This window comes from Salvelinus namaycush, chromosome 23 (assembly GCF_016432855.1).
Source record: "Salvelinus namaycush isolate Seneca chromosome 23, SaNama_1.0, whole genome shotgun sequence".
Taxonomy (NCBI): domain Eukaryota; kingdom Metazoa; phylum Chordata; class Actinopteri; order Salmoniformes; family Salmonidae; genus Salvelinus; species Salvelinus namaycush.
The window spans coordinates 20,721,941-20,840,495 of NC_052329.1; the positions used below are offsets into that span (position 1 = coordinate 20,721,941).

Below are 118,555 nucleotides of genomic sequence, written 5' to 3' on the forward strand. Positions count from 1 at the left end.
CTGTCCGATGCGCGTTCAAATTCAACCGAGAATCCGCCTAGGAACTCAATCATAAATTACATTCTGTCAATCACTGAGATTAACTACTTGCGTTTCTGGCTTCATTAAAAACTGTTAATTTTGGATGACCTTGGTTTTATTGATTTGTTCGAGAGCCTATGCATGTTACCATATTATCCTGGAGGTATACATACACACCCAGTCTCATCACTTTGCGTGAATGATAGGCCATCTCCAACTTTAAACAATGCAAAATTCGAAAACAAATCAGGTAGTCACCTGGAATGTATTTCAATTAGGTGTGCCTTCTTAGAAGTTGATTTGTGGAATTTCTTTCCTTCTTAATGCGTTTGAGTATATCAGTTGTGTTGTGACAAGGTAAACAGAACATAGCCCTATTTGGTAAAATACTAAATCCATATTATGGCAAGAACAGCTCAAATAAGCAAAGAGAAACAGTCCATAATTACTTTAAGACATGAAGGTCAGTCAATACGGAAAAGTTCAAGAACTTGAAAGTTTCTTCAAGTGCAGTCGCAAAAACCATCAAGCGCAATGATGAAACTGGCTCTCATGAGGACCGCCATAGGAATAGAAGACTCAGAGTTACCTCTGCTGCAGAAGATAAGTTCATTAGAGTTACCCGCCTCAGAAATTGCAGTCCAAATAACTGCTTCACAGAGTTCAAGTAACAGACACATCTCAACATCAACTGTTCAGAGGAGACTGTGTGAATCAGGTCTTCATGGTAGAATTGCTGCAAAGAAACCACTACTAAAGGACACTAATAAGAAGAAGAGACTTGCTTGGGCCAAGAAACACAAGCAATGGACCCATTTGTCCTTTGGTCTAGAGTTCAAATTTGAGATTTTTGGTTCCAACCACCATGTCTTTGTGAGACGCGGTGTGGGTGAACGGATGATCTCCGCATGTGTATTTCCCACGTGAAGCATGGAGGAGGAGCTGTTATTGTGTGGGGGTGCTTTGCTGGTGACACTGTCTGTGGTTTATTTAGAGTTCAAGGCACACTTAACCAGCATGGCTACCACAGTGTTCTGCAGTGATACGCCATCCCATCTGGTTTGGGCTTAGTGGGACTATCATTTGTTTTTCAACAGGACAATGACCCAACACACCTCCAAGCTGTGTAAGGGCTATTTGACCAAGAAGGAGAGTGATGGAGTGCTGCATCAGATGACCTGGCCTCCACAATCCCCCGACCTCAACCAAATTGAGATGGTTTAGGATGAGTGGGACCACGAAGGAAAAGCAGCCAACAAGTGCTCAGCATATGTGGTAACTACTTCAAGACTGTTGGAAAAGCATTCCAGGAGAAGCTGGTTGAGAGAATGCCAAGAGTGTGCAAAGCTGTCATCAAGGCAAAGGGTGGCTATTTGAAGAATCTCAAATATAAAATATATTTTGATTTGTTTAACACTTTTTTGGTTACTACATGATTCCATATGTGTTATTTCATAGTTTTGATGTCTTCATTATTATTCTATAATGTAGAAAATAGTAAAAAAATAAAAATAAGAAAAACCCTTGAATGAGTAGGTGTTCTAAAACCTTTGACCGGTAGTGTATGTATTAATTTTTGGATGTCCATCATTCATTTTGAATGATATGTTACTATTTAAAAATCGTATGAAATGTTATGAATTGCAGTTCGTATAATATATTACGAATTTGTAATATCTATACCAGAGGGGTCTATGGGAGGATCTATAGGAGGACAGGCTCATTGTAATGGCTGGAATGGAATAAATGGAACAATATCAAACACATCAAACACGTGGAAACCAGATGTTTCACTCTCTTCCATTTATTATTTTCCAGCCATTAAAATGAGCCAGTCCTCCTATAGCTCTTACTACCAGCCTCCACTGTTGTTGCTAACGTTAGCTAGGTGGCTAACGCTAACTAAGTGGTTAACATTAGCTAGGCTGGGGGTTAGGGTTTAAGGTTAGGGTTAGGAGTTAGGTTAAAGGGTTAAAGTTAGTGTTAGTTGAAGAGTTAGCTAACATGCTAAGTAGTTGCAAAGTAGCTAAAAAGTAGTAAGTAGTTGCTAATTAGTTAAAATTGTCCTTGATGAGATTTGAACACACAACCCTTGGGTTGCTGGACGTTCGCGTTATATGCCTACCCATACACCCTGACCAACCACCCTCTTTAAGTAACCTTCTGTCTTATGTAACCATATCAAGCGTAACATATTATACTAATTTGAGTGTCTCGGATTTACATTTACTATGTTACGTCTAGTCTATGAGACCAGGTTGTAAAATAAGATACATTTTGCTATGAAGAACCACATTTATTGTTGCCATAATGTGGTCACATGTTTTCATTCTCTCATAAATACACCAGGTGGCAGTGTGTGACCAAACATCACTGATTGTCATTCAATCATTATATCATGTGTCACTACGAACACACCCCACATACAGCACAATTCCTCTGTAGTCTCAATCAACACCCAGTAAATCATCTGCCCTTGTGCGAATTGGCTTTAGGTCAGATAATATTGTTAAGGGTTAATAAGTGATTAGTACAGTGTTATTGTAGACCTATGGTTTATAGTGGGGATTAGTTTTATGATTTATATGACTTTACTCATAGGCTATATGCAAATCCATCAGATGATAGGCCTTGCTGACTTCCCCATTATTCTCAACAATCAATCTATGTCATTCATATTAGTGAAGGGCTACCATGGGCTTCAGTGAGGATAATTGCATCAATCTATATTCCCAAATTGACTTTGGAATAAATGCGTCTTGATCTTATTTGATATCTAGGCCTATACTGGCATTTAGAAATGACACAGATATAGCCATGAACCCATTGCCCCATCTTGTAGAATGGTCATGTGCTGAGGTGATCATGCTGCTCTAGTCCACCTTAGAGCTGTTGCTAATATGGGTTGCTAGGCAATCGTCCACAGCGGGATTCCCCCTTATGGATCAGGACCTTTGTGGCATCTCCTTGGGAATCCTTGAGGTTTTATGGCCTGGCAGGAGTTCAGACTGAATTGACTAAAGAAATATCCTAACTATGAACAGTTTGTTTTTCTCAGAGAATACTGGGGGCCTGGGGCCATTCCTATTAACATGCCCCGCACTCAGATTTAAATGTCTTAGTGAAAGAAAGAATATCCCTCTGATTGCGTGGAGGAGATAATGACTGTCCTTGAGATCTATAGTAGGTTGTGGGACTCCATTTCAGGATCTCAGCTGTTCAGTCACATCAAACTCAAATTAGTACAAGTCCTGATGTTATATAATTTAGTTTCATTAAAAGTTTCTGTTTGATAAATTATTTATGTAGGGGACTTAACAAGACTAGGCCTATTCTCCAGTGTTTTGTATGCTTGCTTTTCTCTTGTATCAATGAAGGCACAGTAGACATGATGCCTGAGTACAGGGGACAATTCATTGGAGACCATGGCCTGCACACTATTTGTTTCTTCTTCTTGCAGGAGTTTCATTAAGTATGCATTATGGAAGACTTCAGGAGGCAATCATGCGCTCTATTTCCTCTATTTTCTCCACATTAGCAAGAAAGAGCACGGCTGTGGACGACATAGAGTGCTGATTGTCTGGAATAAAACATATTTGCTATGTTATAGAAACACAACATTTTCCTTACCACAGGCTGTAAAATAAGATGGCAAGGGAGAAAGAATGTATTACAGATCAGAAAATCAGCCCCAGTGGGGTCCTCAAGTTCCTCATAGAGGCTAATGAATTTATTATTATGCCTCTGTTTGCCAATATTTGATGAACGTAATTCTTAAAATATAACTATTTTAGATACAGTATGTACCTTGCAAAGGGAATTCAAGAGTGGCTTCTTTAAACAAAAAGAAAACCGCTTTTTTTTTAAATAGCTAATAGCATTGTTGCTTTTCCCCACCCTGGCCTGCCCTATATCTGTCAGGTGACTGAGTGGCCTGTCATGGTTGTTGTCTTTGTTAAATCAGAGGTCTATTCCAGATGAACAGCCCATGGATCAATGATCCCTCTGCACAGTCCAGCTTTCTTGACATTACAGTACACAGATCTCCCATTTATCACCTGGATTCCATTTCCTGAGTTTGAAATACGATCACTGGAATGAAACTGCCATTTTGGCAAGGTTGACAGGACAAGGTGATGAGAAGATAAGACAGTAAAGCATCCTCATGACACTCTATAGCAGTGTTTCTCAACCCTGGTCCTCGAGTACCCCCAAAAGTACACGTTTGTATTGTAGCCCTGGACAAGCACACCTGATTCAGTTTGTCAACTAATCACCAAGCCCTCAATGAGCTGAATGAGGTGTGTTTGTCCAGGGCTACAATGAAAATGTCCACTGTTGGAGAACTGGAGGACCATGGGAAACACTGCTTGAAATGTTAGGACTCTGGTTGAAATGTTTGACTACAGAATTATTCCTTTGTCCAGACATAAGCTCTACAACACTACCATACTGCAGCAACCCTCAAAATAATATACTTCCCAGCTATAGAATATATTTATGCATGCTGAAAAATATCTCATTAAAGTCAATATTGTTGAATATATATATATTAGAACTGGAAGACTGAGTTCAATCATAAGGAGGACAAATTCTTGCATTTATTCAAATATCAGTGAAACTGAATCCAGGTGAGAGACTATGCAATTTGACTGCATATGAAAACCTGACTCAATGAGTTACTGATGAAATGTAATTTCAAATGACAAAAGTCCTCACCTTTTCATATATCATTTGTGGAAGCAGGGTTGACTGGGAGTCTAGTGAGGGAGTGAGGCCTTACGCAGGCTAGAGAAAGGAGTAGTCAGGGAACCAAGGCAACACACAGATATACAACTGTCCGTCTCTCACCTCTTGGACTTCTAGAGCTGAGGTACAGTACAGCTGTCAGACAGATGGAGTGATTTGTGGCCCCTGAGTGATGATAGGGGTATTTCTTCAGTTATCTACAGTTACCAAAGGGAACTGGTAACTGTAGGTGGGACGCATTCCCTTTGGTCCTTAACTCTTGTTCAGCAGCCAATGTCTTGCGGACTCAATGAATACTTAATAGAACACATTTCTATTGCATACAGGACCGGTCTTAACAGTAGCTTTTTGTATGTATTCAGGAATCAATCTTGTGTGCGCTATGAAGCTTGATGGACAGCTACAGTATAACACTAGAGAGCAGTGTGCCCTGCAAAGATGTATTGAAATGAATTGATGACAACCATATCTAATCTCAGGATCAAGCCCATTTGATCATGGCAATATTACAGCTCCATTTCATAACTTTGACCCCATTAAATTAATGTATAATACCCCTGAGTCAGACGGTGGTGTGGCATAAAGGAGCCTTCAGGAACGACCCTTAATTCCAAAGAGAACTTCCATTTCCCCTCCAGCCAATCTCCATACAGTATTTAATTCCAGGTGAATATGTGAGACCTTTTTATAGCTCAGTAATTATGTGACCTGGATCCCCTGAACCTTCTCTTATTTATGAGGCTCATATGTCTTCTCCTACATGAAAAGGCTTTTGTTTTGTATTTGGCTAACAAAGGTAATATATATATATTTGTATTTGTGTTTTCTTTTATGACATCCTACGTATGAGGGATATTTCAGCTTGAATAGTACATGTATAGACTATTGTAGTTCCCAGGGGAAATGGTGGCTCAAAATGAATTGTTAGGGAAGTTTTCAAAGGAAAGGCTGACCTTGCAGTATCCTCATTTAAAGGCTTTGAAATTCCTTTCAATTACTTTAAACCAGGCTTCCAGACTCTCATACGTAATCACCTAAAACTTAATTTACTGTGACAGTCTCCTCCTCTCTATATCTATATGAATATAATTTGCTGTAATCATTTAACTAAATACTGTATTTATTTATGCTCGATCTCATGTAGTGCTGACAGGGCTGCATGTGCCCTTTGAGTATTGATATCTCCGGTAACATAGTAGCTGAAAAGGACATTCATTCCACTGCTCCGTATGCTAATGGTCAGCATCCTGGCAAAGTCTGTGCTTGAAATTTTAAGAAAGTCATCATGGCAGATGCAAAATGGCTCTTAACATTTGCATCTTATCCATCTCTTTCCTCCGACAATAGATCCTTTTGGTTCAAGAGTTAACATAATACTTACACATGAAGATACAAGTATTTTCTAGTAGGCACATTGAAATGGCAGCTTGAAAGCATGAACCATTGTTGTTGCAGCCATTTACTGTACTGTAATGTATAGATAGAGGAAGCTAATCAATATGCTTTGCTGTGATTATTTTTAAACTGAATTACATTACCACACCCTGCCATCTGTTGAATCACCTCAGTACTGCTTCACTTCCCTTCTCAGGTTATGGGTGGGAGGGTGGGTGGTATTAATGTCAAATTCCACAATTTATGAAACGAATGGAATGTTAACCTGCTTGTGTCATGACTTCCGCCGAAGTTGGTCCCTCTCCTTGTTCGGGCGGTGTTCGGCGGTCGACGTCACCGACCTTCTAGCCATCACTGATCCATTTTTCATTTTCCATTGGTTTTGTCTTGTCTTCCTTCACACCTGGTTCCAATCCCATCAATTACATGTTGTGCATTTAACCCTCTGTTTCCCCTCATGTCTTGTCGGAGATTGTTTTGTTTGTATGTGATGTGCTATTTAGTTTTGGTGTGCGACGGGTTTTGTACCCACTTTGTTATTTTGTACATTTTTGTTGTTTTGGAGTTTGGTCAGCATTTATTAAATAACTCTGTTTATACCAAGTTCGTTCTCCTGCACCTGACTTCCCTGCCACCAACACGCACCCCTTACAGAATCTCCGACCACCTATGGAGTCAGCAGGAGAAGGTACCCTGGCCATGGAGGTGGAGGAGCGCGTCCAGGAGCATGCGGTAATGCTTTACCATCTGGGCGCCGCCATGGATCACGTTGTCCAGACAATGGACCGCTGGTAGAGACGGGGGGTTCTTCCAGCGCCTCCCCCCAGCGCAACCGGGTCTATCCTGAGCGCCCCTTTCCCGCCTGAACCCAGTGGGATCCGTCTCTCCATGCCACAGGAGTACGACGGGAGTGCTGCCAACTGCCAGGGTTTCCTCCTCCAACTAAACCTCTACCTGGCCACGGCCCACCCAGCTCCATCGGACCGTGAGAGGGTGTCCGCCCTCGTCTCGTGCCTCACCGGGAATGCCCTGGAGTGGGCCAACGCCGTGTGGAGAGAGGGAGATGCGGCGTTGGACTATTTTGAGTAGTTCACCCACCGTTTCCGGGCAGTCTTCGACCACCCGCCCGAGGGCAGAGCGGTGGGTGAGCGCCTCTACCATCTGAGGCAGGAGACGAGGAGCGCCCAGGAGTTTGCCCTGGAGTTTAGGACCCTGGCTGCCGGCGCGGGATGGAACAACAGGGCCCTGATCGACCACTACCGCTGCAGTCTGCGTGAGGATGTCGTCCGGAGCTGGCCTGCAGAGACACCACCCTCACTTTCGACCAGCTGGTGGACCTGTCCATCTGGCTGGACAACCTGCTGGCTACTCGCGGACGTCCAGATCGGGGTCTGGTGGTTCCATCCTCCCGCACCCCCTCTCTGATACCCATGGAGCTGGGTGGGGCGGTGCGCAGGGAGACCGGAGGGGGTTTCCGCTCGTGCACCATCTGTGGCGGCAGAGGTCACACTGCTGGTCGGTGCCGGGTTGGTTCCTCTGAGAATCGAGGCAGCAGGCAGGGCGCTCTGGCGTCACCCCAGGTGAGCTGGCACCATTCTCACCCAGAGTCCTCTGTTGCACATATGTTTGTGTCTGTCACTTTTCCTGAGTTTTTCCCGCATTCCCAGCATAAGGCGCTCGTAGATTCAGGCGCGGCTGGGAATTTCATTGATAGAGTGTTAGCTCAGTTTAGGGACCCCCATTGTTCCCGTGGATGTGCCCTTCCCCGTTCACGCCTTAGATAGTCGACCATTAGGGTCAGGGTTAATTAGGGAGGTCACCGATCCTTTGGGCATGGTGATGCAGGGGAGTCACACGGAGAAAATGTGTCTTTTCCTTATTGACTCTCCTGCGTTTCCCGTGGTGCTGGGCCTACCCTGGTTAGCTTGTCATAACCCCACTGTTTCTTGGCCACAGAGGACTCTCAAGGGGTGGTCGCGAGAGTGCTCAGGTAGGTGTTTTGGGGTTTCCGTTGGTGCTACTATGGTCTCCACCGTGCGCACTCCCCCTGAATATGCCGATTTGGCTCAATTACCACCCCATCGACGGGGCGATTGTGCGATATATTTCCTGGTAGACGCTGCACTTCCCAGGAGTCACGTGTATCCCCTCTCACAGGCGGAGACGAAGGATATGGAAACATATGTCTCGAATCCCTGCGTCAGAGGTACATTCGGTCCTACTCTTCACCCGTCTCCTCGAGTTTCTTTATTGTGAAGAAGAATGAGGGAGGTCTGCGTCCGTGTATTGACTACCGGGGTCTAAATCAGATCACGGTAAGGTATAGTTACCCGCTACCTCTCATAGCCACAGCGATAGAGTCAATGCACGGGGCGCACTTCTTCACCAAACTAGATCTCAGGAGCACTTACAATCTGGTGCGTATCCGAGAGGGAGACGAGTGGAAGACGGCTTTCAGTACCACCTCTGGGCACTATGAGTACCTCGTCATGCCGTATGGGTTGATGAATGCGCCATCAGTCTTCCAAGCTTTTGTAGACAAGATTTTCAGGGACCTGCACGGGCAGGGTGTAGTGGTGTATATTGATGACATTTTGATATGCTCCGCTACGCGCGCCGATCATGTGTCCCTGGTGCGCAAAGTGCTTGGTCGCCTGTTGGAGCATGACCTGTACGTCAAGGCTGAGAAATGTCTGTTCTTCCAACAGTCCGTCTCTTTCCTAGGGTATCGCATTTCCACGTCAGGGGTGGAGATGGAGAGTGACCGCATTGCAGCCTTGCGTAATTGGCCGACTCCCACCACGATAAAGGAAGTGCAGTGATTCTTAGGGTTTGCCAACTACTACCGGAGGTTTACTCAGGGTTTTGGTCAGGTAGCGGCTCCCATTACTTCACTGCTGAAGGGGGGCCCGGTGCACTTGCAGTGGACAACTGAGGCGGACAGGGCTTTCAGTCACCTGAGAGCTTTGTTTACTCGGCTCCCGTGCTGGCCCATCCAGATCCCTCTTTGGCATTCATAGTGGAGGTGGACGCGTCTGAGGCTGGGATAGCAGCTGTGCTCTCTCAGTGCTCGGGTACGCCACCGAAGCTCCGCCCTTGTGCCTTCTTCTCGAAGAAGCTCAGCCCGGCGGAGCGAAACTATGATGTGGGGGACCGGGAGTTGTTGGCTGTCGTCAAGGCCCTGAAGGTGTGGAGACATTGACTTGAGGGGGCTAGACACCCTTTTCTCATCTGGACTGACCACCACAATCTGGAGTACATCCGGGCGGCGAGGAGACTGAACCCTCACCAGGCAAGGTGGGCCATGTTTTTCACCCGTTTTGTGTTTACCCTTTCTTACAGACCAGGCTCCCAGAACGTTAAGGCAGACGCATTGTCCCGGCTGTATGACACAGAGGAGCGGCCCATGGATCCCACTCCCATACTCCCCGCCTCTTGTTTAGTGGCGCGGTATAGTGTGGGAGCTGGACGCGGACATTGAGCGGGCGTCACATGCAGAGGCCGCTCCCCCTCAGTGTCCAGCTGGGCGTCTGTACGTTCCGTCTGCTGTCCGCGACCGGCTGATCTATTGGGCCCACACGTCACCCTCCTCTGGTCATCCTGGGATCGGTCGGACGGTGCGCTGTCTTAGAGGGAAGTACTGGTGGCCCACTTTAGCTAAGGACGTGAGGGTTTATGTTTCCTCCTGCTCGGTGTGCGCCCAGTGCAAGGCTCCTAGACACCTGCCCAGAGGTAAGTTACAACCCTTACCCGTTCCACAACGGCTGTGGTCGCACCTGCCCGGTGGATTTCCTAACCAATCTTCCACATTCACAGGGTAACACTACGATCCTGGTCGTTGTGGATCGTTTTTCTAAGTTCTGTCTCCTCCCTTTGCCCGGTCTCCCTACGGCCCTACAAACTGCGGAGGCCTTGTTTACACACGTCTTCCGGCACTACGTGGTGCCTGATCGGGGTCCCCAGTTCACGTCAAGGGTCTGGAAGGCATTCATGGAACGTCTGGGGGTCTCGGTCAGCCTTAATTCAGGTTTTCACCCCGAAAGTAACGGGCAGGTGGAGAGAGTTAACCAGGATGTGGGTAGGTTTCTGAGGTCTTATTGCCAGGACCGGCCGGGGGAGTGGGCGGCGTTCGTGCCCTGCGCAGAGATGGCCCAGAACTCGCTCCGCCACTCCTCCACTAACCTTTCTCCCTTCCAGTGTGTATTGGGGTATCAGCTGGTTCTGTCTCCTTGGCATCAGAGTCAGACCGAGGCTCCTGCGGGGGACGACTGGTTCAGGCGCGCGGAAGAAACATGGGACGCCGCCCATGTCCACCTTCAGTGCGCCGTACTGCGCAGACCGTCACCGCAGTGAGGACCTGATCTGGCTCTCGACCCGAAACCTGCCCCTCCGCCTGCCCTGTCGGAAGCTGGGTCCGCGGTTTGGGGGGCCATTTATAGTCCTGAGGAGAGTGAACGAGGTATGTTAGAGGTTACAGCATCCCCCCGATTACTGCATTAACCCCTCGTTCCATGTGTCTCTCCTCAGGCCGGTGGTGGCTGGCCCACTCCAGGAGTCTGAGGTGCGGGAGGTTCCTCCACCCCCTCTGGACATCGAGGGGGCCCCGGCGTACTCCGTTTGTTCCATACTGGATTCGAGACGTCGGGCGAGGGGCCTTCAGTACCTCGTGGACTGGGAGGGGTATGGTCCGGAGGAGAGATGCTGGGTTCCGGTGGAGGACGTGTTGGTTCCTTCCATGCTGCGAGATTTCCACTGTCTCCATCCGGATCGCCCTGCGCCTCGCCCTCTGGGTCGTTCCCGAGGTCGGTGCCGACACGCAGCTGGAGCCGCATGTCGGGGGGGGGGGGGGGGGGGGGGGGGTCGGTCCCTCTCCTTGTTCGGGCGGTGTTCGGCGGTCGACGTCACCGATCTTCTAGCCATCACTGATCCATTTTTCATTTTCCATTGGATTTGTCTTGTCTTTCTTCACACCTGGTTCCAATCCTATCAATTACATGTTGTGCATTTAACCCTCTGTTTCCCCTCATGTCCTTGTCGGAGATTGTTTTGTTTGTATGTGATGTGCTATTTAGTGTTGATGTGCGACGGGTTTTGTACCCACTTTGTTATTTTGTACATTTTGGTTGTTTTGGAGTTTGGACAGCATTTATTAAATAACTCTGTTTATACCAAGTTCGTTCTCCTGCGCCTGACTTCCCTGCCACCAACACGCACCCCTTACAGCCTGACTTTCTTTTTGCCATTCCATCTGTCACCGCCTAAAACGAACACATCTTGTGAAGCTGATTTCCTCACAGAATGATTAATGTAATGAGTGGTTCGAGCCCTGAATGCTGATTGTGTCAGGTTGTGCGCTACTGGTGTAGAAGTCAGGTGCAGGAGAGCAGAGTTGTGATCAGGCGCACACTTTATTTGGCAGAAGCAAACAACAGACGGACGCAACTGCGTCAAACAAACCTCCAGCCATAGGCAAAAGTGAAAAGCGCAACAAAGATGCAAAATGTTTAACAATAAACATACTACGGGTTAAACATGGTACCCGGAGGAAAACCAGCCTGGCGCATCACACAAAACACGTAACAAAAACAATTCCACACAAAGTGGCTCTAATTACGTTGTTAACCAGCTTATAATAGCAATAAGGCACCTCGGGGTTTGTGGTATATTGCTAATATACCAAGGTGTAGGGCTGTATCCAGGCACTCCGCATTGCGTCGAGCAAAAGAACAGCCCTTAGCCGTGGTATATTGGCCATATACCACACCCCCCCCGGGGCTTATTGCTTAATTATAACTCCAGTAGCATGGTGATAAGACAGAGTTAGAATACCACAATGAACCTCCCACAATGAACCTACTTATTCCCACACAAAACGCTACCACAATTGTGTTGCACACGAGTCAAAGACGTGCAGATAGATATCATGTCCAAATGTTGTGATGAGAGTTATCCCAATGAGGCAAATACTGGTTTAATCAACATTGTTTCCATGTCCTTTCAATGAAATTACGTTGAACCAACATGGAATAGACGTTGAATTGACGTCTGTGCCCAGTGGGATCTCTGTCAGGTATAGAGGCTCCATTTAGATCAGTGTGTTCACAGCACCGAGGCTCACATAAGACAGGCTGCTATCACATCCTCTCCTACCCTCAGCCCTCAGCAGCTCTGTTTAAGCAGACGGTGACCAAATAGACCTGCTCTTTGTGCAGCTGCTGGTGTGAGACAAGACATTTAGAGACTGTGTTAGCTCAGTGACTGTGGCCGATATTAGAGAGAGGGAGCAGAGCTGCCCAGAATAGGATGGTAGCATTGCCAAGATCCAAGCACCCAACCTAGTTAGAGTTCAGATATGAATACTGTAGTGGATTTGAGCACAACTCAAGGTTTAATGCAGGATATACATTACAGAAAGGATATTTTGAGACTATTGCTTTTGAAATGAGAGCGCATTCTCGATTCTGATTGATATAGAGTTTAGTTCCTCCATATGACTTTTTCCCTAATTTTCCAAACCTAAGTAAATAGTCGCCACCGTAGAGATGTTCTATTTCAGTCTGTGGTCACTAGTATAAAGGACATGCGGAAGCTTACCTACCTATGAACAGCCCTATTGATGGACGCATGATAGGAATCAGCATTACACCTACATGACACCTGGAAACCATGGCAACCATACGTGCTACTTCAAGCTGCTAAATTGGGTTCAACAAGGTGTGTTAAAAACGTGCGTAACGTCAACCTTGATGACTAAATACAGTACTGTAGGTATACACAGATGGTGTGAAAATGTACAATCCAACCAAGAGGAGAGCACTTTAATCATACTGTACATCATTAAAGGCAGTGTGTTACAGCACCGCATGGCCTTAAGATCTACTCCAGCAGGATTTTATTGAGATAATCATTTGGATGCTTGCTGAGGAGACATTAGATTGCATCTTGAACTAAATTACATGGGGAGCACTGTTGTACTGTGTTTAACTGGATGTGTCGATACAGATGCCAGCTGCTGCAGAGAGAGACTTTCACACAGTGACAGTGAAGCAGGGAATGAGACATTATAAGGTAGCTTCTACCACTACACAGGGAAAGAAAAAAAAGGGAACTAACACTCGCACTTGTCTTGGGCTACTAGCACTGACTTTTCTGATAACTACTTTGAGGAAAAATGTGCTTACTACGACTGTGATATGTGGTTGTCTCACCTAGCTATCTTAACATGAATGCACTAACTTGTAAGTCATTCTGGATAAGAGCGTCTGCTAAATGACGCTAAATGATAAAATGTAAATGTAAGATGGCCACTTCTGGGCTCCCATCCCCCCATTCAATGCATTGATTAGCAGAATCCAAAGAGGACTGCTGAAATAGGTAATTGTAATGAATATCGTTCAATTACCTTCATATCCATATGAAAATGGGGGAGAGGAAAGGTTCAATTTGTGGCTTAGTGCTCTTCTTTTGGACTGCTGTATCATGTTGGGCCAGCCAGTCAAATAAATCCATCCCCCCTTCACCAGCTTGTCATTCAGGTCTGCTTCCTGCGGAAAATTCTAGACCTCTACATTTGTACAACTCTGAAAATAACAGAAGACATTAATGTTTTTAAATTAAGTTGATTGAAAATGCAACAATGATATCTATGAAATATGATGGTGTGTGAATATAAAAATATATATTTTCATTATTTGAAACAAATCCTCATAGGAGGCAGTCAAGCATTAGTCACTGGTTAGCAGACCATGAGATTGAAAATATATGAACTGATGGAACAACGGGGAGTAGTACTTGCATCTTTTCAGGGATTCTTTGGCTTTTCATGTTTTAGACACACATTATCCTTCTTGACACACACACACATGCACAGATAGAGAGAAAGAGATGTGAGAGGGAGAGTCAGATGGGGAGAGAGAGCAAGAAAGAGGGACAGAGAAAGAGGGAGAGGGAAGAGAGATGCATCAATTTCCCCTTGCTTATCTAAGATTTGGAGGTGCAGCACTTGTTTCAAGCCAAGCAGGCGGGCAGAATAGCACATGAGAATAATATACAAATGATTCTCATTCAAATGTCCCATTATAGCTGATGGAGACAGACTTGGCAGGGTAATGATAAGAATTTATTTCTGCCTGCCGTTCCTGAGTCATCAGTCTCAGAAGAGGATCTGGTCATGGGAATTGAGGAAGGCCCTGTAGGTTTCTCTCTCTCTCTCTCTCTCTCTCTCTCTCTCTCTCTCTCTCTCTCTCTCTCTCTCTCTCTCTCTCTCTCTCTCTCTCTCTCTCTCTCTCTCTCACTCGCTCTGAATTTGGAGAATTCAGCTGTATTTCTGTTAGTGAGGCATTTTTAGTCCCTCCATCATCACCACTACCACCACCACCATGGCTGACTGACATGATGACATCACAGTCTCCATCAGCTCCTCAGCTCTGATTGACACTCTCTAGAACAGTCATTCTTATTGACAAGTAGGAATGTACAATGCTGATGAGACCAACTTGCTTTAGGATATAGTGTATTATTTAATTCTGAAATTGGTTTACAAACATCCATGAGCAAACGATGATTAGCACTGAGGTGGCTATTATAGTCAGTGTTCCTGGAATCACGGCATCAGCTATTACATTGAACAAATATGACCTCCTCTATGCTGCTAGTGTAGGTGAATTCACCTACAGTACTGTTTTAGCCAATGCAGGCCGGCCGGTGCATCATAATATCTGTGTTTCCTCTGGGTTCTACACTCTAATCTGATGAGTCACAGTCACATCTGTGTTGGTCTGTAATTACATTTCGAGATAACTTTGGCGCACTACACCCACACCTTCCTTTTTCAAGTTAATTTGGTGTTAGTGGGAGAAAGAGGGAGAAGAGAAGATGCTGAGAGGGAATAAGAAGGATGTGTGGCAAGAGGGAAAGAGAGAGGAAAAAGTGATGAAGTAAGAGGGGGATCAAAATCATTGAGTTCCTAAGGTTCACTGGTTTAGGTGATTATTATAGACCTACATTACTCCTCCATGCAGTCTCCATCACTCCCCTCCAGCCTCTAGATATCCCTTCCTATTGAATGTGTCCCATTAGAGTATTGTCCCTCAGAAGGAGAACAAACCAGAGTGCTGGGAATCACTCATTCAGACTAAAGTGGTGACAGCTGACAGCGTCCTGCAGAGACTCGGCCTATATCCCAAATGGCACCCTATTCCCTACATAGTGCACCACCAGGGCCCTGAATCAAATAATTTTTTAAAATGTAAATGGCATGTTATAGAGGAGTCCAGACACTTTTGTGGCAATTTCACAATACTTTTCAGTGTGTGAGCATGCGTGTTTGGAGCGAGAAAGCACACACATCCTTCACATGGAAAATCGCTGAAGTCCAACAAAATTGAATATTAATTGCGGATAAAGTTCCTGAATGACACAATTTCATGTGTACAAGATCAAAAGAACTGCATCACTATACTGAGAATTTTGCCATTTCAAAAATGACGTATTTGGGTGGTTTTGTAGCCTTTGTTATCTGTGTCTTGGCACTGCAGAACGAGCCTGAGGAAGTCTATCACTGGTGGGTTAAGTTTCGCCCAAAAAGTGTATGGACTCTTCTATAACATACTATTTACATTTACAAAAATAGAGATTTGACAAATAAAAGCTAATTTGTACTTTAAGATCTTGGGGAGGTAGAGAGGACAGAGTCAGCTACATTTGGGAGAGAGTTGACAATGTTCTACGTGGTAGACATTGGGCTTGTCTGAAATTGTTTGATTTCTTACACTATATGTCCAAATAAAATAAAATGTTATTTGTCACATACGCCGAATAAGTCTGGTGTAGACTTAACCGTGAAATGCTTACTTATGAGCCCTTTCCCAACAATGCAGATCAAAAATGAGTTCAAAAATAAGAAAAACATTGTTAAAAATGTCTACGGAAATAACAGTAATGGGGCTATATACAAGGAGTACCAGTACCGAGTCAATGTGCAGGGGTACGAGTTAGTTGAGGTAATTGAGGTCAAATGTAAATGTAGGTAGGGATAAAAGTGACAAGGCAATCACAATAGATAATAAACAGAGTAGCAGCAGCGTATGTGAAGAGTGTGAAGGAGTGTGAAAGTGTGAGTGTGTGTGGCGTCAATATACATGTGTGTGTGTGTTAAGTGTGCGCATGTGTGCATGTTGGAGTGTCAGTGTAGTATGTGTGAGTGTCTGGGTAGAGTCCAGTGTGTGTGCATAGAGCCGGTGCAAGAGAGTCAGTGCAAATAAAAAGGGGGTCAATGCAAATAGTCAGGGTAGCCATTTGATTAACTGTTCAGCAGTCTTATGGCTCGAGGGTAGAAGCTGTTCAGGAGCCTTTTGGTTGCAGACTTGGTACTCCGGTACCGCTTGCCTTGTGGTGGCGGAGAGAACAGTCTATGACTTGGGTGGCTGGAGTCTGACCATTTGTATGGCCTTCCTCTGATATCGCCTGATATAGTTGAAAATTGCACCCTTGGCTTTGACGCAGGAGGGCAGCCATGTATGTGCTCTATTCATTTGAGAATTGGTATTCATTTGAGTATTCCAATGCTTTATATTGTGTGGGGATTAGGCTGTAACTTGCTTAAATATGTAGCAACCAACTACTGTACTGTAGCTGATGCACAGCTGCCATTTTGAGCTTGTGTGCTTGCTACACATTGGTAATTGCAGTGGTGAGATGTCATTCACCAGTTTAAAACTGATTAAGCAACCAAGATTATAGCTACATTGGAAATTACTGTAAGTCACTATACAGATTGAATTACTTTTCCAGTCTCACAATTTAAAACCCATGCATATGAAAGACACAATGACTGAGTTTTCACTGCAATTTTACTGCCCTTAAACTGTGTACATGAAAGCAAGCTTAGCATGGATATAACTACACACGACTCCAAACACCATATTTAGGCCATAGAGCACATACACACTGTGACAAACCGTACACACTGTGACAAATCTTCTGCCGTAAACATATTGGCTGTGCCATGTTGTGGCTTCCAGGAAGGAGTCTTTTCCTGGCACCTATTGGCTGTCCAACTGCATCAAAGCCAAGGGCGCAATTTTCAACTTCAAACATAACAGAGACACATTGAAGATTGAGAACAGAAAAGTGCAAAACATGCATGTAAGGAGAAAGTAAACTCAAGTCTGGTAGCCGGATAAGTTTATGCTTTAGCCAAGTACTTGGTCATGTACAGTAAGTCATGACAGTGAACACACATCAGAGGAGTTGGCTGGTTCAAGTTCAAACAGATGGATACCAGGTCAAGAAAACATAGGATTACTAGGAGCAGAGTACCCATTCACAAAAGTATTCCATGCTACTGTAAAGGAGATTACCTCAAGTTTGATACAACAACCAGATATTATGAGCTCAGATCTTTTTGCCTTATTGGGCATAGATTGGATTAACAGATAGGTGTCCCTCCCTTGGCCCCATATGTAGGGCCTATACAAACCCATCCCTGCAGTTTGGAGAACTCTCCCGCCATGCACATCCCCACTCAGGTCAAGAGATGTATGGGAAATGTGACTGTAAGCAATTGGGAGAGGTTGTTTAATTCCCAACAAAAGCTGCCCTTGTAGGAATCACGTGTGGCTGGGGGAGGATTAGCATGCATTGGTGCCCTTGTGGGTTGGCACTTTCACTATGACAGATGAAATCTAGATGCAGAAAACCAGAACATGTAATCTCTGCATGGCTACTAGCATGGCAAACCCACAGTCTAATATGTATGCCACTAACCACACTAGCCTATGTTAGGCTTTTGATAAACATCTATGGACACCCATGTTAAAGTTGGTGGATTGTAGGACAACAAATGGTATGATCTTAACACAAATGTGTACGCAAATGTGTACGCTTTCGAGCCATCGGCATACAGTAGGCTTTCCATAGATTAACTGTGTTTTAAGAACTACATAGTTAATGACAATATCTTTACATGAAAATAATGGCACTTAAAATGACATCACATTAGCCTAGGTAATAACATGGTAATACTATGGTAACAAGTTATAGTAAAATTGTCAACAACCTATTACAGTAATGATGCTCTAAATAAGAGATGCATAAAAGGAATTATATCAACTTTCATCCTAATCTAAAAGAAATCATCACACTGCTGCTCTGTCTGTCTGTCTGTCTGTCTGTCTGTCTGTCTGTCTGTCTGTCTGTCTGTCTGTCTGTCTGTCTGTCTGTCTGTCTGTCTGTCTGTCTGTCTGTCTGTCTGTCTGTCTGTCTGTCTGTCTGTCTGTCTGTCTGTCTGTCTGTCTGTCTGTCTGTCTGTCTCATAAAGCTGGGCTAATACCATTATGCTATGTTGGTGTCACCGTGGAAACAGACCCTGTACAGTACTTATCAGGATTTATAATCCCAGAGGGTCATGAGATGTTCTGGTCAGTAAAAGGCGATGTGTCAGCACTCTTGCAACTTCAGGCAGGCAGACAGGCAGGCAGGCAGGCAGGCAGGCAGGCAGGCAGGCAGGCAGGCAGGCAGGCAGGCAGGTAGGTAGGTAGGTAGGGAGGCAGGCAGGCAGGCAGGCAGGCAGGCAGGCAGGCAGGCAGGCAGGCAGGCAGGCAGGCAGGCAGGCAGGCAGGCAGGCAGGCAGGCAGGCAGGCAGGGAGGCAGGGAGGCAGAGAGGCAGAGAGGCAGAAAGGCAGAGAGAGCGAGAGAGAGATACATAGAGAGAGATGACCTTGTGCTCAGTTTGCCATGCAGCAGTCAGAGAAAGAGAGGGAGCAGTATTGCACCTCACCTATGACAGTAATTGGGTCAATGTGGGAGACAGAGGACAACTCTACCCTCCCAATGGCTTTGTCATCCAGGACCAGTTCAATGGACATATCAATTTAAAGTAAAAAACATACTTTCCTGCTTGTTTTGCGCTGAAGAAAAATATAAATGCAACATGTAAAGTGTTGGTCCCATGTTTCATGAGCTGAAATAAAAGATCCCAGAAATTTTCCATAGGCACAAGAAGCTTATTTCTCTTAGAATTTGTTCACATCTTGTCACGCCCTGATGTGTTTCACCTGTCTTTGTGCTTCTCCACCTCCCTCCAGGTGTCGCCCATCTTCCCCACTTATCTCCTGGGTATTTATACCTGTGTTTTCTGTCTGTCTGTGCCAATTCGTCTTGTTTGTTCAAGTCAACCAGCATTTCTCAGCTCTTGTTTTTCCCCAGTCTCTCTTTTTCTCGTCCTCCTGGTTTTGACCCTTGCCTGTCCTGACTCTGAGCCCGATTGCCTGACCACTCTGCCTGCCGTCCTGTACCTTTGCCTCTACTCTGGATTACCGACCTCTGCCTGGCCTGACCCTGGGCCTGCCTGCCTGCCTGCCTGCCGTGCTGTACCTTGGCCCCACTACTCTGGATTATCGACCCCTGCCTGCCTTTACCTGTCGTTTGCCTGCCCCTGTTGTTACAATAAACATTGTTCCTTCAAAACAGTCTGCACCTGGGTTTTACCTGAAACCTGATACATCTCTGTTACTGAGAATTTCTCCTTTGTCAAGATAATCCTTCCACCTGATAGGTGTGGCATATCAAGAAGTTGATTAAACAGCATGCTCATTACACAGGTGGACCTTGTGCTGGGGACAATAAAAGGCCACTCGTAAATGTGCAGTTTTGTCACACAACACAATGCCACAGATGTCTCAAGTTTTGAAGGAGCGTGCAAAACGACATGCTGATTGCAGAGCTGTTGCATGAAAATTGAATGTTCATTTCACTACCATAAGTCGCCTCCAACGTCGTTTTAGAGAATTTGGCAGTACGTGCAACGAGCCTTACAACTGCTGACCATGTGTAACCACGCCAGCCCAGGACCTCCACATCCTGCTTCTTCACCTACTGGATTGTCTGGAACCAGCCACCTGGACAGCTGATGAAACTTTTATTTGCATAACTGAAGAATTTCTACACAAACTGACAGAAACCGTCTCAGGGAAGCTCATCTGCATGCTCGTCGTCTTCACCAAGGTCTTGACGTGACAGCAGTTTGACGTCGTAACCGACTACAGTGTGCAAATGCTCACCTTCGATGGCCACTGGCATGCTGGAGAAGTGTGCTCTTTCTTCATGGATGAATCCCAGTTTCAACTGTACCGGGCAGATGGCAGACAGTGAATATGGCGTCATGTGGGTGAGCGGTTTCCTGATGTCAACATTGTGGCGATGGGGTTATGGTACGGACAATGAACATAATTGCATTTTATTGATGGCATATTTAAATGCACAGAGATACCGTGACGAGATCTTAAGTGATTAAGTGATTAATTTGGCAAACATTTAACCACACAATAGAGAACTGTGTATCACGGGACAATATGAAACAACACCTGGAGAAACAACACCTGGAGGAACAGCAGTATTGTAATAGAGGTCTATGCCCTGGATGGGTGGTGAACTGGTGAATCTAAAGTGCCCATACCAAACATATTTCTATGCTAACAACATTCCACATTCTTTCACGACTGGATGGATTCCACATTTGACTATGTTGGTCAATGAGGCATTATATTTTGTAACTCTTGATTAGGAGAAAGTGCCTTTGCACAAGAGGAAACAGAGTTTTGGGATGGACAAAGTGATGACGTCAAGGGATTACATAGTGTGGAAATCAAGGGATTACATAGTGTGGAAATATATATCCTAGGAATTCTTGTGTACGTACATTTTCTAAGAGATCGTCTGACATCTGTGACAGAAATTACATTTGGGTCCATTTGTAAAATGGCAAACACCTTTTCCATGGGACCATGCATTGTCGTCCCATTCATGCGCTGCCATCAACTCATGTTTCAGCATGAAGTTGATGGCAGCATATCTGTATACAATGTGCAGACAAATGTCCCAGCTCTTCCATGGCCTGCATACTCAGAATGTCCTAGCTCTTCCATGGCCTGCATACTCACCAGACATGTGAGTATGATCAACTCTACCCATTGAGCATTTTTGGGATGCTCTGGATTGACAGTGTGTTCCAGTTCCCGCCAATATCCAGCAACTTCGCACAGCCATTGAAGATGAGTGGGACAACATTCTAACAGCCTGATCAACTCTATGCAAAGGAGATGTGTCACACAAATGGTGGTCACACTTTTTGACCTACCTTTTTTAAATATATTTTTTTACCCCCTTTTTCTCCCCAATTTTGTGGTATCCAATTGTTAGTAGTTACTGTCTTGTCTCATCACTACAACTCCCGTATGGGAGAGACGAAGGTCGAGAGCCATGCGTCCTCCGAAACACAACCCAACCAAGCCGCACTGGTTCTTAACACAGCGCGCATCTAACCCGGAAGCCAGCCGCACCAATGTGTCGGAGGACCACTACAACTTACACCTAGCAACCTGGTCAGTGCCATACCACTGCGCCACACAGGAGCCCTAGGATACAGTCCAATCAACATTAGTCTTAATTTTGACCCTAAAATGCTATTTATTTATCAGATAGAGTATATATCTGTCCTTAATTTTGACCCTAAAATGCTATTTATTTATCAGATAGAGTATATATCTGTCCTTAATTTTGACCCTAAAATGCTATTTATTTATCAGATAGAGTATATATCTGTCCTTAATTTTGACCCTAAAATGCTATTTATTTATCAGATAGAGTATATATCTGTCCTTAATTTTGACCCTAAAATGCTATTTATTTATCAGATAGAGTATATATCTGTCCTTAATTTTGGGGAACAGTCAGTGAAGAAATTGGGTTGTGTGTCATGATAAGTAGCAGCTGAAAAATTTGGAGCCAGACTTGCTGAATTGCTATCATTTAACTGAGGAATGTGCATGTGCAGTATTAGGCCTACCAGTCACTGCAATAAGATGGAGTAAGTACCTGAAAGATACAGAAAACCACATAAACTGGATCATAACACCATTTTGCATTGATGGAGAAGTACATTAGATTGTAGATGATTTTTCTGAGGGAAATAAAAATCATTTCAATCATTCTGATTTGTATATGTTATGTGCAGTGTTTGGAAAACGTGACTCTTATTAATACTTCTACATTTTCACTGAATGGAGATGTAAAATGAGCGTGCGGATACGGTTCCGACGCTATGCCATGTGTAGCTAGGCTACAGCTGGAGTGGGAGCATCAGCAGACAAGGCAGCCTCCTCGAAGAAATAGAGGGGGAAACAATGTTTGCATCTGTCGCCACACCAAACACATTAGCCGAGGTTGTAGTATCAGAAAGGGAACGTTTTAACCCGGTGACAACGACATGACCACAGCTAGAGGCTGTGAATGAGCGACAGACAGAGGAGAGACTGAGGAACGGCACAGACATCATGGCTCTTGCGCATCACCAGCATACTGTAGCTCGCAGCATGAATAGATATGCCAACATTGATATGAAGAATGAGTGCACGTTCAAAGGCTCTCAATATACTGGTCAGTATTGAACAATTATGGTGCCACGTGTTAAGAGACACTTCAAGACATGCATTTAAAGATGCGGACTCGGCTCTCTGTCAATGCGCATGATACTGCGGTTCTACTACTACGGCACGCTCCAACTCACCTTGAATTGGTACGCGTCTGTCCTCCTGTCATTCGATAGTAAGGGGCGGAATAATAGCTAATACACGCCCCAAATCCTCTATCAGCAACCAATCCAATGATAGAAGAGGCGGACCAAGTGGCTAAATTCTCACAAAGATTTCACTATGCACTCGTAAAACAGCTCGGTCTACTACAATCGCGGCGGTGCAGGTGCTCTGTCTCTTCGGGAGAGGATGCGGACGGAAGGACGGGGGAGGGAAGGGATGAAGGGAATCGCCGATAGGAAAGTGCATAGAATATGAATAAAAGGGCGTCGATAAGAGCGCGCGCGGTGCAAGGTCGAATATGACAGATTCGTTGAACGGGGCACTTTGCGTTGTAATAGCTGGTCGGCAATAGTACTATGATTTGGTATGTGGCCACTTTGATAGCAAGTGTATTCAGCACCAGAGGAACGGCCGCTCAAGGTGAGTTGAAGTGCAATATATTTTGTGTCGCCCATAATATATAATTTTGAGCGACTGCATGTGGGTTTGCTGCTGGCCTTTGCATAGCATGCTCATTCTAAATTGGTAGATAAACGCAATAACGGTTTTTCATTGATATAAATGGCTGCATTTTCTCTAGTCACGTGAAAGTTCTGCCTTGGTTTATTTGTATTTCTAAATATTTTAGGGAAAATATTAGCCTACTCCTTATCATGCAATTATCATGTAATATAGCCTAAAGAGTAAAAACTCATATTTGAAAGGACAAATAAGTGAGACATAATATTGCATAATTCTGTGTAAAATAATTGCTCCATTATTTGAGCAGAAAAATACTACAAGCATATTACTCTCTCTACTGTAAGTACATATTGTTATGGTCAGTGATAGTAGCCTATACAGTCAGGACATGTGTTTCAGATGTGTCAGATAAAAGGCAAAAAACACCAAATGAAACACATTTTTCTTCTAATATTTGCTTTCGAAGAAAATCTGTCATGATCAGTAGAGGTGTCAGCAGTCTCAAATGTGGTCATTTTACAAAAAGGGGTGTGACTGCTTCACTAGTTTCCAGCATGGGAAAGTAACTCCTCAATGCAGCAATATTGTCACATGACATTGGAACTTGTCTGTGCATGAATGTATTTATTTAATGTTACTTTAGATTTGTGTGTATTGTTGTGAATTGTTAGATATTACTGCACTATTGGAGCTAGGAACACAAGCATTTTGCTACATCCGCAATAACATCTGCTAAATATGTGTGTGTGACCAATAACATTTGATTTGATTTTGTCTGTTTAAATTGTATTTCAGATGGTATGTAACTGCTGTGTGTGATGTGTCAGTAACTGACAGTTGTGACTGATGCAGTGCCCATTAGAGGTGTTTACCAAATGGTCTGGAGTGGCGCAATGAACTGTTTAATAATTACAATATAAATTATGCAAGTTTGTTCACATTTTCATGAAACTACTGTGTTGACCCATGGACTGACTTAACCTTGCTCTTCCAATAGTGTCCAGATGGGGGAGTCCTTTCTCGAGTCGTCAAATGATGATGACTGAGCTCAATGACCCCTCATCCTCTGTCTAAAGTTACTCTGCTTTCTGTTTTATTTGACAATTGAGGATTAGAATTATTAAGTTTTAGGATTTGTGAGGGCTAGGGGTTAGTTTTTCTATATGAAACATAATCAGATATTAGTTAGTCAAAACATGCATTATTATTTCCTTTATGCTGTTTCTTTGATAATTCATACCTGTCTTGGTCTCTCATGTAGCAGTCACGTTCAGTCACTGCCAGTTCCAACCCTGAAATATGTATTACCTAGGTATTACCAGTGGGCTATACAATGTTTTTTTTTCTTCTTTTTAATCCCACCATTCATTTTGTTTAGGGTTAGGATTTATTTTTCCATAAAAAACGTTTTAGAAAACTGTCAACCGCTGAAATGTGATTACACAAATCTGAAAACTACCTATGCAAATATTAGGTTAAACAGCGTGTGGGAAAATATTAATACCATTGGTATACTTTCTAAGAATGTCTGCATCCTTTGGCTGTTGCGTTTGCTATCTCTGTGTTAGGCATGTTGGTAGATGAGATCAAATGTCAGAGTAGAGGGTAGTGTCCCTAGCAGGGTTGTAGTCAATTCCATTTCAAACCAATCAATTCAGAAGCAAAAATCCTTGTTGCAAACTATGGGCATGAATTACATTTGAATTTATCTCCTGAATTGACATGGACATGCCCCCATTCCCAGTCCCTGGCAATATGTGTTTCATCCTAATGTCCTGTTCCCTGAGCACCGATGACATGGATGTTGATTAAGGCAGCACCCGCACCTCTCTGATTGAGAGGGGTTGGGTTAAATGCGGAAGACACATTTCAGTTGAATGCATTCAGTTGTACAAGTGACTAGGTATCCCCTTTCCTTTTCCATGCCTGAGAGGATACAGGCAGTCTAGTCTAGGAAATCTAGTCTCTCTCTCTCTCTCTCACTCATTCCTTCAATCATTCTCTGTTATCATTCACTCATCTATAGTGCCCATTCACCAACAGATACTTCACTCACTTCACTCACTCCCTCAGTCACTCACTCACTCCCTCAGTCACTCACTCACTCACTTTCACTCAGACATACAACCTATACCCTCACTCATTCACTGTCAGGCATATGCTCTATTTACTCTCCCAATCATGGGAGTAAAGCTTGTAAACCCAGCCTAGAGAAAGCCCTGTGCTCAAGCTGTGGAAGGCAGACTTCTGCCAGCACAGCACTGGGCATGTGCCAGCTCTTTCTACTGCAACCACTCCTCTCGCCTCGGCCAGTACGCTCCCAGTGGAATCTCCATGCAAACAAAGCCTGGAGCATTCTGGGAAAGCCAGAATGAGGAACGGGCCTGGTTGAAGCCCCCAGTTCTCTCTCTGGTTGACTACTCACACTTCTGACAAACTAGTGTAACCATACAAAACAAAGGCTGGCTCTCCCTCACAGTTTGATGAACATGAATACAATGCTAGTACTGTATCTGCCACAGCAACTCACAGAAATGTACAGCAATCAGGAATTTATTCCTTATTCAATCACTCATAGTTTCTGGCTTTACTGTATGTGATGCTTAGTTGAGGTTTGATGATCTACAGGCCTATCTGCTCCCAAGGATGCAGTGGCAATCCTTGAAAAGTCTCACGAGAATCCCGAGGGTAGTAAAACCGCAAGCACCACTCAGGCAGTCCAGAAGAAAATGGATTCCATCATTGAACAGGGAGGTTCCAAAGATTTAAATAGGGAAAAAATAACAGTCATATTATTCAGCTCAGCAGAATTTAAGAGATCCAATGTATGTCTCTGTTATTGACATAGTGAGTGAGACTGAGTGTGGCAGAGTGAGAGGGTAGATAGAGAGAGAGTGTAGCTAGAGAGAGAGGGTAGAGAGAGGTTAGAGACAGAGAGAGAGAGAGAGAGAGAAAAAGAGGGTAGCTAGAGAGAGAGGGTAGAGAGAGGTTAGAGACAGAGAGAGAGAGAGAGAGAGAGAGAGAGAGAGAGAGAAAAAGAGGGTAGCTAGAGAGAGAGGGTAGAGAGAGGTTAGAGACAGAGAGAGAGAGAGAGAAAGAGAGGGTAGATAGAGAGACAGAAAGAGAGGGTAGAGAGAGAGAAAGAAAGGGTAGAGAGAGAGGGTTGAGACAGAGAGAGAGAAGGCAGCGAGATAGAAAGAGAGGGTAGAGAGAGAGAAAGAGAGGGTAGAGAGAGAGAGAGAGAGAGAGAGAGAGAGAGAGAGAGAGAGAGAGTAGCTAGAGAGAGAGGGTAGAGAGAGGTTAGAGACAGAGAGAGAGAGAGAGAGAGAGAGAGAGAGAGAGAGAAAAAGAGGGTAGCTAGAGAGAGAGGGTAGAGAGAGGTTAGAGACAGAGAGAGAGAGAGAGAAAGAGAGGGTAGATAGAGAGACAGAAAGAGAGGGTAGAGAGAGAGAAAGAAAGGGTAGAGAGAGAGGGTTGAGACGGAGAGAGAGAAGGCAGCGAGATAGAAAGAGAGGGTAGAGAGAGAGAAAGAGAGGGTAGAGAGAGAGAGAGAGAGAGAGAGAGAGAGAGAGAGAGAGAGAGAGAGAGAGAGAGAGAGAGAGAGAGAGAGAGAGAGAGAGAGAGAGAGAGAGAGAGAGAGAGAGAGAGAGAGAGAGAGAGAGAGAGAGGGAGGGTAGAGACAGAGATAGATGGAGGGTAGAGACACAGAGAAAGAGGGTAGAGATAGAGATGTTAGATACAGAGAGAGTGGTTAAAGACAGAGAGAGAGAGGGTAGAGACAGAGAGAGAGAGGGTAGAGACAGAGAGAGAGAGGGTAGAGACAGAGAGAGAGAGTGAGGGTAGAGAGAGAGAGAGGGAGGGTAGAGACAGAGAGAGAGGGAGGGTAGAGAGAGAGAGAGTGAGGGTAGAGACAGAGAGAGAGGGAGGGTAGAGACAGAGAGAGGGAGGGTAGAGACAGAGATAGTGAGGGTAGAGACAGAGCGAGAGGGAGGGTAGAGACAGAGCGAGAGGGAGGGTAGAGACAGAGCGAGAGGGAGGGTAGAGACAGAGAGCGAGAGGGAGGGTAGAGACAGAGAGAGAGAGGGTAGAGAGACCTAGTAGTGTGAAGTAGAGTGAGAGGAGAGGAGAGTGGTAGAGACAGGGCAGTCTGTGACTGACTGGGATGTTTTAGAGCTCTGAAAGTTGCATGGAATTTATCGAGCAGATTCCATCACTCACACTTGTTCTTGAGGGCTGTGCAATTTCTTTGCTTTATTGATGTTGAATTAACATTATTTTCAATAACCAACTGTAATTAGAAAAGCCATATGAAAGCGCTAATAAGCATGCTTCTTGATGCAATTAATTTACAACAATATCAGGTTATTATGGCTGAAGAATTTACTACTTGTTTAAAAAAGGAAGGAAATTGAGTCTGTGTGTGACTCGATCCGTGTTAGCATGGGGAAATGTCAGTGACTTACAACTCCTGGCTAGCACAGGGCAGGGCAGGCGCCACCCTCCTTATATCCTGATTTCCTGTAATGTGCACCTCTGGCAGTGCCCCACAGTATTGAATTGGCATTTGGGCCTCCGGCACGCACGCCTGGCCTGTTTTACACCCCCTCTCTGTGCCCAGTGCCCAGGCAGGAGCAGGTGTCAGCTCATTGTCGACTGAGGGCTGGGGCCCGTCCTTAATTGGGCTGTGCTTGTCTTAGGGGGACGTGCAGCTACAGAGGGCCAGAGAGTGGAGGGGAGAGAGACTGACTAGGCTAGGCTGGCTCACAACACTGGGCTGTCAGGCTAGAGATGTGTTTTAAAGGTATATGACACCCAGGTCTCTGTCTGTCAGCTGAATGCCACTGGTGTTTCAGAGATAGCAGGCAGCTAGCCTGCGGTGGCCTGGCCTCTTGTCTGTGTTGTGTAGTAGTGGGCAGCCTGTGTAGGAGGTAGTGTTCATGAGGCTGCTTTTCATGTAGGAGAGTGTGCTGTGCTCACAAGCATATGTTGTGTATAGAAGGAAGGGCCACTAGCTCGCATTTGAGTAGAAGGAATAGGATTACTAATCTGCATTCTATGTTCCCTGTCATGCAAGGTTGCCTTCTCCAGACAATGATTCCTGCTTAGGGTTGCTTAGGGTTGCTTAGGGTTGCAAAATTTAAAAAATTCCCTGGTTTTCCAGAAATCCTGGTTGGAGAATTCTGGATTTCCTGCTTATTCCCTCCTGATTCTGGGAATCCTCTAACCTGGTTTTTAGTAAAACCAGGGAATTTATTAAATGTTTTTTTCCTCTGTTGTCATCACTTTTACTTATAGATGTTATCAGTACTCAGTTAGAGATTTTGGAAAGGTTGGTAAGTAACCTACTTGACATACAGGTAACTGCCAAAATAATGGAAACACTTGAGTAAATGAGGGATACAAACTATATTGAAAGCACATGCTTCCACACAGGTGTGGTTCCTTAGTTAATTCAGCAATTAACATCCCATCATGCTTTGGGTCAGGTATAAAAATGCTGGGCAGGCCATTATTTTGGCTACCATGGCTATGCCCCATAGGATGACAATGCCCCCATCCACAGGGCATGAGTGGTAACTGAATGGTTGATGAGCAAAAAAAATGTAAACCATATGCCATGGCCGTCTCAGTCACCAGATCTCAACCCAAGTAAACACCTATGGGAGATTCTAGAGCGGCACCTGACAGAACGTTTTACAACTCTTTCAACAAAACACCAAATTATTGAATTTCTCATGGAAGAATGGTGTCGCATTCCTCCAATAGAGTTCCAGACAATTGTAGAATCTATGCCAAGGTGCACTGAAGCTGTTCTGGCTCGTCGTGGCCCAACACCCTATTAAAACACTTTATGTAGGTGTTTCCTTTATTTTAGCAGTAACCTGTATGTGCTTATTGTTCATATTTGTCCATGTCTCCCTCTTTGTGAAGAGTGGTTAAAGGTTCATTCATTTTTCAGTGATGTTAGACTTCTCCATTACTCAACTACAATACCACTCTCTGATGCCCAGGATCCTGCATGATCAAATACTTAATGTTACAATTTATAAAGGTCATGATTAAATCTCTCCTCTCTCATTTGCTCTGTCACTGTCTGTCTTTCCTGCCTTCCTCCTCACCCTGCATCACTGTAATGGATTCCTCTCGATTGCAGTTTGTGTTTGTCTTTTCATATGGCTTATGTTTTTGTATTAGTGTCAGAAATCCAGATTTTCAGATTTTCAGGAAAGCTATTAATAGGATAGCTAATACAATGTTTTTTTAATAAGTAGCTCAATAAGGATAGGGTTGGATAGGGTTTTGTACTTGTATGTCACACGTTGATGTTAGGTTGTCAGTGTGTTATGGGATGACCTGCATTTAACACCAGTATTTTTACTGAGGCTAACTGTCTGGTAGTACTACGCTGAACTTGGGTTTGACAGACTGCATGTGGCATCAGTGGGTGTAACTGAGTCACGCAGCTTCTATGACGTTGGTTCACTCGTATCATTGTCTCACGCTGCCTGTGTAGGAGGTGATCATCAAATCAAATCACATCATCTTTTATTGTTTGCATGCACATGTTTCGCAGATGTTATTCCAGGTGTAGCGAAATGCTTGTGATGGGATGTATAGACATTATGGACAGTATGTGGATAGAATACGTAGTATATCTGAATAATACGTAGGATAGAGTAGTATATGTACAGCAATAGTTGAATAGGATGGACTTGACTAGAATACAGTATATATATATGAAATGGGCAAAACCGTATGTAAACATTATTATAGTGACCAGTGTTCCATTTCTATGTACATAGGGCAGCAGCCTCTAAGGTGCAGGGATGAGTAACCGGGTAGTAGCCGGCTAGTGACAGTGACTAAATTCAGGCCAGGGTACTGGGTGGAGGATGGCTAGTGATGGCTATTTAACAGTCTGATGGCCTTGAGATAGAAGCTGTTTTTCAGTCTCTCGGTCCCAGCTTTGATGCACCTGTACTGACCTCGCCTTCTAGATGATGCCGTGGCTCGGGTGGCTGAGGTCCTTGATGATCTTCTTGGCCTTCCTGTGACACCGGGTGCTGTAGATGTCCTGAAGGGCAGTGTGCTCCCGGGGATGCGTTGGGCTGACCACAACACCCTCTGGAGAGCCCTGTGGTTGCGGACAGTGCAGTTGCCGTACCAGGCAGCAACAGCCCGACAGGATGCTCTCAATGGCGCATCTGTAAAAGTTTGTGAGGGTCTTAGGGGCCAAGCCTAATTTCTTCAGCCTCCTAAGGTTGAAGAGACGCTGTTGCACCTTCTTCACCACACTGTCTGTGTGGGTGGACCATTTCAGTTTGTCAGTGATGTGTATGCCAAGGAACTTTCACCTTCTCCACTGCGGCCCCGTTGATGTGCATGAGGGCATGCTTCCTTTGCTGTCTCCTGAAGTGCATGATCATCTCCTTCATTTTGTTGACATTGAGGGAGAGGTTGTTTTCTTGGCACCACTCCGCCAGGGCCCTCACTTCCTCCCTGTAGGCTGTCTCGTTATTGTTGGTAATCAGGCCTACCACAGTTGTGTCGTCTGCAAACTTAATGTTTGAGTTGGAGGCGTGCGTGGTCACGCAGTCATGGTAAACAGGGAGCACAGGAGGGGGCTGGGCACGCACCCATGTGGGGCCCCAATGTTGAGGATCAGTGTAGTGGAGGTGCTTTTGCCTACATTCACAACCTATGGGGACCGTCAAGAAGTCCAGGACCCAGTTGTACAGGGCGAGGTTCAGACCCAGAGCAATGTGCATTGCGATTGCATCATCCGTGGATCTGTTGGGGTGGTATGCAAATTGCAGTGGGTCTAGGGTGTTGGGTAAGGTAGAGCCTCTCAAAGCACTTCATGATGACAGAAATTGTAATTTAGTCATTTAGTTCAGTTACCTTCACTTTATTGGGTACAGGAACAATGGTGGACATCTTGAAGCAAGTGGGGACAACAGACTGGGATAGGAAGAGACTGAATATGTCCGTAAGCACTCCAGCCAGCTGGTCTGCGCATGCTCTGAGGACGCGGCTAGGGATGACGTCTGGGCCGCTTAAATGTCTTACTCACGTCGGCCCCGGAGAATGAGAGCTCACAGTCCTCGGGAGCGGCCGTGTCGGCGGCACTGTTATCCTCAAAGCGGACGAAGAAGGTGTTTAGCTTGTCTGGGAGCAAGACGTCGGTGTCCGCGTCTTCCTTTATAAACCGTGATTATCTGGAGTCCCTACCACATACTTCTCATGTCTGAGTCGTTGAATTGCATCATTAATTATGTCATTAATTATAGGTGTCCATGTTAGCTATCCATGCTGTTTCTCTGTGTGATGCCTAGTATGTAGTGCACTACGTACTCCTATCCATGTGTCCTGACTACACTCATTGCATTGCACCTCATTGCCACACATACACACTGTCATGACTCCCTCTCCTTGGTGAGGATCAAAGGTGCCAGATCATCTTGGCACATGTTTCAAGATAGACAGACCCCCCTCTTCCACAGAAGAGGGAAGGCTTTGGGGGGGGGGGGCGCTGTGCTGGAATTCCTGCGAGACAGTAACGGTTAATGTGATTGGATGTTAATTATTTGACTAGGCTACCCGTATTTGACATTGTGGTGTTCTTTCGCTGAACACTAGATGGTTTAATTTTATTTTTGGCAGTGAAACAAGGCTACTCAGGAGAGAAAAAAACCTCACCCAAATGTATAAACCCATTGGAAAATATAAATGGACTGTTTGAGGATGTGAAGATATTTTTTATTTATTTTTTAAGTGAATCACATTTTTATTTGGCGTACCCCCAACGGCATTGTGTACCCCAGTTTGGGAATACCTGGCATAGACGGGTTGAGTGGTTTCAACAGAGAGACGACAGAGAAAGACATCTACACATAGATATATATTGCATTTCTAATCCGAATGAGAGGTTGTTAGGGTTCTAAGTATTCTGGTTACAGTGAGCGTAGTTTCCAAATGTATGTACGATAAGTTGACTCTTTGTCTCGCCCTCACCTAGTAGGCCCTCCCTTTCCATTGCGTAACCAAACGGTCATGCTTTTGTTTGTCCACTAGAGACCTGTTTTCATTGTATTATGTATGTCAGGGGTGTCAAACTCATTCCACGGAGGGCCTAGTGTCTGCAGGTTTTTGGTTTTTCCTTTCAATAAAGCCCTAGACAACCAGGTGTGGGGAGTTCCTAACTAATTAGTGATGTTAATTCATCAATCAAGTACAAGGGAGGAGCGAAAAACCGCAGACACTCGGCCCCCCGTGGAATGAGTTTGACACCTGTGATGTATGTAATCAATAACCTACAGTTGAAGTCAGAAGTTTACATACACCTTAGCCAAATACATTTAAATTTAGTTTTTCAACAATTCCTGACATTTAATCCTAGTAAAAATTCCCTGTCTTTGGTCAGTTAGGATCCCCACTTTATTTTAAGAATGTGAAATGTCAGAATAGATTTATTTCAGCTTTTATTTCTTTCATCACATTCCCAGTGGGTCAGAAGTTTACATACACTCAATTAGTGTTTGGTAGCATTGCCTTTAAATTGTTTAACTTGGGTCAAACATTTTGGGTAACCTACCACAAGCGTCCCACAATAAGTTGGGTGAATTTTGGCCCATTCCTCCTGACAGAGCTGGTGTAACTGAGTCAGGTTTGTAGGCCTCCTTGCTCGCACATGCTTTTTCAGCTCTACCCACAAATTTTCTATAGGATTGAGGTCAGGGCTTTGTGATGGCCACTCCAATACCTTGACTTTGTTGTCCTTAAGCCATTTTTCCACATCTTTGGAAGTATGTTTGGGGTCATTGTCCATTTGGAAGACCCATTTGCAACCAAGCTTTAACTTCCTGACTGATGTCTTGAGATGTTGCTTCAATATATTCACATAAATTTTCCTCCCTCATGATGCCATCTATTTTGTGACGTGCACCAGTCCCTCCTGCAGCAAAGCACCCCCACAACATGATGCTGCCACCCCCGTGCTTCACGGTTGGGATGGTGTTCTTCGGCTTGCAAGCCTCCCCCTTTTTCCTCCAAACATAACGATGGTTATTATGGCCAAACAGTTCTATTTTTTTTTCATCAGACCAAAAGACATTTCTCCAAAAAGTACTATCTTTGTTCCCATGTGCAGTTGTAAACCGTAGTCTGGCTTTTTATGGTGGTTTGGAGCAGTGGCTTCTTCCTTGCTGAGTGGCCTTTCAGGTTATGTCGATACAGGACTTGTTTTACTGTGGATATAGATACTTTTGTACCTGTTTCCTCCAGCATCTTCACAAGGTCCTTTGCTGTTGTTCTGGGATTGATTTGCACTTTTTGCACCAAAGTACGTTCATCTCTAGGAGACAGAACACGTCTCCTTCGTGAGCGGTATGATGGCTGCTTGGTCCCATGGTGTTTATACTTGCGTGCTATTGTTTGTTCAGATAAACGTGGTACCTTCAGGCGTTTGGAAATTGCTCCCAAGGATGAACCAGACTTGTTGAGGTCTACAATTGTTTTCTGAAGTATTGGCTGATTTCTTTTGATTTTCCCATGATGTCAAGCAAAGAGGCACTGAGTTTGAAGGTAGACCTTGAAATACATCCACAGGTACACCTCCAATTGACTCAAATGATGTCAATTAGCCTATCAGAAGCTTCTAAAGCCATGACATCATTTTCTTGAATTTTCCAAGCGGTTTAATTAAAGGCACAGTCAACTTAGTGTATGTAAACTTCTGACCCACTGGAATTGTGATAGAGTGAAATAATCTGTCTGTAAACAATGTTGGAAAAATTACTTGTGTCATGCACAAAGTAGATGTCCCAACCGACTTGCCAAAACTATAGTTTGTTAACAAGAAATGTGTGGATTGGTTGAAAACAAGTTTTAATGACTCCAACCTAAGTGTATGTAAACTTTCGACTTCAACTGTATGTTGGTATGTGTTTACGTATTCTGTGTGATGATTTAGTTAGTTAGCAAATAAATAATTAAGCCAATTTGTGTATCACTGATTCATCACTTAGGTTAGGGTTTGTGCAGATATCCAAGGATTATGCGACGTTCAGAATGAGACTGATGAGGTAATAATTAATAATTGACGTAAGAGATATTTAGATAATCTTTAGAGTTTGTGTCGGGAGATAGTAACTCGGTAACCAACTGTTCCCGTGGTGCCCCAAATTCCTAAAGAGTTAATTGTTACATGATTAATTTAGTCAAGTAATACTGAAATGTAGTAGGTAATTATTTGATAAATAGCAGTCACGACAACACACACACACAGACACAGACACACACACACACACACACACACAGACACACACACACACACACACACACACACACACACACACACACACACACACACACACACACACACACACACACACACACACACACACACACACACACACACACACACACACACACACACACACACTGTGCTCTGATGTGACCGTCAGCACATGCAGGCTGGCATTCAATTACCACCCTGTCAGTGGCCCATCCAGCCCAATCACTGCACATCCTTGAGATTCCTTCTCTAGTCTATATTATTCCATTACATCCTGGACATTGTGTGTTCTGTCCAGCTTAATCTGTGCTCATATCTTAGTACTCATGGTATTGCATCACATACACCAGAACACTGTCTGTGCTGGTACTGAAGTGCTTGTAGTATCATATTCACCTTTGCTCAATGCCTGATTTCATATCTCTCTCAAAGTTCTCAACACGCTATCACAGATTAAAGTGAAATAGACACAAATTATTTATTTGAACTTGGTTTCAGTCACACGAAAAAGTTTAAAAAAAGATGTGTCCACCAAACTATTTTCTTTTTCATAGAGCATTCGTGTACAATACACGACTTTCTTCATAACAAATTCAAATTTGTGGTGGCTAACATTAGCTAGGTTAGCTAGGTGACTAATGTTAGCGAGGCTAAGGGTTAAGGTTAGGATTAGGGGTTAATTAAGGTTAGGGTCAAATCAAATCAAATTGTATTTGTTACATGCGCCAAATACAACAGGTGTAGACCTTACAGTGAAATGCTTACTTGCAAGCCCTTAACCAACAATGCTTTACGAAGTTAAGACAACAAATTAAAATAACTGTTAAGTAAAAAATAGAAAATAAATGTAGCAAATAATTAAACGGCAGCAGTAAAATAACAAGTGAGGCTATATACAGTAAGGTGACTGTATATAGATTTCTGAAATTAAAACCGGGGACATTTCTAGTTCGGCAGTCAACATATCATTAAAATATCCAATGTTATTATCTATGAAATAAAAAAGGGGGACAATTCCCGGTTTCATGTATTTAGTCTAACAGTCACACTGTGATAGAGAAAACAACTATATTACAGAAACACTACAGACAAGATAGAACTGTCCAATCTGAACAGCCATTCAGTGGTCCTGGTAGTCTGGGTAGAATAAGAGCAGAAGAGAACATGAGCAAAATTGAAAAAACAGACAATAGTATATGTGAAATACTTAACAACATAATAAAGAAATAAGACGATTATGAGATTGGTAACTACATAATATACTTATACCAACCTAATCTGTATATTTCTCAGAAGAATGTTTCTTCTTCAGGATTGCTCTGTCTTTGGCCAGCTTTTCCATGAACTCCTGCCAGGGGAGGTTGAAGTTTGTCTTCACAATAAGCATGGCCTTGATGGTAGGAACAGTGAACCTATTTCTTGCTGCTGCTCCATAGATCATTAATTTGAGAGAACACTCTCTCGACTGGTGCATTACTTCCAGGTAAGCACATGACAACAGACGCTAATCTAGCCAGGTTAGTGTGTGGGATGTCATTCTATTTGAAGTGGGTAACCACCGTGCTCCATCTCTGACTAAGCGGTGTCTCAGATTTTTTCCATTCTTCAAACGATCCCCCCTTTAGGAACTCTTGCAGGCCAGTAACCTCGTCAAACAATGCATCCTCATTGATTGTCACATTGGGGCATTTTTCCTGCCTTCTGGATCTCTTCACGCAGAGGTTGCCTTTTTAAAAGGAGACAATGTAAATCTTTTAGATTATCTGTGTGCTTTCCCCAAGCTTGCAAGTAGTTCACAGCCGTAGTGAAGAATGATTGGGATGTTTTGAGATAGCTCTCTTTAGACATTGCTCCATTTCCCTCTAGCTCTCTCAAAAGTCCTCTGACCAAAACTGGAATGAAGTTGTCATCACGTCTTGCAGTCAATTTTGCCTCAATGTTTCTCAGAATTGCAGCTGACTCTACAGCAGCCCTAGCCTTCAAGCATCTTGACCGTGTCACTGAATACAGTCAAGTTTCCATGGACAAAGGCCAGCCAAAGTTCAGTCAGTGGATCTTCGAACATTGTTCGCAGGACAACAGGGCATTTGTCTTCAGAAAGAAAAAAGGATTTCAATGGCACATACCTTTTCAGCACTCTTTCCAGAGCAGGGAGCATGGACAGCCAGCGAACATTGCTGTGTCCTAAAATGTTATGGTACACCTGGCCAACAAACTCACAAAAGCTCTTCAGTCTTTCTACTCTGACGGTGAAAATATGAAAATATGAAAATATCTTTGTGAGCAGGTACTCAACATCAAGGGGAATCATATCCAAAGCTGTTCTGTCCATGTTATGAATGATGTGGGTAGGAAACCCAAGCCAATCACCTCCCGCTGCAGAGCATTTTAAACTTTGGTATGGACATTGACCCTCCCCAGCCTATTCAGTCCTCCAAAGTTGGTATTTGTGTTGTCGGCAGAGAATGCCACGACTTTGTTTTGCAGGTTACATTTTTGGATGACCACCAGGACCTCAGCTGCAATCTCCTCTGCTGTTTCTCCTTTCAATTCAACAAAATCAAGCAGTTTTGTTTCCACAGATGTGTTGCCACCATATATCTTACAATATCTGACTACTATTGGCAGCAGCTTTACATGTCCATGATTGGACGCATCAATGGACAGGGACACAAATTCAACCTGGTCTAGGTCCTGTGTTACCAAAGTAGTTGCCCATGGTGCTAACACGTTACTCACTATGGCTTCACATTTTGTCCTAGCACATGTAAACTTCGGCTCATAAAGCTTTCGTGTCAGTTGTGCTGTGCAGTCTATAGACACCCTCCTGCACAGCTAAATCATATTCTTCTTGGGAAGGCTCTACCTTCTTGAAGAATGTGGTGACAGAGGGCATACCAACACGGGCAATCAGAGAGACTTTATGCTTTTTTGTCTGTTGATGTTCTACCACTGCCGTTCTTCTCCGGCTGCCAATTGAAAAAGAGGAATTACAAAGGGTGCAGTTAACCATTCTATTGTCTTGACCTGAGAGTATAAATGGAAATTCTCTCATCATGTTGTCATTAAAATGACATTTCCGTTTCTTGGAAAGAGCCATTGTACCTCCTCTGTCTGCTCTTCTTCACTCTCCTTGTGTCACTTCTTACTCTTAACTTTTTCTTATCCTCCACAATCTGTCTCCAGTCGTCTTCCTGCTCTTTCTTCCTCTCCTTCTCTTTACCTTTCCACTTCCACACTCTCCTCACTTCACTCTTTTTACTCCCTTAATTTTTCCTTCTTCCTTCTTCTATTAGATCAAATACTTTGGTTAACAGATTCCCATTGCTTGCCTCATTTTTGTATTTTATCTCAAAAACATTGTTTGGAAGGTTTCTCCGGCGTACTCCGTTCGTTCCATCCTGGATTAGAGGCGTTGGGCGAGGGGCCTTCAGTACCTTGTGGAGTGGGAGGGGTACGGTCCGGAGGAGAGGTACTGGGTTCCGGTGGCTGATGTATTGGACCCTGAACTGCTGCGGGAATTCCACCGTCGCCGGCCGGATCGCCCTGCGTCTCGCCCTGCGGGTCGTTCCCGAGTCCGGTGTCGACGCACCGCTGGAGCCGCGCGTCAGGGGCGGGGTACTGTCATGACTTCCGCCGAAGTCGGCTCCTCTCCTTGTTCAGGCGGCGTTTGGCGGTCGACGTCACCGGCTTTCTAGCCATCGCCGCTTCATTTTTCATGTATCCATTTGTTTTGTCTTGTTCCCTGCACACCTGGTTTTTATTCCCCAATCAATCTACATGTATTTATTCCTCTGTTCCCCATCATGTCTTTGTGTAAGATTGTTTGTGTTACGTGTGTATTGTTGATGCGCCAGACTGGCTTGTTTTTCCCGTGTTATTTTTCACGAAGATGTTTATTGTTAAACATAATTCTTGTGACTGTTTTGCGCATTTTGCACTTTTGCCTAAATAAAGTGTGCGCCTGTTCACAAATCTCTGCTCTCCTGCACCTGACTTCGCTACCAGTACGCACACAACTGACATTGGCAGGCTCTGTAATCATATCTTTACCTTTCCTCCTCTATCTCTTTCACTCTTCTTCCTATCCAGTCTTCCTCCTCTCCACTCTCCAACAGAAAACATTATGCTAATGTTATCCATGAAAATTTCTAAATATATTTTCACACTACTTATAATGCCAAACCATTAAAATTGTAATCTACAAATAAATATTTTCATAATTAATTGTGCGTTAATTTAATATAATCATATTTTCAAAATAGCCCGTCCACTGCATGTTTACATGTGAACGTTTTTTTAAACTAGCTACCATGACAGTAGCTGGCTAACCTAGCTAGATAACTTAATCAACATAGCTAATGTTAGCTAGCATAACCTATTTAAAACCTTATAAAGCAGAGCATCTATCTATATAATAAATTGTGACATTATAACATCATGGGCTAGTATCTCAAACGAGTGTAACTTACCTGGCTTGAAAAGACGTTTGTGGTGATGTTGTGGATTCACTTGACACTTGCTAGCTTCTGGCCGAGTTTTCCACAGCAGTTTTCTCTAAAACTAGTGCGAGCAAGTAACTACTTGCTAGTTAGAAGAAGAAGAAGAGTGAATGAAGCTGATATAGCGAGCAGCCCCCTCTGCTGGACAAAACAAGCACAACGCGATTGAGACGTCAACCGGTAGGCTCTGCTGCCCGGTCTTTCTTGCCACGTAAAATATTATTTCACTTTGCAGTCTGTTTTTAATGCACAGTTAAAAACGGGGACATTTCCGGGGACAGCTCCAAATATTTCAATATGTCAAAATATTTCACGGCTATTGTTCTAGCTGGTATAATTACAGCCCAAAGTGCCTGGCGAGTCCACACACACACACAAATATGTGATCATTATTGCAAGTACAGTAAAGATTACTTTTCATGCAAGTGCCTTTATCGTCACTGCGGCTCGAAAGGCAGGTTAAAATCTCCAGCGTATTTAACTCCTAACTGTACATGCTGTTACACTTGAACATTTGGGTTCTGCTCTGGACAGATGTTGATTGACTCAGAATAGATGTATTTTATTGATTAAGTGAGCTGTAACAGAAGGAGGCTGCTTGCAGTGAGTAACTGTGTCTAGTATTGGTAGTGAACCTGCCTATTTAACTGGTGGCAAATAATCTGGAATTATTGCCCTGCATTGTGCTCTGGGACATGAACTGCCTCTGATTTAGCTAATTTACCAAACAGATGTAGACAGCAGCATAGTGTACTGGATAAAGTCGTCCCTTCAGGAATTCGTTTTGAGCAGGATCAGCACTACTGTTAGGAGTTAGGATTATGGCTGTTGTGGTGACTGTATTACCGCCACACCGGCGGGCACAAGTCATGAAGGCAGTCAAATTCCTCATGACCATTTAGTCACGGTAATTAGGTTTTCTCCAAGCTCTGATGCTGGTCATTAGTAGCCTACCAAACTTGCTAACTGCCTTGTACTCAGCACTCTATTGTCCCTCTAATCACTCTGACATTAATGCAAATGTTTTCGAAAATCTAATCAAACACTTTGTGAGAGCTCGTGAGCTCATGTTGTGCAACAACTCAATAGGCTATTGAATTGCGCGAGAAAACATAATGATGGCCTCTACTAAAAAGAGGATGATCCCATCAGCTTTCTATAGGCTAGGCCTACTATATTTATTTCTTAACTTTCCTAATATTAAGCACATTGCTTATATTTACAACAGGACTATAGGCTACCTGGCTTGCATGAAAATAAACCACTGGGAAAAGCGTTGGCCATTCACTATTTAAGTGCATAGATGACATGTATTTTTTTTTACGCTGCCCCTGTTTCGATATGGTGCATTCTAAATCAAAACCAATTTTACACATATTATTTAGTATATATACATATTAAATCAAGAATAGTCTGATAGGTGACAATATTAGCCTATCACTTGTAAATTATATATTATTAATGATGCCCAGCATAAGAAACAATGCCTTTTTTTGCGACTTTTTCTAATCATAGTCGCACACCTCATGTAGCCTAGACCATGGGCCTATATGTTTTAATAAGGTTTCTATCACAACTAAAGTGGCCAAATAACTTCTTAAAATTAAGCAAATGAATCTACTTTACAAGGGGTGTAGAGCCTAACTCTTACGTCGGTATTAATGGTCGGGAGACAGGCGCATGAATGCGTAATAGGGTTTTTTATTTACCCAAATTACAGCGTGCCATGTACAGGCACGGGGACAAAGACCAAACAAACACTATACAAAACACAGGGTTGAGACCCAAACAAAAGAGCGAGGAGTACCTCGAATAAATACACAATCGCACAATGATTATCACACGGAATGAGACCTGTAATCATCTACACAATACACGTGGCACGAAAGCCAAAACAACACAGCACAGGTACTGACACGACCAACGGACATTGAAATAATAATCGACAGGACAATGGTGAACAAAGGGCACACTTATACAATTACTAATCAAATGGGAATAGGGACCAGGTGTGCGTAATGACAGTTCCGGAGGGATCCGTGACACTAACTGGCATACATAAGCAGCACATGAGTTTCAAGTTTGGGGAAGATAATTTTCACCATAAAAAGGCAGCTTTATAATAAAAGCATTACATTCAGAATTGCATTTGCACACTTTTGATAATGGTGTTTTCCGCTAATGGAACATTCTCGCTTATAGCCTACTACCATGTGCGCATTGCTGCACTGCTAATGTGAAGAAGTAGCCTAATAGTTTATCAATATTTTAAGCTAAGCGTTCTGATCTGTTGCGTCAGCCACATTGCGTAATTTTTTGGGGGATGCTAGTTGTTGTATTAATTTGGCACAACTGTCCCAGACTATGTTTGGAATATTTATTTCTCGCATAGAATAGAATATGTCGACTTTTGTACTATGAGGGATAGTAGATTGACATAGGCTAGTGCTTTTGCTGTTCATGAGGCCTACTCATCTTGTTGGCTAACGAAAAGTAAATGTGGACAATAATCACCTCGGAATTGGATAAGGACATGCGCAGTTGCGTCCCCGATGTGTCTGTCTTCACTTGTAGCCTGTGAGAAAGACCCGATCACGTGATGGAGTGCGCGCAGCACGCAGGGAGAATGGCACAAAGGCCCCTACACTGCAAAAGGCATGGATTTTTGTAGACTGCATTACAGCCACACAAAGGGGATGCCACCATGAAATTCTAGGCATTATCAAGTGCTTGTCAAATTGTGAATGAGTGACTGATGTAGTGTGTACAGCCTGCACAAACAAATAAAGCAGAGCTCATGCCTTTCAAGTGTCTTTTTTCAAATCATCATTAGAGTCGCATCATACAGCCTTACAATGTACTAAAAATCAAAACAAATAGCCCAACATTTGTAGAACATCTGCTCAACACAGAATAACCACGTGCGCACTCCCTCAAATCATTTGGAGAAAATATGCTTCCTATTTTATTCAGCTTTGTTCAACTGTATTCTTCATACTATAAAATACTATAAAAATAATGCCACGGAGTTCTAAGCGAATCTTGTCAACTAAATTAACTAGTGTATCCCAAAGCCATTTGTCATAGCCAGATCAGGACCTAACATAAGGACAACTCAGAGTATGCTATTCTGTTCTTTTGAAATAGACTACATTTTCTTCATATCATGCTTCTTTAGACCTGTCTAAAATAAATAATTGATTTATTGTGAAGGTGTAGGCTATATTACATAGACTTATTAGACTTTTTAAAATGTAGATGTTCCAAAGGTCTGCATCAGTGGCTTGTAGGCTATGTGTGAAAGCCAGGAGATGCTAAATGTGTTTATGTTAATAAACGGTCAATTGCCTTGGCTGACGAAATTTCGTGACCGCCACAGCCCTAGTTAGGATACATTAAAACATACAGTAGTTCTGAAATAGATGTCTAAGGTTGTTGTCTTAGTTACAATACTAAACTAATATAGGGCATGCTATAATATATTGACTTGTGGTCTTTCTGTTTGATGTATTGGTGCCTCAGTGATGACACCTGGTCTTTGAGATAAGCTCAACCTGTGAAGAGGTAGTGGAGGTTAGAACAGGGAGGGCCTATATCATGATTTGCACCGCTGGCATTTATGTCTTGTTGAGAGCGTAAATATGTTCCCTTGAAAAAGCTCCCATAAACCCTGCCGGGTCACTGTGTCTCCATTAAGGAAATGAAAACGGCGATATCAGTGAACCTTGTCCCCTTGTGATGATCTCATGAAGGGATTGGGGAGTTATTAGCCAGGCAGTATATTATCTTGGGTCTTTATAGTAATTCCTACATTGCTCTATTCCTCTGCCCAGAACTTACTGCTCTCAGGGCCGACAAGGATCCAAAAAGAGCTCCTGAAACCTGAACTGTCTGCAGAGAACCAAGCACAGAGAATAGGCTCTGTGCCCCAAGCACAGAGTATAGGCTTTATAATGTGACAGCACTTAGTTCTCAAGCCAAATAATGTGGATAATATTTGATCCTCCTCAACTTGTGTGGATAGTACTTGGCCTGCTTGGTCCCTTACGTAAAAAACATGTGAACGCATGAATAGAGAATGGTGGCGGAGGGGATGGCTGCCGTTTTACACGCGTTTTTTTATCGCGTGTAACTTATTTTTTAAACTTATTTTGTACATAATGTTGCTGCTACCATCACTTATGGACATCAGAACAGAGATTACTCACCTCGAACTTGACAAAAAAAAAATATTTAATGAGTCCGACGTGAAGGATATACTGCTTTCTCGGGAACGGGCCCAAATCCCCATCATTTGCATGAAGAAAAGACAGAGAAAAAGGGGGCGGAGGTCGGACTGCCTTCTGAGAATTCGTAGGCGAATGAGTAAACCCCCTCTACCATCAGTCCTATTAGCCAACGTGCAATCATTGGATAACAAAATGGATGAGCTCCGATCAAGGATATCCTACCAATGGGACATTAAATACTGTAATATCTTATGTTTCACCGAGTCGTGGCTGAACGACAACATGAATAACATACAGCTGGCTGGGTTTTCGGTCCATCGGCAAGATAGAACAGCTGCCTCCGGTAAGACAAGGGGTGGCGGTTTGTGTCTATTTGTAAATAACAGCTGGTTCACAAAATGTAATATTAAGGAAGTCTCAAGGTTTTGCTCGCCTGATAATCTCATGATAAGCTGTAGATCACACTATTTACCAAGAGAGTTTTCTTCTATATTTTTTGTAGCTGTCAATTTACCACCACAAACCGATGCTGGCACTAAGACGGCACTCAACGAGCTGTATCGGGCCATATGCAAACAGGAAAATGCTCATCCAGAGGTGGCGCTCCTAATGGCCAGGGACTTTAATGCAGGGAAACTTAAATCCGTTTTACCTCATTTCTACCAGCATGTTAAATGTGCATCCAGAGGAAAAACAACTCTAGACCACCTTTCCTCCACACACAGAGACGCGTACAAAGCTCTCCCTTAACCTCCATTTGGTAAATCTGACCTTAACTCTATCCTCCTGATTCCTGCTTACAAGCAAAAACTAAAGCAAGAAGTACGAGTGACTTGCTCGATAAGGAAGTGGTCAGAGGACGCAGATGCTAAGCTACAGGACTGTTTTTCTAGCACTGACTGGAATATGTTCCGGGATTCTTCCGATGGCATTGAGAAGTACACCACATCAGTCACTGGCTTCATCAATAAGCGCATCAATGATGTCGTCCCCACAGTGAACATACGTACATACCCCAACCAGAAGCCATGGATTACAGGCAACATTAGCACTGAGCTAAAGGGTAGAGCAGCTGCTTTCAAGGAGCGGGACTTTAACCCAAACGCTTATAATAAATCCCGCTATGCCCTCTGATGAACCATCAAACAGGCAAATCGTCAATACAGGACTAAGGTTGAATCGTACTACACCGCCTCCGATGCTCGTCGGATATGGCAGGGCTTGCAAATTATTACGGACTACAAAAGGAAGCACAGCCGCGAGCTGTGCTTGCAGTGACATGAGCCTAAAGATGAGCTAAATAACTTCTATGCTGCGTGATCACTCTCTCCGTAACCGATGTGAGTATGACCTTTAAACAGGTCAACATTCACAAAGCCGCATGGCCAGACGGATTACCAGGAAGTGTACTCCGAGCATGCGCTGACCAACTGGCAAGTGTCTTCGCGGATATTTTCAACCTGTCCCTGACCGAGTTTGCAATACCAACATGTTTCAAGCAGACCACCATAGTCCCTGTGCCCAAGAACACCAATGTAACCTGCCTAAATGACCGACCCGTAGCACTCACGTCTGTAGCCATGAAGTACTTTGAAAGGCTGGTCATGGCTCACATCAACACCATTATCCCAGAAAACCTAGACCCACTCCAATTTGCATACCGCCCCAACAGACCCACAGATGATGCAATCTCTATTGCACTCCACACTGCCCTTTCCCACCTGGACAAAAGGACCACCTACATGAGAATGTTATTCATTGACTACAGCTCAGCGTTCAACACCATAGTGCCCTCAAAGCTCATCACTAAGCTAAGGACCCTGGGACTAAACACCTCCCTCTGCAACTTCCTAACAGGCCACCCCCAGGTGGTAAGGGTAAGTAACAACACATCTGCCAGGGTCCCCTCAGGGGTGCGTGCTCAGTCTCCTGCTATACTCCCTGTTCACCCGTGACTGCATGGCCAAGCACGATTCCAACACCATCATTAAGTTTGCCGACGACACAACAGTGGTAGGCCTGATCACTGACAACGATTGAAAAAAAAGAATCATGTGGTTTCATGTGAAATCATGTGGTTTTCCAGCAAGGGGAGGCTCATTTAGCTTAACCAGTGTTTGTAAAGTAGCCCATGTAATGTATTGCTTTTCTCTTGCTCATGGGTTACAGTTGATGATCACCTTATAAGTAATCCAAACTATCTAGATGCCTTATAATCTATTAGCGTGGAAGACACGTTGAGTCAATAAAAATATTTTAAATTGATAGAAGAGGGCACGATTTCAGGTAACTGAGTATTGAATTCTCTGATAAGTCTTCTACAGAAAAATACAGTGTTGTCCATCACAGACTGACTCCAACTGAATAGATTCGTTTTCTGAAAATAGATCCAGTCATTAGGCAGCTACAACACACAGTAAAAGGGTGCTGTGAAAACTGAGAGGAGATAGGAGTAGTCTATGATCGAAATATGGGATGTGTAATGTATGCTGCACAACTAATATGTTATGAAGGTGTTATAAATAGGGGTGTTAAGGCGTGTGTAAAGGTAAAGGCTAAATGTAATCGACTCAACAAGTTAGCAACAATTTCAATGGAGACTGAATTAGTTAATGCATGTATAGCTCTTCAAAGTCAGTTCAAAGTAAGATCTTAAGTGGGTGTGGTGTGAACTGACAGAGTGAAGGAGACTTAATGAGTCCGGGTCGGGTCCTGCAGAGCTCATGTGATTTTGTTGTGCAACAGAAGCAGAGTGGGGGGAACAGCTTTCCACACAAGCGCATTAGGTCATGGTGTTTACGGTCTGTGGAGCCATCACCACTCAGTCTCCTCTACCATGACTACAGCCCTCCAGCCATCACCACTCAGTCTCCTCTCACTCAGTCCTCCAGCCATCACCACTCAGTCTCCTCTACCATATCTACCTCCCTCCAGCCATCACCACTCAGTCTCCTCTCACTCAGTCCTCCAGCCATCACCACTCAGTCTCCTCTACCATGACTACAGCCCTCCAGCCATCACCACTGAGTCTCCTCTCACTCAGTCCTCCAGCCATCACCACTCAGTCTCCTCTACCATGACTACAGCCCTCCAGCCATCACCACTCAGTCTCCTCTCACTCAGTCCTCCAGCCATCACCACTCAGTCTCCTCTACCATATCTACCTCCCTCCAGCCATCACCACTCAGTCTCCTCTCACTCAGTCCTCCAGCCATCACCACTCAGTCTCCTCTACCATATCTACCTCCCTCCAGCCATCACCACTCAGTCTCCTCTACCATATCTACCTCCCTCCAGCCATCACCACTCAGTCTCCTCTACCATATCTACCTCCCTCCAGCCATCACCACTCAGTCTCCTCTACCATATCTACCTCCCTCCAGCCATCACCACTCAGTCTCCTCTACCATATCTACCACCCTCCAGTCATCACCACTCAGTCTCCTCTACCATATCTACCTCCCTCCAGCCATCACCACTCAGTCTCCTCTACCATATCTACCTCCCTCCAGCCATCACCACTCAGTCTCCTCTACCATATCTACCTCCCTCCAGCCATCACCACTCAGTCTCCTCTCACTCAGTCCTCCAGCCATCACCACTCAGTCTCCTCTACCATGTCTACCACCCTCCAGCCATCACCACTCAGTCTCCTCTACCATATCTACCTCCCTCCAGCCATCACCACTCAGTCCCCTCTACCATGTCTACTGCCATCCAGCCATCACCACTCAGTCCCCTCTACCATGTCTACCTCCCTCCAGCCATCACCACTCAGTCTCCTCTACCATGTCTACTGCCCTCCAGTCATCACCACTCAGTCCCCTCTACCATGTCTACTTCCCTCCAGCCATCGCCACTCAGTCCCCTCTACCATGTCTACCTCCCTCCAGCCATCACCACTCAGTCCCCTCTACCATGTCTACCTCCCTCCAGCCATCACCACTCAGTCCCCTCTACCATGTCTACCTCCCTCCAGCCATCACCACTCAGTCTCCTCTACCATGTCTACCTCCCTCCAGCCATCACCACTCAGTCTCCTCTACCATGTCTACCTCCCTCCAGCCATCACCATTCCGTCTCCTCTACCATGTCTACCACCCTTCAGCCATCACCACTCAGTCTCCTCTACCATGTCTACTGCCCTCCAGCCATCACCACTCAGTCCCCTCTACCATGTCTACCTCCCTCCAGCCATCACCACTCAGTCCCCTCTACCATGTCTACCTCCCTCCAGCCATCACCACTCAGTCCCCTCTACCATGTCTACCTCCCTCCAGCCATCACCACTCAGTCCCCTCTACCATGTCTACCTCCCTCCAGCCATCACCACTCAGTCCCCTCTACCATGTCTACCTCCCTCCAGCCATCACCACTCAGTCCCCTCTACCATGTCTACCACCCTCCAGCCATCACCACTCAGTCCCCTCTACCATGTCTACCTCCCTCCAGCCATCACCACTCAGTCTCCTCGACCATGTCTACCACCCTCTAGCCATCACCACTCCGTCTCCTCTACCATGTCTACCACCCTTCAGGCATCACCACTCAGTCTCCTCTACCATGACTACAGCCCTCCAGCCATCACCACTCAGTCCCCTCTACCATGTCTACTGCCCTCCAGCCATCACCACTCAGTCCCCTCTACCATGTCTACCTCCCTCCAGCCATCACCACTCAGTCTCCTCGACCATGTCTACCACCCTCTAGCCATCACCACTCAGTCTCCTCTACCATGTCTACCTCCCTCCAGCCATCACCACTCAGTCCCCTCTACCATGTCTACCACCCTTCAGGCATCACCACTCAGTCTCCTCTACCATGACTACAGCCCTCCAGCCATCACCACTCAGTCCCCTCTACCATGTCTACTGAACTTCAGCCATCACCACTCAGTCCCCTCTACTATGTCTACCACCCTCCAGCCATCACCACTCAGTCTCCTCTACCATATCTACCTCCCTCTAGCCATCACCACTCAGTCCCCTCTACTATGTCTGCCACCCTCCAGCCATCACCACTCAGTCTCCTCTACCATATCTACCACCCTCCAGTCATCACCACTCAGTCTCCTCTACCATATCTACCTCCCTCCAGCCATCGTCACTCAGTCCCCTCTACCATGTCTACTGCCCTCCAGCCATCACCACTCAGTCTCCTCTACCATGTCTACTGCCCTCCAGTCATCACCACTCAGTCCCCTCTACCATGTCTACCTCCCTCCAGCCATCACCACTCAGTCCCCTCTACCATGTCTACCTCCCTCCAGCCATCACCACTCCGTCTCCTCTCACTCAGTCCTCTCTGTCACTGATGCATCAGATGCATCAGATGCAACTGATGCTACTGATTTTCTCCTTCTATTTCTAGGTACTCTTTACTCATTCCTTTCCCTGTAAGTGGTCTCTTTGAGTCTAGCTTGTAGGCTACTTAGCCTCCGTATATTTTCTAATGCTTGTGTAGGCTGTGTTGCTGGTTTGTTTAGTTTTGGCTTTAGGTCTTAGCTACTGTAACGGGCTTCCTCCTTCTCCTCATCCGAAGAGGAGTAGCAAGGATTAGACCAAAATGCAGCGTTGTGAATAGACATGATTTTTAATAAACAAAACAGAAAACACGACGAACACTTGAATAATTACAAAACAACAAACGACGTAGACAGACCTGGACGACGAACTTACATGAAACACGAAGAACACAAGAACAGGAAAACTGACTACATAAAACGAACGAACAAACAAAACCGAAACAGTCCCGCGTGGCGTAACATACACTGACACAGGAGACAACCACCCACAACAATCAATGTGAAAACACCTACCTTAATATGGCTCTCAATCAGAGGAAATGAAAACCACCTGCCTCTAATTGAGAGCCATATCAGGTCACCCTTTAACCAACATAGAAACACATAACATAGACTACCCACCCAAACTCACGCCCTGACCGTCAAACACATACAAAAACAACAGAAAACAGGTCAGGAACGTGACAGAACCCCCCCCCTCAAGGTGCGAACTCCGGGCGCACCCCTAAAACTCAAGGGGAGGGTCTGGGTGGGCATCTGTCCGCGGTGGCGGCTCCGGCGGTGGACGAGGACACCACTCCACCACTGTCTTTGTCCCCCTCCTTAGCGTCCTTTGAGTGGCGACCCTCGCCCCCGACCATGGTCCAGGAACCTTCACTAAGGCCCCTCCTACATAGAGGAGACAACTCAGGAACGAGAGGTAGCTCAGGCCAGAGAGGTAGCTCAGTACAGAGAGGTAGCTAAGGACAGAGAGGTAGCTCAGGACAGAGAGGTAGCTCCGGACAGAGAGGTAGCTCCGGACAGAGGGACAACTCTGTACTAATGGCAGCTCCGGACTGGGTGGCAGCTCCGGACTGGGTGGCAGCTCCGGACTGGAGGGCAGCTCATGACTGGAGGGCAGCTCATGACTGGAGGGCAGCTCATGACTGGAGGGCAGCTCATGACTGGAGGGCAGCTCATGACTGGAGGGCAGCTCATGACTGTAGGGCAGCTCTGGCAGCTCCTGACTGGCTGGCGGTTCTGGCAGCTCCTGACTGGCTGGCGGATCTGGCAGCTCCTGACTGGCTGGCGGATCTGGCAGCTCCTGACTGGCTGGCGGCTCTGGCAGCTCCTGACTGACGGACGGCTCTAATGGCTCGGGACAGACGGGCGGCTCTAATGGCTCGTGGCAGACGGATGGCTCAGAAGGCGCTGGGCAGACGGATGGCTCAGACGGCGCTGGGCAGACAGATGGCTCAGACGGCGCTGGGCAGACAGATGGCTCAGACGGCGCTGGGCAGACAGATGGCTCAGACGGCGCTGGGCAGACAGATGGCTCAGACGGCGCTGGGCAGACAGATGGCTCAGACGGTGCTGGGCAGACAGATGGCTCAGATGGCACTGGGCAGACGGATGGTTCTGGCCGGATGAGGCGCACTGTAGGCCTGGTGCGTGGTGCCGGAACTGGAGGCACCGGACTGGAGACACGCACTTCAAGGCTAGTGCGGGGAGCAGGGACAGGGCACACTGACCTCTCGAAGCGCACTATAGGCCTGGTGCGTGGTACCGGAACTGGAGGCACTGGGCTGGAGACACGCACCATAGGGAGAGTGCGTGGAGGAGGAACAGGGCTCTGGAAACGCACTGGAAGCCTGGTGCGTGGTGTAGGCACTGGTAGTACTAGGCTGGGGCGGGAAGGTGGCGCCGGAAATACCGGACCGTGCAGGCGTACTGGCTCCCTTGAGCATTGAGCCTGCCCAACCTTACCTGGTTGAATACTCCCCGTCGCCCGACCAGTGCGGGGAGGTGGAATAACCCGCACCGGGCTATGTAGGCGAACCGGGGACACCATGCGTAAGGCTGGTGCCATGTAAGCCGGCCCGAGGAGGCGTACTGGTGGCCAGATATGTAGGGCTGGCTTCATGACATCCGGCTCAACGCTCAATCTAGCCCTACCAGTGCGGGGAGGTGGAATAACCCGCACCGGGCTATGCACACGTACAGGAGACACCGTGCGCTCTACTGCGTAACACGGTGTCTGCCCGTACTCCCGCTCTCCACGGTTAGCCTGAGAAGTGGGCGCAGGTCTCCTACCTGCCCTTGGCCCACTACCTCTTAGCCCCCCCCCCCCCAATAAATTTTTGGGGTTTCTTCTCGGGCTTCCTTGCTAGCCGCGTACCTTCATATCTGCGGTTTTTTGCTGTGGCTGCCTCCTTCTCCTCCTCAAAGCGGCGATTCACTCCCACCTTAGCCCAGGGTCCTTTTCCCTCTATGATTTCCTCCCAACTCCAGAAATCCTGCAATCCTTTTTTCGTGGACCACTGTTCGTGGTCCCGCTGCTTGATCCGGGTTTGGTGGGTGGTTCTGTAACGGGCTTCCTCCTTCTCCTCATCCGAAGAGGAGTAGCAAGGATTAGACCAAAATGCAGCGTTGTGAATAGACATGATTTTTAATAAACAAAACAGAAAACACGACGAACACTTGAATAATTACAAAACAACAAACGACGTAGACAGACCTGGACGACGAACTTACATGAAACACGAAGAACGCAAGAACAGGAAAACTGACTACATAAAACGAACGAACAAACAAAACCGAAACAGTCCCGCGTGGCGTAACATACACTGACACAGGAGACAACCACCCACAACAATCAATGTGAAAACACCTACCTTAATATGGCTCTCAATCAGAGGAAATGAAAACCACCTGCCTCTAATTGAGAGCCATATCAGGTCACCCTTTAACCAACATAGAAACACATAACATAGACTACCCACCCAAACTCACGCCCTGACCGTCAAACACATACAAAAACAACAGAAAACAGGTCAGGAACGTGACAGCTACAGGCTGTATTGTGGTCATGTGCAAGGTCCAGTTACTCGGCGTATGGCACGTGTTCCAGTGAGTCAGTCATTAACACTAAGCCATGGATTTTTACACTGCTGTTTTTTGCATCGCTTACCAGAGAGACACAATGGCAGATTCCGGGGGTAAGGCCCGTGACTGGTAGACCACGGCTCCACTTTAACAAAAAGTGTAATTTGATTAATTCTGCTCTGTTTCAATCCAAAAGCTGTGCTGGCTAAATCAAATAAAGTAGATTAACTCTTCCACCGGATAAAGCAGATTAAACTGGTAAACACAATCACTGACTGATGCATAGGACCTTCAGGGGTGGAGCCTGTAATAGAGGTAAAGAGGCATTATCACTGAAAGAAAAGGAATGGGAGAAAATATTTTGGGTTTTAAGTTGAGGGTGTTTAATTGTAAAGGAACAATGGCAACCGTAGCATTTCCTATTTTACACAACACTGACAATGATTTGATCAAGCTGGCTCAATGAGAGCAGAGGTGGGGAGGCAGCTGGACAAAATTCATTCCCAGAGTGAGTGTTCTGCTGAGGCAGGTAGGCCGACCTTTCAGCTGTCTGATAGGTCAACCCTCGGCAGTGTGCCTGGACATCCATGGCTAAACGCCAGCCCAGCCCTGGTAGCGCTCACAGTAAAGCCCATATGAGCAGCAGCCAGCTCTGATCAATGGAACTGCCTGGGCCTGGCAAGTTATAGTACTGTAGGTGACCTACACCTCAGACAGAACTCGCTCTCACCAGGAGAGATGACGACACAGGAACTGTACAGAGTCAGACTGTCCTGTACTAGAACCATGGAAGTACCTACAAGGGCCACCAACACTGTAGGCAGGGCTGCTCAATCTTACTTTTGACGAGCTACGTGGCCTGTTTTATAGGAATTGGGCAACTAAGCAACAATGTCTTCTCTGCTTGGTCAGCACAGCACAGCTGTAGTGGTAGAGAACAGAACAGTACAGCACATGTACTGTACTGTTACCTCCCACCTTCTCTAAGAGACGATCTGCTCTTTGGTTAAAAGACCCTCTCCCGTTATTCCACCCAGGTGCCCACGGAGTGAGAGAGGAGCCCCGGTTTTTGACGGCGCGCGCTGGAGAGAGCGTGATCCTGGGATGTGACGTGTCCCCTCCACTGGACGGCCAGCAGCCCCCCTACGTGGTGGAGTGGTTCAAGTTCGGAGTGCCCATCCCCTTCTTCATCAGCTTCCGCTTCCACCCTCCTCATGTCGACCCAGAGTACACCGGTAAGAACCAAGCCTTCCACTCTCCTGATGTTGACCCAGAGTACACCGGTAAGAGCCTTCCACTCTCCTCATGTTGACCCATAGTACACCGGCAAGAGCCTTCCACTCTCCTCATGTTGACCCATAGTACACCGGTAAGAGCCAAGCCTTCCAAACTCCTCATGCCAGAGTAGCCTGCTGCCTAACACACGCACACACCCAAACACACACACATACCTTTTAAGATCTGCCTGGCTAGCTATTTCCATGAATCCCCATTTCCCATTTCTCACCAAATAAATAATTCATCTGGGTGGAACAGAGACTAAATGTATTGTCATTGCCCGGCTAGACTGGCTAGTCCTGCAAGGCAGTCAATGTACTGTGTTCAGCCTACATTTCTGGGTCTTGATGTACTGTATTTAGCCTATATTTCTGGGTCTAAGTACATTCATGATGGAGATGAGAGGTTTCGGATTGCCTTTTACAGTAGCAGAGCTCGTATGTGGGGGTAAGCTAGCTTCTCATGACTCTCTGTGTCTGTGAGCTTTACATCGGCATAGCTGAAGACTGCAGTCTATTTTCTATTTTCTAATTCCACTATGACCTTATCTTTTACAAGGGATTCTATCTTAGATGCTGTTAAATAATGATGTTATGGTTCACATTGTATATACAGTAGGTTGTATTTATGTTAAAGTGGATTGGGGGTGGCAAATCTCTCTCTTGCAGGGAAAATACAGACTTTTACTTTCGACTGAGTATTACGCTTCGGCAAGTGCCTTTTCAATGCAAGAAAGAAATGGAGTGCTCCTCCTCTAGTGTGTTAGCCAGTTGCCCAAGGTGATATGCAAATCTAACATTTAAAATCAGCTATTTTTGCACCAACTCAAGCAAAGTAACAATCAATAATTCAGATACTGTATGATATTTAGTTTTTTGGGGCTAGGCTGGTCTTACATCTCCCAAACCCAATTCACAGTCTCTCCTCCAATCAGAGCCAGGGAAAAGCCTGCAGAGGGATTATGGTCTTTAAAGAACTTAAAGTTTAGCTGCATGGCTCTCTTTAGCTCTACTCTCCTCTGCTCTCTCTATAGCTATTGCAGCAGTGCAATGGATCGAAGCCCATGTGTGATATGAACAAACCCAGAGGACCATATTCACTGTAGGCAGCAGTAGTGTTAGATTACAGTATGTGTGAATGCCCTGGAAGGGCTGGTCTTGATGTGGATACAGTGTTGTTAACTCTGTTTACAGCACAACTCTCACTCGGTGACCGATTGAACCTGAGGTCGATCCCTACCCTTCACGCCACTACTCACACCACTCAGCACTTCATCACCCAGGCAAAAATAGACCTGACTTTTAAAGTCTTGCCTTATTACTGCAAGACTGCAGTCTCCCTCTTTCCTCTACCTTCTTTCCTTTGCCTTATCGATTTCCTGCTCAACAAAAACCCGCCATTTTCTTCCCCAGGTATGGCAGCCATCCCGGGGAGAGGCTATCTATTGCATCTATATGCAGCTCTGCTGGAAGACCAATCCAGCCCGCCCTCGACACCAATATGTTTACCTGACATTCAAAATGAACAAACAAGCAACAGTACTTACAGGACATACATTGCATTCGGAAAGTATTCAGACCTCTTGACTTTTTCCACATTTTGTTACGTTACAGCCTCATTCTAAAATGGATTTAAAAAAAAAGAATATCAGCAATCTACACACAATAACCCATAACGGCAAAGTGAAAATGTTTGCAAATTTATAAAAACTTAAAAACAGAAATACCTTATTTACATAAGTATTCAGACCCTTTGCTATGAGACTCAAAATTGAGCTCAGGTGCATCCTGTTTCCATTGATCAACCTTGAGATGTTTCTACAACTTGATTGGAGTACACCTGTGGTAAATTCAATTGATTGGACATGATTTGGTAAGGCACACACCTGTCTATATAAGGTCCCACAGTTGACAGTGCATGTCAGAGCAAAAATCAAGCCATGAGGTCGAAAGAATTGTCCGTAGAGCTCTGAGACAGGATTGTATCGAGGAACAGATTTGGGGAAGGGTACCAAAACATTTCTGCAGCATTGAAGGTCCCAAAGAACACAGTGGCATCCGTCATTCTTAAATGGAAGAAGTTTGGAACCACCTAAGACTCTTCCTAGAGCTGTACGCCCGGCCAAACTGCGCAATCAGAGGAGAAGGGCCTCAGTCAGGGAGGTGACCAAGAACCCGATGGTCACTCTGACAGAGCTCCACAGTTCCTCTGTGGAGATAGGAGAACCTTCCAGAAGGACAACCATCTCTGCAGCACTCCACCAATCAGGCTTTTATGGTAGAGTGGCCAGATGGAAGCCACTCCTCAGTAAAAAGCACATGACAGCCCGCTTGGAGTTAGGTAAAAGTCACTTAAAGACTTGCAGACTATGAGAAACAAGATTCTCTGGTCTGATGAAACCAAGATTGAACTCTTTGGCCTGAATACCAAGCGTCACGTCTGGAGGAAAACTGGCAACATCCCTACAGTGAAGCATGGTGGTGGCAGCATCCTGCTGTGGGGATGTTTTTCAGCGGCAGGGACTGGGAGACTAGTCAGGATCGAGGGAAATATGAACAGAGCAGTACAGAGATATCCTTGATGAAAACCTGCTCCAGAGCGCTCAGGACCTCAGACTGGGGCGAAGGTTCACCTTCCAACAGGACAATGTCCCTAAGCACAGCCAAGACAAATCAGGCGTGTCTTTGGGACAAGTCTCTGAATGTCCTTGAGTGGCCCAGCCAGAGCCCGGACTTAAACCCGATCAAACATCTCTGGAGAGACCTGAAAATAGCTGTGCAGCAACACTCCCCATCCAACCTGACAGAGCTTAAGAGGATCTGCAGAGAAGAATGAGAGAAACTCTCCAAATACAGGTGTGCCAATCTTTTAGCGTCACCCCATGAAGACTCGAGGCTGTAATCATTGCCAAAAGTGCTTCAACAAAGTACTGACTAAAGGGTCTGAATACTTATGTAAATTTGATATTATTATTATTGTTTTTTTTATAAATATGCACATTTTTCAAAAAAAACTGTTTTTTGTTTTGTCGTTATGGGGTATTGTGGCAGATTGATGAGTGAAAAAGGGCACGGCTCTAACAGAGGAGAGAGTGTTTCAGTCTGTTCATCCGGCTCGACTGTCAGGGCTGTAGCAGAAGCCGTGTTGGTGCAGTGGGTTGGAAGCTGTGCGACAGATTTCAACATGCCTGGTTTCCTCAACTTCGCTCATTCTCTGTGACATGACTTCCTACTTTTAGATTTCCTCTTTATCTTCTGAGCTTTCAAAGAAAAGACAGTCTTTTTCACTATTGACATCGAGTGCTTTCCTATTCCAAGCCCTGTGCTTCATCAGGTAGCTGTGGGGAGAGAGAGAGAGAGAGAGAGAGAGAGAGAGAGAGTATGCGTTGGGAACAGTTCAAATCCAATCATTTTCATTTTGGTTCAAACCAAATGCCCCTGACCTTGATCATTTGCATTAGCATTCTTTATATTGAAGCCATCTGTAATTAAACTGGATAGGTTAGGGGTTATCTAACAGCACCATCTCAGGCCACAGAGACCCAGAGAAGATGCTATTGGCAGATTAGCTACGTCTGCATCTGCTGTGTGATATCTGTGTCAGCGGTATGTCAGTATGTTGGTGTGGGTTCTGCGTGTGATACTGTAGTGTCATTAATGAATTGAACAGTCAGTGGAATAATGAAAGAGCTCCATCCATGTTTAGATATGCGCATCACACTGATTGGTGTCCATGTTCATGGTGCTCTTTGCTGGCCATATTGGGTGTACCGTTTGGACCTACTCAAATTCTATGGTCCTGACTCCTGACCCTCCCTGTGTTCTTCTCTCCCACCCCAGGTAGAGCCAGCCTGCATGGGAAGGCGTCTCTTCAGATTGACCCAGTGCGCTCAGAGGACCAGGGCTGGTACGAGTGTAGGGTTCTGATGCTGGAGCAGCAATACAACACCTTCCACAATGGCAGCTGGGTGCAGCTCACAGTCAATGGTGAGTCATTGCGTCCCAAATGGCAGCCTATTCCCTATGTAGTGTACAACTTTTGACCAGGGCTCATATGGCTCTGGTCAAAAGCAGTGCACTATATAGGGAATAGGGTGCCTTTTGTTTCACTTCACTGTCACTTTACTGTCAGCACCAACAGATTAGAGTGTGGTAGGTGTGGTTTGGAATTGGGACCCAATATGGGGAATGTGTTTCTACAGTGTAATCTCGTCAGATGTGTGTGCTCGAGTGATTCATAACAATGTTCATCTCATAGGTTGCTTTACATTCCATGCCTCAACAGTTTTCATTGGTCTGCCTCAGATAGCTATACTGTAGCTAACTACATTCTGAATATTTTGTCAGAACATTCCTGATTCGCCATTCAATGACTTGTCTGTCTGAGATTTCAGATTTACTGTGTGCGTGCTGATTTGTTTTATCACTTGGGCGATGTTTGGCTTTTTAGTGATTCTATGTGGTACTGTAAAATAATTTGTCCCCCAAAATAATTGTTTTCATGATTTATGGCCTTTTCCTTGTAGTCACTTTGGCTATGTTTATTCTGAGATGCTAAAGCAGTAAGGGATTACAGCAACTGTAATTAGTTACGTTACCTGCAAAAATATTGTAATCAAATTACAGATACTTTTGAAGAACTACATGATTACGTTGAGGATTACTTTTTAATCAGAAAGAATGTTTGCGGAAAAAAACGTTTACACTTCTCTGTTTTCTCAATGACATTAAAATCAGCATTGAAAAAATACGCAAGTTTAAGTTTGTTCACCTGAGTGAGTCTGACCACAAGTCAGAGACCACTATGGTGACACACCAAATGTGTTTGACGGATTGCTGGAAAAGAGCAGGAATAGGCTTTTGTAGGCTACAGTCCAAGCTGTGTCTTCCAATGGTGCGACTGCTGTCGGCATCCAAAGATTATTCAGCTTGAATAAACGCTTGGAGGTAAGGATGGCAGCAGTGGTGTAGTCCACGGCAATACGGATATCACTTATTATTGATATCTACATAGCGTATTGATGTGAATCACACTTCTGCTCTCTCATTTAGCTATTTGCGGCTTACAGATTGTGGTTGTTGTGGATGGCTGTTCGCAAATCTAAATGTGTATTTGAACCCAATAATGGTTGAATTCAAGAAGTGCAAGACATTTTGGACAGGTAACTAGTAACTGTAATGGATTACATTTAGAATGTAACCTACCCAACCCATGTGGCAATTAGAACAGCTGTTTGCAGGAACATCGCACAGACAGACACATTTCAGATTGCCTTGGGGATAAAGGGATGAGACTAGTAAGAAGGGGAATTGATTGGGGCCTGCTTAACACAGTTCCGGCAGGGAATGTCTGGAATAGTCTGGGAGCAATCAAACTGATGACCAGGCGGGGAAAAAAATCTGCACGTTTGCACTTCCCAGGAAGGTCCCAGCGGGTTAGCGGCTAGCTGCTTCTAGCTATGCAATGTGTCCAGTACATTGTTCAAGACCAGAACCATGTATTTACAGAGCTGGGCTAACTGTTAGAAGGTTGAAAATTGTTTTAATTCTAGACATTCAGTTACATAGCATTATTTAGATATTATCTATGTCTTGTTAATGGGGCACTTACATGGCTGTCATATAATGTTGAAGTATCATGAACCCTCCATGTATGGTTCTGTTCAAGACCTAGAGTCAACTTACAATGATGCCCATGATCTTTACTATTTTATCTTCTGAAAACCAAATCGGTTTTATATTCATATTTTCTGATGGGTTCTGATTTTATTCATTTTGTCAGATGTTATAATAGACAATAAAAAATACTTGTCTTGGAGAAATGTAATATAATTTAATTGCACGTTGCCGTATTCAATTTGGTTTGCAGGGCCGCAGATGCTAAAGTGTAGCTGCAGCATATCTGTTCATTACAATTATTTTGGTCTCTGCTGGTGTTATTCAGATACAATACATCTCTTATTTGGCCGTCCTCCGGCTGGATGGGTAGTTATTTCTCCATACGATGCAGGCATTTGAAAATAATGGGTTGGACTAAATGCAGTCGTCTCGTTAGTCATGTTTTAACATTAAACAGTGTTTTTTCCCTCCAGATGACACCTCACAAGGACTGAAGATATTATTAGTGTGATAGTTTGCAGTTTATACCGTCAGATTCACACTCAAAAGGTATTTTTGGTTTGAACTTATGCTCACTGTCTGTGTGAGGCTCATGCATATTCTCATCAAGAACTTTCTAATCTGTAACTGATTTTAAATGCATATACAGTTTACTTGACATTGGATGAGGTTCACTGTAAACCTGATGGTCACTACGAAACTGAAAAGGTAGATTAAGAACAGGGAGACTACCAATGTGTCTGTGTGTGCAAGCATGCATCTACACACTGTGTATTTGTGTGTGAGAACATTTGCATGTGTGTTACACCATACCCAAACCGGCCGCGTGCGTGCGCCATCGTGCGCAAATAGATTTTGTCCCCCCACACCAAACGCGATCACGACACGCCGGTTGAAATATCAAAACAAACTCTGAACAAATTTTAGTAATTTGGGGACAGGTCGAAAAGCATTAAACATGTTATGGCAATTTAGCTAGCTAGCTTGCAGTTGCTAACTAATTTGTCCTGTTTAGCTAGCTTGCTGTTGCTAACTAATTTGTCCTGTTTAGCTAGCTTGCTGTTGCTAACTAGTTTGTCCTGTTTAGCTAGCTTGCTGTTGCTAACTAATTTGTCCTGTTTAGCTAGCTTGCTGTTGCTAGCTAATTTGTCCTGGGATATAAACATTGAGTTGTTATTTTACCTGAAATGCACAAGGTCCTCTACTCCGACAATTAATCCACACATAATACGGTCAACCGAATCGTTTCTAGTCATCTCTCCTCCTTCCAGGGTTTTTCTTCTTTGGACTTTATATTGAACTGAGTTCGGGCGGTCGTCGTGGTAACTATGAAAGTTAGATCAATCACCCACGTGGGTATAACCAATGAGGAGATGGCACGTGGATATCTACTTCTATAAACCAATGAGGAGATGGGAGAGGCAGGACTTGCACCGCGTTCAGCGTCACAAATAGAACTGACTTCTATTTTAGTGCTTGGCAACGCAGAAGCTCGTTGGCGAGCGCGAGCGGTGTGGGTGCAATAATTGAATAACATGTATGTTTGAAATTCATTTTGCAACTCTCGCGTACGTGACGTGAGCGATGTGGTCAGCATGTAAGGGTACATGTCTCAGTATTTCAACGGTTCAGTGTGCGTGCGCTTATGCATGTGTGTGTAATGGTGTGTGTGTAATGGTGTGTGTGTAATGGTGGGTGTGTAATGGTGGGTGTGTAATGGTGGGTGTGTAATGGTGGGTGTGTAATGGTGGGTGTGTAATGGTGGGTGTGTAATGGTGGGTGGGTAATGGTGGGTGTGCATTTGGCTGTGGCTAAATGAGTTCCCTATCTACTGAGTTACACTCACGGTTGCCCTGCCAGGGAGTGTCACCTGCGCAGCCTCTAGGGGGGTGGGAGGGAGTGTGTGAACATCTGTGTGTGTTTGGTTTGAATGGCTTCCTGTGCAAGCGGGCACACTGCGTCTCTATGGCCATCCTCATCAGTGTTCACGCTCAACTCACTCGCTTACTCAGTCACCTGCCTATGCTCTCCCCATCCCCTACTGCCAGACCTTTAGACAATCACTGAGTTGTCTGGATAATGTGTTTGATGTGTCATTATCCTTTGTGTTGGAACCCGTTTTTGGTGTTTGAGTTCAAATAAAACAAGTCTAAAATATTTTGTTTGTCCATACCTTGTTGACGGCAGTGTAATGGCAAAGGTGCAGAGCATAAGGCTATTGCCTTGTTTTCCCAATCGGGACTGTTGGGGCTGTACCTGAAGCCAAGCTCTCATGTCTACTGAAAGAGCCAGAGCAAAATGGCTGGCAGTGTTTGTGCTTACTTTGAGACATCTGTGAGTTGAATTGACATTCAGAGGCCTCATCATGGCTGCATGTCCTCTCAAAGAGTCTCTGTTGGGAAGGCAGGTGCTCTCCTGGCCAGGCTTCATCACAGATACTAAAGCTAGCCATTTCCTGTGGCCAGTGGAATCTACATATGATACACTCCCTGCTTTGAGTTCCTGTTTGCTGCCCTCTACTTCCTGCCAAACAGAAAGAGGATTCATGCCCACTCAGTGGCAGGTGTCAGATGGCAAGACCTTGTGCCCGAAAGACAAGAGAGTTCACTGTGGTGCCTCCTCTCCTCTCCTCTCCTCTCCTCTCCTCTCCTCTCCTCTCCTCTCCTCTCCTCTCCTCTCCTCTCCTCTCCTCTCCTCTCCTCTCCTCTCCTCTCCTCTCCTCTCCTCTCCTCTCCTCTCCTCTCCTCTCCTCTTAATTTAGTATCAGTTAGCAGTATGCTAATAAATCAGCAGCTTTTGGATAGTGTGAGAGAATACATAAGTGAGAGAAACATTGAGTGAGAGATTGTGCGTGTCAGCTCACACAGCTGCAGTAACTTCAGAGACAAATAGTCTTAAGGGGATCTCTTGGTGCCTTGAGGGAAAATTGTTGTTGGGTTGCGGATGGAAAGTAGAGTACAGTAAACAGTAAAGAGCTAAATATATGCTGCAATTTGATAAAAATGCATGATGATCCTTTCGTGCTGTAAGTTGTAGTCCTCAGGGAAAAGATGCTCTCTCTCCCACTCTGGCTGGCTCTGTACTGTAAATGTTAATTTTGTCTGAAATCTGCTCATAAAGGGAAATCAAAGAAAAACTGTGTAAAAGCTATGCAGTCTTCCAGGGAGCGGGAGAAAGAGAGATGGTGAGAATGAGGGAGAAATAGAGGAAGGCAGAGAATCAGAGTGAGGAGGAGAGAGAAGGAGAGATGTCGGGGAGCAGGTATGGAGCTCTAAGGAGGCCATCTGCTCGTGTAGAAAGGTCTACAGAGGGGAGTGGTGTGAATACAGAAGCAACTGAATCGAGGAATAAAGAAGACGTGAAAATTATGAAAGTAGGGCGAGAATGTGATGCTCGACTTGGCTTTTTGTAGAACATCTCCTAAATTCCCCACTTGGTGACACGTACTGATGTGTTGTACCTGATAATGGGCGGAAAGAATTCCCCTGTCACCCAATCCGCTCACAGTAAATGCCACCTCCTGTTTTCCACCTACTTAGTGTAAATTAATGTTAGGTCATCTAAACCACATTATAGATGTGAATCAAAGATGTAGACTTGTTCATAGAAAATAATCTACACCACATTCCACATAATGGTTACCCATAAAGCACACTTGCATTGTAAATCACCACAAAAACCAGAGCTGGTTGCTTAATGTGCTGAAATGAATACACTGTAGTAACATTACAGAACGACAATACCCAAATAAGTCATTGAGAGAATGCCTAGAACAGCTGTTAAAGAGATCGAACGGGATCTTAAGCACATTCGTAACATATCATACGATCCAGCAGGACGTAACATATCATACGAAATTGAAAATGGAAATGGATGATGTTGTGCCCAATTGTTCACAATTTTAGGGGACCCGTTTTGGCACGTGAGCGCTACTTTCAAAATTACTGAAAAGTTCCTTAATGGTAGTCTCTGGTAGCCTCTATACAGGAGTACTGTGCAGTGAGGGGCCAAGATGGAGAGGCAGATCTCTAGAGATGCTAATTTGTGTGTTTGTTTACTCCACACCAGGTGTGTGTTCAATTAGAAGTGAAGACAAGACTCCCATCGGCTAGCCATGACCCACTTTGGTAGAGAGAGTGTGATCATCTCTTCAGCTAAATTCAGTTCAGTTTTATTGTCACATGCAGAAGTACAGTGAAATGCTTAACTTAAGAGCCCTACCCAACAGTGCAGTAATCAATGTCTAAAATAATATAACTAATAAAAAAATTAAAATAGAATATACACTATCGTTCAAAAGTTTGGGGTCACTTAGAAATGTCCTTGTTTTTGAAAGAAAAGCAAAAGAAATTGTCCATTAAAATAACATAAAATTGATCAGAAATACAGTGAAGACATTGTCAATGTTGTAAATGACTATTGTAGCTGGAAATGGCCGATTTTTTTAATGGAATATCTACATAGGCGTACAGAGGCCCATTATCAGCAACCATCACTCATGTGTTCCAATGGCACGTTGTGTTAGCTAATCCAAATGTATCATTTTAAAAGGCTAATTGATCATTAGAAAACCCTTTTGCAATTATGTTAGCTCAGCTGAAAACTGTTGTGCCGATTTAAAGAAGCAATAACACTTGCCTTTTTTAGACTAGTTGAGTATCTGAAGCATCAGCATTTGTGGGTTCGATTACAGGCTCAAAATGGCCAGAAACAAAGACCTTTCTTCTGAAACTCGTCAAATGTTTCGGGTAGCCTTCCACAAGCTTCCCACAATAAGTTGGGTGACTTTTGGCCCATTCCTCCTGACAGAGCTGGTGTAACTGAGTCAGGTTTGTAGGCCTCCTTGCTCGCACACGCTTTTTCAGTTCTGCCCACACATTTTCTATGGGATTGAGGTCAGGGCTTTGTGATGGCCACTCCAATACCTTGACTTTGTTGTCCTTAATCTTGTCAATAGGGGGACGCTGTTTTCACTTTGGAAAAAATCGTGCCCAAATGAAACGGCCTCGTACTCTTTTCTAGATCATACAATATGCATATTATTATTCCTATTGGATAGAAAACACTCAGAAGTTTCTAAAACTGTTTGAATTATGTCTGTGAGTAAAACAGAACTCATTTTGCAGCAAACTTCCATGCAGGAAGTGAAAAATCTGAAAACGAGGCTCTGTTTCAGGGCCTGCCTATTCAATTGCCTTATATTTATCGATATGCATGCACTTCATACGCCTTCCACTAGATGTCAACAGGCAGTGGAAGGTGGAATGGGGTGTCTAGCTTGATCTGAGGCCGAACAAGAGCTTTTGGAGTGGCAGGTCAGGAATTTTCTTTGTCTACCAACGCGCGCGAAGTACCTCGACATTGTCTTCTGATAAGCATTCGGTATACACGGCGAATATCTCCGGCTCTGATTTTATTTGATACATGTGATAATAACATCATAAAGTAGGTTTTTTCAACCGAGTTTTATCAGTTTATTCAACGTTTATTGGGACTTTTGGAATTTTCCGTTCTTTGCGCCAAGAGTTGATGGGCATGTTCGCGCCACATGGCTAGCTAAGGTTGCTAATTCGACAGAAGAAATGGACATTCTAAAACCAAACAACGATTTATTCTGGACCAAGGACTCCTTGTACAACATTCTGATGGAAGCTCAACAAAAGTAAGAAAACATTTATGATGTTATTTTGTATTTCTGTGTAAAATGTTGAGTCCTATTCTCCGCCGTTTTGGTGAGCGCTGTCTCGCAATAACGCAAGCTGTATGTTATGGTAAAGTTATTTTTAAAAATCTAACAGCGGTTGCATTAAGAACCAGTGTATCTTTCATTTGCCATACAACAAGTATTTTTATGTAAAGTTTATGATGAGTTCTTTGGTCAGATTAGGTGAGTGTCCAAAATATCTCTGGAGATTCTGGTGAATCGATGCTACGTATTCACAATGTATAATCAGGATTTGTAGCTCTAAATATGCACATTTTCGAACAAAACATAATTGTATTGTATAACATGATGTTATAAGACTGTCATCTGATGAATTTGTTCAAGGTTAGTGATTAATTTTATATCTTTTGCTGGTTTTTGCGAAAGCTACCTTTTGCGGTGAATTAATGCGTTTGTGTGTTTGGCTATTGTGGTAAGCTAATATAATTCTATATTGTGTTTTCGCTGTAAAACACTTAAAAAAATCGGAAATATTGGCTGGATTCACAAGATGTTTATCTTTCATTTGCTGTACACCATGTATTTTTCATAAATGTTTTATGATGAGTATTTAGGTATTTCACGTAAAACTATGATTTATACCTCAAATATGCACATTTTCGAACAAAACATAAATGTATTGTATAACATGTTATAAGACTGTCATCTGATGAAGTTGTTTCTTGGTTAGTGACTAATTTTATCTCTATTTGGTCGGTTTTGTGATAGCTACCTATGCGGTAGAAACATGGTGAAAATATGCGGTTGAGTCTTTGGCTATTGTGGTTAGCTAATAGAAATACATATTGTGTTTTCGCTGTAAAACATTTTAAAAATCGGAAATGATGGCTGGATTCACAAGCTGTTTATCTTTCATTTGCTGTATTGGACTTGTGATTTCATGAAAATTATATTATATGATATCTCTGTCCCGTTAGGCTAGGCTATGCTAGTCAGCTTTTTTGATGAGGATGCTCCCGAATCCGGGATGGGTATCACTGAAAGGTTTAAGCCATTTTGCAACATCTTTGGAAGTAGGCTTGGGGTCATTGTCCATTTGGAAGACCCATTTGCGACCAAACGTTAACTTCCTGACTGATGTCTTGAGATGTTGCTTCAATATATCCACATAATTTCCCTTCCTCATGATACCATCTATTTTGTGAAGTGCATCAGTCCCTCCTGCAGCAAAGCACCACCACAACATGATGCTGCCACCCCCGTGCTTCACGGTTGGGATGGTGTTCTTCGGCTTGCAAACATCCCTTTTTTTCCTCCAAACATAACGATGGTCATTATGGCCAAACAGTTCTATTTTTGTTTCATCAGACCAGAGGACATTTCTCCAAAAAGTACTATCTTTGTCCCCATGTGCAGTTGCAACCGTTGTCTGGCTTTTTTATAGTGGTTTTGGAGCAGTGGCTTCTTCCTTGCTGAACGGCCTTTCAGGTTATGTCGATATAGGACTCCTTTTACTGTGGGTATAGATACTTTTGTACCTGTTTCGTACCTGGGATTTCGTACCTGGGATTGATTTGCACTTTTCGCATCAAAGTACGTTCATCTCTAGTAGACAGAACGCGTCTCCTTACTGAGCATTATAACGGCTGCGTTGTCCTATGGTGTTTATACTTGCATACTATTGTTTGTACAGATGAATGTGGTACCTTCAGGCGTTTAGAAATTGCTCCCAAGGATGAACCAGACTTGTGGAGGTCTACATTATTTTTCCTGAGGTCTTGGCTGATTTCTTTTGATTTTCCCATGATGTCAAGCAAAGCGGCACTGAGTTTGAAGGTAGGCCTTGAAATACATCCACAGGTACACCTCCAATTGACTCAAATGATGTCAATTAGCCTATCAGAAGATTCTAAAGCCATGACATCATTTTCTAGAATTATCCAAGGTGTTTAAAGGCACAGTCAACTTAGTGTATGTACACTTCTGACCCACTGGAATTGTGATACAGTGAATTAAAAGTGAAATAATCTGTCTGTAAACAATTGTTGGAAAAATTACTTTTGTCATGCATGAAGTAGATGTCCTAACCGACTTGCCAAAACTATAGTTTGTTAACAAGAAATTTGTGGAGTGGTTGAAAAAGGAGTTTTAATGACTCCAACCTAAGTGTTTGTAAACTTCCGACTTCAACTGTATATACAGGGTCAGTGCCAATAACACATGTACAATGTGCAGGTGTACTGGAATATTTTGAGGTAGATATGTACATGTAGGCGGGGGATTAGGAGAAAGTGACTGGTACCAGGTTAAATAATAATACTAATAGTAAACAGTATGGCAGCAGCATAATTGGTGGGTGTGTGTGTGCGTGGTGTTGAGTGTCTGTGTGTAAGTGTTTGGGTGTTAATGTGAGTGTGTGTGTTTGTGAGTGTCATTGTAGGCGTGATGGGCGGATGTACATGTAAACAAGGCTGAAAAGTGACTGTTAGCAGGAATATATTCCCTCCACAATCACCCAACCGCAACCCAATTGAGATTGTTTGGGATGAGTTGGACCACAGAGAAGGAAAAGCAGCCAACAAGTTCTCAGCATATTTGGAACTCCTTCAAGACAGTTGGAATAGCATTCCAGGTGAAGCTGGTTGACAGAATGCCAAGAGTGTGCAAAGCTGTCATCAAGGCAAAGGGTGGCTACTTTGAAGAATCTGAAATATAAAATGTATTTTGATTTGTTTAACACTTTTTTGGTTACTACATGATTCCATATGTGTTATTTCATAGTTTTGATGTCTTCACTATTATTCTATAATGTAGAAAATAGTAAAGATAAAGGAAACCCCTTGAATGAGTAGGTGTGTCCAAACTTTTGACTGGTACTGTATAAATACTTATGGTAATAACTAGTGGTAATATATACAGTGCCTTCAGAAAGTATTCATACCCCTTGACTTATTCCACATTTTGTTGTGTTACAGCCTGAATTCAAAATGTATTACATAGAGTTTCTTTCTCACCAATCTACACACAATACCCCATTAAAGACTAAATGAAAACATGTTTTTAGACATTTTAGCAAATTTATTTAAAATGATAGACAGAAATATTGAGTCAATACTTTGTAGATTCACCTTTGGCAGCAATTACAGCTGTGAATCTTTGTGGGTAAGTCGCTAAGAGCTTTCAGCACCTGGCTTGTGCAACGTTTTCCCATTATTCTTTTCAATATTCTTCAAGCTCTGTCAAAATGGTTGTTGATCATTGCTAGACAACCCTTTTCAGGTCTTGCCATAGATTTTCAAGTAGATTTAAGTCAGAACTGTAACTCAGTCACACAGGAGCACTGTCTTTTTGGTAAGCAACTCCAATGTAGATTTTGCCTGGTGTTTTAGGTTATTGTCCTGCTGAAAGGTGAATTCATCTCCCAGTGTCTGGTGGAAAGCAGACAATCAGGTTTTCCTCTAGTATTTTGCAATTTATTTTCTTATCCTAAAAAACTCCCCAGTCCTTAACGATTACAAGCATACCCATAACATGAAGCAGCCACTACTATGGTACTCAGTGATGTTTGGATTTTTGCCAAATATAACACTTTGTATTCAGGACAAAAAGTTATTTGCTTTGCCACATTTATTGCAGTATTATTTTAGTGCCTTGTTGCAAACAAGATGCATGTTTTGGAATATTTTTATTCTGTATAGGCTTACTTCTTTTCACTCTGTCAATTAGGTTATTATTGTGGAGTAATTACAATGTTGTTGAAACATCCTCAGTTTTCTCCTATCACAGCCATTAACTCTGTAACTGTTTTAAAGTCACCATTGGCCTTATGGTGAAATTCCATTAAGTTAGGAAGGACGCCTGCATATTTGTAGTAACTTGGTGTATTGTTACACCGTCCAAAGTAATTAATAACTTCACCATGCTCACAGGGATATTCAATGTCTGCTTTTTACACTTGTACCCATCTACAAATAGGTGCCCGTCTCTGTGAGGCATTGGAAAACCTCCCTGGTCTTTGTGGTTGAATCTGTGTTTGAAATTCACTGCTCGACTGAGGGACCTTACAGATAATTGTAAACTCAGCAAAAAAAGAAACGTCCATTTTTCAGGACCCTGTCTTTCAAAAATAATTAGACGCCTAAGACAGCGCTACAGGGAGACAGAACGGACAGCTGATCGTCCTCGCAGTGGCAGACCACGTGTAACAACACCTGCACAAGATCGTTACATCCGAACATCACACCTGTGGGACAGGTTCAGGATGGCAACAACAACTGCCTGAGTTACACCAGGAACGCACAATCCCTCCATCAGTGCTCAGACTGTCCGCAATAGGCTGAGAGAGGCTGGACTGAGGGCTTGTAGGCCTGTTGTATGGCAGGTCCTCACCAGACATCACCGGCAACAATGTTGCCTATGGGCACAAACCCACCGTCGCTGGACCAGACAGGACTGGCAAAAGTGCTCTTCGCTGACGAGTCGCGGTTTTGTCTTACCAGGGGTGATGGTCGGATTCACGTTTATCGTCGAAGGAATGAGCGTTACACCGAGGCCTGTACTCTGGAGCGAGATCGATTTTGAGGTGGAGGGTCTGTCATGGTCTGGGGCGGTGTGTCACAGCATCATTGGACTGAGCTTGTTGTCATTGCAGGCAATCTCAACGCTGTGCATTACAGGGAAGACATCCTCCTCCTGTAGCGGCAGCCTTCCTCCTCTTCACGAGAAGAGAAGGTGTAGCAGGGATCGGACCAACACGCAGCGTAGCCTGTGCTCAACATGTTAAATAAACGAAACTGTGAACACTTACAACAATACAAAAATAACAAACGTGGCAAACCGAAACAGTCCTCTCTGGTGAAACGAACACAAAGACAGGAAACAACCACCCACAAACCCCAACACAAAACAAGCCACCTAAATATGATTCCCAATCAGAGACAACACAAAACACCTGCCTCTGATTGAGAACCATATTAGGCCAAACATAGAAACAGACAAACTAGACACACAACATAGAATGCCCACCCAGCTCACGTCCTGACCAACACTAAAACAAGTAAAACACACAAGAACTATGGTCAGAACGTGACACCTCCCTCCTCCCTCCCTCATGACCCTCCAGCATGACAATACCACCAGCCATACTGCTCGTTCTGTGAGTGATTTCCTGCAAGACAGGAATGTCAGTGTTCTGCCATGGCCAGTGAAGAGCCCGGATCTCAATCCCATTGAGCACGTCTGGGACATGTTGGTTCGGAGGGTGAGGGCTAGGGCCATTCCCCCCAGAAATGTCCGGGAACTTGCAGGTGCCTTGGTGGAAGAGTGGGGTAACATCTCACAGCAAGAACTGGCAAATCTGGTGTAGTCCATGAGGAGGAGATGCACTGAGGTACTTAATGCAGCTGGTGGCCACACCAGATACTGACTGTTACTTTTGATTTTGACCCCCCCTTTGTTCAGGGACACATTATTCCATTTCTGTTAGTCACATGACTGTGGAACTGAATCGTATGTTCTTACAAATATTTATACATGTTAAGTTTGCTGAAAATAAACGCTGTTGACAGGGAGAGGACGTTTCTTTTTTTGCTGAGTTTATGTGTGAGGCACAGAGATGAGGTAGTCATTCAGCAATGATGTTTAACACTATCATTGCACACAGAGTGAGTCCATGCAACATTATGTGACTTGTTAAGCACATTTCTACTCCTGAATGTATTTAAGCTTTCCATATCAAGGGGGTTGAATAGTTATTGACTCAAGACATTTCAGTTTTTCCTTTTTTATTGGCAAAAAAAAATAAAAACATAATTCCACTTTGATATTATGTGATATTGTGTGTAGACCAGTGACACAAAAAAATCGAAATGTAATTCAGCCTGTAACACAACAACATTTTGAACAAATCTAAGGAAATTAATACTTTCTAAAGGCACTGTAATCGTGTAATAGTGACAAGTAGCAGGATAAAATAGATAGATACTAATAAAATAGATAGGTAATAGGAATCAATAGTCAATGAGCGGCAACATAGTGGTAGGAATATATCGAATCAATAATCATTTTAGCAGCAGCGTAGGTGTGAGGGAGAGTAGTATTTGTTAACCATTTAACAGTCTTATGGCCAGGGGATAGAAGCTGTATAGGAGTCTGTTGGTCTGAGGCTTGATGCACCTGTACTGTCTGCCGGACGGGAGCAAGGAGAACAGTCCATGTCTCGGGTGGCTGGAGTCTTTGGCAAATGTTGGGGCCTTTCTCAGACACCGCCTGGCATGTACGTCCTGAATAGAACAATGCTGCTGCTGTTTAGAACCAGAGTTACATTGAGATATCAAGTGCAGTTGACTCATGAGATGTAGCGTAGCAGCTAGTTAGCTTGAAATAGATGATAAACCCATAAGGATATTAGTGATGCCCAGGAACAGCTGTGCAGTATGCTGTAATGATTGGTTTTATTAGTGGCTGTATTCTGTTAGATGGTTGTGATGTGATGCTGTTCACTGGGTTTATAGAGAGCAGATTAGGTTATCATTGCCTATATTGAAGAGGGAACACATTTCTTAAATTTGAGTACATTTGAGAGATTTATCAATGTGTATTTGATTTATAACAGTCATCCCTCATCCTTGTATAATGCTGGTTAGAGATGAATGGACATAAAAACTTGTGATAGGCTGTTTATTTAAAGACTATGCCACATCTTGGAAATTCCCAACTTTTTAATACCTTCAAGAAATTAAGATATTCTCAGCGGATTGAAAATATGCTAATAGTGTTTTTTCTTTTCCCAAAGCCCCTCCCACTTTTACGACCACGCCCCCACAGTATGTGGAGGCCAAGGAGGGGGGCAGCACACTGCTGACTTGCTCCGCCCAGGGAAACCCCAAACCAATGATCAGCTGGCTGAGGGAGGGGGAGGAGCTTGCAACCAGTGGAAAATACACGGTAAGCCAAAATGGACAACAAATGTACTGTACCCTCGGGCTAGAAATACAAGCCCTTTAAACCTTGAATCAGCAGTGAAATGGTCTGTGAAAGTGACTCTTTAGGTCAGTGGAAATAAAACATGCTAGCATTTCCTCGAGGTTAATATTGTATTTGTCAATTTTCTAGGGCTGCCATGACGTTCTTTGATATTTAGGGAAATGATCCTTGAAGGTATGTGGATTCCAGATAATTAAGCCCTTTAAGGTCTTGGAGACATTCAGATGTGACATTGAAATCTTAGATATGATACCTGTCTTGCATGCTTAAGACCAGCCACACCCCACCGCTTCTGAGGATGTCACTGCTCCTGATGGGTTTTTTTTGTTGCTATGGAACAAAAGTACAGTAAGCACTGAACAGTATGGACATATTCAGAACAACTGAACAGTATGGACATATTCAGAACAACTGAACAGTATGGAAATATTCAGAACAACTAAACAGAATGGACATATTCAGAACAACTGAACAGTATGGAAATATTCAGAACAACTAAACAGAATGGAAATATTCAGAACAACTGAACAGAATGGACATATTCAGAACAACTGAACAGTATGGAAATATTCAGAACAACTGAACAGAATGGACATATTCAGAACAACTGAACAGAATGGAAATATTCAGAACAACTGAACAGAATGGAAATATTCAGAACAACTGAACAGAATGGACATATTCAGAACAACTGAACAGTATGGAAATATTCAGAACAACTGAACAGAATGGAAATATTCAGAACAACTGAACATTATGGACATATTCAGAACAACTGAACAGAATGGACATATTCAGAACAACTGAACAGTATGGAAATATCCAGAACAACTGAACAGTATGGAAATATCCAGAACAACTGAACAGTATGGAAATATCCAGAACAACTGAACAGTATGGAAATATCCAGAACAACTGAACAGTATGGAAATATTCAGAACAACTGAACAGAATGGAAATATTCAGAACAACTGAACATTATGGAAATATTCAGAACAACTGAACAGTATGGACATATTCAGAACAACTGAACAGAATGGAAATATTCAGAACAACTGAACATTATGGTGTCACGTTCCTGACCTTGTTTTCCTTTTGTATAGTTGTGTTTAGTGGGTCAGGACGTGAGCTGGGTGGGCAGTCTGTGTTGTTTGTTGTGGGTGGTTGTGTCTTCCGTGTCTGTGTATGTTGCACCACACGGGACTGTTTCGGTTTGTCGTTCGTGTATGTAGTCTGTTCCTGTTCGTGCGTTCTTCGTATTTTGTAAGTTCTCAAGTCCAGGTCTGTCTACATCGTTTATTTGTTTTGTAGTTTGTTGAAGTGTTTTCGTGTTTCGTCTATCATTTAAATAAATCAGTATGTCAAACTATCACGCTGCGCATTGGTCCTCTGATCCTTCTCGCCTCTCCTCGTCTGAGGAGGAGGACGAAGTAGACGATCGTTACATATGGAAATATTCAGAACAACTGAACATTATGGAAATATTCAGAACAACTGAACAGAATGGAAATATTCAGAACAACTGAACAGAATGGACATATTCAGAACAACTGAACAGTATGGAAATATTCAGAACAACTGAACAGAATGGACATATTCAGAACAACTGAACAGTATGGAAATATTCAGAACAACTGAACAGAATGGAAATATTCAGAACAACTGAACAGTATGGACATATTCAGAACAACTGAACAGAATGGAAATATTCAGAACAACTGAACAGAATGGAAATATTCAGAACAACTGAACAGAATGGAAATATTCAGAACAACTGAACAGAATGGAAATATTCAGAACAACTGAACAGTATGGACATATTCAGAACAACTGAACAGAATGGAAATATTCAGAACAACTGAACAGAATGGAAATATTCAGAACAACTGAACAGTATGGACATATTCAGAACAACTGAACAGAATGGAAATATTCAGAACAACTGAACAGAATGGAAATATTCAGAACAACTGAACAGAATGGAAATATTCAGAACAACTGAACAGAATGGAAATATTCAGAACAACTGAACATTATGGACATATTCAGAACAACTGAACAGAATGGAAATATTCAGAACAACTGAACAGAATGGAAATATTCAGAACAACTGAACAGAATGGAAATATTCAGAACAACTGAACAGAATGGACATATTCAGAACAACTGAACAGAATGGAAATATTCAGAACAACTGAACAGAATGGAAATATTCAGAACAACTGAACAGTATGGAAATATTCAGAACAACTGAACAGAATGGACATATTCAGAACAACTGAACAGAATGGAAATATTCAGAACAACTGAACAGAATGGAAATATTCAGAACAACTGAACAGAATGGACATATTCAGAACAACTGAACAGTATGGACATATTCAGAACAACTGAACATTATGGACATATTCAGAACAACTGAACAGTATGGAAATATTCAGAACAACTGAACAGTATGGAAATATTCAGAACAACTGAACAGTATGGAAATATTCAGAACAACTGAACAGAATGGAAATATTCAGAACAACTGAACAGAATGGAAATATTCAGAACAACTGAACAGAATGGAAATATTCAGAACAACTGAACAGAATGGAAATATTCAGAACAACTGAACAGAATGGACATATTCAGAACAACTGAACATTATGGACATATTCAGAACAACTGACCAGTATGGAAATATTCAGAACAACTGAACAGTATGGAAATATTCAGAACAACTGAACAGTATGGAAATATTCAGAACAACTGAACAGAATGGAAATATTCAGAACAACTGAACAGAATGGAAATATTCAGAACAACTGAACAGAATGGAAATATTCAGAACAACTGAACAGAATGGAAATATTCAGAACAACTGAACAGTATGGACATATTCAGAACAACTGAACATTATGGACATATTCAGAACAACTGAACAGTATGGAAATATTCAGAACAACTGAACAGTATGGAAATATTCAGAACAACTGAACAGTATGGAAATATTCAGAACAACTGAACAGAATGGAAATATTCAGAACAACTGAACAGTATGGAAATATTCAGAACAACTGAACAGAATGGAAATATTCAGAACAACTGAACAGAATGGAAATATTCAGAACAACTGAACAGTATGGAAATATTCAGAACAACTGAACAGAATGGAAATATTCAGAACAACTGAACATTATGGTGTCACGTTCCTGACCTTGTTTTCCTTTTGTATAGTTGTGTTTAGTGGGTCAGGACGTGAGCTGGGTGGGCAGTCTGTGTTGTTTGTTGTGGGTGGTTGTGTCTTCCGTGTCTGTGTATGTTGCACCACACGGGACTGTTTCGGTTTGTCGTTCGTGTATGTAGTCTGTTCCTGTTCGTGCGTTCAGAACAACTGAACAGAATGGAAATATTCAGAACAACTGAACAGAATGGACATATTCAGAACAACTGAACAGAATGGAAATATTCAGAAGAACTGAACAGAATGGAAATATTCAGAACAACTGAACAGAATGGACATATTCAGAACAACTGAACATTATGGAAATATTCAGAACAACTGAACAGTATGGACATATTCAGAACAACTGAACATTATGGAAATATTCAGAACAACTGAACAGTATGGACATATTCAGAACAACTGAACAGTATGGACATATTCAGAACAACTGAACAGTATGGAAATATTCAGAACAACTGAACAGTATGGAAATATTCAGAACAACTGAACAGTATGGAAATATTCAGAACAACTGAACAGTATGGAAATATTCAGAACAACTGAACAGTATGGAAATATTCAGAACAACTGAACAGAATGGAAATATTCAGAACAACTGAACAGAATGGACATATTCAGAACAACTGAACAGAATGGACATATTCAGAACAACTGAACAGAATGGACATATTCAGAACAACTGAACAGAATGGAAATATTCAGAACAACTGAACAGTATGGAAATATTCAGAACAACTGAACAGTATGGAAATATTCAGAACAACTGAACAGAATGGAAATATTCAGAACAACTGAACATTATGGACATATTCAGAACAACTGAACAGAATGGACATATTCAGAACAACTGAACAGAATGGACATATTCAGAACAACTGAACAGTATGGAAATATTCAGAACAACTGAACAGTATGGAAATATTCAGAACAACTGAACAGTATGGAAATATTCAGAACAACTGAACAGAATGGAAATATTCAGAACAACTGAACAGAATGGAAATATTCAGAACAACTGAACATTATGGAAATATTCAGAACAACTGAAATTATGGAAATATTCAGAACAACTGAACAGAATGGAAATATTCAGAACAACTGAACATTATGGACATATTCAGAACAACTGAACAGTATGGAAATATTCAGAACAACTGAACAGAATGGAAATATTCAGAACAACTGAACAGAATGGACATATTCAGAACAACTGAACATTATGGACATATTCAGAACAACTGAACAGTATGGAAATATTCAGAACAACTGAACAGAATGGAAATATTCAGAACAACTGAACATTATGGAAATATTCAGAACAACTGAACAGAATGGAAATATTCAGAACAACTGAACAGAATGGAAATATTCAGAACAACTGAACAGTATGGAAATATTCAGAACAACTGAACAGAATGGAAATATTCAGAACAACTGAACAGAATGGACATATTCAGAACAACTGAACAGAATGGACATATTCAGAACAACTGAACAGAATGGACATATTCAGAACAACTGAACAGTATGGACATATTCAGAACAACTGAACAGAATGGACATATTCAGAACAACTGAACAGTATGGAAATATTCAGAAGAACTGAACAGTATGGAAATATTCAGAAGAACTGAACAGTATGGAAATATTCAGAACAACTGAACAGTATGGAAATATTCAGAACAACTGAACAGAATGGAAATATTCAGAACAACTGAACAGTATGGACATATTCAGAACAACTGAACAGCATGGAAATATTCAGAACAACTGAACAGTATGGAAATATTCAGAACAACTGAACAGTATGGAAATATTCAGAAGAACTGAACAGTATGGAAATATTCAGAAGAACTGAACAGTATGGAAATATTCAGAAGAACTGAACAGTATGGAAATATTCAGAACAACTGAACAGTATGGAAATATTCAGAACAACTGAACAGTATGGAAATATTCAGAACAACTGAACATTATGGAAATATTCAGAACAACTGAACATTATGGACATATTCAGAACAACTGAACAGAATGGAAATATTCAGAACAACTGAACAGTATGGAAATATTCAGAACAACTGAACAGTATGGACATATTCAGAACAACTGAACAGTATGGAAATATTCAGAACAACTGAACAGAATGGAAATATTCAGAACAACTGAACATTATGGAAATATTCAGAAGAACTGAACAGTATGGAAATATTCAGAACAACTGAACATTATGGAAATATTCAGAACAACTGAACATTATGGAAATATTCAGAAGAACTGAACAGTATGGAAATATTCAGAAGAACTGAACAGTATGGAAATATTCAGAACAACTGAACAGAATGGAAATATTCAGAACAACTGAACAGAATGGAAATATTCAGAACAACTGAACAGAATGGACATATTCAGAACAACTGAACAGAATGGAAATATTCAGAACAACTGAACAGAATGGACATATTCAGAACAACTGAACAGAATGGAAATATTCAGAACAACTGAACAGAATGGAAATATTCAGAACAACTGAACAGAATGGAAATATTCAGAACAACTGAACAGAATGGAAATATTCAGAACAACTGAACATTATGGACATATTCAGAACAACTGAACATAATGGAAATATTCAGAACAACTGAACAGAATGGAAATATTCAGAACAACTGAACAGAATGGAAATATTCAGAACAACTGAACAGAATGGAAATATTCAGAACAACTGAACATTATGGACATATTCAGAACAACTGAACAGAATGGACATATTCAGAACAACTGAACAGAATGGACATATTCAGAACAACTGAACATTATGGACATATTCAGAACAACTGAACAGAATGGAAATATTCAGAACAACTGAACAGAATGGAAATATTCAGAACAACTGAACAGAATGGAAATATTCAGAACAACTGAACAGAATGGAAATATTCAGAACAACTGAACACTATGGACATATTCAGGACAACTGAACAGTATGGAAATATTCAGAACAACTGAACAGAATGGAAATATTCAGAACAACTGAACAGAATGGACATATTCAGAACAACTGAACAGAATGGACATATTCAGAACAACTGAACAGTATGGACATATTCAGAACAACTGAACAGTATGGACATATTCAGAACATCTGAACATTATGGACATATTCAGAACAACTGAACAGTATGGAAATATTCAGAAGAACTGAACAGAATGGAAATATTCAGAACAACTGAACATTATGGACATATTCAGAACAACTGAACAGTATGGACATATTCAGAACAACTGAACAGAATGGAAATATTCAGAACAACTGAACAGAATGGAAATATTCAGAACAACTGAACAGAATGGAAATATTCAGAACAACTGAACAGAATGGAAATATTCAGAACAACTGAACAGAATGGAAATATTCAGAACAACTGAACATTATGGAAATATTCAGAACAACTGAACATTATGGAAATATTCAGAACAACTGAACAGAATGGACATATTCAGAACAACTGAACAGTATGGACATATTCAGAACAACTGAACATTATGGACATATTCAGAACAACTGAACAGTATGGAAATATTCAGAACAACTGAACAGTATGGAAATATTCAGAACAACTGAACAGTATGGAAATATTCAGAACAACTGAACAGAATGGAAATATTCAGAACAACTGAACAGAATGGAAATATTCAGAACAACTGAACAGAATGGAAATATTCAGAACAACTGAACAGAATGGAAATATTCAGAACAACTGAACAGTATGGACATATTCAGAACAACTGAACATTATGGACATATTCAGAACAACTGAACAGTATGGAAATATTCAGAACAACTGAACAGTATGGAAATATTCAGAACAACTGAACAGTATGGAAATATTCAGAACAACTGAACATTATGGAAATATTCAGAACAACTGAACAGTATGGACATATTCAGAACAACTGAACATTATGGAAATATTCAGAACAACTGAACAGAATGGAAATATTCAGAACAACTGAACAGTATGGAAATATTCAGAACAACTGAACAGTATGGACATATTCAGAACAACTGAACAGTATGGAAATATTCAGAACAACTGAACAGTATGGACATATTCAGAACAACTGAACAGTATGGAAATATTCAGAACAACTGAACAGTATGGACATATTCAGAACAACTGAACAGTATGGAAATATTCAGAACAACTGAACAGTATGGAAATATTCAGAACAACTGAACAGAATGGAAATATTCAGAACAACTGAACAGAATGGAAATATTCAGAACAACTGAACAGAATGGAAATATTCAGAACAACTGAACAGAATGGAAATATTCAGAACAACTGAACAGAATGGAAATATTCAGAACAACTGAACAGAATGGAAATATTCAGAACAACTGAACAGTATGGAAATATTCAGAACAACTGAACAGTATGGAAATATTCAGAACAACTGAACAGAATGGAAATATTCAGAACAACTGAACAGTATGGAAATATTCAGAACAACTGAACAGAATGGAAATATTCAGAACAACTGAACAGTATGTAAATATTCAGAACAACTGAACAGTATGGAAATATTCAGAACAACTGAACAGAATGGAAATATTCAGAACAACTGAACATTATGGAAATATTCAGAACAACTGAACATTATGGAAATATTCAGAACAACTGAACAGTATGGAAATATTCAGAACAACTGAACAGAATGGAAATATTCAGAACAACTGAACAGTATGTAAATATTCAGAACAACTGAACAGTATGGAAATATTCAGAACAACTGAACAGAATGGAAATATTCAGAACAACTGAACAGTATGGAAATATTCAGAACAACTGAACAGAATGGAAATATTCAGAACAACTGAACAGTATGGAAATATTCAGAACAACTGAACAGTATGGAAATATTCAGAACAACTGAACAGAATGGAAATATTCAGAACAACTGAACAGTATGTAAATATTCAGAACAACTGAACAGTATGGAAATATTCAGAACAACTGAACAGAATGGACATGTTCAGAACAACTGAACAGAATGGACATATTCAGAACAACTGAACAGTATGTAAATATTCAGAACAACTGAACAGTATGGAAATATTCAGAACAACTGAACAGTATGGAAATATTCAGAACAACTGAACAGAATGGAAATATTCAGAACAACTGAACAGAATGGAAATATTCAGAACAACTGAACATTATGGAAATATTCAGAACAACTGAACAGAATGGAAATATTCAGAACAACTGAACAGTATGGAAATATTCAGAACAACTGAACAGAATGGAAATATTCAGAACAACTGAACAGTATGTAAATATTCAGAACAACTGAACAGTATGGAAATATTCAGAACAACTGAACAGAATGGAAATATTCAGAACAACTGAACATTATGGAAATATTCAGAACAACTGAACATTATGGAAATATTCAGAACAACTGAACAGTATGGAAATATTCAGAACAACTGAACAGAATGGAAATATTCAGAACAACTGAACAGTATGTAAATATTCAGAACAACTGAACAGTATGGAAATATTCAGAACAACTGAACAGAATGGAAATATTCAGAACAACTGAACAGTATGGAAATATTCAGAACAACTGAACAGAATGGAAATATTCAGAACAACTGAACAGTATGGAAATATTCAGAACAACTGAACAGTATGGAAATATTCAGAACAACTGAACAGAATGGAAATATTCAGAACAACTGAACAGTATGTAAATATTCAGAACAACTGAACAGTATGGAAATATTCAGAACAACTGAACAGAATGGACATGTTCAGAACAACTGAACAGAATGGACATATTCAGAACAACTGAACAGTATGTAAATATTCAGAACAACTGAACAGTATGGAAATATTCAGAACAACTGAACAGTATGGAAATATTCAGAACAACTGAACAGAATGGAAATATTCAGAACAACTGAACAGAATGGAAATATTCAGAACAACTGAACATTATGGAAATATTCAGAACAACTGAACAGAATGGACATATTCAGAACAACTGAACAGAATGGAAATATTCAGAACAACTGAACAGAATGGACATATTCAGAACAACTGAACAGAATGGACATATTCAGAACAACTGAACATTATGGACATATTCAGAACAACTGAACAGTATGGAAATATTCAGAACAACTGAACATTATGGAAATATTCAGAACAACTGAACAGAATGGAAATATTCAGAACAACTGAACATTATGGAAATATTCAAAACAACTGAACAGAATGGAAATATTCAGAACAACTGAACAGTATGGACATATTCAGAACAACTGAACATTATGGAAATATTCAGAACAACTGAACAGAATGGAAATATTCAGAACAACTGAACAGTATGGACATATTCAGAACAACTGAACAGAATGGAAATATTCAGAACAACTGAACAGTATGGAAATATTCAGAACAACTGAACAGAATGGAAATATTCAGAACAACTGAACAGAATGGACATATTCAGAACAACTGAACAGAATGGACATATTCAGAACAACTGAACAGAATGGACATATTCAGAACAACTGAACAGTATGGACATATTCAGAACAACTGAACAGAATGGACATATTCAGAACAACTGAACAGTATGGAAATATTCAGAACAACTGAACAGTATGGAAATATTCAGAAGAACTGAACAGTATGGAAATATTCAGAACAACTGAACAGAATGGAAATATTCAGAACAACTGAACAGAATGGAAATATTCAGAACAACTGAACAGTATGGACATATTCAGAACAACTGAACAGTATGGACATATTCAGAACAACTGAACAGTATGGACATATTCAGAACAACTGAACAGTATGGACATATTCAGAACAACTGAACAGAATGGAAATATTCAGAACAACTGAACAGTATGGAAATATTCAGAACAACTGAACAGTATGGAAATATTCAGAACAACTGAACATAATGGAAATATTCAGAACAACTGAACATTATGGAAATATTCAGAACAACTGAACAGAATGGACATATTCAGAACAACTGAACAGTATGGAAATATTCAGAACAACTGAACAGTATGGAAATATTCAGAACAACTGAACAGTATGGAAATATTCAGAACAACTGAACAGTATGGAAATATTCAGAACAACTGAACAGTATGGAAATATTCAGAACAACTGAACAGTATGGAAATATTCAGAACAACTGAACAGAATGGAAATATTCAGAACAACTGAACAGAATGGAAATATTCAGAACAACTGAACAGAATGGACATATTCAGAACAACTGAACAGAATGGAAATATTCAGAACAACTGAACAGAATGGAAATATTCAGAACAACTGAACAGTATGGAAATATTCAGAACAACTGAACAGTATGGAAATATTCAGAACAACTGAACATAATGGAAATATTCAGAACAACTGAACATAATGGAAATATTCAGAACAACTGAACAGAATGGACATATTCAGAACAACTGAACAGTATGGAAATATTCAGAACAACTGAACAGTATGGAAATATTCAGAACAACTGAACACTATGGAAATATTCAGAACAACTGAACAGTATGGAAATATTCAGAACAACTGAACAGTATGGAAATATTCAGAACAACTGAACAGAATGGAAATATTCAGAACAACTGAACAGAATGGAAATATTCAGAACAACTGAACAGAATGGAAATATTCAGAACAACTGAACAGAATGGAAATATTCAGAACAACTGAACAGAATGGAAATATTCAGAACAACTGAACAGAATGGAAATATTCAGAACAACTGAACAGAATGGAAATATTCAGAACAACTGAACAGAATGGAAATATTCAGAACAACTGAACAGAATGGAAATATTCAGAACAACTGAACATTATGGAAATATTCAGAACAACTGAACATTATGGACATATTCAGAACAACTGAACAGAATGGACATATTCAGAACAACTGAACAGAATGGACATATTCAGAACAACTGAACATTATGGACATATTCAGAACAACTGAACAGAATGGAAATATTCAGAACAACTGAACAGAATGGAAATATTCAGAACAACTGAACAGAATGGAAATATTCAGAACAACTGAACAGTATGGAAATATTCAGAACAACTGAACAGTATGGACATATTCAGAACAACTGAACAGTATGGAAATATTCAGAACAACTGAACATTATGGACATATTCAGAACAACTGAACAGTATGGACATATTCAGAACAACTGAACAGTATGGAAATATTCAGAACAACTGAACATTATGGACATATTCAGAACAACTGAACATTATGGACATATTCAGAACAACTGAACAGTATGGAAATATTCAGAACAACTGAACAGTATGGAAATATTCAGAACAACTGAACAGAATGGAAATATTCAGAACAACTGAACAGAATGGAAATATTCAGAACAACTGAACAGAATGGACATATTCAGAACAACTGAACATTATGGACATATTCAGAACAACTGAACAGAATGGAAATATTCAGAACAACTGAACATTATGGAAATATTCAGAACAACTGAACAGAATGGAAATATTCAGAACAACTGAACAGAATGGAAATATTCAGAACAACTGAACAGAATGGAAATATTCAGAACAACTGAACATTATGGAAATATTCAGAACAACTGAACAGAATGGAAATATTCAGAACAACTGAACAGAATGGAAATATTCAGAACAACTGAACAGAATGGAAATATTCAGAACAACTGAACATTATGGAAATATTCAGAACAACTGAACAGAATGGAAATATTCAGAACAACTGAACAGAATGGAAATATTCAGAACAACTGAACAGAATGGAAATATTCAGAACAACTGAACAGTATAGAAATATTCAGAACAACTGAACAGAATGGAAATATTCAGAACAACTGAACAGTATGGAAATATTCAGAACAACTGAACAGTATGGAAATATTCAGTACAACTGAACATTATGGAAATATTCAGAACAACTGAACAGAATGGAAATATTCAGAACAACTGAACAGAATGGAAATATTCAGAACAACTGAACAGAATGGAAATATTGTCACGATCGTCATAATAAGCGGACCAAGGCGCAGCGTGAGAGACATACATCTTCCTTTTATTAGACGAAGACTTAACACGAAACACTCTTACAAAACTAACAAAACAATAAACGACCGTGAAGCTATAAACGAAAGTGCACACACAAGCTACTAACGTTCAACATAGACAATTACCCACAAACACCTAAAGCCTATGGCTGCCTTAAATATGGCTCCCAATCAGAGACAACAATAAACAGCTGTCTCTGATTGAGAACCAAATCAGGCAACCATAGACTTTCCTAAACACCTACACTGAACACAACCCCATACATACTACAAAACCCCCTAAACAATACACACACCCTAAACTAGACAAAACACACAAACATCCCCCATGTCACACCCTGACCTAACTAAACTAATAAAGAAAATCAATATAACAAAGGCCAGGGTGTAACAAATATTCAGAACAACTGAACAGAATGGAAATATTCAGAACAACTGAACAGAATGGAAATATTCAGAACAACTGAACATTATGGAAATATTCAGAACAACTGAACAGAATGGAAATATTCAGAACTGAACAGAATGGAAATATTCAGAACAACTGAACAGTATGGCCAGTTTATACAATACAAGATTTCACAGACTCCAAAACATTCTCTACACAATGTTCTTATGCCTGATAAAGACAATTTGAGTTGTGAAGGCATGATCATTTTGTGGCGATAGATTATTAGTCTAAAAACATGCCTTTTCCTCAATCTGGGTACTTGGGCTGTAGATATACTATACAAGCTTTCACAGACTCCAAAACAATGTGTACACAATGTTATCAGTTTAGGGAAGCCTGATGATGACAATTTACAGTTATAAATGCTACACTCTTTTTGTGAAAATGTACGATTTGTTTTGATTAAAAACATGCATGTACCTCTATCTGGGTACTCAGACTAAGCTGTAGATATACCGTAAAAGCTTTCACAGACGCCAAAACATTCTCTACACTATTTTGGTGGCAATACAGTAGGTTATTGTCTTAAAACGTGCAAAAAGTACTCACACTGGCTGTAGATAAGCCTATACAGTCTGTTTCATAACTCATGTTGAAGTAAGAAGCCAGTCTATAGGTGTGGTTGTGTGTGCTGGTGAAATTTTCTGCACACACCACCATCTCTCTGAGTATACGTAAGACTGCACCCAGATTGCAGATCGGCACCCAGATTGCAGATTGAGAAGCCCTTAATTGGACTGTCTGGCATGTCTGTGATTGGCCAGGAGTCTCTGTCATTCAGGCTGCAGAAGGCCTGCAGAGGGCAGGTCCCTGAGGGGAGGAAGAACAGTCTAGGCGTGTCAAGCCACGGCTGCACCCCCTCTCTCATTTGTCATGTTTTGCGTTAGTGTTCCAGTTCTCTTTAAGGAACCCTGTGAACCATAGACAACCCCCTCTCTTACCCTTCGCTCACCCCTCCCTACACTCAGATGTTTCAAATGGAGTAAATCCCTGAGCTAGCTGAAGGCTTGCTGAAGGCTGCACCTAACATTTGGACTTGATATGTGATGTACAGGAAGTGACAGCTCACCTCATTCCTATGTCATTGTGTCTGTCACTCAGCTGGCCCTCTGTCTTATCCCTCTCTCACCCCTCTCTCGCTCACCCATCTCTCATCCCTCTCTCTCACCCCTCTCTCTCTCACCCCTCTCTCATCCCTCTCTCATCCCTCTCTCATCCCTCTCACCCCTCTCTCATCCCTCTCACTCACCCCTCTCTCATCCCCCTCTCTCTCACTCCTCTCTAACCCCTCTCTCATCACTCTCTCACCCCTCTCTCATCCCTCTCTCTCATCCCTCTCTCATCCCTCACTCACTCCTCTCTCACCTCTCTCTCATCCTTCACTCACTCCTCTCTCACCCCTCTCTCACTCCTCTCTCACTCCTCTCATCCCTCTCTCTCACCCCTCTCAGGCTCCCACATCACAGCCTCATCAAAGGTCAGAGTGGAGGAGCCCAGGGCTTTAACATGTTTGCAATAGTAAACGATTGGAAGACTTCCTCATGCATTATTAATCCCCTCCTAATGCATCAATATTACATTACTCTTAATATGAATGTTATACTAAACATGAATATCAACAGTGAGCCAAGAGCCTCACATCTAAACCATGCTTTAATGCAGACAGCATTTAGGCGCATTGGTAGTGAGGGTGGAATATGTTTATGATTTGTTTGAACGCTCAAATTGTTTTTGATTTCCATGTGGTTGGTTTGCTGTGAGAGGAAACTTGAAAAACTTTTATATTCCCGACCAAGCAATAGTCTATACATTTGAGGACTCCCATTGTAGTAAAAAGATGGTGGTAATGTTTGCGCTCCATGGATGGTGTCCTTGAGGACTTGGTAGAGAATGGCAGGAATGTGACAGTGGAGAGAAGAGGAGGAATCATGGTCATCATCTCAGCACACCCTGCTGTTTGAGGTCCCACACATGAATCAATGTGTCCACCTCCTCCTCCACCTTCGTCTCCTCATCCTCCCCTCCCCATCCACCTTCCATATAGCTATAGAAATGGCCTGCTGACTATTACACTGCTGCAAGTGTAGTGTAGGTTACTGTGTCATAACTGTGGCCCAGCTATGTGTGTTTGTCCTGCCATGGAGTGGGATTAAAAGGGAGTTCTACCTCAGCTGGGCTGACCCAAGGCAGGATGGACTACTGTGTGTGTGTCTAGTGGCTGCTAAACTCTCTTGACTGAAAGGTTTGAGAGACAGATGAATAGGTATAATCCCAGAGGTTTAACAGATTCCCTACCATTGGCTTGAATGGACAGGGCTACAGCTGTGTGCATCCTGAATGGACAGAACCCAGCAACCCTACTGCATCATTTACGAGGGTATTTTTATTAGGTTGGGTTATTGTGTTCCCTCCCTGCTTATTGGTTCCTGTCAGCGTCCTCCTCGGCAGAGGGGAGAGGAAATACAGGAGCACAGTGAGACGTTTCCCAGGTTACCGCTTGGAGAGATTAGCCTCACATCACAACCAAAGTTAATTAGAGAATAACCTCATCCCCAGGCTATTACGCACAGTGCATATAAGCCTGGGATATCAACCAGTCAAAGTTTTCCTTAGTGGCAGTGACTATAGAATTCTATGGGTGTGACCTCCTGAGTATTTCAGTATTGTCATTTATTTGTCATTTAATTTTAGCAAATCACAGGGTTGTGAGGCGTGGCTCTGTGCTTCTGGTTTACTAGCGTATGGGGGAGAGTTTGGGAGAAGGTGTTGTGTGAGATGATTGTTTGGTAGATTAAGCCAATTAAGCCAATTCCTATGTGCCAGGAGTTTCTCCCGGCTCTCTGTATTGGCTCACGAAGACCAAGTTTGATGCATTGGTCCACCAGACTCTTCGCGCATTTGGACGGAAGTATCTGGGAATGAGATGAATTAGAGAATTACATGATGATGAGTTTAGACTTTACAGTATTGGTTGTATGCTCTCTATATTAATACCTCTGTGCACAGACCTTCCCACCGACTCACAGACCTACCCACCGACTCACAGACCTACCCACCGACTCACAGACCTACCCACTGACTCACAGACCTACCCACCGACTCACAGACCTACCCACCGACTCACAGAGCGAAACATACATTCCTACCAAAGACAGAGAACCTCAATCCTGCCTTGATTTTGGTGTGCAATTTCTCTAGGTTATGCTTATAAATACCATCTCTGTATGTTTGCTCTGTCTCTCACACATTTGTCCACACTAGGTGCATGATGGGAGTCTGACGGTGCTGGGGATCACTCGGGACGACAGAGGGGCGTATACGTGTCGAGCCTTCAGCGACCAGGGAGAGGTACTCCACACCACCCGTCTGCTGGTCCAAGGTAACAGGGCAAGGGTCACATTGTAATGTCACAGATGGGTGTAACTTCAGAGGTTGTTATGGTGGAGTGAGGGAGAAATCATGACTTTTCTCTACTGCGATGCACATTGATTACTGAGGATGAGTTTTGAGGAGAAGGTTCCTAGGACAATTGCTGTCTGAATACTGAAAGAACAGTCTGTCCTGACTGTCTGAATAATCCCTTATCTGAGAATCTTTATGCTATTTTTGCCTTACACATGCTATTAAACATCTATTACACGCCTACAGCTATACAGTACAGTGTCTAGATTGTGTTTAAGATAGAGAAATTAAGTCCTGCCGCTATCTACTTAATAAGTATCTGTTTCCTGCCTTTGTCACAGTATGCAGGGATAGTGTTTGGTTTTATCAGTGTGGTAGTATGCTTTAGTCTGTATCAGTCAGTACTCTAAAGTCCTCTGGTGACCTAGTCTGTGGCTGCTGCTGCTGGTGGTGGTGTGTGTGTGTGTGTATCACTGTCTGTCTGAGGCATTCGTCACTGCCTGTCTCCGGTCCATTAACCAGGCTCTCTCTCGGCTAGACAGACACAGACACAGATCTGGGGTCTGCTCTGCTCAGATAAATGGATCTGATACAGGCTTCCTCCACTTCCTGCCTCTGCCTCACTCAGTCTACATCAAACACACACACACTCTTTCTCTCTCTCTCTCGCTCTCTCTCTCTCTCTCGTTCTCTCGCTCTCGCTCTCTCTCTCTCTCTCTCTCTCTCTCTCTCTCTCTCTCTCTCTCTCTCTCTCTCTCTCTCTCTCTCTCTTGCTCTCTCGCTCTCTCGCTCTCTCTCGCGCTCTCTCTCTCTCTATCAAAACAAGCACTGGATGAGTTAACAGGATGTATATTACAGCCGATGGAGCAGGTTGGTTTTATGGTAGGCTTGTTACGTATGATAGTGGGATAAAGATGTGTCAATTTCAGTCAATGTGCAAGTGTCTAAAAGGAATATGGGCAAGAAGTGCTTGGTTACATCTTGGATTTACGCTACTGACCCCTCTAAATACACGCACAGTGTGTGTGCACAGTGTGCATGCACATGCCTGATAATACATGAAGGTGAGGGGAAAGTTTTGAATGAATGGGTCTGACTGAAACATCCTCAAAAAACTCATACATGTCTTAGATGGTTTCAATAAATACAAATCCAGAGTGAATTGGAATAAATCTGAGATATCATGATACATATCAGTTTTGTACACCAGCAATATTGCAGCCTGTTTTTGTTTTTCACTAAGGAGTATCTATCCATAAGCAGGCTCTGTGGAAATGTGCCAGTGAAGTTGTCTAAAGCTCTCTGAGCAATTACAAGCAGCTATCGGAGGAGTCGTGATTCTCACTCAAATATCTGTTTTTATTTGTTCTGTGACTTAACCACTCTTTCAATAGTCCCTCCTGGTGTATAAAGCCATTCAGTGTGTATTTAGGAAATAACCAGGAGGCTTGTAGCTGGGCCCACTTATAAAAGGCAGCTTACGTTTCACTGTCTGTAATATAGTACAGAGAGATAGAGAGCAGAGCAGCAACCTCAGGGCACTGAGTGTTCATGCTGTGGAGGCATCTGCAAGTCTGGCAACCAAGTATGTGGCTCAAGTTACAATATGCCTGCTTACTGTATCTCATAGACTACTAGAGAGAAGCCTGTGCCAGGGGTCTACTGTACCTACGTAACAATAAACAGACGCTGTGTGAATGGGTCATAAGATAATAATTTGAGTATCCATATCTACGCTGAACAAAAATATGAATGCAACATGTAAAGTGTTGGTCCCATGTTTCATGAACTGAAATAAAAGATCCCAGAAATTTTCCATCGAACAAAAAACGTATTTCTCAAAAATGTTGTGCACAAATTTGTTTACATCCCTGTTAGTGAGAATGTGTCCTTTGCCAAGATAATCCATCCACCTGACAGGTGTGGCATATCAAGAAGTTGATTAAACAGCATGATCATTACACAGGTGCACCTTGTGCTGGGGACAATAAAAGGCCACTATAAAATGTGCAGTTTTGTCACACAACACAATGCCACCGATGTCTCAAGTTTTGAGGGAGCGTACAATTGCTGTGCTGACTGCAAGAATGTCCAACAGAGCTGTTGCCAGAGAATTTAATGTTAATTTCTCTACCATAAGCCCCTTCCAACGTCGTTTTAGAGAATTTGTCACTACTGTACGTCCAACCGGCCTCACAACCACAGACCACGTGTAACCACGCCAGCCCAGGACCACCTGCGGGATTGTCTGAGACCAGCCACCCGGATAGCTGATGAAACTCTGGGTTTGCACAACCGAAGAATTTCTACACAAACTGTCAGAAACTATCTAAGGGAAGCTCATCTGCGTTCTCCTCATCCTCACCAGGGTCTTGACCTGACTGCAGTTCGGCATCGTAACCGACTTCAGTGGGCAAATGCTCACCTTCGATGGCTACTGGCACGCTGGAGAAGTGTGCTCTTCACAGATGAGTCTCGGTTTCAATTGTACCGATTGACTGATTTCCTTATATGAATTGTAACTCAGTAAAATCTATTAAATTGTTGGATGTTGTGTTCATATTTTTGTTCAGTCTATGTTTTGTTGTACACTAAAAGCCTTGTTTGTTTCCTGTAGGGCCACCGTATATTAAGTCACCACCAGAGAACATCACTGTCAACATATCCCAGAATGCACGCTTCACCTGTCAAGCAGAGGCGTATCCTGGAAACCTGACCTACACCTGGTTTTGGGAGGAAGATAACGTCTACTTCACTAAGAAGTAAAGTTATAATCGAGATCGTGTTTCTGTTTGTCTGTGTACCTTCCCTTTGGTCTTTGAGTCTTTTCCACCCTGTGATCTTAAAGTATTTTGTATAGTGTCTTGTTGTATTTACGGATTCCAGACCCTGTCCTGGTGTTGTGAATTTGAATGTGTGTTTGTTTCTGTGTGTGTATGTGTGTGCGTGCCTACATGTCTGCGTGCCTGTGGGACTGTGTGTGTGTGGGACTGTGTGTGTGCTGGTGCCCTGTCATGCTGTGGTCCGGCAGCAGTAAGAGAGGACCTAGCAGGGGCTGTCTGGAGCACACCAGCCGGGTTAGCACACTCTGATGACAATACCACATGCCTCTTATTCTTTAGTAATGATCTGAAGCAGGAGCTCTGTCAGACTCGCCTCTTTAGTTCAGTGATGGAGACGTTTTAGAAAAAACAAGTGACTGGGAGACCAAGTGTCTGTCTGGGAGAATCAACCTATCAGAGAGTCCCTTAGAAAGAGGCCCATCTAAAATTGTTTTCTGAAGGCCTGGAAAAAGACTGTGCATAATCAACCCAATGATGAGACACTACTATCCTAGTTGGGCTGCTTACAATGTTTGGTCTATCCTGGGAGCCAACAGTCTATCACAAGAGGGTATCTTTGGTCTAGTCATAAGATTTATTTACTCAAATATATACAATGAATAGTTTAGATTAATTCATAGTTTAGATGAGAATATTCCCTCTGCTATTTCTTTTGCATAATGTCCTCTCAAATATTTCTTGAATGAACATGGTGTGCAGTGGGTTTGTTCTTTGTTTGAACACAGCGGGAATAGAATATCTGCCAGTGTACTCTTCATGAGGGTAATTCATTTAAAGTGGTAGTGAGAGAGAAAACACGAGGGCTGCAACATCAGGTGATTGTGAAAATTAGGGGATTTATTTGACATACAACTCCTCCATCTTTTGGAACCTTTTCAGCATTTGACCAAATGCTCCCCTCTCATGGCAGACTTGTGTAATTGCATTAATGCAGCCCCCAGTGTGGGAGTGTGTCTATGCTATGGCATGTTCGATAACTGTCTGCTTCCTCTCGGCAGTGACCTGAAAAACCGAGTCCGCATCCTCATTGACGGAACCCTCCACATCTTCCGGGTGAAACCAGAGGATGCTGGGAAATACACCTGCAGCCCAAGCAATAGCCTTGGAACTCCACCGTCAGCATCAGCACACCTCTCTGTTCAGTGTGAGTGTTACCATGGCGATGGAGGGAGAGATAGGGGGAGGGGCAGACCAGGCTGGCTGTATTGGAACAGGAGGAGAAACAACAGTATCACAGCCTGCATAGTGGCAGCCAGAACACTGCTGCTGTACAGTATTGTCATTGGTGATGCAGTACCATATATATCACCCTGCTGAAACTTTTCCACCCATGGCTGAATTTCAGATAGTCCTACTGCTCATCATCTTGGCAGGGCCTCTCTCATCACCATATTCTTAGCATTTTTTCCTGTCTATGATTCCAGTCTCTGAAGTGTTGATTATCTTTCATTGCTAGACAGTGACAGAGACTGTCTGCTAGTCTCACCCCATAGCATGCTGCTCAGTCTGTCGTTCTCCCCTTAGAGAAAAAGTCCTGGTCTTCTCAGTGTGCCGGACTGAATTGAAACGGTGACCTTTTAGTTCATCTGCTACTATATGTGGAAGGGAAATGCCACAAGGCCAGACGTTTTTTTTAATCATCAGTCTAAGCATGTTTGTTACTATGCTAATTCCCTCTGAAGTCGCTGGTCATTGATCTCTGTGTAGAGAGAGAGAGAGAGAGAGAGAGAGAGAGAGAGAGAGAGAGAGAGAGAGAGAGAGAGAGAGAGAGAGAGAGAGAGAGAGAGAGAGAGAGAGAGAGAGAGAGAGAGAGAGAGAGAGAGAGAGAGAGAGAGAGAGAGAGAGAGAGAGAGAGAGAGAGAGAGAGAGAGAGAGAGAGAGAGAGAGAGAGAGAGAGAGAGAGAGAGAGAGAGAGAGAGAGAGAGAGACGACTATGACTGCTTTCTCAGCTACACTGCACGGCAAGCGGTACCGGAGTGCCCAGTCTAGGACCAAAAGGCTCCTTAACAGCTTCTACTCTCAAGCCATAAGACTGCTGAACAATTAATCAAATAGCCACCAGACTATTTACATTGACACCCCCTCCATTTGTTTTGTACACTGCTGCTACTCGCTGTTTATTATCTATGCATAGTCACTTCACCCTTACCTACATGTACAAATTATCTCGACTAACCTGTACCCCTGCACATTGACTCGGTACCGGTACCCCCTGTATATAGCCTCGTTATTTTATTTTTGTTACTTTTTATTATTTTTTACTTTAGTTTATTTGGTAAAAATATTCTTAACTCTTCTTGAACTGCACTGTTGGTTAAAGGCTTGGAAGTAAACATTTCACGGTAAGGTCTACACTTGTTTTATTCTGCTCATGTGACAAATAAAGTTTGATTTGATTATAAAATTTTAAAAAATCAATGGTTTCAATACCGACCAACTTATTATAGGAGAAGTGAAATTGTGATTTAACAGTTTCAGACTTATGCTCCAGTCTATTTTCACTGAAACCATCTCCTGTCCATATGCACAAAACCTTGTGCTCTGTCGTCTCTGACCTCTAATCTCTGACCCTCAGACCCTGCCCGTGTGCTCAACATGCCCTCCATCATATACGTTCCACGGAAACTTCCAGGGGTCATCCGCTGCCCGGCGGACGCCAACCCGCCGGTGATATCAGTGAAGTGGGAGAAAGATGGCTACCCTCTCAGAGTGGAGAAGGTCAGTCTCAGTCTGCCATCCGTGGGGGCCTCTGTCTGTCTGGACTGATGCTGATTACACCTCATTCACCATAACAGCTGTTCAAAAAGCATACCAGATTACGATTGCTGATCTAGGATCCCTTTTAGGTTTTCCACCCTACTGAATACGATTATATGGACACGGAGGACCTGATCCTAGATCAGCACTCCTTCTTTAACACGTTTTGAATACAGGCCTTGACATGTTGTAGAGAATATTGCATCCATGTGATGTTGAGTGTAGCTCCTCTCTTCTGTCCCAGTACCCCGGATGGAGCCAGGCACCGGATGGGAGTATCCGGGTGGCGGAGGCCACAGAAGACTCCCTTGGCACCTACACTTGTATGCCTTACAACACCCTGGGTACAATGGGCCAGTCTGACCCGGCCACTCTGGTGCTAAAGGTACTGGTACTGGAAGAAACCTCTGACCAAATGTGATATGTGTAGTCTTCTCTCCCCCCTTTTGGTGAGACTTGTTGTGAGACTTGGTCTGTGACATTGTGTGTGTGTTGGCCCGGCCCACAGGATCCCCCCTACTTTAACGTGAGGCCTGGTGGGGAGTACCGCCAAGAGGCTGGTAGAGAGCTGGTCATCCCCTGTGCTGCCTCGGGAGACCCTGAGATACCAACCATCACCTGGAGGAAGGTATGAAACCACGCTACAGCTGGGAATAGTCTGGGTAGAGAAACATGGAATATTCTAACTTCTTTTGTAATATGACAGACTAGTCCCAGTGAACTGTCTGTGTGTGTGTGTGTGTGGGTGTGGGTGTGGGTGTGGGTGTGGGTGTGGGTGTGGGTGTGTGTGTGTGTGTGTGTGTGTGTGTGTGTGTGTGTGTGCGTGTGCGTGTGCGTGTGCGTGTGTGTGTGTGTTCAAGGTGGGGAAGCCCAGCAAGAGTAAGCACAACATCCTCCCAAGTGGCAGCTTACAGTTCCTGTCCCTCAGCAAGGAGGATCATGGGGAATGGGAGTGTGTGGCCACCAATGTGGTCACCAGCATCACTGCCAGCACGCGCCTCCTCGTCATCGGTACTGTCCTCTGTGACCTCATAACCCTCTGTCCCCATGCGTGTCTGATGATCCTAGTCATAGGTACCGTCCCCCTGTGTTTTCTCAGCTCTTCAGGGTTCAGAATTTCAGGTAATCTGAATTGAAGTGGATTTGACAGCAACCCTGCAGCTCTCTGTTTCCATTCATGATAGTCCCAACTGTACTGTATGTATACTGAAGTACTGCTTAGACATTCATGATGACCCTAGTCCCAGCTGTACTGTATGTATACTGAAGTACTGCTTAGACATTCATGATGACCCTAGTCCCAGCTGTACTGTATGTATACTGAAGTACTGCTTAGACATTCATGATGACCCTAGTCCCAGCTGTACTGTATGTATACTGAAGTACTGCTTAGACATTCATGATGACCCTAGTCCCAGCTGTACTGTATGTATACTGAAGTACTGCTTAGACATTCATGATGACCCTAGTCCCAACTGTACTGTATGTATACTGAAGTACTGCTTAGACATTCATGATGACCCTAGTCCCAACTGTACTGTATGTATACTGAAGTACTGCTTAGACATTCATGATGACCCTAGTCCCAACTGTACTGTATGTATACTGAAGTACTGCTTAGACATTCATGATGACCCTAGTCCCAGCTGTACTGTATGTATACTGAAGTACTGCTTAGACATTCATGATGACCCTAGTCCCAACTGTACTGTATGTATACTGAAGTACTGCTTAGACATTCATGATGACCCTAGTCCCAACTGTACTGTATGTATACTGAAGTACTGCTTAGACATTCATGATGACCCTAGTCCCAGCTGTACTGTATGTATACTGAAGTACTGCTTAGACATTCATGATGACCCTAGTCCCAACTGTACTGTATGTATACTGAAGTACTGCTTAGACATTCATGATGACCCTAGTCCCAGCTGTACTGTATGTATACTGAAGTACTGCTTAGACATTCATGATGACCCTAGTCCCAACTGTACTGTATGTATACTGAAGTACTGCTTAGACATTCATGATGACCCTAGTCCCAGCTGTACTGTATGTATACTGAAGTACTGCTTAGACATTCATGATGACCCTAGTCCCAGCTGTACTGTATGTATACTGAAGTACTGCTTAGGCATTCATGATGACCCTAGTCCCAGCTGTACTGTATGTATACTGAAGTACTGCTTAGACAAGGGACTTGCTTGTGCGTGTTTACAGTAAATATGAGTAACAAGCATTTCTCAGGACTCTCACAGTCATACACCCTAGCTGGCACCTGCCCAAGTGTCCCCTCACTGGAGTGACAGGTGACATGTCAGAGGTGCTGAGTATGGAGTGGACAGATTTGACGTTTCTGACCATAGTGGTTAGGACAGCAGGTCTCCTTTTAATACCAGTGAAAGGTGCTGGGTCTTAGCCACACAGCTGGGGGCTGGGATGGTGATGGTCTGGCCAAGCCATAGACCTTCACTTCACCATTGGTCAACAACACCTGACATTACAGCACCTGACATTACATTAATTAGCCAATCAAATAGGCCATTCACAGCCATTGTAGGCAGTTGTATACTGTAGAGGACTGTGAATGGTAATGACAGCACAATGTACATTATTTGACTTAATAGGACACATTTTTGGACAATGATAGTGATTCTGAGTGAGATGGCTTTTTATACATTGAGAAAACAGCTGTTATGGGAATAACACACCTGACACAAACTGTGGTTATTGAAGGATTGTAGAATGGTGATCCTAACCTTCACCATACTGTACACATAGACCTAACAGATTGCTCTATCACTCTTTAGTGTGGGCCAGAGCAATATATAGTAGAGAGATATAGAGAGGTATACTGTAGATGGCTCTGGTATTAAATATGACGATCTCTTTTCTCTGACCCTCAGGCACCAGCCCACATGCTCCAGGCAACATTCGTGTGTTGCCCTCGGTGACCTCGGCCAATGTGTCCTGGGAGCCGGGTTACGACGGAGGCTTTGAGCAGACATTCTCAGTGTGGTATGGCCCAGTGTGAGTACTCCCAGCATGCTCTAGTCTACTATCACATCTTATACTCAGATTACAGCTGATTCCCCTAATAGAGGTGGGGGGACAGAGACTTTCGGGATTGATCAGCAATAGATATGTAGGGTTTAGGGCTCTTAATGTGACCGTATTACTGCCCCCCCGAAAATCACGAGTCATGACCGCATTCAAATTCCACGAAGCGCAACGGTATAAAGCACTGCATTGCAGTGCTATAGGCGTCACTACAGACCCGGGTTTGATCCCAAGCCGCGACCAGCCGCGACCAGGAGACCCATGAGGCGGCGCACAATTGGCCCAGCGTCGTCCGGGTTAGGGGAGGGTTTGGCCGGCCGGAATGTCCTTGTCCCATCGCGCACTAGTGACTCCTTGTAGCAGGCCTGGCGCATGCACGCTGACTTCGGTCACCAGCTGTACGGTGTTTCCTCCGACACATTGGTGCGGCTGGCTTCCGGGTTAAGTGAGCAGTGTGTCAAGAAGCAGTGCGGCTTGGCAGGGTTGTGTTTCGGAGGACGCACGGCTTTCGACCTTTGCCTCTCCCGAGTCCATATTGTCACGTTCTGACCTTAGTTCCTTTTTTATGTCTTTATTTTAGTTTGGTCAGGGCGTGAGTTGGGGTGGGCATTCTATGTTGTTTGTCTATGTTTTGTTCTGTAGGTAATTTTCTATGTGTTTGGCCTAGTATGGTTCTCAATCAGAGGCAGGTGTCAGTCGTTGTCTCTGATTGGGAGCCATATTTAGGTAGCCTGTTTGTCATTGTGTGTTGTGGGTGATTATTTTCTGTTCTGTGTTTTGCTTCACCGTACAGGACTGTTCGTTTGTCATTTTATTGTTTTTGTTCAGTGTTCAGTATTCTTATTAAAACAATATGGACACTTACCACGCTGCGCATTGGTCCTCCTCTTCTTCCACCCACGACGAGCGTTACACATATGGGAGTTGCAGCGATGGGACAAGACTGTAACTGCCAATTGGTTATCACGAAATATGGGAGAAAATGGGGTAAAATAAATAAAGAAATAATAATTATAATTCCACGGGACCGTTTCGTCACGGTAACTAGGCTTCTCCAAGCTCTGATGCTGCTGATGGTCCTTAGAAACATACCAAACTTGCTAACTGCCTGGTACTCAGCACTCTATTGTCCCTCTAATCACTCTGACATCAATGCAAATGTATTCAAAATTCTAATCAAACACTTCATGAAAGAACATGAACTCGTGTTGCGCAACATTTCTATAGCATATGCAATTGCGTGAGACAACAGATTTTTGATGGCCTCTATTAAAAATAGGATCCCATCAGCTTTCTATAGGCTAAGCCTACTATATTTATTTCTCACCTTTCCTAATATTAAGCACATTGCTTCTCTTTACAACAGGAGTACAGCCTACCTGGCTGGCATGAAAATGAACCACAGGAAAAGCATCCTCCATTCGCTATTTAAGTGCATAGATGACATGTATTTTTTCCCCTGCCCCTGTTTCGAGACAGGTGCATGACAATGGTCCATTCTAAATCAAAAGAAATTTCACATATATATTATTTAGTATATGTAAAGACAAGATTAAATCAAGAATAGTCTGATGGGTGACAATATTAGCCACTAATACACAATCACTTGTGAATTATATATGATCACTTGTGAATGATGCTCAGCTAGTCTAAGGTAAGAAACAGCACATGCCTTTTTTTGTGTGACTTTTTCAAATCATAGTCACACACCTCATGTAGCCTAGGTTTGTATCACAACTAAAGTAGCCAAATAACTTCTTCAACTTTGGAATTAGCAGTAAACATTAGCCATGTGGCGAAGACGTGTCCAACTCACTATAACGCAGCACTAAGAAATATCCGAAAATTGCAATATACTGATATAAACTGATATAACTCGGTTTAAAATAACAACATTATGATGTCTTTAACACCTATATCGAATAAAATCAGAGCCGGATATATCTAAGGCCTATAACGGGAGCTTTCCAGAACGCCATCCTGAGGTCTGTCTTGCGTCATGGCAAATGTTGAAAAGACTGCACCCCACGTTCCAAGACCATTTATATGGCCTCAGATCTGCCTAGCAACTCCATTCCAATTCTCACTATTTGCTGACATCTAGGGGAAGGCGTATGCAGTGCATCTCGACCAATAGAAGACATGCAAATTAATAAACTGACCCCAGAACAGCCTGCCTGATTTCAGATTTCTCACTTCCTCATAGGAAGTTTGCTCCAACTTGAGTTCTGTTTTACTCACAGATATAATTCAAACGGTTTTAGAAACTAGAGAGTGTTTTCTATCCAATAGTAATAATAATATGCATATTGTACGAGCAAGAATTGAGTACGAGGCAGTTTAATTTGGGAACAAAATTTTTACAAAGTGAAAACAGCACCCCCTATTGAGAAAAGGTTTTAAGCATATAGGAGAACCTGTTTCTTTGTTAACCGCCCAACACAGAATAGCCGCATGTGCGCACTCCCTCAAATAATTTAGAGAAAATATCCTTTCTATTTTATTCAGCTTTGTTCAATTGTGTTCTTCATACTATAAAATTATATAAAATAATGCCATGGAATTCTAAGCAAATCTTGTCTGCTAAATGAACTAGTGAAGCCCACAGCCAAATGGCATAGCCAGATCAGCACCTAACATAAGGACAACTCAGAGTATGCTATTCTGTTTCTTTATATCATGTTTCTTCATATCATGGTTCTTTAGACCTGTCTAAAATAGATAATGGATTAATGTGATGGTGTAGGCTATAATAAATGCATTTATTAGGCTTTTTAAAATGTAGATGTCTGCATCAGTGGCTTGTAGCCTATGTGTGAAAGCCAGGAGATGCTGAATAGGTTTATGTTAATTAACATGAGACCGCCAGTTATTTGCTTGACAATCACCGGCTGCTAAAATTTCATGACCGCCCTAGTTGGGATCTGATTTATTGTCAAGAAGAAAACCTATTGATAATTGAATTACATGAAATACTGCAACAGTATCCAGGGGGAAACATATTATCTTCAACAGGCAAGTTTTACAATGCACAATGCTAATGGTTTATTACTCAGTACTCCAGTAATGTTACTCTCAGTTATTCAGTATATGTATTTACAGTATTTGCATTGTTGAAGAGTAGGGCATACAATAAATCACCGAAGATGCATAATTCATGTGTTTGTTTATTAAAGGTGTCATGGGATGTAATGGAAAGACATTGCAGAAACATTCTATTAGGCAACATCCACGAGGTGCCATAAAATCACCATTATAATTTTATGTACATGTCTGCAGTCATAAAGCCATTCTGTGTTGAATGGGGGCTGTGTGTGAATTAATCATCTGATAGAAGTGGTGCTTTTGGCAGTTTAATATTAACAGCCATTCTCATCCATCTCTCTGTCATGGCCTGATGGCACTTAATGGAAATGTGTTGACTGTAATATTAAACCATGTGCTTTGAGGAACATTGCATATGAGTGGAGGCATCTCTTGTGTACTAAAATAATGAATTACTTTGTACAGAGAGCTGTTACTCATAAATGTATGAGTCAAAGGGATCTAATTACCTTTAGTTAAAATTACAGATATGATGACTGTGAGGAGGACATTAAATAGAGTAAAACATAGCCTAGTAACACTGTGACCCATTGCCTGTGTAGTTTGACAGAGGCACACTACATAAGACTGGCTATCTGAGTGTTACCAGAATGGCCCACTGACCTTATAGTCGGGTGCAGGTTAGTTAGTATTGATAGCTCTCTCTGTGTTTCTGTCCCCCAAGGTTGAAAAAGGAGAATTTTGGCCCCCATGACTGGCACTCCATGCCGGTGTCGGGGTCTCAGACGTGGTTGGTGGTGCCGGGGCTGGAGCCCAGGACAGAATACCAGTTCAGCGTCCTGGCACAGAACAAGCTGGGCACAGGCCCTTTCAGCGAGGTCGTGACTGTTAACACAGTAGGTAAGTGGCACCAGCACCAGAACAGCTGCCTACACTAGACTGATACTGTATGCCTATCCTATAGATACAGTGCCGTATTCAGACCCCTTGACTTTTTCCACATTTTGCTACGTTACAGCCTTATTCTAAAATAGATGAATATATATTTTTTCTCAGCAATCTACACACAATACCCCATAATGACAAAGTGAAAACAGGTTTTAATAAATGTTTGCAAATTTATAAACTTCATTGGAGTCCACCTATGGTAAATTCAATTGATTGGACATGATTTGGAAAGGCACACACCTGTCTATATAAGGTCTGACAGTTGACAGTGCATGTCAGAGCAAAAAACTATTAAAACAATACAGGAGAGCCGCACACTCTAGGAGCTCAGATGCAAAAATGTAATGTCCAACGTTTCGACAGACAAGCTGTCTTCATCAGGGTATAATGACAAACACTGCGGGGTGACTCATTTATATAGTGTTAAAAGACACATGTGTCTGTAATCATGGCCGGGTGTGGCCTGATATCATTGGTTAATTCTCATATATTAAAATAGCATACAAAAAACATAAATGGATAACGTACGATCATAGATACAATTTGTCTACATAAGCCTACAAACATTTACAAAAGCAAAATCACAATAATCACAAGAATGGCTTCAGATCAAAGTCTACGTTGAGACCGAAGGGAGCAAGGCTCTTTAAATTAGAAATCCAGGCAGCCTCTCGTTTTAACAATACATTTAACAATAAATCGAACATGTCACCCTCCCTCTCCTAGGGAGGGTGACATGTTCGATGCTAATATAACGTAGAGACAAAATTGAGTGGTTTGTTTCCAAAAAGTGGGCCGCAACTGGGTATGTCGAGTTTTTGCACCTAATGGTGCTACGATGCTCCGAGGTTCGTACTTTTAATTCGCGCTTTGTTTTACCCACATCATTTTTACCACAAGGACAAGTTATGAGATAAATAACTGCCTTAGTGGAGCACGTGATAATACCTTTGATTGGGATCTGTTTCCCTGTGTGTGGGTGTTTGAAGGATCTACATTTGTAAGTGCCATTGCATTAAGCACATCCATTACACTTGTAGTTTCCATCCAGTAGGGGCGCAAATAGACATTGTGCAGGAGGGATATCTTGGGGTGGTAAATCAGTAAATCAGAGTTTACCAATTGATCTCTGAGATTTCTGCCCTGCGAGAATACGACCAAGGGAAGGTCCGAAAACACATTACCGATACTATCATCGGACCTTAGAATGTGCCAATGTATGTGAACGATTCTCTTAACCAAGCCATGAGGTCGAAGGAATTGTCTGTAGAGCTCTGAGACAGGATTGTGTCGAGGCACAGATTTAGGGAAGGGTACGTAAAGATTTCTGCCGCATTGAAAATCCCCAAGAACACAGTGGCCTCCATCATTCTTAAATGGAAGAAGTTTGGAACCACCAAGACTCTTCCAAGAGCTGTACGCCCGGCCAAACTGAGCAATCGGGGGAGAAGGGCCTTGGTCAGGAAGGTGACCAAGAGCCCGATGGTCACTCTGACAGCGCTCTAGAGTTCCTCTGTGGAGATGGGAGAACCTTTCAGAAGGACAACCATCTCTGCAGCACTCCACCAATCAGGCCATTATGGTGGAGTGGCCAGATGGAAGCCACTCCTCAGTAAAGGGCACATGACAGCCCGCTTGGAGTTTGCTAAAAGGCACCTAAAGACTCTGACCATGAGAAACAAGATTCTCTGGTCTGATGAAACCAAGACTGAACTCTTTGGCCTGAATCCCAAGCGTCATGTCTGGAGGAAACCTGGCACCATCCTTTCAGTGAAGCATGGCGGTGGCAGCATGCTGTGGGGATGTTTTTCAGAGGCAGGGACTAGGAGACTAGTAAGGGATCGAGGCAAAGATGAACGGAGCAAAGTACAGAGAGATCCTTGATGAAAACCTGCTCTAGAGCGCTCAGGACATCAGACAGGGGTGAAGGTTCACCTTCCAACAGGACAATGACCCTAAGCACACAGCCAAGACAACACAGGAGTGGCTTCGGGACAAGTCTCTGAATGTTCTTGTGTGGCTCAGCCAGAGCCCGGACTTGAACCCGATCGAACATCTCTGTAGAGAACTGAAAATAGCTGTGCAGCAACGCTCCCTATCTAACCTGACAGAGCTTGAGAGTATCTGCAGAGAAGAATGGGAGAAACTCCCCAAATACAGGTATGCCAGGCTTGTAGCGTCATACCCAAGACGTCTCGATGCTGTAATCGCTGCCAAAGGTGTTTCAACAAAGTACTGAGTCAAGGATCTGAATACTTATGTAAATGTGTTATTTCAGTTTTTATTTTGAATGAATTAGCAAACATTTCTAAAAACCTATTTTTGCTTTTTCACTATGGGGTATTGTGTGGAGATTGATGAGGGGGGAAATTATTTAATACATTTTAGAATAAGGCTGTAACGTAACAAAATGTGGGAAAAGCCATTGGGTCTGAATACTTTCCGAAGGCACTGTACATAGAATAGACTCTTTGTAATGCATGTTTCTTTTTAGATAACTCTATAGCTTATGTTACGCCTTAACTTGAAGCACAACTGATTTGTATTGAGATGTTTGCACATCAGTGTGTCATGTTGATTCTGTAAGCTCACAATATCATTGACACTACTGCTCTCTAGTGCCATCTTGTAGAATGCAGTTTGTAATTGCTCTTACCATCTTCCATTTTTCTCTGATTGATCACATGTGAATGTACAGTATGGGTTTGTTATGACTGTTTGAATAGTATGAATTGGTTAACTTCCTTCTTTAACGGGTCTGTTCTCTTGACCCCTTAGTGTCTCCCCTGAGTACCCCTGAACCACAGGTGCTTCTTACTCCACCACGGTGCCTCACAGCCAATCGCACACAGCACGGCGTCCTGCTCACATGGCTCCCGCCAGCCAATCACTCCTCGCCTGTCGACCGCTACATCATGGAGTTCCGTCTCGGGGAGAGGTGGGAGGTCCTCGATGATCTGATCTCTGCCGCTGAGACTGAGCTGATGGCCAGGGACCTAGTCCAGGTAAAGGGCCATACATACCTCAATGTATAAACAATGCTGTCTGTTTATAGTGACAACTGCCGATGTGTAATGACTGTTCATTACAGTGTCATAAACTGTCGATAAGATAATAATGAACACTTTATGAATTACTAAATCCTTTTAAGTATATGTAAAGTGTTACCTCTATTATTTTGCAGATGGCAGTTATTTTGGGGTAATGACACCTTTATTTTGAGACAGTGGTTATGCTGAGGTGAATTGGACTGTGGTTGTGTTATGTGTGTGGAATGGACAGTGGAGGAGTGTGTTGTCTTGTGTCCCTGACAGGAGTCCTGGTATGAGTTCAGAGTCATGGCCGTCATGGACGACCTCATCAGTGAGAGCAGTAATGTGGTGGGAGTGTCCAGCACAGGTAAGTGTTACACCTAATATATTACACACCTCAATTCAGAATTAGATTAAGAGAATATTCTATAAATATTCCCAGATAGCTACAATGAAATAGAATATTTCATATTCTGCTAATATGTCACTCCATTAAATCCATTACTTCCATGAGATTGGTGAAGTTCATGATTTGAAGGTGAAGTCCATTTCCACCGCCCCATTTCTGAACCCCTGGGTACCTCTTCCGCCTCAGATCCCTTCCCCCCTACGGAGGTGACTGAAGAGGGGTTGGCGCTGCCCGTGGTTGCGGGCGTTGTGGCAACCATCTGCTTTCTGGCGGCTGCGGTGCTCTTCAGTACTCTAGCAGCCTGCTTCGTCAACAAACAGCACCAACGCAAACTCAAACGCAAACCAGGTATGCTTGCACTTCTTCTAACTTCTGTTTAATTTCTACTGTCCTTTCTCTGGTCTTGGTTGTAATCTCTAAATCTCTGTTTTGTCTCTTCTAAGACCCTCCCCTGTCTGTAACACACTTCAGGAAAAGCATTGACTCATCGTAAGTACTAAAAACAAAACCAGAGAGTTTAAAAAATAGGAGCCAATCTTTTGAGCTCATATGCCAATTCACAATGCAGTGTCACTGGATTAAATTTAGATGCAACATCAACTCGTCTTTACCTGTTATAAGGGTTATTGTTATGGTCTCTGTTCGTTTCACTCCCGTTGAGAACCATCTGTCAGGGCAGGGTAGCTTTGCTAGGACATGAGTATAGTTTGAATGTACACGATATATACAATGTATGTGAACATCCCTTCAAATTAGTGTATTAGGCTATTTCAGCCACACCCGTTGCTGACAGGTGTATAAAATAGAGCACACAGCCATGCAATCTCCATAGACAAACATTTACAGTAGAATGGCTTTACTGAAGAGCTCAGTGACTTTCAACGTGGCACCGTCATAGGATGCCAACTTTCCAACAAGTCAGTTTATAAAATGTCTGTCCTGCTAGAGCTACCCCGGTCAACTGTAAGTGGAAACGTCTAGGAGCAGCAACGGCTCAGCCGCAAAATGGTAGGCCACACAAGCTCACAGAACGGGACCGTCGAGTGCTGAAGCGAGTAGCACGTAAAAATCGTCTGTCTGCTGTTGCAACACTCACTACCGAGTTCCAAACTGCCTCTGAAAGCAACGTCAGCACAATAATTGTTTGTCAGGAGCTTCATGAAATGGGTTTCCATGGCCGAGCAGCTGCACACAAGCCTAAGATCACTATGCGCAATGCCAAGCGTCTGCTGGAGTGTTGTAAAGCTTGCCGCCATTGGATACTGGAGCAGTTGAAATGCGTTCTCTGGAGTGTTGAATCACGTTTCACCATCTGGCCGAATCTGGGAAGAATCTGGGTTTGGCGCTTGCCAGGAGAACACTACCTGCCTGAATGCATAGGGCCAACTGTAAAGTTTGACAATTCATAATATGGGGCTGTTTTTCATGGTTTGGGCTAGGCCCCTTAGTTCCAGTGAAGGGAAATCTTAACGCTACAGTATACAATGTCATTTTAGACGATTCTGTACTTCCAACTTAGTGGCAACAGTTTGGGGAAGGCCCTTTCCTGTTTCAGCACGACAATGCCCCTGTGCACAACGCGAGGTCCATACAGAAATGGTTTGTCAAGATCGGTGTGGAAGAACTTGACTGGCCTGCACAGAGTCCTGACCTCAACTCCATCGAACACCTTTGGGATGAATTAGAATGCCGACTGCGAGCCAGGCCTAATCGCCCACATTAGTGCCCGACCTAATGCTCTTGTGGCTGAATGGAAGTAAGTTCCTGCAGCAATGTTCCAACATCTAGTGGAAAGCCTTCCCAGAAGAGTGGAGGCTGTTATATTAATGCCCATGATATTGAAATGAGATGTTCGACAAGCAGGTGTCCACATACTTTTGGTCGTGTAGTGTATATTGTGTGTATGTAAAGGGTTTGGAGAGAGGTCTATGTTAAAAGGAATTGGATGTTTTAACTTCTTGGAATATCTAGATGGTCAAGTGAATGAAAATGGCATTATAGGGGACTTGGCAGGGACTTTTATATCAGACTAGTGAAGTATGGTCCTCTTGTGACGCCATGATGGTCCCTCCTGTGTTGTGTGGAGGTTTGGCTTAGTTGACAGATGACCGTGGCCCATGTCGTTTGTGTGTCTCCCACCGCAGGCCTCCTCTCACCCCCTTGCCAGGGGTAGAGCCCTGCTGGGACGCACCAGCCAGGAGCAGCTACATGCCCCCACCAGCCAGCTCCCTGTGAGTGCTTAGCTGCTTGCACCATGCCACAGTGTGTGTTGTGCTGCACTACGCTATGCTGGCTTGGCTGCATGGATAATATATGCATTTATAGATTTGATTTACTTAGTGCTCTGCTGGCCTAACTGCATGCACAGTATACTGTATATGCACCATATAGGGATTTGTGTTTGCGTTGGCTCAGCTGCATGTACAGTACCGTGTATATGCACTATAGTTGACTGTGTAGTTTACAAATCAAATCAAATCAAAGTTTATTTGTCACATGCGCCGAATACAACAGGTGTAGACCTTACAGTGAAATGCTGCTCCTGGTGTGTGGCAAATAGAAAAAAAGGCCTAGTTGGAAGTCATCTGTGTTTTTCTTATGCCACAAAAGCATTTGTCCCCAACAAGACAAATGGCCCTCAGTTTTTGCCCAAGAGCGAGTTAAAGAATATCTGTGAGACGGTTGTCATGGCTGCTTGGTAATGGTTCCTCTCTCATACTGTCGCCGTGGCTAAAGTCATTAGCTTCAATGCTAGCAGAATGCACTGGCTACTATCATAATGCAGGGGTGGAACACAAATAAAACAGGTGTATTTGCTTTGACATGGTGCCATGGCTTTGGATTTTCTCATCTGTCTAGCATAGTAGTGATGCATACTGTGGATAAATGCTATTTTACTGTGCACAATTAGGCTGTTTATTGATTAATAACTGCTGTTTAATGGGTTCATTATGAAGCCATCATGTTTGAGTGTCTGTCTCTGTGTTGGTTGTCTCTGACAGGCTGTCCTCTGGGAAGATCAGTCCAGAGAGCTCCCCTCCCGCCTCGCGGCCCCAGTCCCTGTCCTCAGATGGGGCCCACGGCCCGGGCCTGTATGTCAGGAGACTGCCCAGCCCTCAGAGAGACAAGGACAAAGAGCTCTCCTTCTACAAGAAAACCAAGCGTGCTATAGCCAGCAAGAAGTACAGCGTGTCCAAGCACGAGGCAGAGGTCACCAGCCCTATCGAGCTGATCAGCCGCGGTCCCGACGGCCGTTTCAGCATGGCCAGCCCGCCATCAGCCCACCGCCGCATCCAGGGCTTCCCATTCGCCGAGGAGTCCGACATGTATCCTGAGTTCCGGCAGTCCGACGAGGAGAATGACTTTGACTCCGGGCCCCTGCCCCCGATCATGGCCACGCTCCGACCACAGCTCTCCCCAACATCCTCCAGCCTGGAGTCCACGCAGCCCCCCAACTACAGCCCCCGCCTCCACAGGCCCATGGAAGGTATGAGCTTTGTGGAGGGCAGTGGGCATCATGCTGCAGGGCAGGCCCCAGCCTCCCGCTACAGGCACTTTCCCCAGGTCCCCTTCTATGGGTATCTAGGCCGCGGTGAATCGGGGATTCCGCCACCTTTTTACATGCCGGACATCAGTCCGCATAGCTCCGCTCTGTCTTCCCCCCCAGGCACTGCTGACGGGGGGCCCTACGGTTATCCCTCCATCCCAGAGGAGAGGGAAGAGATGGAGCTCCATCATCAGTACACTTCCTCTGGCCATTCCCTCCCACATCCACACAGCCCTCCCCCTCGCTCCCCTCGCTCACCTGACAGCTGGCAGCCTCACGAGTTCCCCTTCCTGGGTCTAGAGGGGCCCCGCTTCATTTATCCACCTCATCATCCCTTACATCATCACCAGGACCTTCCCGACCCTCCACCGTACCCCCCTCTCCACTCTCTCCCCCCCAGCCGCCTGCACCTCCCCAGCCCTCGGCTCCTGCAGTTGGAGGTCCCCATGGCTCCACAGGGCAGAGACCAACCCCCAGGCCCTCCAGCTAGGCGCTTAGCTATGCAACAGGGCCAGAGTCTCGGCCAGCTCAGACACACATCCCATGGTGTGGGTGTACCAGTGTTGCCTTACCCTGACCCATCAGCCCGTGCAGGGAGCCCAAGCACAGCCCCTAGCAGCAGCCCCCAGTCCTGGCTCAGCCCGAGGTCAAGGCGTAGGACAGACCCCTCCCTGCCCCCGCTGGTCCTCCAACCCTCCCGCCTCTCCCCCCTCTCCCAGAGCCCCCTTAGCACCCAGCCAGGTTCCCCAGATATCCTAGTCCGCCCACCACCCCACCCCAGCATCCTCCGCACCTCCCGCTCTCTGGAGATGCCTGAGATCACCCTGCACCCCCAAGCCACCGTCAGTTTCTCCCGAAGGTCCTCCCTGGCCTCCTCCCCCACCCAGGGCCAGCAGGGAAGCCGCAGGCCCAGCCCCAGTTACCGTCCCCACATGTCCTATGCTTCTACAGCAGCCAGTTACCCCTCCCAGTCCCCTTCTCCCCCCTTGGAGAGCAGGGATGTGTTCGGGCAGTGGCCGTCCCAGAGGAGGACAGAGGAGGAGATGCTGCCCTCAGAGCCCTCCCAGCTCCAGATATCCGCCTCAGGGTAGGTGACCTACACCGGTCCGGCAGGGACAGCAACGCACTAACTAACGAACACAACAAACTTCTCCAACCTGGGCACTCAATTCTAAATGTATCCCCAGTTTATAGAATATTACTTAATGTTTTACTTTTGGCATACCAAGAATGCATATTTAGGCTTTATATGCAGCAAGCATGTATTTGCATTTGGCACACATTTGATCAGTCATAAACAAGTTATTTATTCAAATGTTGTCAATATACCCATTTGAATCAGGGCAAACTTTTTCACATAAAAAGTCCTGATTGACACATTTTGTAATTTAACCCTAGAACAAAGACACATCTGAAGATATTGATATTGATCTTTGAGTTCTGTAATTATTATTATAAGATATTTTTGTTTTTCTCTGTATGGGAACTCATTCATTTTAGGAAGAAAAGGTGATTTGTAACTGCCATAGTTCACATAAAATACTGTTTGCTAAAGAAAATGTTGGCAGAAAACCTAACCAAATATTTTTGTAAAACGTTACAATTGCATTAAGGTGTAATCTGCAACAAAGGATTTCAGGTGGAAGACATATGGGAGCACGTGCTACACTAAATAATTAACTAGCATATACCGTGTTTTTTATTGATTGAAAAGTCTGAATCCTAGTGTAGTGAGATAATAATTATTCTTACATGTTTGATTTTCTTGTATTATTGCCCACCTATGACTTCTCATCAGAGGCTTTCCTGTTTTTTAACTGGTGGTAAATGATACTGTAGCTAAACTAAAAGATTACGATTGAGTGAGACCTACACTTTAACTTTAAAGGTTGAGTGCCTTCTACCGCTCAAATGAAATATGAAATGTACAAGGTATCAAAATTATTTTCACGATATTCATCATCATTATTGGTCAGATAAGCTTTCTATTTCAGGAATGATTTTCACACATTTGAAGGCCAAAGCAGATTTTACTGCACCTCTGAGGTTTATGGCCAAACACCAATTTTTTAATAACCTGAGACCATTTGGACTACTTGATCATCTCTATTATTATATATTACACCAACATAGTCATAAAGTACATGCTCTGCAGGACAAGAAAAATACATACAAGAGAGCAATATACCTGAGGCGCATATAATTATCCCCTTTTGTCTGTATACCTACATGCTTCTCCCCTTCCCCCCTTCCCCCTCACACCCACCTCCTACCTTTCTGAATCCCAGGGATTGCCAGGTTAGCGTAAGCGGCCCTGCTCTTTTTCCACCCCTTTACAATGTCATGGTCATATGGGCAAGTATAGTGTAGGCCTGCTGGTTTGTACAGTGTGAGGGCTCAGGGGTCTTACCTCATCTGTTTTTGATTGATCTCAGCTATCTGGGCAGCGTTGTTGTGAGACGGTCCCCTACGCCGCAATAGGTAAGGGTCGGACCCATGTCTGAGAGGGGAGGCGTCAGCAGGGGAGGGCTCTTATCACTCTCTCCTTTAAAGGGGAATCGCTGACTTTGGTTTGAGCCTCTTTACTGGATTCAAGTTTGCTAGCTCTAATGCTAACTGCTAACATACAGGTTACATTTCCTACAGTTCTTTGGCACAACATGCCTGCTGTTGAGCACAGTGATTAGGCTGGTGAGCAATATTAGGAGCTGTTTAGGACTGTGGAGCAGTATTTTTTTGTAAGTTCTGGATAAGAGCGTCTGCTAAATGACTTAAATGTAAATGTAAATGTATTTGAAATACAGGCACGGTTTCCCTGCACAAAAAAAGCCTTGAATCAATAGAGGACCCAGATTACTGATAGACTGGAGTATTCCCCTTTAAAGTTTTGTTCCATGTGCAAAATGCCATGCATGCCTTCTCAAAATATCTATTTTTTACTCAAACGAATAACAATATTTCTCAAGACTAAATTCTTCGTAACATTCGTCGTCTTAAGTGCTTTCGTTTCTGTTATGTGACTGTTTTTAATGGCCATTTCCTCTTCCTGTCATGTGACTGTTCTTTAACGGCCATTTCCTCTTCCTGCCATCTCCTCCCGTCAGCATGGTGAAGCCTCTGTACACAATGTTCATGTTGATGAAAGTGTGATGTACAGTGTTCATGTTTTATGGAAATGTAATGTATCTAACTAACTAACTGTGGCCCCTGCACACAGTATTTTTGATTATGAAAATACTGTTGTATTTATCTAACGAGGAATGCTTTAATTCTCATATTTGTCTCCCCTTTCTGCTAAGGGCTCTCAATCTCTCTCTCTACAGTGACACTATGAAGGACACCACCTCTAAAGCTTTGTGTTCCTACAGTATGCCTTTTGAAACAATATGTTTTGGTAGAATCACTTGTCTTTACGTATCCTCGAGTCAGGTTTTGAAGCTGGTGTATTAATAAGTAATTTAATGGCAACAAACATTTAATCTCATGAACCTGAACGTAAATGTTTGGTGTTGATGAGATTATTTGGGGTCTTAGTATCATTATTTGCATCTTTCTATGATGGACAAAACAAATGTATTCATTATGAGGTAAAAGTATATTTAAAAATAGATAACTTTCTGTTTAAGGCTCATCAACGTGCCTCAATTTGACATGGATTTAAAATTAGCCAATGATAGAGACTGCTCATCTTTAACCCTTGAAAATATGTTCAGTATTAGGCAGAGTTTGAATGATATGTCACTCATAAAATGAAAATAATCCACATAGAGCTATCAAAGAGGAGAATCCTCTTTGTTGCCCCACTCAACAAAAAAAACATAGATTCTCACTGTAGAGAAAGAGGAGCAACTCAGTAACTATAAAAACGGGAGCCTTTCTTCTGAAAATTGTTATTACAAATACAGTATAGAGATTATTTTCATTTTATGGGTATCTGAAAGTGACAAAATATTGACATATTCCGTCATAATTTTTTTGAGAATTAACCCTGTTCATCCCATAGTATCTTATTAATTCCTCACAATCTGAAGCCTATGAATTTCTCACCAAATCATCAGTTTATTTATGGTTCAATATTACAGAGCCTTTCGGAATCAATGTCCTCCTGACACCCCATCTAACTAATCACTGAGAGGATAGCGTCCTCTGGTGGTGAGTTAATGTAAAGCATGTGTATTGTGCCTGTCTCCTCCTCTTTCTAGGGAACCTCTAGGTGCGTCTAGTGATCCTGCTGGGTCTGAGAGCTTACAGTCACTGCTACACCACTGTATTACTAAAGCCAAGAGAGTGGCTGCCAACACCAATAACAACTCCACTTCCAGGAGAAGAACAGGTCAGTCTCTGAACTAAAGAATATGCCACTGTTAGAAGAACCAAAAACAACAGCATTTAGTGAGTTCCTTGTAGCCTGGTCTCAAATTTGTTTGTGATGTAAAGCCAAATCCCATCGTTGTCATGCCTATGTAACTACCATAGTTGTTGGCTTTACAACACTAGTATGGTCTGGGACCATACTAAATGCCTCTCTGTTGTATCCTCAATAACACTACCTCTCCATCCCTAGGTGTGTCTCCCTCTCAGACCCAGCAGCAATCCCAGACCCCCTCGGCTCACAGAGAAGATCTCTACCTCCACAGGAAGAGGAAAAGGCAGAACAGGAAGAACCCATATCTCTTTCTAACCTCCCTCCTGCGCCGCAGCAGACGCTCTGAGGAGGACCAGGCGGCCATCCTGGCCAGTACAGACTCAGACGGGCCCAACTACAGGACTCCCCACTGACCACTGACCAGTATGTTCACTACTGTCACTCACAGACAGATCAAGCCATGGGTGGCAACTACATTGACCCGCCAACCAAGATCTCCCTATAACTCCCATACAGAAATTATGATAATCATGTGATTAATTCCATTCAGCTTTTGGCAGTGGGTAACCTGTCTCTAGCGTTTTCCAAATAATTTTGAGACAAAATAAAGATGTTTTCCGTGTCTCCCCGAGGATAACGTTGTTAGGCTCACCAGATAAAACATCTGTAATGTAAATACATAAAATAATGAAAAAGGGGACAATATCTCCTATTGTAGTAAAATGCATTGATCTAAATAATTCACAACACCTTAAAAGTCCCTGGTCATTGAGGAGTCTATCTGAGGTGTTACAGTGACACAGTGGACTAAACCTGGTGCGTTCCTTAGACAAGGACCTCAGTCCTTTCCTACAATTCAAAAAGTGTCAGTATCTAACACAGGGTACTTATCGCAAAATATACCTCAGAGTAAGTGCAGAATTTCTGTAATTCTATTGGACAATACCTATTTTACATGATTTTTCAAATGAAATGTATGAAAGAAATGGTATATAATATCATTCACTTCACACATGAATTGGATGCTATGGCCTGAAGTCTGATTTTCATCTGCTTTTAATATCGAGCCCAATCTGCATATTTTGCTTAATCCCAAAAGAACATCATCCAATACAAGGCGTGGTATGATATTGGTATATTTCAAATCACTAAAAGACTTGTCCTCACTCTCTTGCATTTAACCATGTGATCACACCCAGTAAAGGTGAGCCCATGTTCTTCTTGCTAAGACATACAGTAACTTTGTGTTCAAGAGGCCAAATGTACACTTGATAGGGTGAGGACAGAAAAGGGGTGAGAAAATGTGATAAATGTGTATACAGTGTTTTTCATTAATATGGAGGAAACCTCCAGTCATTTGTGGAGTATGGCACATCTCTAGGTGCCTTGTTCGCCTTTTCTCTCTTGTTTTTGAAAAGTGAATTAACTGCCTTTTCCTTCGCCTTCACGCATTCTCTCTCTCTCTGTTGGGACTCATGATAAGCTCCAGTCTGACCTGTGGACTGACTCTACTTTATCTGCCAAGGACACCTAGCTGTGAGTAAGGGGCACTGAAGGTGTGTTACTCTGGTTCTTTTTTTCATCTTGACTGTGTATATTCTACTAATAGAACAGACCTATAATAACAATTAGTGATTATGATGACAGTGTTAATCATTTCAGGTTTCAAACTGTGGTAATGCTATAACATAGATATAAAAAAAATCACAATTTAATCAACATTTAAATGTAAAAGGTACAGAAGTAGTTATTATGCAGAAAGTGAAACTTGCCACTGATGTTCATATTTCAAAACAGCTGTAATACTGAATACTGTATTGAAAGATCTGATTGCTGTTGCTTTATTAGGCAATTTTAACAAGTGGGCTTGTTAGATGACAAGTGACAACATTTGGGTTACATTAACTAAACTCAAAAGGTGGGGTGGCTGTCTCGACTCTTAACTGTTTATCTCTAGCAACGGTATAATATTACCTGCTAGCTATTACTCTGTATGTTTATTCATTTTAACACTAACCGATAATGAATGTATGTTTTGCTGTACAGGAAGTGACTATCCTGATGTCATAGTACAACGGATGACCTGTCGCATGTGGTGGTATTAAGTTTAGGTTTAATTGGCTAGTTGGCTAGTTGGCACAATAGGTTGATTTGATTTATCACACAAGGTTAGCTTGTTAACCAAGGATGGGTTCAACCACTCTTGGTTGAATTCTTTCCTTTACACTGATGGTTAATGTTATCATTTTCTTCTCACCCTGTAAACTAGACCTATTAGAGAGCTTTACGCTTACACACTTACAAGATGAATCACTGGAAGACATTGACATTTTAAACCAGTTGTCTGATTTGGAGTCACTTTTATCTTTATTGATAGCAATTCAGGAGTTGAACTAGACATAAGAACTCTCTGAATGTATGTTAATTGAACCCCTCGCTGCTTGCTATAGAATATAAATCAGTGATCAAAACATCAACTTCACTCTTCACTCACTTTCCAACCTATTTTTTTTTAATTGGTGAGATAGTGACGATTTTGTGGAATTAAGTTATTTGAAATTGATACATCAACGTGCATATTCCAAGAATTGGTTATATGTAAGATATGGGGGAAATCTATATTCATAATGTATACATGGTGTGTACTGTATTTGTGAAGATGAAACAGAAAGATTTTTTGTTCATTATGCTTGAGGACAAAAATAGAGAGACAGATTTAAAGCAAGTTAATATTAAATGTGATGAAATTATTTGCTTTAAAGCTTTAAGTGGACAATATTTATAAAACATCTTAAGGTGCTTCATTTGTCATGTTTTCGGAGACATTATTTTACATTTATGGAAAAGTAAATGTTAGCACAGAACAAATGTTTTATTGTCATGTGGGCCTGTTGGCTGCACAAGTTCAGTAGTATTTCTTCTGTTGTATAGTATGTGAATGAATACCAATTTGAAATCATCAACGTGTCGTTGCTGGACTAAACCTTATCTGAAACAGAACACTTTTTTTTTCACAAGCACACAGGTAGATTCACTCATGATCACTTGCCTCCAGATGTCCAAAGTATGAGAGAAACAAAAGAGAGCCACAAACAATCTAATAGTTATGGGGTACTGTATGTGCTGCAACCGAAGTCGTGTTTACATTAGCTAGAGATGACGTACGTGCTACTAGGACGTAGTTGCTTTCAACATTATGACTTGGTGCTATGTTTAACTCTGTGGTGCTGTAGATCAGAGCCCTACTCTCTTGAAGTCCTCTGTGTTTTACCAACTCAACTAGTTCCATCGTTGTAAGTCCTATTAATAAACTAGTGTGATTGGCAATGAGCAAATTGTATTGATTGTGGAATCAGATAGTGGCAATAGATAGTGTGGTGACATTCAAAAAATACATCAAAGAGACTTAGAATAATGTAGCAATGGAACAATAGTTAGTTTCCGTCTGTTCCAGCCTCTGTCTGTGCTTCCAGGGTTCCCTCTCCAAAGTGTTTTACTTGTGTTGAAGGGGAGATATAATACCCAGATTAGATGGGGAAACCTACTTGGTGTGAAGTTATTTATCAGTACTTTTGATCCGTATTAAATATGTAACAGCAGACAGGGGAGGGAATCTGAGCCCATGATCAGGGCATGAGAAGGTCATTCTACACTACACACTTCCTACAGGTCAAAACAATTTTTGATGGACAACACTGTTTTCAAGCACACTACTGCAGGGGCATAACCTTCTTATGTGATTTCTCTCCACTGTTGTCACAAAGTCTCCTATTGGGGGACAGTATTGTACAGTATAGCCAATAAGAGTATTCATCAAACAGCGTTTGTATTTAAGCTGATTCTTCTCGTATGTTTTGGTAAAGGTATTGCTGACACATTCTTCATATAGACTTTTACTAATGTATGTAGTCTTCCGGGCTCTCTTGCTTTTTCAACAACAAAAATACATACCGTATGTAAGAGGGCTGCTTTGGAGGTACAGATGTAGGATCTTAATTTGAGCCAATTTGCTACAGCAGGAAAATAAACCTGCAGCAAGAGAAAATGTGAATTATTATAGTGATTATAATTAATGGACATTTTTGTAGGGGCTGATATATTTTTCTTAAGGGAAAATCAAGTCTGAAATGTCAAAGTGGAAATTACAAACTTCAGAAGCCTTTTTAAACCTCAAATACACTACAAGTATGAAATATCATGCATTGCAGGAAAGTTCTCCTGCAACAGGGCGATCAAATTAAGATCCTGTACTCTTAGATCGACTTTTATTTTGTGTTTTTCTGCTTAAAGGCTTTTAGTGCATAAGTAGGAGCTGGTATGATTATACTTAGAGCAAATTTGATTTAACTATATTTATCTTGCATGTAGAGACAATACAAAAGAGCCTATTCAGCAATCAGTCATAAACTTTCAACCTGGTTGTGATCAGACAGAAAATGGAATATGTAGTATTTTCTATGTTCTCTGTTTTTCCATGTGTACCAGCACTGAGGAAATAGAATGTATTATTACTGTACAATAAGTGCTACATCTTTGACTGTTTTAACTAATGCTCCTCATCCTCAAGCCAGTAGTGCTTAAAGGAAGAATATGTAGTCATGTCATAGCATATTTTCATCCATTGAGGCATGTGCGTGTGCTGTACATCACGTTTACATTCTATATTTTATGTTGACATCTTCTGTGCATAATCTGTTTCAATATGCCTTTTTCAACTGAAACAATTGATCTATATCAGACTGTTCATATGTAAATATTCCAAAGCAAAAACATGAAACATATTTTACTTTTTGTCTATTTTACAATGATAACCTGCGGATCATTTGGAGCTTCATCATTCAGTTATGTTTGATTGACATCAGGAATTATTTTACACTTAACTTTTATGTGAGCAATTAACTCATCTACTGTATGGTGCTGTACCAAAGCCTTATGTAAAATACTAGTCTGTGTTGATTTTCTCTTTTGCCACTGTTGTCCAGGGAATTCAATATTGTCTGGGATCACGTGTTGCTCACTTCATGTTCAACTGCCATGGAATTTCTTCTTCAAAATAAACCCTGAAGAAAAAGCATAAACGCACTGGCCTAATACCACCAGTGGCTTCTAGAGAATAGGTGACAAAGGCTTATGACCTGTGGCATAGGCTCAAGACAAAGTGGCATACGTTTATTAAAAAAGGCATTGGCAAATTTGTTGTATCATTGGCTCATGAGCGGTTTGTGACATAGACATACAGCATGTTCTATGATGATCCATGGCATGCCAATAATAAGTGGAAAGCAGCGTTGCGTTCATGTCCATCATGTGTCAATTTCCAACGCTTAGTCCAATGTAATATTTTCCTCTTAAATTTTTGTATTTTGATATAATAAAAATCTAAAACGTGCTTATGTATGTGCTTGCGTTATTTTTGTATCAACAAACTAAAATGGAACTTCTGTCTGAACTGTAGAGGTGTAGTTTCAACTACTTGACACAAGGTGTGAGTGTTGGATAGAGAGCCAGACACCATGGTTGGGGGCTAGATAATAAGTATTTATTTAGAGTATTTATATATATTATTGTAAAGCTATCTAGTCAGATGCATACAGTTCATACAATTGGTATATAGTGGGTTATAGAAAAGTCTGACCATACAAAGTACTGTAGGCCTATATGAAATGAAGATGATGTTAAGTTGAAATCACTTCCACAAATTGCTAAGAGGGATTCTTTCCACTTACAGTATGTAACAATAAAGCCTTGTTCAACTACAATGTGAAACCTGGCACATCAGTCATGAGTCTAGTGTTAAGATAACTCCACCACCCAATGACTAAACTGGAGAGATACTGACAGTGAATGAGGTATGTCATCACAACACATTGGCCTTTGCACTCATGTTCAAATTCCTCTCTGGCTTGGCAAAAACAAATCACTTTCTGTCTGCATATACACTGAGTATACCAAACATTAGAAACACCTTCCTAATATTGAGTTGTACCCCCCCCCCCCCCACACACACACACACTTTTGCCTTAATTCATCTGCATGGACTCTACAAGGTGTCGAAAGCGTTCCACAGGGATGCTGGCCCATGTTGAAATCAAGTTGGCTGGATGTCCTTTGGGTGGTGGACCATTCTTGCTGCACACGGGAAACTGTTGAGCATTAAAAACCCAGCAGCATCTGGCACCTACTACCATACCCTGTTCAAAGGCACTTACATGTTTTTCTTGTTGCCCATTCACCCTCTGAATGGCACACATACACAATCCATGTCTCAATAGTCTTAAGGCTTTAAAATCCTTTGACCTGTCTCCTCCTCCTTCATCTACACTGATTGAAGTGGATTTAAAAGGTTACATCAATAATGGATCATAGCTTTCACCTGGATTCACCTGGTCAGTCTATGTGATGGAAAGAGCAGGTCTTTTTAATGTTTTGTCTACTTAGTGTAGCGTAAACATACAAGTCAAGTGTTTTGCCTTAGGCAAAAGACGTTTGGTCTCTTAGGCCTTATTGTTGATAGTAGGTACACACAGATGATGTCATTAGTATATCATCTGTGTTGAGTGTGTTGTTTATCTTTATTTTACCAGGTAAATTGAGAATTTATGTTTTTAAATGAATTATATACTGAGCTTATAGACATCACTGATCACTGACAAGTTCATATACATGTAGTTTATTCATACTGAAATCAGCACATTGATAGGTTATTTGTCCTGTCAAATGATCAGTGTCATAAAACAAATACAATTCAAATAAAATGTTATTAGTCACATACACACTTTACAGCAGGTATAAAAGGTGCAATGAAATGCTTATGTGCTAGCTCCCTCAACAACGCAGTACATTCATCAATTTCAATAACAACAATAAAGGAGTCAAGTCAAAAATAGCAAGAATAGAATAAATAAAAAAGCTAGAATGCATAGTAATAATGGACTGTATCTACAAATATGAAGTGGGTAGTGGCATGTAGTAGAATAGATATGGGTTTGTGTTTATGCAGCCTGGTCTCAGAGTAGACGTAATATACTAAATGTAAATCAGCGAATCCAAATTAGCATTATTAGGTGCGTTTGGTATGGTTACATGAGACAGATGGTTACTTAATTGTAAGGCAAAAACAAAAGTAGGGTGAATG

General features: G+C 42.8%; 1 protein-coding gene across 1 annotated transcript; it reads left to right on the forward strand.

The window, feature by feature from the left end:
• The first annotated feature begins 6,864 nt into the window (after positions 1-6,864).
• LOC120018529 (protein turtle homolog B-like) lies at positions 6,865-111,833 on the forward strand. Its single transcript, XM_038961752.1, has 21 exons — positions 6,865-6,956; positions 7,038-7,150; positions 52,673-52,870; positions 56,753-56,899; positions 70,990-71,141; positions 87,273-87,390; positions 90,031-90,175; positions 91,255-91,400; positions 92,832-92,974; positions 93,258-93,398; positions 93,522-93,641; positions 93,874-94,024; positions 95,920-96,043; positions 99,843-100,018; positions 102,845-103,071; positions 103,381-103,465; positions 103,694-103,855; positions 103,951-103,996; positions 106,510-108,141; positions 111,257-111,387; positions 111,619-111,833. Exons 1-21 carry the CDS (start codon positions 6,865-6,867, stop codon positions 111,831-111,833), a joined length of 4,464 nt encoding a protein of 1,487 aa, XP_038817680.1.
• The last annotated feature ends 6,722 nt before the right edge of the window (positions 111,834-118,555 follow it).

What these genes read in the sequence shown, in the direction of transcription:
- LOC120018529 (XM_038961752.1), top strand. Translation starts at nt 6,865, where the DNA reads ATGGAGGTGGAGGAGCGCGTCCAGGAGCATGCGGTAATGCTTTACCAT. An exon ending in AGCACACCTCTCTGTTCAGT is followed by an intron (nt 91,401 to 92,831) that starts GTGAGTGTTACC and finishes TCTGACCCTCAG; the next exon opens with ACCCTGCCCGTGTGCTCAAC. An exon ending in CAACCATCACCTGGAGGAAG is followed by an intron (nt 93,642 to 93,873) that starts GTATGAAACCAC and finishes TGTGTGTTCAAG; the next exon opens with GTGGGGAAGCCCAGCAAGAG.